Source organism: Akebia trifoliata, chromosome 2 (genome assembly GCF_017979445.1).
Source record: "Akebia trifoliata isolate Shusen 1 chromosome 2, ASM1797944v1, whole genome shotgun sequence".
Classification (NCBI taxonomy): domain Eukaryota; kingdom Viridiplantae; phylum Streptophyta; class Magnoliopsida; order Ranunculales; family Lardizabalaceae; genus Akebia; species Akebia trifoliata.
In genome coordinates, this window is record NC_141376.1 from 4,388,525 (window position 1) to 4,529,565 (window position 141,041).

General features: G+C 34.4%; 15 protein-coding genes, 1 long non-coding RNA gene and 2 other non-coding genes across 32 annotated transcripts; 8 read left to right on the forward strand and 10 right to left on the reverse strand.

The window, feature by feature from the left end:
* The first annotated feature begins 2,677 nt into the window (after positions 1-2,677).
* On the forward strand, positions 2,678-6,716 carry LOC147408938 (glucan endo-1,3-beta-D-glucosidase-like). Its single transcript, XM_086423899.1, has 5 exons — positions 2,678-2,886; positions 3,496-4,160; positions 5,426-5,749; positions 5,937-6,216; positions 6,394-6,716. Exons 1-5 carry the CDS (start codon positions 2,817-2,819, stop codon positions 6,429-6,431), a joined length of 1,377 nt encoding a protein of 458 aa, XP_086280025.1. The 5' UTR covers positions 2,678-2,816; the 3' UTR covers positions 6,432-6,716.
* Positions 6,717-15,313: 8,597 nt separating this feature from the next.
* LOC147408939 (Sugar isomerase (SIS) family protein) lies at positions 15,314-23,562 on the forward strand. Its single transcript, XM_086423904.1, has 24 exons — positions 15,314-15,464; positions 15,637-15,693; positions 15,793-15,869; positions 15,997-16,078; positions 16,169-16,216; positions 16,359-16,514; positions 16,598-16,694; positions 16,845-16,887; positions 17,240-17,307; positions 17,421-17,505; positions 17,630-17,678; positions 18,308-18,380; positions 18,505-18,565; positions 18,905-18,971; positions 19,585-19,641; positions 19,730-19,783; positions 19,868-19,996; positions 21,031-21,094; positions 21,228-21,301; positions 21,705-21,758; positions 21,840-21,908; positions 22,661-22,750; positions 22,896-23,003; positions 23,327-23,562. Exons 2-24 carry the CDS (start codon positions 15,643-15,645, stop codon positions 23,375-23,377), a joined length of 1,707 nt encoding a protein of 568 aa, XP_086280030.1. The 5' UTR covers positions 15,314-15,464; positions 15,637-15,642; the 3' UTR covers positions 23,378-23,562.
* Positions 23,563-23,759: 197 nt separating this feature from the next.
* On the forward strand, positions 23,760-34,228 carry LOC147408940 (guanine nucleotide-binding protein subunit beta-2). The gene is made up of 6 exons (XM_086423907.1): positions 23,760-26,287; positions 26,411-26,505; positions 29,251-29,675; positions 31,148-31,505; positions 33,155-33,268; positions 33,745-34,228. Exons 1-6 carry the CDS (start codon positions 26,182-26,184, stop codon positions 33,778-33,780), a joined length of 1,134 nt encoding a protein of 377 aa, XP_086280033.1. The 5' UTR covers positions 23,760-26,181; the 3' UTR covers positions 33,781-34,228.
* Positions 25,544-25,614, reverse strand: TRNAG-GCC (transfer RNA glycine (anticodon GCC)). The gene has a single exon. It is a non-coding gene; the product is annotated as a tRNA-Gly (tRNA).
* A 5,249-nt stretch (positions 34,229-39,477) lies between the features above and the next one.
* LOC147408942 (proline-rich receptor-like protein kinase PERK15) lies at positions 39,478-43,697 on the reverse strand. Its single transcript, XM_086423917.1, has 8 exons — positions 42,843-43,697; positions 41,703-42,188; positions 41,465-41,551; positions 41,220-41,290; positions 40,834-40,910; positions 40,584-40,731; positions 40,032-40,193; positions 39,478-39,922 (listed from the first exon to the last, which is right to left on the reverse strand). The coding sequence occupies exons 1-8, from the start codon at positions 43,543-43,545 to the stop codon at positions 39,665-39,667; spliced, it is 1,992 nt and encodes a 663-aa protein (XP_086280043.1). The 5' UTR covers positions 43,546-43,697; the 3' UTR covers positions 39,478-39,664.
* A 935-nt stretch (positions 43,698-44,632) lies between these two features.
* LOC147408943 (anti-muellerian hormone type-2 receptor) lies at positions 44,633-45,263 on the reverse strand. The gene has a single exon (XM_086423929.1). It carries the CDS (start codon positions 45,228-45,230, stop codon positions 44,724-44,726), a length of 507 nt encoding a protein of 168 aa, XP_086280055.1. The 5' UTR covers positions 45,231-45,263; the 3' UTR covers positions 44,633-44,723.
* Positions 45,264-46,470: 1,207 nt separating this feature from the next.
* On the forward strand, positions 46,471-49,337 carry PBRP (plant-specific TFIIB-related protein). The gene is made up of 3 exons (XM_086423984.1): positions 46,471-47,171; positions 47,922-48,080; positions 48,299-49,337. Exons 1-3 carry the CDS (start codon positions 46,569-46,571, stop codon positions 49,145-49,147), a joined length of 1,611 nt encoding a protein of 536 aa, XP_086280110.1. The 5' UTR covers positions 46,471-46,568; the 3' UTR covers positions 49,148-49,337.
* Positions 49,338-49,649: 312 nt separating this feature from the next.
* TRNAT-AGU (transfer RNA threonine (anticodon AGU)) lies at positions 49,650-49,723 on the forward strand. The gene has a single exon. It is a non-coding gene; the product is annotated as a tRNA-Thr (tRNA).
* Positions 49,724-52,528: 2,805 nt separating this feature from the next.
* LOC147408946 (polyol transporter, putative (DUF1195)) lies at positions 52,529-55,051 on the reverse strand. Its single transcript, XM_086424007.1, has 3 exons — positions 54,634-55,051; positions 54,307-54,522; positions 52,529-52,817 (listed from the first exon to the last, which is right to left on the reverse strand). Exons 1-3 carry the CDS (start codon positions 54,850-54,852, stop codon positions 52,740-52,742), a joined length of 513 nt encoding a protein of 170 aa, XP_086280133.1. The 5' UTR covers positions 54,853-55,051; the 3' UTR covers positions 52,529-52,739.
* Positions 55,052-62,582: 7,531 nt separating this feature from the next.
* LOC147408947 (uncharacterized) lies at positions 62,583-63,511 on the forward strand. Its single transcript, XM_086423939.1, has one exon. It carries the CDS (start codon positions 62,636-62,638, stop codon positions 63,404-63,406), a length of 771 nt encoding a protein of 256 aa, XP_086280065.1. The 5' UTR covers positions 62,583-62,635; the 3' UTR covers positions 63,407-63,511.
* A 948-nt stretch (positions 63,512-64,459) lies between these two features.
* On the reverse strand, positions 64,460-69,373 carry LOC147408948 (uncharacterized). 10 transcript variants are annotated; one of them, XR_015172200.1, is made up of 8 exons: positions 68,930-69,373; positions 68,662-68,823; positions 68,480-68,567; positions 67,177-67,236; positions 66,701-66,765; positions 66,478-66,563; positions 65,050-65,221; positions 64,460-64,951 (listed from the first exon to the last, which is right to left on the reverse strand). It is a non-coding gene; the product is annotated as an uncharacterized LOC147408948 (long non-coding RNA). The 10 variants fall into 10 exon arrangements; XR_015172191.1 differs by having other exon boundaries at positions 68,462-68,567; XR_015172192.1 differs by having other exon boundaries at positions 65,050-65,188; positions 68,462-68,567; positions 68,930-69,372.
* A 4,063-nt stretch (positions 69,374-73,436) lies between these two features.
* Positions 73,437-74,627, forward strand: LOC147408949 (F-box protein At5g07610-like). Its single transcript, XM_086417249.1, has one exon. The coding sequence runs from the start codon at positions 73,437-73,439 to the stop codon at positions 74,625-74,627; it is 1,191 nt and encodes a 396-aa protein (XP_086273375.1).
* A 9,656-nt stretch (positions 74,628-84,283) lies between these two features.
* LOC147408950 (polyol transporter 5-like) lies at positions 84,284-86,256 on the reverse strand. The gene is made up of 2 exons (XM_086423997.1): positions 86,070-86,256; positions 84,284-85,970 (listed from the first exon to the last, which is right to left on the reverse strand). Exons 1-2 carry the CDS (start codon positions 86,218-86,220, stop codon positions 84,523-84,525), a joined length of 1,599 nt encoding a protein of 532 aa, XP_086280123.1. The 5' UTR covers positions 86,221-86,256; the 3' UTR covers positions 84,284-84,522.
* Positions 86,257-95,785: 9,529 nt separating this feature from the next.
* LOC147408951 (polyol transporter 5-like) lies at positions 95,786-98,061 on the reverse strand. The gene is made up of 2 exons (XM_086424017.1): positions 97,826-98,061; positions 95,786-97,738 (listed from the first exon to the last, which is right to left on the reverse strand). Exons 1-2 carry the CDS (start codon positions 97,974-97,976, stop codon positions 96,312-96,314), a joined length of 1,578 nt encoding a protein of 525 aa, XP_086280143.1. The 5' UTR covers positions 97,977-98,061; the 3' UTR covers positions 95,786-96,311.
* Positions 98,062-109,778: 11,717 nt separating this feature from the next.
* LOC147408952 (uncharacterized) lies at positions 109,779-111,944 on the reverse strand. The gene is made up of 3 exons (XM_086459027.1): positions 111,528-111,944; positions 110,736-111,074; positions 109,779-110,488 (listed from the first exon to the last, which is right to left on the reverse strand). The coding sequence occupies exons 1-3, from the start codon at positions 111,822-111,824 to the stop codon at positions 109,991-109,993; spliced, it is 1,134 nt and encodes a 377-aa protein (XP_086315153.1). The 5' UTR covers positions 111,825-111,944; the 3' UTR covers positions 109,779-109,990.
* Positions 111,945-113,914: 1,970 nt separating this feature from the next.
* Positions 113,915-117,143, reverse strand: LOC147408953 (putative polyol transporter 6). The gene is made up of 2 exons (XM_086424028.1): positions 116,951-117,143; positions 113,915-115,344 (listed from the first exon to the last, which is right to left on the reverse strand). Exons 1-2 carry the CDS (start codon positions 117,084-117,086, stop codon positions 113,939-113,941), a joined length of 1,542 nt encoding a protein of 513 aa, XP_086280154.1. The 5' UTR covers positions 117,087-117,143; the 3' UTR covers positions 113,915-113,938.
* Positions 117,144-124,405: 7,262 nt separating this feature from the next.
* Positions 124,406-132,534, reverse strand: LOC147408954 (uncharacterized). 6 transcript variants are annotated; one of them, XM_086424081.1, is made up of 7 exons: positions 132,378-132,534; positions 127,629-128,935; positions 127,468-127,546; positions 126,846-127,174; positions 125,547-125,645; positions 125,319-125,403; positions 124,406-124,733 (listed from the first exon to the last, which is right to left on the reverse strand). In XM_086424081.1, exons 2-7 carry the CDS (start codon positions 128,784-128,786, stop codon positions 124,666-124,668), a joined length of 1,818 nt encoding a protein of 605 aa, XP_086280207.1. In that variant the 5' UTR covers positions 128,787-128,935; positions 132,378-132,534; the 3' UTR covers positions 124,406-124,665. The 6 variants fall into 6 exon arrangements, with proteins under 6 accessions (XP_086280207.1, XP_086280173.1, XP_086280199.1 ...); XM_086424047.1 differs by lacking the exon at positions 124,406-124,733 and adding an exon at positions 132,159-132,234 and having other exon boundaries at positions 124,840-125,403; positions 132,378-132,469; XM_086424073.1 differs by lacking the exon at positions 124,406-124,733 and having other exon boundaries at positions 124,840-125,403; positions 126,846-127,168; positions 132,378-132,533.
* A 2,256-nt stretch (positions 132,535-134,790) lies between these two features.
* Positions 134,791-139,936, forward strand: LOC147408955 (outer envelope pore protein 24A, chloroplastic-like). Its single transcript, XM_086424091.1, has 3 exons — positions 134,791-135,108; positions 135,188-135,547; positions 139,600-139,936. Exons 1-3 carry the CDS (start codon positions 134,911-134,913, stop codon positions 139,678-139,680), a joined length of 639 nt encoding a protein of 212 aa, XP_086280217.1. The 5' UTR covers positions 134,791-134,910; the 3' UTR covers positions 139,681-139,936.
* The last annotated feature ends 1,105 nt before the right edge of the window (positions 139,937-141,041 follow it).

Consider the following 141,041-nt stretch of genomic DNA (forward strand, 5'->3'; position numbering starts at 1 on the left):
AAGTTTTCAGTGACTTATTTGCTGTCCACTTTTGTCTTAATTGCATAGTACTCTTACACAGTTACCATGTTCTCTATTATCCTTTGTATGTGTGTACTTGAAATTGCTCTGTTACAATTTTTTGTTGGTTTTAGTTTTAGTTTTTTTTATCTCTTTCCATGGAGCAAATGTTGAGCTGAAACGACCCTATCTTGTTTGTCGACCTCATTACATTTGTCTCTGTACTTCTTGGAGAATAACACCAGTTTTAAGTTTGTCGACATCGGATTAGTCAATAGCAGATGACCAAGGTCAAGAAAAAATGCTGTCAGACTGAAATCATAAGAGGTATATCTATAATGAATCCAAAAATTGTAGTGGGGGTATCACTAAATTACTTTTACATCACTATAGAGTCAATAGAGGAGTGTTTGGATGTTTGTGATTGCAAACTAACATGTGCAAGAGTTCCTGTAAAAGTTCATTAAAGCCGAAGATTAGCAACTCGGAGAAAGAGTTAAAAGGAAGCATGTGAACTAGTACTAGAATGTTAGCTTGTTGTTTTATGAAACAAAGGCACAAAAGAGCTTTTTGGGTTAAAAATTTAAATTGTCGTAGAAGTTGTTGGGGGAAACATGTATACATAATCAGGAATCTAGTTGAAATTGAATATTAGAAAGAAAAACAAAGTAAGTAAAGTTTTGAAACCTTGAGTGCAACTTTCTTCCATTCTCACTTAAAGGTTGCTTGCGAACAATTTATACTCTCACTTAAAGTTGATCTTCCCTTGGCACTTGGCCCCACTACGCTTATAAATTCCACAGTTTAAATGAGATTAGAATCTTATATTCATTATTGGATGTCATGTCGAGAGTTAATCTGTTTTTTTACCTTTTAAACTCTCTTCGTCATTCGTTTCTCTTTAAGAAAGAGTAATAATTCCAGCTTGGGAATCCATCTAAAAGCCGCCACCATCTTCGGAGGGTAGTATCGGCTTTTCCTTTAGAAGGATAGGGTCAATTATTAGTCTATTTTGAAATTCATCAACCATCCACGTGGTGAACGCATGACCCCTCTGACTAAAATAAAACCTTTTTCACACTATCTCTTCTTATAGTTATTGAGAACTGCTATTGGCACATCAATTCCTAGGTAAATTACCAAAGAATTGCATAGGGTTAGTGTGACATTAGCAAAAATTGGTGTGTCAATAGTAGCTATCTATTTTTATTTCTTTTTAGCTTTAAGATTACATGTCCCAATCACGATCTATTATGTCTAATTGAAAACTAACATGAAGGAAATTAATTTACAATATGATTTTGGTCAAGTTTGTGGAATTCAATGAGTAATGTATTAATAGATTACATATTCAATCCTTGTGATTTTTCTTAATTTTCTTATGAGTTTTGCTAGAGTGACACAAATGAAGACATTGGGGTAATAAAATGATGTGGTGTCGTGTGTATTACCGTAGATGCTTTTTCGTGAGATACAAGTAAAAAGCATCTATGGTTATGTGCGCGCCACCTCATCATTTTTATCACTATTGTGTCTCCTATTTGTGTCATTCCATCATTTTCCTTTTCTTATTAGGTTCAGCGAGTTGATCATACCATGGTGCTAAATAAAAATATGATTGAGAGTTTCATTATATTCACATGGAAAATGAATATTGAATCAAACTTATTTTTAACTTTTATTTATGATTAGTGTTACAATATAAAAAAGTGTGTACAATTCTCAAAGTACACATGTCACTGTGATTCTCGACAATTTGTGCCTGACTTGACAAGAAAAATCTCAAAGATGGAAAATCGTTCAAGTTTGTTCCTTTAAGTTACAAAGGCTGCTTGGGTCAGCCAAACCCAAAACCTAATTGGTTGAACCCGACCTTAGGACAGGCTTGGGCACATTTAACTAGGGTTTAGGCAAAAAAAAAAAATTGATTGAATCATATAAGATTGAATTTGGGCATAAGCATTAGGTTGGTTATAATTTAAAAAAATTAAATATATTTATTTATTTTTCATTCACATTTCAAACTTCAATTAATCATCTTCTTCTTCTGTACATTTACTTATAATTTCATGTATGTGAACTTGAAAATATATTTTTAACACAAATAATTGTGAATTTTATATTTTTTATATCATTTACTTTATATAAGTCATTATAATTACTAAACTATTTACAACTAATCTGGAATCAAACAACCCAACTTGAGTTGGGTTTAGGTTGAGCATTTCATTCTCGAGGTTAGGTTGGGTGTGGGCATAAGTTGGTGTTTGTCAAGTGTGGATTAGAGGTGGGTTGATCTACAATCTAGCCCAACCTATTCGAGAAGCATCCCTAATTGAAACATTGATGAAACACATTAATGGGTAAAATTAAACAATAAATCTCAAATTTCTCTAAAAAAAAAAAGTCGATTCCCATGAGTTACAGTTAGTTGAAGAAAAAATCTACAATTCTTGCACATGGTACGCTGGTGAGTTTTTGAATTAGAAAATCATTATACCAAACCTAACGACCACACGTTTCTCAAAAACTCGGGAAAGTGACTTTCAGTCGTATTTTTTGAAGTTCCTATTTTACCCCCTATCAATCAAGATGTAGACGTAGATGTAGAAAGTAGGAAAGAAGCTGGTCCCACATAGAACCATACAGCTAAGACGAATTTACTTCCACAAGACCTCAATCAGATTTCCACACTTCAATTTATACTCTTCAGTACAATCTATTGTTTTTTTGCAGTTTCGTTTTCTTCCGTCCGTCTATTTCTTGCTCTGTTTACAGAAGAAAAATTGCTTGAGACGCAAGATAACTCTTCCGCCATGGTCAAACTTCTTCAGCTCTCAGCTTTACTCCTTCTTTCCTTTCTCTTTCAAGCTCTCCAAACTGCATGTAAGTTCCAATTTCTTTTAGCAATCTTATAAATGTTTGTTTATTTCTCGAAATTTATCTTCAGATTTTGGTCTCTACTGGAATCTTGATTGATTTCGCACAATTTCATTTTATTAACTGTGTTTCAGTTTTTTCCACAAGAATTATTCTTTTCTGTATAGATTTCTCTTCAATTTCGTTTTTCTTCTTGAATCTTGATCGAACGAACTGAAATTCATTTTCGTGAGAGATTTGCCCCTTTGGGTTCCCTTCTATCAGACTCATATTTTTCAAGGAAATTTCCTTTTTGAATTTCTGGTCTTTTTTCTTGTAAAAAATAAAATAAAACTGATCCACTGCTAATTCGTTTTGTTTTTTCTATTTTGGTCCTTTTAGTTATAAAAAATTATAATTTATTTTTATTCATTTATAATTTTTTTTGTTGATTTCATTTTGCTTCCATCATCAAATCGAAAACTTCAAAATACCTAACGTTTACAGCACGGCGACTCGAATTCAAACACGAACTCCCGATTCGACTCGTCTTGGTAAAATGACGAGCCGAGTTACGGTGAGTTAGATGAGTCATCCAATCCATCCCTCTGTAACGGAAGTAATCTATTTTTGCAGACTCGCAGTCATTTATCGGCGTAAATTACGGCCAAGTTGCCAACAATCTTCCCCCTCCCTCTGCTACTGCAAAACTCCTTCAGTCCACTTCGATCCAAAAAGTCAGATTGTACGGAGCCGATCCAGCGATCATCAAGGCTCTAGCCAACACTAACATAGGCATTGTCCTTGGCACATCGAACGGTGATATTCCAGGGTTAGCCAATGATCCGAACTTCGCGAAACAGTGGATTAATTCCAATGTCGTTCCCTTCTACCCTGCAAGCAACATAATCCTCATCAATGTTGGTAATGAAATCATGAGTTCTGGAGATCAAGGTCTGATGTCACAGCTCTTGCCAGCGATGCAAAATTTACAAAACGCCATTAATTCCGTATCTCTTGGTGGGAAGATCAAAGTCTCAACCGTCCATTCGATGGCTGTGCTCAAGCAATCTGACCCACCATCTTCTGGAAGCTTCGATCCTGCTTTTGCAGACACGATGAAGGGGTTGTTAGGGTTCCTGAGCAACACTGGTTCGCCTTTTACGATAAATCCGTACCCTTTCTTTGCTTACCAGAGTGACCCAAGACCTGATACGTTGGCATTTTGCCTTTTCCAGCCAAATGCTGGGCGAGTCGACTCGGGAACCAAGATCAAGTACACCAATATGTTCGACGCTCAGGTACGGTTGTGGACTTGTGAGCTGTGGGCTTGTTTGTTGGGAACTTGTGAGTGGGCTGGGCTCAGGCTCAGTTTAGCCCATATTTACCTGACTCACGAGTTATTGCAAACATGATAGTCTTTATTATCAAAGCCTTAACCCAAAGATTTGGGTTCTCTTCTCCTCGCTTTTATAGAGCATTTAACTTCGAATATTTTTAATTTTCTTTCAAATGGTGTTAAAATCAGCCTCCTTGAATATGTCCAAACCATCTCTGTTGACTTTCTCTTAATTTATAGCGTATTGTAGCTACCGTATACATCTTTTTGAATTTATTTATTTCTAATTTTATTTTCCCAATCTTTTCATTCATCCATCTCATCTCTATTATAAATGTTTTAACATGACACTTCTTGATAATCCAACATTCAATTCTATATAACATACTTGATTTAACTTTTGTTTTATAAAAAAAAATTCTTTTAATTTGATTTGTATGTGTCAATGACATGGCACTAGAGCACACCTCCGCTTTTCTTTTTGATTGCTAAACCTTTTTTCAATTAGATTAGTAACTCGATGATGGTGGGAATTGAACCCATAGACTTTACCAACTAAGTTAGTTGGCACCTTTACCAGTATAACTATCCATCTTTGATCCTATGGGCAACATTTCTTCAATCTCTCCATCCGTGTGTAATAGACCTGAGGTAACAAAGGTGGTTGCTTCAGGTATTTTAGATCATCAATTTTTACTAGATTTTTTTTTCCTGGGTACCAATACTAAATTTACAATCTACGTACACTGTTTTTCGTTCTACTTATTCTAAAGCCCTTGGACTCCAACATCTCCCTCTCCATAATTCTAGTTTTGTGTCACTCTTCCAGTTCCATCAATTAATTCTACATCTCCAAATAACATACATCGAGGTACATGCTCGTGAATATGAACAGAACAAGCTTTATTTGTAAATCTTATTAGACGTTCGGTTGGGGCTAGGAGCCCACTCGTTTCACTATGAGTACTTTTATCGATGACAAAACAAGCCTTCTTGACCAGGCTTGATCAGATATTTGCTATCGTTTGATGTAAATAATTTGCTTGAATTCTATGAACTCTTCAAGATGCATTGGATGGTTAGGAATATCTGATTGGGTCTATCGTGACCAAGTCGGTTCCTTTGTGGGTTCTTCTAATGGTAGGTCTCATCTCGACTGGCAATTAGGAAACTACTTGCCCGACATTGGTTTGCATGCAACCTCTGACAGTCCAATTTGATGTGCAGGTTGATGCCATTCGATCTGCTTTGAATGCAATGGGCTTCAAGGGTGTGGAAATTGTGGTGGCTGAGACAGGATGGCCTTACCAAGGAGACAACAATGAGGTTGGACCCAGCATTGATAATGCAAAGGCCTATAATGGTAATTTGATCGCACATCTAAGATCTATGGTCGGCACTCCGTTAATGCCTGGAAAATCAGTAGATACATATCTCTTTGCGCTGTACGATGAGAACTTGAAACCCGGGCCAGGATCAGAGCGGGCATTTGGTCTTTTCAAGCCAGATCTCACCATGACATATGATGCTGGTCTTTCTAAGAGTAGCCAGGTGAGAACTTTCTTTATCATTAGTTCCTCTACATTCAAATCTAGAATCTAGCAGTTTTGGACGAGTTATTTATGGTTTATGAACCATTTCTACATATAATTAATTGGTTTGGTTTACATTCACACTTGCTTATATATTATTTTCTTTTAATGTTTTATTTGAATAACATGCATTTTGTTGCTTCAAGACTCCGGTTACTCCAACAAATCCATCACCAAAAGCAAAGCCAACAGGTTGGTGCGTGCCCAAGAGTGGTGTTTCTGATGCTCAATTGCAGACAAATCTCGACTATGCGTGTAGTCAAGCTATCGATTGTAGTCCAATCCAACCAGGCGGTGCTTGCTTTGAACCAAACACCGTGGCATCACATGCTACTTATGCCATGAATCTTCTTTACCAAACTGCTGGCCGGAATCCATGGAACTGTGATTTTACACAAACAGCAACAATAACATCCACTAATCCCAGTAAGTCCACTTGTCACAAAGCAAATCCCATTTAATTAATTAATTTATTTTTTGCTGCTTTACATGCTGACTGATTTAAACAGGAATTAAAGTTGATATTTTGTGTAACAACATTGTCTTTTTTCTCAAGTTACTTGATTTGATGATTACTTTTGTATCAATTCCTATTTTGTATAGGTTATAATGCTTGCATCTATCCTAGTGGAAATACCTGAAAGGGCAAGAAGCTTTTTATCTGATTATTGAAGAATAAAGGGTTGGTGGTGTGCCTTGGTATATGGTGTTCTTATATTCTTAGCATGGTGGGGGTAAGTTGTCTCTCATTATTTATAATGGAAAGGGTGGGGAAACCAGTAGGGTCAGGGTGCAATAATTATGAAAGGAATTCTAGTGGTAGTAATGTCGTCTTCCATAGACGTACCATGTTGCACATGTATGATGTAATGTGTGATGTAAAAGGCTTTGGTCTAGTGCTCTGGTCCAAGCTATTTATTTGTGTATTATTGTTGTTGCTTGGTTGTGCAACCACATTGGCTTCTCAAGATAAGCCCCCCTCCTCTCATCCCTTTCGTTCCTCGTTTTCGTGATTGAAATCATGGATCATATCATCCTTGGAAGCTTTATCCCAAAAATTTGAGGTTCATTCCACTCTATCCCGAACCCATCTCATGTGATTGAAATCATTAGGGGTGCAACTTGGTTCGGGTTGCTTCGGTTTCGAGCAAAATCAGAATCGAACCGACCAAGGTCGGTTCTATTAAATTGAAACCATAACCGAACCGAATTGGTGTAAAACCGAACGAACCGAATTTTATTCGGTTTGGTTTCATGGGTTGCCAAAAACATTTCATCAATAATTAATAATTAAGAAAGAAAAAAAAAAGCATTTTAAATTAAATCTTCTACAGACCATCCTACATGCCATGCTATAGTTACGGATACACAGTATCTGCCAAGGACTTTCAATTAATCGATTTTTAATGATTTTAAAAACTAAAACAAACAAACAAACCAACCCTAAAGAAGACTAACCTGTACTCCATGTATCGATCGAAGGAATCACCAGCCCAACCTTGTGTTTTATTTGCCGCCATGACCGAAAACGAAATCAAACAAAACATATCGCACAAACCCTAAATGCCATCGCTGTCCTCTTCACCATAATTTATCTTCTCTCCCAAATATATGAAATCGCTTTTGATGATCTTCGGTCAAAACCGTCTTCCACGATTCCTCCACGGCTGCTGGACAAGAAAACATCTCCAATCAGATCCACCTTCGTCACCACCGATACTTCCTCTCGGATCGATCGATACTTCCACGATTCCTCCACGACTGCCCAACCTTCTGTTTTGTTTTGTTCGTTCTGAGAGAGAGAAAGAGGGATGACTACCGACCGTCAACCGTCGGATTTGAGCCCGCAATCGCAGGTTAGCTGTAGCACACCACAAAGTCGCACAAAATTGAGAGAGAGAGAGAGAGAGAGGGAGGGAGGACCGCCGAACGCCGGATTTAAGCCCTCACCCGCAGGTTGGCTGCAAGAGAAGAGATGAGATGAGAGAGAGAGAGTAGAGGGAGAACGAAAGCGATGTTTAGGTTTTTATTTTTTAAATCTTATATGGTTCGGTTTTCGGTTTGGTTCTGTTATATATAAAGTCTGAACCGAGAACCAAATCGAATCCATCGGTTCTCTATTTTTTCAACCCGAAATCGAACCGTTATCAATTTAAACTGAACTAAACCAATCCAAATCTCACGATTTGGTTCGGTTCTCGGTTTGAACCGAATTAACTTGCACCCCTAGAAATCATGGAAGACAAAGTTTAAAATGTTTGAGATACCTTTTGTTTTCAAAATGTTGATATACCATTTGAATCCAGGTCTTTTTTGGGAGATTTACTAAATATGACAGGTTTGTTTTTAAAATGATGATATACCCTTTGAACTCAATTATTTTCTGAGAATAATACAAAGTAATCAAATGTCATCAACTTCCTCAATATCTAGAGGATTCCCTAAGCACTCCATGGATGAGCTTTGGATTGGAGCAACTTGTCTTCATTTTGGAATATAACCTTACAATCTCTTACAAAGCATCATTTAAAAAAAGAAAAAAAACAACACGTACAAAATAGGCTAATAAAAACTCTTGCATAACGTCTATGTTCACCAACTAATATCATTTACAAAAAATAAAAAATAAAAATCCAAAACAACCCTAAAAAATAGGACAATTCTACCTAATTTCTAAATTCTTAAAAAGGAATAAAATCAATTTAATCCTCCAAAACATAACAAGAAGAGCCACCCCTCTCTTACAAGAGGAGCAACTTGTCTTCATTTTGGAATATAACCTTACCATCTCTTACAAAGCATCATTTAAAAAAAGAAAAAAAAACAACACGTACAAAACAGGCTAATAAAAACTCTTGCATAAGGTCTATGTTCACCAACTAATATCATTTACAAAAAAAAAAAATAAAAAATAAAAAACAACCCTAAAAAATAGGACAATTCAACCTAACTTCTAAATTCTTAAAAAGGAATAAAATCAATTTAATCCTCCAAAACATAACAAGAAGAGCCACCCCTCTCTTACAAGAGGAGCAACTTGTCTTCATTTTGGAATATAACCTTACCATCTCTTACAAAGCATCATTTAAAAAAAGAAAAAAAAACAACACGTACAAAACAGGCTAATAAAAACTCTTGCATAAGGTCTATGTTCACCAACTAATATCATTTACAAAAAATAAAAAATAAAAATCGAAAACAACCCTAAAAAATAGGACAATTCAACCTAACTTCTAAATTCTTAAAAAGGAATAAAATCAATTTAATCCTCCAAAACATAACAAGAAGAGCCACCCCTCTCTTACAAGAGGAGCAACTTGTCTTCATTTTGGAATATAACCTTACCATCTCTTACAAAGCATCATTTAAAAAAAGAAAAAAAACAACACGTACAATACAGGCTAATAAAAACTCTTGCATAAGGTCTATGTTCACCAACTAATATCATTTACAAAAAATAAGAAATAAAAATCCAAAATAACCCTAAAAATAGGACAATTCAACCTAACTTCTAAATTCTTAAAAAGGAATAAAATCAATTTAATCCTCCAAAACATAACAAGAAGAGCCACCCCTCTTACAAGAGGAGCAACTTGTCTTCATTTTGGAATATAACCTTACCATCTCTTACTAAGCATCATTTAAAAAAAGAAAAAAAAACAACACATACAAAACATGCTAATAAAAACTCTTGCATAAGGTCTATGTTCACCAACTAATATCATTTACAAAAAATAAAAAATAAAAATCGAAAACAACCCTAAAAATAGGACAATTCAACCTAACTTCTAAATTCTTAAAAAGGAATAAAATCAATTTAATCCTCCAAAACATAACAAGAAGAGCCACCCCTCTCTTACAAGAGGAGCAACTTGTCTTCATTTTGGAATATAACCTTACCATCTCTTACAAAGCATCATTTAAAAAAAGAAAAAAAAACAACACGTACAATACAGGCTAATAAAAACTCTTGCATAAGGTCTATGTTCACCAACTAATATCATTTACAAAAAATAAAAAATAAAAATCGAAAACAACCCTAAAAAATAGGACAATTCAACCTAACTTCTAAATTCTTAAAATCAATTTAATCCTCCAAAACATAACAAGAAGAGCCACCCCTCTCTTACAAGAGGAGCAACTTGTCTTCATTTTGGAATATAACCTTACCATCTCTTACAAAGCATCATTTAAAAAAAGAAAAAAAAACAACACGTACAATACAGGCTAATAAAAACTCTTGCATAAGGTCTATGTTCACCAACTAATATCATTACAAAAAATAAAAAATAAAAATCCAAAATAACCCTAAAAATAGGACAATTCAACCTAACTTCTAAATTCTTAAAAAGGAATAAAATCAATTTAATCCTCCAAAACATAACAAGAAGAGCCACCCCTCTCTTACAAGAGGAGCAACTTGTCTTCATTTTGGAATATAACCTTACCATCTCTTACAAAGCATCATTTAAAAAAAGAAAAAAAACAACACGTACAATAAAGGCTAATAAAAACTCTTGCATAAGGTCTATGTTCACCAACTAATATCATTTACAAAAAATAAAAAATAAAAATCCAAAATAACCCTAAAAATAGGACAATTCAACCTAACTTCTAAATTCTTAAAAATGAATAAAATCAATTTAATCCTCCAAAACATAACAAGAAGAGCCACCCCTCTCTTACAAGAGGAGCAACTTGTCTTCATTTTGGAATATAACCTTACCATCTCTTACTAAGCATCATTTAAAAAAAGAAAAAAAAACAACACATACAAAACAGGCTAATAAAAACTCTTGCATAAGGTCTATGTTCACCAACTAATATCATTTACAAAAAATAAAAAATAAAAATAAAAAACAACCCTAAAAAATAGGACAATTCTACCTAACTTCTAAATTCTTAAAAAGGAATCAAATCAATTTAATCCTCCAAAACATAACAAGAAGAGCCACCCCTCTCTTACAAGAGGAGCAACTTGTCTTCATTTTGGAATATAACCTTACCATCTCTTACAAAGCATCATTTAAAAAAAAAAAAAAAAACAACACGTACAAAACAGGCTAATAAAAACTCTTGCATAAGGTCTATGTTCACCAACTAATATCATTTACAAAAAATAAAAAATAAAAATCGAAAACAACCCTAAAAAATAGGACAATTCAACCTAACTTCTAAATTCTTTAAAAGGAATAAAATCAATTTAATCCTCCAAAACATAACAAGAAGAGCCACCCCTCTCTACAAGAGGAGCAACTTGTCTTCATTTTGGAATATAACCTTACAATCTCTTACAAAGCATCATTTAAAAAAAGAAAAAAAAACAACACGTACAATACAGGCTAATAAAAACTCTTGCATAAGGTCTATGTTCACCAACTAATATCATTTACAAAAAATAAAAAATAAAAATCCAAAATAACCCTAAAAATAGGACAATTCAACCTAACTTCTAAATTCTTAAAAAGGAATAAAATCAATTTAATCCTCCAAAACATAACAAGAAGAGCCACCCCTCTCTTACAAGAGGAGCAACTTGTCTTCATTTTGGAATATAACCTTACCATCTCTTACTAAGCATCATTAAAAAAAGAAAAAAAAACAACACATACAAAACATGCTAATAAAAACTCTTGCATAAGGTCTATGTTCACCAACTAATATCATTTACAAAAAATAAAAAATAAAAATCGAAAACAACCCTAAAAAATAGGACAATTCAACCTAACTTCTAAATTCTTAAAAAGGAATAAAATCAATTTAATCCTCCAAAACATAACAAGAAGAGCCACCCCTCTCTTACAAGAGGAGCAACTTGTCTTCATTTTGGAATATAACCTTACCATCTCTTACAAAGCATCATTTAAAAAAAGAAAAAAAAACAACACGTACAAAACAGGCTAATAAAAACTCTTGCATAAGGTCTATGTTCACCAACTAATATCATTTACAAAAAATAAAAAATAAAAATCGAAAACAACCCTAAAAAATAGGACAATTCAACCTAACTTCTAAATTCTTAAAATCAATTTAATCCTCCAAAACATAACAAGAAGAGCCACCCCTCTCTTACAAGAGGAGCAACTTGTCTTCATTTTGGAATATAACCTTACCATCTCTTACAAAGCATCATTTAAAAAAAGAAAAAAAAACAACACGTACAATACAGGCTAATAAAAACTCTTGCATAAGGTCTATGTTCACCAACTAATATCATTTACAAAAAATAAAAAATAAAAATCCAAAATAACCCTAAAAATAGGACAATTCAACCTAACTTCTAAATTCTTAAAAAGGAATAAAATCAATTTAATCCTCCAAAACATAACAAGAAGAGCCACCCCTCTCTTACAAGAGGAGCAACTTGTCTTCATTTTGGAATATAACCTTACCATCTCTTACAAAGCATCATTTAAAAAAAGAAAAAAAAACAACACGTACAATAAAGGCTAATAAAAACTCTTGCATAAGGTCTATGTTCACCAACTAATATCATTTACAAAAAAAAAAAATAAAAATCCAAAATAACCCTAAAAATAGGACAATTCAACCTAACTTCTAAATTCTTAAAAAGGAATAAAATCAATTTAATCCTCCAAAACATAACAAGAAGAGCCACCCCTCTCTTACAAGAGGAGCAACTTGTCTTCATTTTGGAATATAACCTTACCATCTCTTACTAAGCATCATTTAAAAAAAGAAAAAAAACAACACATACAAAACATGCTAATAAAAACTCTTGCATAAGGTCTATGTTCACCAACTAATATCATTTACAAAAAATAAAAAATAAAAATCGAAAACAACCCTAAAAAATAGGACAATTCAACCTAACTTCTAAATTCTTAAAAAGGAATAAAATCAATTTAATCCTCCAAAACATAACAAGAAGAGCCACCCCTCTCTTACAAGAGGAGCAACTTGTCTTCATTTTGGAATATAACCTTACCATCTCTTACAAAGCATCATTTAAAAAAAGAAAAAAAAAACAACACGTACAATACAGGCTAATAAAAACTCTTGCATAAGGTCTATGTTCACCAACTAATATCATTTACAAAAAATAAAAAATAAAAATCGAAAACAACCCTAAAAAATAGGACAATTCAACCTAACTTCTAAATTCTTAAAAAGGAATAAAATCAATTTAATCCTCCAAAACATAACCCCCCCCCCCCCCCCCCCCCCCCCCCCCCCAACCACACACACACAAATCTAAATCCCTAACTCAAAAATAAATCCCTAAATCTTACTCTTCAACCAATCATATTTTTTTTCACCAATGCATCTTTGCTTTTATTCAATAGTATTCAAAAAACATATCAAGTCACAATAAATAAAAAAGAAGTTTGCATGGAAATTAATAAACAAAAAATTTGAAAAAGCAGCAAAAGATGATACTACCTTCCGTATTTATTACTTGGTTAACACTTCACTATCTATAGTGTTCACATTAGCTGCACAGTAACAAGAAATCCATATGAAACATCTTTCGACATTCGACAAATTCATAGATAGGATCACATTGTTTCTAAAAGCACCCCTATCTTGCTTAAATTGCTTTTTTTTTTTTTAAATTTCAAGAAACAAGGACACCAAAGCGGTTAACAAACTCACTCCCATTTAATGGTCTACTCTTCATGAACATGCACCCTCCCAAAATAATCAATCTTATCTAATTTATCTACCCAATCCTAAATGGTAAAGTAGTTAATGAATTTTAGTCCGGGTCTCTCAATAAGTGGGTCACACAGACACAACTGATCCTAATAGTCTAAAGAACAACGTTTAGTTACTTAAACAACAACTGGATCTCATACTTCCCATGGTATCACATTCATGAAAAACAAATCAGACCCACCCTTCAACATTTGGTGGATATGGATAAATTACACTTTGACCCATGTGGTTTGGTATAGTTCTATGTTGACCCCCTAACATTTTGACAATTACACTTACCTCCATTTCATAGACTGTGAAAAGTTCATTTTTTAACTGTTTGGTCGACGACAAGTAGATGGAAAGGGGGTAAATGAGCCCATTAGATAATTATAAGGGAGGCAAGTACAATTATCGAAGTGTTAGGAAACGACATAGAATTATGTTGATCCACAGAGAGTGAAAGCATAATTTACCCTATATCTTATTCAATATTTTACTATAGAATAATATTATATTACCTAAATGAGGATGATTGATTTTGAGAAGAAAAAATTAGGGATTTTAAAGTGAAGATGATAACATTGAGAACGATTAAGAAAAAAGAGGAAGAAATCCCAAAATTTCATCATTTCCAAATAAAAAAAGAAGAAAAGAAACCAAAATTTTATCTTTTTCTATTTTTGAAGTTACAAAGCCTTAGGCTATGTTGGTAACACTCTTGAAGTCAGGAAACATCTGTAATCTAGAAATTAAGAATCAGACTTTAGAAGTTTCATCCAGCATCTCTCGTTATTGGTTCAAAACATCTAAATTTTGACTCTAAAATCTGAAATCTGAATTATATATAACAATTTTGAAGATTTATTTAAGGATAATGATTTTCTGATGCCCCCTACATTCCCATCACACAACCATAGATCATTTGCATCGGGATACATAAAATCAAATGATCTTTTTCTTGTGTATCCCGAGACAAATGATATACAGTTTTGTGATGGGGCATATGTTAGAGTTGGCCCTAAGATTACCACGCCGCTTTATTTAAGGGTGGGATGATGTGAACCGTTGAAGTGGACAACGTTTTTAAAAGAGAGATTTACTTGACAGACCTAATTGTTGTACTTTTATTACAATAAGAGTTTTAACAACTCCAAGAGAACCTTACTTTATGAAGTTTGTTACCTAGCAAACCCTAGAGTAGGATCCACATCGTAAGATTCAAATTCATGATGTTATTTTGTTATTTAACATACTTTGGAGTGGATTCTAACTCCATCAATTTCATCTAAAAACATGATTTGAGGCCAAGTGTTATGAAGGACAAAATTCTAGGAGCTTAAAAAAAAATTAGAGAAAAAAGTTTAATTTTCACCGTTCAATTTTAGTTTTTAATTTGAGAGTTCCTTTGCCATCCATTTTCAACACCTATGATCAACCTCAAAAAGTTTTTTTTTTTTTTTTTTTTAATATGATTTTTTCCATGAAACCTAGAAGGCTGTGTTCTTGGATTGCTAATTTAATTATTCATGGAGCCCATTGACCCTTAGTAAGATTTGAAAACTTACTAAATTATTCATAGTAGCCTAATTCATAAAGTATTAAAGTATAAGGTTTGCCCATTTAAGCAACTCGATAAAGTAAGGGGTTTTTGTAATAAAATTGCAACAGATAGGTCTGCCCGGTAAATCTCTCTTTTTAAAATGGAATTCGTTGTTTGCACATCCATATGCATTGCCACGTTAGTGGTTTGCGTCACCTTCAAATCACAGGATCCAAGCTTGAAAGATATAATAGTAGATGTCAACCGTTGGATTTGTGATCAATTGACATCAATCACTATCATCCGAATCGTCTATTTGATAAAAAATTATAAATAAAAAAATGATTCTTTAGAATGGAAAAAGGATGTGTCTTCTAGTGTTCCTGTATTTAAGGGTATAGATTCTCAAACCCCAATCCTTCACAGATAAAATTGATCTTGTTTTTGCGCACTACAAGTCTCTCGATTTCAGGTACCTATCGATCTCCAATTCTATTTCTTCCTCGTATACTCGCAAGCATCTTTAATTTATTTTAATTTTGATTTTTTTATCCTCAATAAATACGTTTCAGAATTATTGTTGCAAATCAAGGTGTTTACTTTCAAGATCACTTTAATTTTTTTTGTTTGTTAAACAATTGCAGACTCTAATGGCTTCTCCAACTCTCATTTGCGATACAGAGCCCTGGAAGGACTTAAAGGTTTGATTTTTAATTCTAAATTTAAATGGGTTGCATTTGTAATTTGCAAAGGTACTGTAAGATCTTCGATTCAACTTATATTTATTTGAATACAACTAGGCCCATGTTGAGGATATCCAGAAGACCCATTTACGTGATTTGATGAACGATTCTGATCGTTGCAAGTCGATGATGGTGTATGACCCTCAATCGAATTCTCATAATTTGTTAAATTATTTAAATTATAGAGCAAATTACATTGTTTGATTTGTTGCTTTTACCCATGCTTGTATTTTTTATTTTTTATTTAATATGCTTTTGTAGCGAGTTTGATGGGTTGGTTTTGGATTACTCACGACAACGTGCCTGTCAAGATACTATGGAGAAATTATTCGGATTGGCGGAGGTAAAATTGGGCCGTAACTTCTTATATTTAAATTTTTCTGAAAACGCAGCTTTACCACTTTTAATCATCATTTCATGTGTTCTAATGCAGGCAGCACATCTCAAACAAAAGATACACAAAATGTACAACGGGGAACGTGTATGTCGGAATTCCTCTTAGATAATTAAATTCAGGACAGAAAGATGTGTAGTGGGACAATTTGACTTTATGAACAACAATTAAACTCCCAATTGTAATGTTGTTTCAATTCTTTTTCATAAGTTTGGGTCTTTCCCTTCAGATTAACAGCACCGAGAATAGGGCTGTTCTTCACGTAGCTTTACGTGCTCCAAGGGATTCAGTTATACCCTGTGATGGGAAAAATGTGGTTCCAGAAGTGTGGAAGGTCTTGGACAAGATCAATGAGTTTAGTGAAAGGATTCGGAGTGGCTCTTGGGTAATAATAATTTATTAGTAACTTTTAAAGATATATTTCTGATTAACTTTGTATAAATGCTGAGTAATAAGGAATTTTTTTAGGTGGGAGCGACGGGGAAACCATTGAAGGATGTTGTTTCCGTTGGTATTGGTGGCAGTTTCTTAGGTCCTCTATTTGTTCACACTGCTCTCCAAACAGGTGGGTTGGCTTGATGTACTCTACATTAAATATATCTGTAGTGTGGACTGAATTATTTTATTTAGGAGGGTTGTTTCTTGTTTGCCTTGTAAACTGAGATGGTTTTTTGAAGCATCTGACATATGGTGTGGTCTTGTTGAAATCTTACAGATCCGGAGGCTATAACGTCTGCAAAAGGACGCCAACTGCGATTGTAAGTGTTCAGTGTGTGATTTAGTGTTGGTTAGATTCTAGGGCATTCCTGTTTCTCAGTTTAACATCTATGGTCCCTACAAGGAGTCTTATCTTTTAAATCAACCCAAATGATTGTAAATCTGAGCAATCAAATTCGTTGCGGATAGTCAACTATGCTTCACTGAATGGAGTAGAGAGAAGTATATGATTTGGATCATAAGATGAGGCTAATTTTTGGTCGAAAGGATCTTCTCTAGGTGTGTTTGAACCATGAATTCTGCTAGGATTAATGATGAATGAGATCGTTTTACAATATAGTTATGGTCTTCATCTTACATTCTAACTAATTCCATGTCAACATATGTCTGTAGTCTGGCGAACGTTGATCCAATTGATGTTGCTAGAAGTATCACAGGGTTGAACCCTGAAACTACTTTGGGTAATCAATAGTATTTCTTTGTTATATTATTTTACTTTTACCAAAAAAAATTTCATACCAACTTCTTTCTTGGTCTTATATCGTACCTGTGATGCTTCTTGTGGTAAATGCAGTTGTTGTGGTTTCAAAAACTTTTACAACAGCTGAAACAATGTTGAATGCTCGTACACTAAGGGAGTGGATTTCATCTGCGCTTGGGTTAGTAAGAGACATTAGAACAATTGAGTCTTTTGAGAGACAGGGCCTGACAATTTTTATTTTATTTTATTAAAAAAAAATACTTTGAACACCTATTAATGCATTTCAGTTGTACTATTTTCAGGCCTGAGGCAGTTGCAAAGCATATGGTGGCTGTCAGTACGAATCTTACGGTATCTTCATGCCTCCCGTTCTGAACTAGTCTTGTGAATTTATGGTTGGATCTTCTTCATTGCATAATTTAATTTCAATTCACCTTATTACTCTTGGTGTTAGATTTTGGGCTGTTAGGAGTTGTTCTTCCTTCCTTAATAAATTATTTACGAGAGATAGGCCTTATTGTTTATGCCTTCTGGTATCTCTTAGAGATACTAGTGGTACTGCAGCTTAGCCAGAATAAGGTCCCTATAGGGTTCATTGTTGAGGTTACCAGTTTCGCTGACATGGACACAGATGGCTTATTTATTCTCTAGTTTTCGTCACTTGTACATTTAATTACAAAAGAAACAAGCATGATTCAAATTTCCAAGTACCATTCCATCTTAAAATGTGTTGGTCGAGATGTTTTTACCTAGGTGACTAGAACAATACACTGGGGGTTTGTCTATTTGTCCTACCACTTCTTTATTTTTGTTGTTTTGTATTGGTAGAAAGATTTTGTTTTTAAAACTGACTGAGGCAGTGGGGCGTAGCTTGAGACCAAGACTTTAAACCATGCATACAACTGGATTATTTTAATCATGGATTTTTCTTATTCTCACGAGTCAGAGTTACACGCTAATTGGGGTTTGTTCTGATGCAGCTTGTAGAGAAGTTTGGCATAGACCCTAATAATGCTTTTGCATTCTGGGACTGGGTTGGAGGCCGATATAGTGGTAATATACCTGTTAGATCTTTCTAGAATATTGTGGTTAACTTGAAGTATGGTTAATGAATTAGCTCTCATTGCAGTTCCTGGTTCATAACTTGGGCTTCTTTTGATAATGAGTGTCATTGCAGTTTGTAGTGCTGTTGGTGTAGTCCCTTTGGCTCTTCAATATGGTTTCTCGGTTGTTGAGAAGTACGGTAACTCACATTTCAATTATCATATTTTCTAATTAAAAAACAGTCTAAAGGTCTATATTTTTCATTGCAATACATTTATTTGATTTAGTGTGGAACACAATTTGGACACCATATGCAGTAGGCACTTCGAAAAACACAAAAATACGAGCTTTTGAAGCCACGTGGCATGTAAGAAGAAAAAAACAATAATAAAATAAAAACTTACGATATGATGAAAAAAGGGAAAAAAAAACAAAGGAGATAGAGAAACTAATTCTTCTTAAATGTTCGTTTCTTCTTTTTTTTCCTTAACCTTGACATGTTCTGTTGTGTATTCTGCTTTTTCCTCCTAAAGGTTTCTAAAGGGAGCTTCAAGCATTGATCAACATTTTTATTCAGCACCATTTGAGAAGAACTTACCTGTAAGTGCCCTCCATACTGATACAACTATATTTTTTGTTGAGAAGTAAACAGTTGGGTACCGACATGCTGGTCCAGGTAATGCATATACTAGGACCAAGATCAATGCATTCCATGTAGTGGATCTCATCTGATCACTGGATGGGGTGTTTTAGGACATGGTTTTAAATCTCATCTGAGACCGAGATGACTTGAGCAAGTCATCTTGGTATCATTCATGAACAAGATGGATAGACAAGGCAGCTGGTGTCCCAGATGTGCAAAATCTCGCAAGACAAACAAGATGACTCTGACAATATTTTAAAATCTTGGCCGAGTCAGTAAACTCATCAAGTCAACCTGGATTTTGTATATGTTAATTTAAATAATTAATTTCTAAAATGAAATATTTATTACCTAAATAAAACATGATTTTATGATTAGCATCTTCTAATCTACCTTATTTTTTAAAAATATTTATAATTATTTTCATATAAATATATGTGAATAAATAATTGTAAACTGAGTTAAATGGTTTATCTCATCCAAGACGAGTTGCTATTCTGGATTTTTATTTTTTTTTGGATTGTATCTATGTATAATATTGTGATAACAGTCATTCGATGTATGGATCAGGTGCTTCTTGGGTTGTTGAGCGTATGGAATGTTTCATTTCTTGGATATCCTGCAAGAGTGAGTATTTTTTCTAAGAATCTTGATTTAATTGTGACTTATAGTTCTTCTATTCCCTACTTACAAAGACTGATAAATATCCCTTCAGGCTATCTTACCATACTCTCAAGCGCTAGAGAAATTTGCTCCACATATTCAACAGGCATGTATGCTGTGCACTTCGTTGCATTAATCTCAACAGTTACTCGTTCCAGTTTCTTACGTTGTGCTGAAATATTTGATTTAGGTTAGCATGGAGAGCAATGGGAAAGGTGTGTCAATTGATGGCATTCCACTTCCCTTTGAGGCTGGTGAAATTGATTTTGGTGAACCAGGAACAAATGGTCAGCACAGCTTTTACCAGCTTATCCATCAGGTAATTTGGCTTTCTTAATGGCATATTGACCTGCAAATAAACTGGGTATCAAAATATTAGTGATTATTATCCTCTTATTTTATGAAGTAATTTGTAATTTGAACACGACTGCCAAATTCTTCAACCTACTTTTTCTGTGCTTGCCATGTTTGGTTGGTTTTCCACACAAACACTTATGACTTTACCATAACTAGCATGTCTGAGGCCCAAATATGTTTGCTGCTCTTATCTTGATTGATAGCAACTCAATTAAGCGTTTTGTGCTGTTTTAATTGATACCCATTTTTGCTTCATCATTTTGTGTTATTTTGCAGTCGTGTTCAAATTACAAAGTAATTTGTAATTTGAAATTTGAACACAAACTGCCAAGTTCTTCAACCTTACTTTTTTGTTGCTTGCCAAATTTGGTTGATTTTCCACGTAGGCACATATGACTTCACCATATCTTGTATGCCTGAGGCCCAAATATGATTTCTGGCAACTCAATTAAGTGTTTTGTGCTGTTTTAATTGGGGCCCATTTATGCTTCATCATTTTTCTTTAGGTTGGTTGTAAGGTTTTTATTTTGTTTACATGTGGAAAACTGTCGGTTAGTGTGTATTCCAAATATGTATGTATATTGGCATGTTTGTGCATCGGCCACTTTTTTAGCTCACTGATGTATACTAATTTGTTCTTCTTCTTTATTTAAATGTAGAAAAATGAAAAAGAAAAATATAAGTTACAAGCTTCCACTTTCTACTGTTCTCTATTTAATGTCCAAAGATTAAAGGTTGCACCTCAGGATTACACAGATCTAACCTGCATATATTCTAAATGTAACTATTCAATCAGGTCATATCTTCTGTCTCTAAACATGCTCAATAAACAAGATCATGCATAGAATCCACAGTAAAATTCCTGCTTACTTTGATTCAGAGATGGGAAGAAAATACTTAAAGAATGTCTGTTTCTGTTATGCTAGTCTGCTTGAATTTATTACCGAAGTTGCTATGATATGTATTCTTGAAACGATGTTTTTGTGGAACTTTCAGGGCCGGGTTGTTCCATGTGACTTTATCGGTGTTATGAAGAGTCAACAACCTGTCTACTTGAGAGGTACCCTGACGTCAATCCTCGTAGAACAAATATTATTGGCGATGAATGGGATAGATCAGACTGAATACATGAAAGTCATAAGCATATGTCTTCTTCCTTTCATTATTTATGTTCTTCTTGATCTGCTTTACAGGGGAAGTAGTGAGTAACCATGATGAGCTCATGTCCAACTTTTTTGCACAGCCAGATGCTCTTGCTTATGGGAAGGTACACATTGTACCCTGTCACAAATATATCTGATATATTTGAAAATCTATTGATATTTTTAATATAAAATAATATGTTCTGCAATAAATATATATGTTGGAAGTTTAAGTTCTTACTTTTCGCAAAAGTGTTGTGACGTTTTCAAAGAGTTTGATGTTATTCCAGTTTAATGAATGAGATATTTATGTTGCTAATATAAATTTGTATTTATTTTTCTTTCCTCCTTTTTTATTTCTGAGATTTTCAAGTAAAAAGCCTGATCCTCCAAGTTGTAAGAGAACGGAAATCTATGATACTAAAGAATTCTTGAGAATGACTTTGTGGATGCTTTGTGCTTTATTTTGTATAATCTTATAATGGTTTAAATTGTCATGGTTTTGCACCAAATTCTGGTTCTTTGTAGACCCCAGAACAGCTGCTAAGTGAGAAAGTCCCCGAGCATCTTATTCCCCACAAGGTGACATTCTTTTGGCATGTGTTTCAAAGTCAGACATTACTATTGGACTTTAGTCTTTAACTTTTGTATTGACTTGAGCAGACATTCTCTGGCAATCGACCGTCATTCTGCCTTCTACTCCCCTATTTGAATGCTTACAGCATTGGACAGGTTTGTGTGTTGTTTCTCACGCATTTCATTGTCACAAGGACTTTTAGGTCTTAATTGTTCTTAGCATTTTCATGTGTTGATAATATTAGCGATTATTTATGAAGTTTGAACTTTTCCTTACCATTGTCCGACTCTATGTGTTTGTTGCAAGCAGTGACATTTAGGTATTGTGGGACATATGTAGTATATATTGTGGACTTTCAAATAATTGTTTTCTCCAGAAATTCTAACTTTTGCACGAGGTTCGAATCTCATTTTGTTTTGATTTTTTGGTAAAAGTTATATGTATTAATAAGACATGGCCTGGGCTGGCATGGGGATTGGTGCATCACTGCTGAACTTGGCCTGTGCATGGGCACAATACTTTTTCACTTGATCCGGGCACAATATGGACTGAACTGTCCAGGTTACTGCTTGGTACAGCCTGGGCACCATCGCTATTTGGCATGGGCAAGCCTGAGCATGACTTGGGGATGGTCTGGTTGTTTTCTTTTTCCTAAAAAAAAAGTCGCGATGGAATGCATTTTGATTGTTCCTGTATGTGTTGTCTGACAAATTGATATTCTTCGAAATTTAGCAATATTTTGAAAAAAAAAAAATACATGAATTCGGAACAAGCTACGTTATTTTATCCTGTTATCTTGAATACCGAGATGTCTTGGCAGAAACATATAAACAAAATGGTATTTTTGACCTTGTGAATGCTAATGTTCTAATAACAACCTGAATTTTTCTCTATTTGTGTTCTTCAGTTGTTAGCAATCTATGAGCACAGAGTTGCTGTGGAAGGTTTCATATGGGGGATCAACTCTTTTGACCAGTGGGGAGTGGAGTTAGGGAAGGTAATTATCATTAAAAACGCCTTCCATTTTTGGTATCTCTTTTGTTTTTTTCCACTACTTTTTTACGTTTCGTGGGGTTGGATCCGCCTAATTTCCGCTGACTTCTGTTCTTTCTATTTAACAAAATGTATTCATTGAAATGCAGTCACTGGCCTCCAAAGTTCGAAAGCAGCTTAATGCATCCCGAACAAAAGGAGAGCCAATTGAGGGCTTTAATTACAGTACCACAACGCTGTTAACAAAATATCTAAAGGTATGAAGTGTATATTTAAAGGATCGTCTACACTTGTCACAAAATGGTACCGCTATGATACCTTGTCACAAAATGAACCATACATGATGATTGTGACCCTCAGATTATTACTTCTGTTATGGTAAAAGTTCAGTTATGGGTTGATTCTTGGCTGGTGAGGTTTGCTTGATGGGACCATTTTATGGTGGGCTCCATCCATGCACATGCACATGCACGTGCATGTATGCATCTGTGACTACTAGTGTCTGTTGTCCTGTAAGCATCTGGACTCAGAGCTTCATATTCTTTTGCCATTGTTACTAATACCATTTCTCCCTTTGCAGGCAAAATCACCTATTCCTTCTGATCCAACCACTCTGCTACCGAAAGTATAAACATTCGGTTTGGTTCTCTTCACATATAAATAAAATGAGCTTCTTGCTTGACCATCTCCCGGAAATGATAAACCCTCAAGCTGGTCTTTTTAAGTTATACACTTAATTTTGTAAATTGAGCTTGTTTCACCTTGAATTCTCCCGAATGATAACTCGGCTTGCATAATTTTGACTGTTGAACCATCCGTCCAGTTTTCTATATGCATGGATTATATGGGACAAATAGTTTTGGAAATTGCATGATGGAGATTTTTTTAAAACGAGTATAAGATATATATTAACAGAAAAAGCACAAAGGAGGTTGAGAAGATATACCACATAAAAAAGTGGCCTAGTTTGATGTATATACTTTGCCAAAAGTAATTGTTGCAGGTTTTGGGTTAGTGTGACTACCTAAACCACTCGACCCTTGCTAAGGCTTGTGGAGTAAACCACTTTGATGGGGTTATAAGTTTTGGAATGGACTGATTTTTGGTGAGGATGAATTCTATGGTGAGGAGATCATCCTTACAAAAAATTGGCTCATTCCAGAACTTCTAACCTGTATAAGACAAAAATTGTTGTCATACTTATTGTCCCTTGAACCGTCCCAGACGCCAAAGAATGGACCTTATTATTAACAATAAAGAGTAAATGGCTTGGAGTGTGTCTACAATCCTAAATGAAATGCCCATGTTCAAGTCTGATGTAAGGCTGGGTTTGGTTTTTTGGGAGTGATATTGGAAAAGTTGACTGAGAGTCATCCTTATTATCACATTACATAATGGTACATGAGATTTGCACTTCATACGATTTCTCATTCCTCTTTTGAAGTCATTGGATCTTTTTCTTGTTCTAAAATCTCCTCCCTTCTGTCTTGAAGAGTAATTAAGATAAATTTAGTCACATTTTCATGATCCAATAATACTTTTCCTATTTTAGAAAAAATTACTTAAAAGACCCTGGTGCAGGGAATATTTTTCTAAATAGTCCTTAAGTATTTGGACGTCTCTTAATGGTTCATTTACTAAACTTTTTTTAATAGTCCTCTAACTTCATCTCTCACATTTTTAATGATTGAATGCCTTGACCTTTTGAATTCATCATTTTCATGAATAAAAAATGAATTTTTAGTACCTCAATCGAGTATTGGAGGTTTCATTCCGTCAAAAAGGATTTATGAAGGAAGAAGAAATTTTCAAACATTTTGAAGATGTATTTAAAAATTAGGTTTTTTTTATTTTTTAATTTTTTTCCCCACTTGTTTTCTTAGTTTTTGGATGAAAATCAATCAAAAATAATTTTTTTTGGGTTGAAATCATCTAAACAAGTCATTATCTTTAAGTTTTTAGTTGATCTTTCAATATATTTTAGTTGAAAGAACTCAAAAATTGAAAATGGGTGGGTTTTACCAGTGTCGAGTTCACTTTTTATTTTTTAAGTGGTGAATTTGATAGTAAATAAAAAGTGTCGAGTTTGACAATAAATAAAAAGTGGTGAACTCGATGTAAATAAAAAAATGTTAAGTTTGACAATAAATAAAACGTGATGAACTCGACGTACATAAATTTTAAAAAAAAAATGGTGAGTTCGTCAATAATAAGGGACAATTAAGAAATAAAAATAACTACTAAATGTCCCGTATCATCTTCTAAAGACTTACCAACAGAGCAAACACGCCTACGTATATAATTTGCATTTTGAATCTTAGAAGTAAAGAAGTGTAATGCCATGGGATAAGTACTGATGTTTCAATGAGTTCATTGTCTCACATTGGAGTCTCTGTGCTGGGGGCATTATTACCAATCACTGTGGTGTTTTCAACTGTAAATGATTGTACAATACAATGTTGTCTTGTTAAATAGTTGTTGTAACTGTTTTTCTAGTCCTTTGGGATTTTAGTACTTCAGTAATTAAAAAGAACAGTAATCATCTGATCCCGTATATACTGTCAACCTCATGTTAGATTTTTACAACAATGTCCATTAAATATTTTAATTTTAATTTAATATTTGTATTTATGTTTTCCTATAATATTTATTTTCCTACAATTACGACAGTCCATCTGAGAGTAATATATTTAAAAATTAAAAACTAAAGAAATACCACCAAAAATTATTATTAAAGGCAGATTAATGCCAATATCCAAGCAAGATTAAAAAAGTAAAACTTTGCTGACGCAATACTTGCACCAGCCGGGAATCGAACCCGGGTCTGTACCGTGGCAGGGTACTATTCTACCACTAGACCACTGGTGCTACATGATTGAGAATTTAATTATTTTTAATATAACCTTTTAAATTTCTCTACAATTCTTTGAGTTACTATCTTAATATTCTAATTCTAAATAGGAAAATTTCATTTCAAATAACGTGCATCTCTAGAAATATAGATCAACGGTCCTAAAGATATAATGTTCTAGGTTTGGATTCGGGTACGTTTAAAACATACCGACTCAGGCCCAGGCCCATTTAGTGGACCTAGTCATCACTCATCAGCCGTAAAATAATACACGCGCCGTGTGACAAGTGCAACTGTGGGCCCATTGGCAACCACTATGCCCAGTCGTCTATCGTAGTCTCTGTTTCTTAATTTCTTCAGGTCTTCCTTCCCATCATTGTTGTCCTTCTAAGCATCCACGCTCTGCTTCTTTTCTTAATCTCTTCTTCGTTGATTCTTCTCAAACCCTAACCCTAATTCAATTATCTGCATTTAGTTTCACAGAGAAATAAAAATTAGGGCTTGAATCGAGCTTGGACCGAAGCCTCTAATGGCTGCATAACTATTGATTTTCTTTCTGGTCAGAGAAGTTTTAAGCTTTTGAGATGTCCGTTGCAGAGCTAAAGGAGCGGCATGCAGCTGCTACATCGAATGTTAATGCTCTCAGAGAACGATTGAAGCAGAAACGGCTTCTTCTCCTCGACACAGATGGTAGTTTAGTTGAACTTTTTTTTTACTCTCTTGTTGAAAGTTTCAATTTAGTTCAATTTTTTTTTTTTTTTTTAAAACTCGAGAGTTGAAATTTTCAATTTTTTCTCTGTGTGGCGTTCTTAGTTGCGGGGTATGCAAGGTCTCAGGGACGAACTGCAGTAGGTTTTGGCCCAACGGATCTGGTTTGCTGTAGAACATTGCAGGGGCACACAGGAAAGGTAGAATTAATCTTTCTTCGTATTCATTTATTTTATGCACCAATGATTGAGATTTAGTTTTAGACTGATTTGGTGGTCTCTATCTCCTTTAGCGCAAAATTGTGGTGGTGGTGTTGGTTTTTTTTTTTTTTTTTTTTTTGTGATCCTAAATCTTTATATTAATTAGGGTCAAATTATCTTCTCTAAATGTGGAACCCCTTTGCTTTGGAACACAAATTATTCCCATTATAAAGGTCTTATTTATGGTTATTCTCCTCATCTTCCTTTAATGCATCTCTCACCCCTCCCCCCCTGGAGATAGCTTTTCCTCAAGTTTGAAGCTTTCTACTATGTCATTGGGTATGGCCGACCTAATTGCCCTTGTAAAAATTAGCAAAGTGAATAATCTTTGCAATATTATTGTCTCCATTAGTGGATGCAGCCTTACTTTTCAATGAATGAGTATTAAAGCCATCATGTACTCATTGCGAATCTTTTGGAATTTCTTGGATTGTTACATCCAATAAACTCATTTTTTTTTTATAATAGTTCTAAAGATTTTATTAGAAACCACGAAGAAGATAATAAATGGGAGGTCAAGCAAACATACCTAATATAGAGAAAAGAAAAGATAAGAGGAGAAAAAAAAAAAAAACTCTCTCTCCTTACAAAAAACTCCCACCCAAACAATAAACTCATTTCCTTGAATGTTATCCTTTCGAAATTGAGAAGTTGATCCATAAGGTTTGTGCTTATGGGGTCGTTTCTCCATTTTTATATGCTATTGAAAGTTAACATTTTTAGGTAGGTATAAACATAGTAATAAATTCGACTTCGGCTATTATTCAGTGAGGGTTCAGTTTGGTTAATTCGGGAAATTTTTGTAAAAAAATTTGGGAAACTTTCGGACACTATAAAATTGATATATTTTTTTAATTGTACTTTAAAATAGGTACATTTTTCACATATGGTACAAATTAAATCAAGATTAAAGAATATTTCATAATAATAAAAATAATTTTTCTATATTTGATAAACAGTAAGGTATTGATCGTAAAAGTAGAAGTTTAAGTATGGCTATTTGCATGGTTCATCCCAGAGATTTGAATCGTCTATCTCAGTGATTTGAACTTGCATGTTTTATTGTCGAGGATATCAAGGAAAAAAGATTTTTCTAGGGTGACAGGGCATTAAGAAAGAAAGAATTTTATGGGGTGGGAGGGCATCAAGAAAGAAAGGTGAGGAAGGGGGGTTAAGAAAGAAAGATTTTTACCATTTTATGGGTGAGGGACATTAAAATGTTTACTAACTGGGTTGTTGAGGTACATCCCCAAATTTAGTGCATTTAAAATCCGAATCAACTCACTTTATATTTTAAATGGCGAATCTTTGCATTATCCGGCAACTTTCTGTCATGGATTAGTTCTACTTCAAATTCAATATCCGTACTGCATCAACAACCCATATGGAGGGCTCATTTCTTGTATGTAATTGTGTTGCCTCAACAAAAATCGCTTCATTTCCTTAAATTGTTCAAGAATCTAAGCCTGAATTGGTTTCTAACCAAATAAGTTTTCCCTCAATATCTTTATCCTGAATTCCATCACTGACGACTAGACCAAATATCAAATATAGTAATTTGCAAATAAAATAAAAATTGATCTCTTCCAGGGGATCCACCCCCTAAACAATCACGTCGAGGGTGATTAAATTCCAAATTAATATCAATCTCTTCATTAATTCTAAACTGCCAACTACAACCTGTTATATTTGTGCATCTTTACCCCTGAGACTTACTCAATATAGAAACTAGATCCTATTTTTAGAAACATACAAATAAACTTCATGAAATTCTATGATAACTATTTTTTAACCTTATTAGTGAGTAATGACTCTAATTACTAACATTAACTGGCCCAAATAATATGACTAGGTACATACACTGAAGGGCATCCAGAAATTTAGAAGAAATTACATCTTATTGGGTTTATGGATTTTTCATTAAGACAATTGTGAAGAAATAATTTAGGGTGGTGGTATGTCTGGTCACAAAGTCTATTTATGTTTTGTGAGCCATAAAACTAAATATTGAGTAAGGGACTCTTGTGAATATATTAACACTATCAAAAAATTGGGAATTATTTAATTTAATTTAAATGCTGTTTTGATTTTTGATAATGTAAAATATTTCTTTCTTTCTTGTTTTAAATATTTTATTTATAAATGTTGTATCCTAAATTTTTGGAATAAGTCTTGGGTAACGATGATGGTCGATGTAATAGATATCTTTGCTCTGTTATTGGACATTATAACAATTTCATGACTTAATTAAATATGCTACTGAAGTCATGACTTGCTATTTTTAGATTCGAGGGTTTAACAAAGTGCAAATCGTACCCCTCAAAGATAGGTAGAATTCTTATAAGAAACTAGTGGTGAAAACTGGATAAATCTACCACAAAAAAGAAAAAAAAAATCTATATAAATCTTCATGGCTGTGGATTTTTTGGCTGAGAAATGAGAGCACTGTATCATTTGGGTGGGTAGAAAAACTAAAGCAAGTCAACACTGAGTTATGTGTTCGAAGTTATATGCTTTGGCACATACTCATTCAAACTTCTTGTCATTCTGCATCTATCTGTTTCAGTAGTACATATCTGTGACGCAAAATGTTTGGATAAGGTTGCTATCTTATTTCTGATCTGTTTCACCTTCTAGTCATTGACCTGAATAAAATTAATTTTTTTCTCGTAATAAATCTACCAGGTGTATTCATTGGATTGGACCCGTGAAAAGAATCGAATCGTCAGTGCATCTCAAGATGGGAGATTAATTGTGTGGAATGCTCTGACAAGCCAGAAAACACATGCCATAAAGCTTCCTTGTGCATGGGTCATGACTTGTGCCTTCTCTCCTAGTGGCCAGGCTGTTGCTAGTGGTGGTCTTGATAGTGTATGCACTATCTTCAATCTAAATTCTCCGATTGACAAGGATGGGAATCTACCAGTATCTAGAATGCTCAGTGGTCACAAGGGTTATGTATCATCATGTCAATATGTTCCGGATGAGGATACTCATTTAATAACAAGTTCTGGTGACCAGACATGCGTTTTGTGGGATGTTACTACAGGGCAGAGAATTTCTGTCTTTGGAGGTGAATTTCCATCAGGACACACTGCTGATGTATTGAGGTATATGTTAATTGGTTTTAAAACTACTCTATTTCCTTTCTCTATTATCATTCTATTTTCTTGTATATATGTTCAATTTATTTTTTTAGTGGCCCTCTGTGCCTACATTAATGATGGCACTCTAATCTAGCAGTTGTTTCTTGCTGTTGGATCATTTGTTTTGGTTGTTCAGACTTTGTCTAGTTTGGATTATGGACAGGAAACTTCAACTCTTGTATACCTGCCCTGTGGGCTCAATTTGACACTTTAATGGAACTCAATATCGATTCAACAAATTCTATAAACCTTATTAACTCAAGCTTGCATTAAATAATCTAGTGGAAATACATAATACCATTATTTTTGTGATAGTAGCACATTGTTTACAAGATAATTATCTTTCTAAAATAGAATAATGCAAGTATATATATATATATATAATATTGCCTCTGATTATATCATATAGAATATTATCTTTGGTAATCTTCCCAAATATGAATATGCAGTTGGAGAATTAAACTACTTCCACTTGGTGTATGGTTATGTTAGTGCTTATACTAACATTTTAAGGTATGTCCAATAGAGTTCATCTAGTTGATGTTCACTTCTTTATTAACCAAGGACTCGCTTGTCCTTGGCCTGGCCTTGTATTGGACTTTTTGCACCTTGGTTTGGGCCTGGGTTGATGTCCCAGGCAACCTGAGCCAGACTTTTATTATCCGCTGTAGATGTTTTACTTGAATAGTAACCTTTATGATAGATAATATGTTTTTCCCCTTTATCATCTGTTCTAAATTGACACCCAACCCAACCTACCCAATCTTCAAGACTGGGCTTAAAGTTCAGCAACTCGCATGGATGCAAGTTGAATTTTTTTGGCCGAAGCTAGGATTGAGTTATTTGAGGTTTTGAACTAGGGAGTATGGTCTCCTTTGTTAGCTCAGTTAAAAAATTTGTCAGGTCTTTCCAAATTCAGTCGTGTCTCTATTTCAATGTTGGAATCCAAAGGTTTTCAAGAAAAGGAAGAGAATTCTATGGTCATTATTACCTTTTGTGGTTTGCTGCGAACCTGGAGGGAAAGAAACAAAAGAATTTTTCAAAGGATGGAGCAATCAATTAGGTAATGGTCTTAGACATTTTAAGGTTGCTGTTTTATGCGTTTAGGGTAGGTAATAGCCAGTTGGTTCTTTTTAATCAAGGAGGGTCATCTCGACCTTCTATGGTTCGAATAAAATTTATACTTATCTAAAAAACATTCTTCAAATTGTTTGTGCATAACTGGAATCTTTCCTGGAGTCAATGTAGTGATTGAAATTTGTGCTGTTGCAACAGAAACACTTCACCATTCAAGGTTGTCATTGCTATACCATGTTGAGTGGAGTTTCTTATACACTAGGTTCGATCAATCATAGTGATTGGTTCCTGGATTATGCGTGAATGCATGCTCTATCACTCATCTTCTGAGTTGGCTGGCTTATTGTGTATTCTTTCAGTGTCTCAATCAACGAATCAAATTCAAAGATGTTCGTCTCTGGTTCATGTGATACTACTGCACGGTTGTGGGACACTCGCATCGCAAGTCGAGCAGTCCGCACGTTTCATGGTCATGAGGGAGATGTTAATACTGTAAAGTTCTTCCCAGATGGGAACAGATTTGGGACCGGGTCGGATGATGGTACATGCAGGTTATTTGATACGAGGACTGGGCACCAGCTCCAAGTTTACTATCAGCAACATGCAAGCAATGACGTCCCTATTGTGACCTCTATTGCCTTCTCGATATCAGGCAGGCTTTTATTTGTTGGATACTCAAATGGTGACTGCTATGTATGGGATACTTTAGTTGCAAAGGTATGTGGTTCTTCAATTTCGGATTTCAACCTTCCTTCATATTTCTTTATAATGTATGTCCCTGCAATTTGTAACAAGGACACTCCATTTTTTTCAAAAAATTAACCTGTTGTCCACTCATGTTGGTTATGCATTTTGGACTCTAGGCAGCACAACTATTAAGACTAAACTGTAAGTCATCCATTTTTTTCCTATATGTAATTGTATAATCCAAATCTTTGGGACGAGGCTTCAATGATGATACACAACTGTATCATTTTAATGCATTTATATCTTTAGAGGATTATACATATTTTTCATTTCTATGTGCTGTTATTTATCAAATAGAGGCCCCTTTTTGGACGGACATATCAGGCTTCAGCTATGGGATTCTAATATATTTTGTTATTCTTCCTTGTCAGTCTGGGCCATCTGACTGTTGGTCCAGACCAAAAACAAAATTGAATGCTTTTAGGAATAATTCGATCTGATTGAGAGTTCTGATGAAAGAAAAATACAGTCACGGTGCAAAGTCGGTGGGCTGGCCTTTTGGTCCCAAGAGGAGCTTTCATTCTACCTAACCAATTCACTGCTCAACATTGCACTGAGCAGGTAAATAGACTAGTGTACAATTGGTCTGTGAGTGATCTATATAACCGCTGGATGGTTTGGATTGTTAGTTGTCTCTACCATTTGATAGAAGATCTCTTCATATGCTGGGTATCCTAGAGATCTAATTTGGTGGGTAATGGAGAAAAACAAGTCCTGGACGGGGATATTGACACGTTCAAGGCTTGTATTTGGATTGGTAATTTGTGTGAGAATAATTGGTGCTGGCAAAGGTAAGGTACAATGGGTTTGCATCAGGATTCGCGTCTTTTTGCACCTATGTTAGGACCCTAGGCCTTTTGATGCAGCACAATTTTGGTACAATTATTCATAAAAAATGAAGGGATTATTGAGAATGTTACCCCTATTGTTGGGCTACTAAATGGAAGTAGATTAAGATGTTTTTGGGTAGGTTGAGAAATATCGACGACAGCACCAATGGAAAGTAGTGCTTGAAAATTGAAATAAGTTGAAGGTTTCAAAGGTGCAAGAAACCCTTAAACAAAAATGGATTGGGATAGTGAGAAAAGATCTGAAGGCGCATGGTAGAGTTGGAAATCAAATGCATGTTCTTGACCACGAATAGTTGGGATGAGGCAGAGATGATGATTGTATATAATTTCGTTACTGTATAGACTAAAGAGGTGTTGCCTTGTCAGGCTTTAGGGGTTATATTTTTCCACATCTGATTCCATGCTTGAAACTGGAACAGGTGATGTCTGTATTCCAGACATGGATGTAGTTGTGTCTGATGCTGAAACACATATCCAGGTTGTAAAGCACGATGCTTATTCTAGTTTCCAATGCTTTTTTCCTTAAAGAATGTATAAATAGCTTCAAATCCAAAGAAAAGGTCACTTGGTTTTTCTCTTAAAATAATTGTAGTAAATGCAATATACTTTAATGTCCGACTTCACAACTTTTTTTATGAGAATGGATGTCCTTGTTTACATTGGACCATATATTCTTAAAAGTTATAAAGTCATACTTGTAAGCCGCAACTTGGTTTGCATTAATTTCCTAAGTACTTTGGCTCTTACTTCTTGCTTTCCACATCTCAGGTAGTGCTGAATTTGGGATCTCTGCAGAACTCACATGAGCAAAGGATTACCTGTTTGGGTTTGTCAGCCGATGGGAGTGCCTTATGTACGGGAAGCTGGGATAAAAACTTGAAGGTATGATTTTGTTAGCCTGGCCATGGTAGTTCATTTAATGCTTCCATGTGAATAATCAATAAGTCAATTATAAGAGTTGTTGATATAGTCATCTAAAAGATGATGGATGAAAAGATCCATAAAATAGTCATCAGTGTTACCGTATTCTCTCGTAATCTGGACTCCAGATGTTAGGAGTTAGACCCAATGTCTCCTCGTATACTATAGATTTAGATAGACCTTAATTTTATTTGAGGGACATAAAATCAACTTAACACATTTAAATATGTACTGTTGTTTTATTCATGCGTTTTAGGTTCTGTAAATCTTATTATAATAGCCTCAAGTATGTACAGATGACATGTTACTTAGTGTAGGCAACATCCAGGGAACCCATCACAAAATCATTTGACATTAGAAATTTAGTGATCAAAACCGTTGTTTTGTGGCTTTCAATTGGTTGTTAATGAAGTCTTAGCTTGTCCGTCTGTTTGCAGATATGGGCTTTCGGAGGGCACAGGAAGGTGATTTAATTTTTCTAGGCTAAAAGGGCTTCAATGTTCCTGATCACATTGAAGGTCTGAGTTTTTGTTTCCCACCCATGATTTCATTCTCTTTCCAATACACCGTGTTTGTTTAATGGGACCTTGTGTGCTTTATCCATATCTTGAGATCTCAAAACTTGGTCAACTCTCTCTTCTAGTACTCCCTTAGTGTGACTTGCAAGTTGAAAAGAGAGAGGGTGCCATCCTAAAAAAAATAAGGGAGCTAATCTTCCAAGGGTTTGAACTAAGAGGGGCTTTTCAGTCTGTTGTATCAGAGCATGTAATGTCAATGTTTTCAATTTTTTTCTCCATTAGTAGCAGTGCACAGACCAACATTTATGTAAAACCCTTGGTATAATTAACTGCAATAATGGATTGCTTCCTTGTATTTGGGTTTTGAACACTGTCAAACCCCAGCTATTCTGTCTTTGCTCAACTCCAAAGCCTGCCAACCTAGCCCATGATGTCATCTTGTATTTTTTTTTTTTTTTGGTAAGGAATGTACTGAAGTAACATTGAAATTGACATCTGGTTTGGGACATTGCTGACGTGGATGTGTCTATAGAACCTTAGATGCTTTTAATCGAGATACAAGTGAGAAGCATCCATGGTTCTGTGCACACTAATGTCCTAAACGATATCAATTTCAATGTCACTCCAGCACGACTCTTTTGGTAATCTTAAATCAGAGTGATGTTTGGTGTGATTATATGTTCAACAAGGGGTGGGTCAGTCAAACATTAACGGCTCACTCACTAAGCCAATAAAGGTATTCCATTGAACTCATTGGACATTTGACCATGGGCTTATACTTGTTTTGTTTGTTTTTTTTTTTTTCCATTATAGGCTTCATGAAACACTTGGCCCCATGTAGAAGTATTGTGGTTGTCCCAATACTAACCTGACATGGGCTTACTTATGTATTATATAGCCCATGATGAAACCTGTCCATTCGAATGTCTTATATATTCACTAATCAGGCTTAATATTGGTGCTTAGGTCAACAAGCGGGTGAGCATCATTTTTGGCTCTCCCAGATGAATAGTAGTGTTATTGGGTAATAAGGTCTACTTTTTAATCCTAAATTTCTGTTTATGACATACAAAAAGTCTTGATAAGCTTAGCTCTACTTCGCCCTAGAAAACTACAAGCAACTACATCCGACTTTTTCTTCTTCTTCTTGCCGCAAAGGATACAATCACTCTTTTCTTTTATAGCCCGCCTTATTCTATTCGGATATATTCTGAAGTCTGCATGTTACCTTTACCCCTTTCCGTTTAAGGGAATGAATGGGAGGGAGTCTGGGAGCTATGAGTCAACGAGAAGGTTCTATTCCCTGTGTCTCGATACCTTCCACTTCCCTCCAAAAGAAAATGCTAATGCCAACTCTACTTTCTAGCTATTGTAGCTGAATGAAGTGTCGTGTTGGGTGGTAGACAAGATTCAATTCAAGTGGCAGAGGCCTTAGCCTGAACTCAACTCAATCCAAGCATCGAGCCTGAGCTCAATAATTAAGCTTAGCCCGAACTTGAGCTTCTAAACTCTGGTTGAGCTTGGCTTAACCCGAGTTAGGTAGTTTTGGGTAAGTTGGGTTCATTGAACAAATGTGTTTTTTAAGAGATGACAATAATATCCAAAAGCCTAAGAAACACAGAACCTATAAAAGGAAAAGTAATGTGAAAAAAGATGCATAGTTTTTCCTTGCATCAAATATATGTGGTAAGAAATAATTTAATTTTTTTAAAAAGAATAAAAATATGTAACTAATAAAATATCATTTATATAGTATATATTATTTCAAAGCTTCGGGTTTGGGTTGTCCGATCCCTCAAGCCGATCTAAATTCAAATAAGGTAGGGCGGACTTATTCTAGGTTAAACTCATGTTCTACGTAACTTGACGCAGGCTCGCCAATCAATCGGCTTGTGTCTGGCCAATCCACCTGTGTTGCAACCTGGCCTAAGAATGTCAAGGTTCGGGTTCCTAAGTTCTTATAATTGGAATCATCATATTTTAAGAGAGCTGCTATTGGCACTTTTACTTATTACACCCCCAATTAAGAATAGAGAAAATAAATCAACTGTTGAGAATAAGTAAAAGTTGGGATGCCAAAATAGAAGTGTTTCTTTTCTTTTTCTATTCTCTTTTTACTAGATTTTGAGATTTAGGATTTTATATTAGTCTAATCATGATTGTAACAATTACTTAAATTGTTTGAACGAGTGTTACAATATTTTGTAATGTTGAGATTATAATTTGAGCCAAGGCTTTGTAATGTACTAATGTTTAAAGTGAGTTTTAATCTCTAAATGGGCTATTTTGCCGTCATCTTTCTTCTTCTATTGGCATGTTTAGTTGGAAAACACTTTGAAAGTCAATTATCAGAAACAGTGATATTGAATCTAGGCTACCAAACTCTCACAATTCTTCGCAACCACAACCACAAGCACAGAAAGTCTTCTATTTTAAGTGTAATAATAATAACAGAGATTTGCCTGGGAGACCTAACTGTCGCACTTTTATTACAAGAACTCCGAGGGAACCTTTCTTTATGAAGTTCTTCATCCATGAAACCTCAATTTATCATGTTTATTACCCAGCAAACAAGCGGGATCCACATAATAAATTTCTAATTTTTGCAGTTAATTTATTACTTAACATGCTTTGGAGTGGATTCCAACCACATTAATTTGTGGAGTTCAAAAACATGATCTGATGTACAAGATCATAAAGGACAAAATTCTAAGAATTTTAAAAAACAAATTTTAATTTTCGCCATTGAATTTTAATTTTAAATTTGGGAATTCGATATCCATCCATTTTCAACTTCTACTATCTAGATCAAAAGGTTTTTTTTTTTCTTTGAATTTTTTCTGTCTAATCTGAGTTTTTATATGCAATCCAGAAGTATATGTTGTTGGATTGCTAATTTGATCCATGTGGGTCAAATAACTCTTAGGAAAATTTGAAATCTTACTAAATTAGTCATGTTAGCATGATTCATAAAGTAAGGGAGTTTTTGTAATAAAATTGCAACAGATAGGTCTGCCCCGTAAATCTGTCTAACAATCGTGATGGAAGGGCATCGGATTGTGCCATTTGCTTGCAAGATTTTGGAGAAGGGGAACAGTGCAGGGTTCTTATCCAGTGCAACCATACTTTTCATAAGTTGTGTGGCAATGCTTAGTTCCAATTCAATCCAATGTGCCTGATTTGTCAGACTTCTCCTTGAGATCATTTTTACCAGTTTTGAAATTTTTGTTTGTGTAATTTGACAGCTACCCACCCAAACGTTTGATCCACACGTTATATTTTATAGCATCATTTATATTTTGGGTCCCGTTCAGCACCCTAAGCTTTACCACACACTTTAACAAACGTGTTTTGTCTTACATAGGTTAGAAGTTTTGGAATGGGCTGATTTTTGGTGAGGATGATCTCTATGGTGAGGAGATCATCCTCACCAAAAATCAGCTCATTCCAAAACTTCTAACCCCATCAAAAATGGTTTACAAAAAATGGACGGTCCACAATTTTTCAACGTGTAACATGGGGCTAAACATTTTGGAATGGGCTGATTTTTGGGGAGGAAGATCTTCTAATCATAGAGATCATCCTCACCAAAAATCAGCCAATTCCAAAACTTCTAACCCATGTAGGACAAAAAACGTTTGTTAAAGTGTGTGGTAAAACTTAGGGTGCTGAACATTTCCCTTATATTTTATAGAATTTGAAAAAAAAATATATATATATATATATATATATAAATAAGGAAATGTTCAGCACCAAACATTTTGGCAAAACATTTTTCAAAACATGGGTTAGAAGTTTTGGAATTGGCTGATTTTTGGTGAGGATAATCTCTATGGTGAGGAGATCATCATCACCAAAAATCAGCCAATTCCAAAATTTCTAACCCCATCAAAAATGGTTTACAAAAAATGGACGATCCACGATTTTTCAACTTGTAAACATGGGGCTAGAAGTTTTGGAATGGGCTGATTTTTGGCGAGGATGATCTCCTCATCGTAGAGATCATCCTCACCAAAAATCAGCCCATTCCAAAACCTCTAATCCATGTTTTGAAAAATGTTTTGCCAAAATGTTTGTTGCTGAACAGGACCCCATATAATCAGCCCATTCCAAAACCTCTAATCCATGTTTTGAAAAATGTTTTGCCAAAATGTTTGTTGCTGAATGGGACCCTATATATATATATATATGGGGACGGTTCAGCAGCTCTAAAGTTTGCCAAGTTTGGTGTCAAACATTTTTCAAAATATGGGTTAAAAGCTTTGGAATGAGTTGATTTTTTGTGAGGATGATCTCTATGATCAGGAGATCTTCCTCATAAAAAATCAGCTTATTCCAAAACTTCTAACCCCATTAAAAGTGATTTATAAAAATTGGACAGTCCACGATTCTTCAACTTGTAAACTAGGGTTAGAAATTTCAAAATGAGCTGATTTTTTGTGAGAATAATCTCTTCACCACAGAGATTATCCTCACAAAAAATCAGCCTATTCCAAAACTTCTAACCCCATCAAAAGTGATTTACAAAAAATGTTTGGCCCCAAACTTGGCAAACTTTAGGGCTGCCGAACCGCTCCCTATATATATATTAAGAAATTCTAGCAAAGATTTAAAAAATTATTAAATAATATTCGATGTATTTAAACCTACATGACAATAACTAAACATGTCAAAACGGGTTAAGCGGGTTGATGTTCTTAGTTCAGACTCGACCCATTTAATAATCGTGTTAGATAGATTGACACTATTATGACCCAAACTTAATTAGACTCAACCCAAAACCACTAATTCCATGTTGTATTAGCAAGTTGTATTTTGATTGCCACCCCTACCTAAAATCCTAACTCTTTAAGTCTTAACAATTCAAAAATGAGTCGTGATAAATCTTTTTCTTTGGGATACACAAGTAAAAAGATCAACGGTTATGTGCACGTCAATCGTGTACAAACCGAGTAAGTTTTTTCGAGTTAGATTATCATTAGAGTCATGATAATCTAACTACCCCACATGGCATACTCAATCGACTCCCTTGATGTGACATGTGCAAGAACCATAGAACTGTACTCGGAATACACAACTGTACATCCCCATAAAAGTACAGTTGTGTATCCCAAGGAATAGAGATCTACGGTTCTAGCATGGGGAGTCGATTGCATATGCCACGTGTGATAGTCAGATCATCACGATTCTTATCATTATTCTTCAGAAATTTTCTTTCTACCTACCACATTAAGTACTGGTTGACTTGTGTGTTTAATCGCAAACTTTTTTTTTGGGATCCACCAATCACATTAAGCCGCCGTGTGTATTGAATGACATTCTTAATTTACAAAAACAACCTTTGTTAGTTACAAAACTACCCTTGCTATGCTTGATGTGACACGTACTAGAGAGTCGGTGAGCAAAAAAATACTCGTAATAATAGTAATAATATACAAGCTCAAGAATTTCAAAGTGCAATCAATTCTCAAATAATCATTCATGAAATATAAATTTACATACTTGGATATCACAAATCCAAGTGGAGTATGCTATAGAAAATAATAAGCCCTTTTGCTCAAAATTTTAATCTATGCAACAAGACTATTAAATAATAATAGGCATTCTAGTCTAAAATATCTATCCATCACAAAGATAATAGGAGATCGGTAATTGGGAAATGCAGTAGATAGACATAAATATTCATATAAAAAGAGAACCCAAAGTCCATATGAGTATCGCTCAAGTCTTTAAATCATAAATAGAAAAAGAACAAAGTAACGTTTAAATGGGGAGACCCATTTTCCTTTTTATGGGACAATTTTGAACATCTCTAGCTGGGGGAGCCTAGTTTGGTAGATTACTTAATTTCTGTGAAGTGTTCGCTGTCACTGCTCGACGAAGAAGGATTAAGGCCATAGGTGCTTGTGAGGCCACTATTATACACACCGCTCTCATATTCATGGTTAGCCAATGCCATCTTCCTGAAGATCTCCATGTCCTCATTATATGTCCTCTTATTGGATTCTGAGGTCGAGTTGAATGCTGAGCTTTGGTCAGATCTCGCCCCCTCGCTGACATCTTCCAATGATGCATCGCCTTCTAGTGCTCTTACTATCTGCATATATGCCACAATTTTTATTACGGAGAGACGAGTTACCAAATCGTGCAGAGAAATGTACTTATTTATTATGAGAAGATGCTGTTCTATTGCAAGGACTTTATACCTGGCTCATTTTGGGACGTCTCTTTCCAGAATGACGAATGCTTGCAGACGCGCATTCTACCATGGATGACATTTCACTGGGGTCATAGTTGTTCTCTAGGCGTGGATCTGCCAGTTCATCGTATTTGCCACTCGCCAACACACGTGTCATTATAGGCCTGGCCTGTTTCCCAAGTCCACAAAGAATTTTTATATGAGAAGGAAGAGTGATGATACGTACATCATGAACTCTTTTGATACGGATTATTGAAAAGACTATGAAAGATATAATTAAAATAAACACATTCGAGAATAATAATAGACTGTAAACTAAGAAAAAGTTGATTGAGATGGCTTGGGAAGGTTCAACTTACAAAGCCAAATAAATGTGGATTGAGATAATAAAGACATGAAATTTCTTTCAATAAGAGAAGATGTAGATCTAGATAGAATTGAATATAGGAATAAGATTCATTTAACCAAATGGGATTAGGTTTCAATGATGCACAAATATACATATAATTTTTTTATAAAATAATGAGTAAATTAAAACATTATTAATCGAAATTCTTACCCAATCAACTAAGCTATCATCCATGCGTGTATTAGTGGTATTGACAGGGCGTCTTCCTGTTATCAACTCCAAGAGCATGACACCATAGGAGAAAACATCTGATTTCTCGGTCAGTTTGCCAGTTGATGCATATTCAGGAGCTAAATACCTGTATTTATTTATAATAATAATAAAAAATCCATTTAATAATTTCCATTAAAATTAGTTCAATTCATGGTTTATTTGCAAATTACACATGTAATTTTCTTACCCGAAAGTACCCATGACACGTGTTGAGACATGAGTAAAGTTGTCCGAAGTCAGCTTAGCCAACCCGAAATCTGCCACCTGAATTAGCAGAGTTCCAGCTTGCAAATTAGCCATGAAACACCAATTAATATACCCACTACCTAAACTCAATAAGCTGACTTGGAACTTGCATTGGACTACCAGTCTTGCTTAGGTGACTCACATGTCTCCATGTCAGCTCCATTTGATCAACTTTCGATTGTGTTTTTTGAGTTTCCAAAACTCAAATACAAACAAATGTTTGTATATAAAATTCATCTAAGGTCGCAAAGATTGAGCACTTGAACCAGAAATTTTTAGTTTACATCAAAGTTATAAATATTAACATTAAAGAAAACGTGCACATACCATAGCTTCAAATTTATCATCCAAGAGAATATTGGCCGCTTTAATATCACGATGGATAATTCGAGGGTGGCCTACAAATTATGATTAAATAAATGAAATTTGAGAATGACAAAGGACAACAAAATATTAGAGATAAGATGTACTGTTGTAAGTTATAATATGAAAAAAGATTAGATTTATATTTTATATAAGAATTAGGATTAGAACACATTCTACATGTGGTTGAAGTTGAACCTATCACTTACAATCTTCATGAAGGTATGCAAGCCCTTTTGCCGATCCCAATGCAATCGTGAGCCTCTTAGACCAGTCCATGGTAGGACGATCCTTCCCTGGAATCACAAATTTCTTATCGATTTAAGAAGAAATTAAAATTTGTGACATATGGTGCAATCCCAAGTTCCCTCTCAAGAAATTTATTTAGAAGTATCATCAAACAAATTAAGATATATATGGATATCAGTTGGAGAGAGTAGAGCATACCGTGGAGGTGGTATTCCAGAGTTTTATTAGGAACAAATTCATAGACCAACAAACGCTTCCCATATGCTATACAGTATCCGATGAGGGACACAAGGTGGCGGTGGTGGACACGGCTTATGATCTCGACCTCTGCCTGAAACTCGCGCTCTCCTTGGCCACTACCAGGCTTGAGACTCTTCACTGCTATCACCTTACCATTAGGCAACACTCCCTTGTGCACATATCCGAACCCACCTTGACCTAATAAGTTGGACTGAGAGAACATATTCGTTGCTGCTGCTAGCTCGTCGTACTGAAACATGATCCTGTTAAATCCTAGAATTGGAGATGGAGACATGACTGGATGGTGTGGGTCTGATAAATTGGAGCTCATCTCAGTACTGCTAGTAATTATAGGGGGAGGTAGAGGTGAGCCTGGTGGAGGGGGCATCTTGATTACATGTTCGGGCGGATTGTTGTGCCGATTTTGATTGTACTTCGCTGCCGCTAGATCATGTTAAGCATGGGCAATGGTATCTCATTAACACAAAGTAATTTTAAAAGTTCAAATCAGAGATTGTACACTTGTGTAATTGATTGAAATAGCGAATTATACACTAAAACCATGGTGCAGTGCACAATGTTACTAGCCTTCTACACATTTTTAAAATATTTAACAACAAATGCATATACATAAATATCCATTTTGGGCTGTGGCCAGTAGGGTCATTTTACTGAGTTTAATTACCTTTGTACCTAGATTGAATTTCATTAATTTTTGAGTGGCAATCCTCGTCCTGTTCCTATAGCAAGATATGGTGTCTATGTGGCACATCGTAATTGGAGATCAAACACATTAGGCTATATGCCATGTAGAAAACAACTTGATTAGGAATCCGATGTGATTTAAACTCCAACCAAACATGCCACGTAGATACCGTTCCTATAGATCAGAGTGGATGACATGGAAAATATAGGATTTTAGTAAAATCTATGTTATTATGATCATTATCTTTTGGAATTAATAAATGCAATTTTTGCATAATTATCATCTAAGTATCAACAAAATCCAATTTTATATATATATATATATATATATATATATATATATATATATATATATATATATTTGTTTTGGAGATTATAGTTAGGGATGATTACCCTTTTGTCCACGAGAAGGGTTACCATAGTATTGAACTAGATCATGTGCTTTTCTCTTCTTTTTCTCCTTCCTTAGGCAATACAAAAGGATGACAATCATAATAAAAAATAGTATCCCAATTCCTGCAGTGATTCCTACTATAAGAGCAAGTTTCTCAGAAGTGAAGTATTCATGGTTGGTGGGAGAACTCCGAGCAATTGACGTTTCAGAGGATGGCGGTGTCCTATCTATCGGTGCACGTGGAGGCGATAATGCAATCGGAGAAGATGGTGTGGATGTTATTTTGGGTGGTGGTGGTAGGATGACATTGGGTGATGGTGGAATAGGATTGGTGTTTGAAGGTGGAATGGGTGATGGTGGAATAGGATTGGTATTTGAAGGTGGAATGGGTGGTGGTGTAGAATTGTTGATCAAAGAGGGGGGAGGAGGTGCTGATATCGATGGTGGTGGCGGCGGCAATGTATTTGGAGGTGAGGATATAGGTGTAGGAAAGGCCAAGGGTGGTGGTGACAAGGCCTTCGGAGGTGGGGGCAATTTCGTTGTAGAAGGTGGTGGTGTCGGCAAAGGTGGTGGTGACAATGCCACCAATGGGGGTGCTGATAGTGGAGATGGTGATGATGTCACCAATGGTGGTGGTGACAATGGTGGCGTAGGGGAAGATGGAGACTTGGGTGATGGAGCAGATACAGGGGATGAAGCCATTCGTTAGCAACTCCCCCCAACACCACCACCTCCTCTAAGGGAGGGAAATATTTCCATTTTCCTATTTTCCATTGGGTTTTGGTGAGTCATACTTTGATGAGCCCACAAAAGCCGCCACTTATGTCTCATATAATAAACTCTTCAATCTAATAAAAAAACTGAAAAACATCTCTTTTTGGCATTTCTCTTCTTTGAGTTGTTTCCTCTACCTTTCGTTCTTGCCATGTTTGTTACATTGTTTTGCCTATTATTGGCTTGTGATTGGGGAGCGTCTCATTTCCCTCCCATCTCACCAGAGTTTTTGGGAGGACCAAACAAATGTCAATAAGTGTCCGATAAAATGACTTGCCAGGTGGCATACTCAATCGACTCACTGACGTGGATAAGTTTGGAAACTGTAGATCTTTCCGTCTCAGGATACACGGCTCCTTGGGGATACATTTTTTATGGGAAAGTGCAATCGTGTATACCGAGGAGTACAAATCTACGGTTCCAAACTTGTCACGTCAGTGAGTCGATTGAGTATGCCACCTGGAGAATCATTTTATCATGACTCATGTCAATAATCATCCAAAAACTAAATTAGAATTGCAATTGAGAATGGTGTCCTGTTCCTATAGCAAAATGCAGTGTCTACATGACAAGTTTTTATTGGAGAATAAATCATAATTGAAATTAGATATATTCATCTAGCAAATTCAAAATAGTGCCCGCCTCCGTTCAATTGAAATTCAATGAACATTTTTCACGAAAATATATCCGGGTAGAGTGGGTTTCGTGTCAGCAAGCACACAATGTTGATTAGTGAAAGGCGAAAGAATAGTTTGCTTTGAGCTCAGAACACAACTGCTTTAAATTTCTGAAACTGACTTGCACTTCGCGGATCTTGTTCTTCGGAGTATACAATTTATCACAACTATCATTGACTCAGCTTATCCAAGTTTTGGATTTTCTACTGACATCAGATCATTTAGCAACAAATTTTGGCCCAAGAACATAAATTCACTAATTTCTTGATTGATTGATTTCTAGTGATTCACACGTCCAAACAATTTATAAGATTTCCTCAATTATAAGTCAAATAATATGAACTAAACAACACCAAATAAAAGAAACCAACCATTCACAGCTTACATTACAAAGAGTAAAAGAAATTAAATTAAATTAAATTGAGGATCTCAACCAAAGCATTGGTCCCCAGGAAGTGGCCCAGGTATTGAACCCTGTTCCAAGAACTGCAACCCAAACACCACAATGATGGCAAGCAATGCCAAATAGGATAGCCCTTCGACCGCACCCAACAAGCCGTAAGGCCCATTAGGCAGGCCTGAGCCAGTTTTGGACTTAGTGTACAAGGACCATCCAATAATTCCTACGACGACTAGATAGCTCACCCCTTCGAGCGCACCTATCGAGCCCCCAGGACCAGGTGGGAGGCCGCAACCAGTGGTCTTGAGTGTGTAAAGTGACCACCCGATCACTGGAGTCGACACCAAACCACCCGCTATAGCTACCTTCTCTACAATACCATCACCACTGCCACTGCTCTCCTCAGCCATACCCATGACTTTAAGCGGCACATATTTGTTGATTCTTCTATATATTACATTACAACGTCGACACTGTAACGATGGAAGCAGGGCACCAGAAGCAGGGGATAAGATGACCAGCTTAGAGGCCTCCATGTATTAAAAAAAAAAAGAGGTAATGTAAAAGAAAGAACTTTTTTTCTCTTTTAATATGTCAAGTTATGAATGGACAATATTTTCTGAGCTTCTTATCCAAAACTTGTGAATGCAATTAGACCATGTAAGCTATGCATTCATATACCATGTGATGGAGTTTAATTCGATCGAATGCTGACTGTTGATCTATAAGAAAGGTAAAAGCTAACACCTTGGCTGATGATATAATTACACAAATCCTAAGGTATCAAGTAGCGGTTTTCAGTTTGATTTGGGGCCAAATCGAAACCAAACCAACCTAGATCGGCTCCACTAAACAAGATAAGAACCAAATCACATTGCCCATAAAATCAAACTGAATTAAGGTCAATTTGGTTGGGATCGGTTACATGGGTTACTAATATCCCATAAACTTTTTTTGAAGTAACATGAATTTTAATAATAATAAATAAATAACAAGAGTCATGATAATCTGACTACCCCACTTGGCACACTCAATCGACTCTCTTGATGTGACAAGTTTGAGATCCGTGAATCTGTACGTCTCAAGAGGATACACATTTAATATGAAAGTGCAATTTTATATCCCAAGACATATAGATCCACGGTTCCCGAATTTGTCACGTCAGGAGAGTCGATTGAGTGTGCCTCGTGGAGTAGTCAGAATATCACGAATCAAATAATAAACATGAAATATTTTATATAATAGGTCATTAATATATGTCCTAACTCCTATACACTAAGCACATAATACAAGTCAAAGGGGGAGAGTGAGAGGAGATGTTTAATTTGGACAGTAAGATATTTTTTTGGATGAACGATCTAAAATAATCCATAACAAATTTAGTATATATTTATTTAATGTAAAAAGGTTTAGTTCGATTCTATATAAATCTTGAACTAGAATTAAATTGAATTGATTGGTTTTACATTTTCTTAAGAGTAATGATTTTATGACATCCACTCTAACAGATGCTTGCATATGGCTCCTGACGTGACATGGGCTAGAATCATAAATTTTTCTTTCGGACACACATCTGCATATATTTATGGAGATGTGCAATTGTGTATTTCGAGGAAACATCTAAAGGTTCTAATCCATACATCAGGAGGTGTCGGAAAATCAGGTCTCTTTTCTTAATCTAGGGTCGACCCGCCACTTGTTCCAAACTCTCAATTTGAACCGGATCGAGTTGCACCAATGGTATCGAGCCCAAAAAATCAAAATGATATGATTTCACAAATCCCAAGGTATGGAACCTCAAAAATCAAAATTGAGCAAAAGTCGCTGCGGCGCCGGCACCCACCATCGCTAAACAACAGAACACTGAGAAAGAAATGTGGAGCGTGCGGTGCCCGTACTGCTCGGGTACACAGGGGCGGTGCGCCACCACTGCATCTGGTCGTTCGGTGGCGGAATGTTGTTCATGCGGTCGAGTGGTGGAGGAAAGACAAACCCAAGCCCACGATCTCTTCCTCCTCCGTGCCCAAGACTCCCCTCTCTGCGTCGTCACCTCTGACCTCTCCTCCATCCCATCTCCAGCCGTAGTGGGCCTTGTTCCACGAGACCACGAAGACGAAGACCCATTCGAGCCCACTGGTTTCATCACTGCCTTCTCAACTTGGTCTCTCGAACCCACCCCAATCTTCGCTCGTTCTTGCCTCTCCTTCTCTGGTCACTTGGCTGAGCTCGAGCGAGCTCTCGATTCTTCTTCGAGTTCTTCGGGACCTGTTGTTGTGGTTGATAATCTAAGGGCGTATTTGCAGATTATCGATGTGTCGTCGATATTGGGGTTGGATTACGACATCTCAGACCACGCGTTTCAATTATTTAGGGATTGTTCTTCGGCTACTTGTTTGAGGAATCGAAGCGTTGAAGCCCTTGCTACTGCTGCCCTTGTGCAAGCTATTAGGGAGGCCCAAGAGCCTAGGACCCTCCAGGTGTTTGTCCTTTTGTTTCTTTGGAATTCTTGAGTTTATCTTTTGTTTTGGTTTCTTCTGTTACTTTGAATTTCAATTATGAGAAATGGGTCGTTCAAGGCTAGTGACTTAGATGGGTTGAAATTGATGAACCTGTTGAGTCATTTCTTGGGTTGCTTTGAATATCAATTATGAGAAATGGGTTGTTGAAGTTTATTGATTTAGATGGCTAGAAATTGATGAATCTGTTGAGTCATTTCTTGGGTTACTTTGATTTTCAATTGTGCGAAATGGGTCACTGAAGGTTAGTGATTTAGATGGGTAGAAATTGATGAATCTGTTCAGTTGAAGTTTGTGATTTATAACATTTGTACTCTTTCCTTGTATCCAATATGATTGTGTTTCGTCGTCTCTTTAACCTTGGAAACCTTTCAAACTACAAGACTTCATCATGCTAAATTTACTGTGGGAATTGTTATTGAACATCTATGTTAAGGGAAACTGAGAAATAGTTCCATCTGGCATTTCTCCATTCTTTTTTTAATTTCTGTTTCGGCCTATAAACAATGGGACTTCTACCACCGAGTTAGCTTTTTGATATTTGACTAGTAGGACCTTTTATTGGGTTAGTTTATAGAGCAATGCCTGATTAGTTAGTTTTATACTTATATGAAGCTCTGTATGCTTTTCTGCTCTTTGGTTGTCATTAACCTACTTCCTCTGTAGGTATTCTATGAAACTTGCAATCTCACTTTGTCTTTGATATAACAGGAAATCTCAATTGCTGCCAACCTTCCCCAGAAGGAGATTGGGAAATACATTAAGATACTAGGAGAGGCCTTACAATTAAGTCAGCCCATTAACAGCAACTCTATATCAGTTCACATGCCGAGATTTTGCACTCTCCTCCAACTAAACAAATCTGCCCAGGTATCTTCCACTCTACATTAAGGTTGGACTAATCACGTTATAGATTGAGTTGGGTGAGTTACCTGGTAACTGAGAATCATGATCCTTTATATTTAAAATTTTCAACAAATGTGAAAAAATAAAATAAAAAAAGGATTACCAACTTGCCCAACTCATGATCAATTTATTGGACTTTTCGAACTCATAAGACCATATTTAACTCATTATGATCCCTTCAGGAATTGGCAACTCACATTGGAGAGGTTGTGATCAACAAATGCTTCTGCACCCGTAGAAACCCGATTAGCATCTCTGCAGCTGCTATCTATCTTGCCTGCCAACTAGAAGACAAACGCAAGACCCAAGCTGAGATTTGCAAAGTGACCGGCCTTACTGAGGTCACCCTACGGAAAGTCTATAAGGAACTCTTGGAAAATTGGGATGATCTGCTCCCAGCTAATTACACTCCTGCCATCCCTCCAGAGAAAGCATTTCCCACAACTGCAATTACATCGGGCCGTGCTTCAACTCCTAGGGTTGACCAAGTTGAGTTAGGTTCTTCAGAAAAAGACAAGCCACCTGAAGTTTCTAAACCTAATAAACTGCCCGAGGGCTTGGATGATGTTGAAAGTAAAGGCAGTACTCGTGTGTCTTATCCTCCTTCAGCACCATATGGAGTGGGGAATAATGATCACCGTGTCAAGAACCGGGCCACAACCTTCTGGAAAGCCCAGATTTCACCATTTGGAATACCTAGTTCTAAGCCAACAGGAGAAAAGAATCAAGCCACAAGTCGAGGGATTGATATAAATGAGACTCAATCAAGTCTTCCAGAGTCTGAGCTGAAGGTTGATAGGGAACCGAAAGCTATTAATAATTCTCAAGGCTTGACCCAGTTTTCTAGTCTCCCTGGTTCGAGTGGGACCTCCAATACATGGCCGTTTAATCCGCAACTCACATCTGGGTCACCTTCTTACGTTCGGTTTGTACAGTCTCCACATATGGTATCGGGTTTCCAAGATCATAATGTAGCTAAGAACCGAAACAGTAGTGAGGCAGATCGCTATGGGGATACTGATAAGCAATAGGTCCGAGTCTTTGTAACTCTGGTTGGGTTGGCTTCTTTAATGTATGATCTTGAAAGATTACTAGTCCTGTAACATAGTCTCTCTGGAACAGTTAATTCTACCAAGGAATATTTAATATTTTCATAGAACTGTGAGTACAGGTTTTGACGTTATCAATAGTAGAATGCTCCAGCTGAATCGATTCTATTCAGACTTGTGTGTAATTTCAGTTTCAGATGCATGAAATCATAATTGCATCATGACTTTAGATTACTACATCAGAAAACTTAAGTGTTTAATTATGAGTTAGTATTTAAGGTGGGATAATTATGGGGACGGTGACAGCTTGCTAAGTTTGTTTTAAGCTTGTGATTGTTGATACTATGAGCTGGCTCAATTCCGACCTTTACCTATTTTAATTATTAATTATTCACTTAGCTTAAACTAAAGGGCTAAAAATTATAAGAGTTTCTGCTGGAGAATAATAAATTAGTAATTATAATTTTATGTTATATTCAATAAAGCTTTCATAGCTCAGTTGGTTAGAGCACCCGTTTAGTAAGCGGGAGGTCTTGAGTTCGAATCTCAATGAAAGCAGTTTGACGCTAAATTTTTCATTTTAATTTTTGTTTCTTACTATCATGAGTGATTATCATGAATAATGGCTGCTTCAGAATGTTTTTAATGATGACTACTCATCTCTCACGACCTGGATAACTAATGTGGCAAAATTTTATCACAAATCCACTACACAAGTCAGGCACATTCAAATTAGAACCCAAACCCAGGCCTTGCCATTCACCACGGATGGTCTGCTTTGGCCCTATCACCCACCTGCAGCCATGAAAAATTCGACAAAACATCTCGAACATGTGTTCATTCTGAATCAATAACCCCGGCCAAGCCAAGTTGTGAGGACCAACTAATTCAGGTACTTGATGACTTTGAGACAACCTCGGCCGACCAAACTTTTGGATTTGGAACCAAGGTCTTAGTATTGACACTCACAGACTTCAATAATATCTGGAGTTGAAATGAACGTATACATCAGGAAAAATAAAAAAAGCAATTGTCTTCCATTCCATGAAAGGTAGGGATAATTAATTATAATTATGCAGAACCCATTTTCTGCTCTCAAATCTGAACCAAAAGAAGTCAATTTTCCAGTTAATCAGTGGTTGAAAGGAGACTTTGTGCTGTTTTCTGTGAATGGCTTTTACTACAGTCCTATATGGATTTTGAATGGTCCCATATGTCTCGCCCCACACCACTGAAAACAGAAAATTCGTTCTTTTAGTGTTATTGTGCTAGGAGTTCCCATCAAAATCGACTCATTCAAAGTACCCAACTTCTTACTTTAATAAAGTAGTTTGTACCTTTAACTTAATAAAGGAATTTCTTTTTCTTTTATATTCTCAAATAACCTTCATGGATTTGAACTTTATCTGCGTTCCCACAGGAATTCATCATCTTTTTCCTGAAAATCTACACAAACAAGAGAGTTCATTGCGAGCACCAATTTTTTTAATCACATAACAAAGAAGCATCTCTGAATGTTAAGCAAAAAAGGAAGGAAAAAAAAACATTGTTCTTATTTGACAAAGAGGGAGACAAGAGTTCTCATTTGTTTTCAGTTTAAGAGAAGAAGAAGAGAGCAAAGAATGGGCAAGACGTGTTTTCTTTATGATGGAAAAGATCGGTGACCTCCTCTTGCAATCAGAGAGGCCAAGCTGGAAGATGCTGATGCAAAGCAAGGAGATAAGCATGCTCGAAATTCGTTGAGGAAATATAAAGGATGCTGATTATTATGTGGAGGATGTCATCGACACATTCATCCTCAAAGTTGCATGCAAGAGAAGAGGGGGCATGGCATCCCAGGTTTCTTGTAGAGGTATGCTTGCATCTTCACTTAAGAGATGGATCTTTACATGGTTGACGAGGAGATTGAAGTTTGCATACATCGCATATATCACATATTAATTGATCAATACAAATTGCTTTGATTCATTTTGATGCAGCATGGTAAGCCAAAACATGATCGGGAACATCTCTACCAGCCAGGAAACATAACGGCACCAAAAACATTGGCAAAGAAGAGACTAGTTCCACAGATGAGAAGTTGAAGCTGCTGAGACGATCCTACCCTCATGTTCAAACAAGGATGCCATAGCCTTGGAGAAGGACATTAACATTTTAGTAGCAGAATTCATTCAAAGAAGAACAACTACTTTGTGTGAATTCAATTGTTGGCATGGGATGTCTTGGTAAGACCACTCTTAACCATAAAAGTTTACAAGCACAATGTTGTTAAGCATTGTTTCGATTGTCATGTTTGTGCTTTTATATCTCAACAGTGTAGAACATTTGATGCTTTGTGGAGATCATAAAATAATAAAATAAGTTAGCAAAACCACCAACCAAGAGATGGAGATGACAAGAAAACTGAAAAGAGGAATTGGTGATGATGCTTGGTACCTGCTGGTTTTTAGATGATACCTGGAGTAACAAGACTTGGGATATTTTAAAACCTGCCGATACAAATGGGAAGAAGGGAAGTACAATAGTGCCCACCAACCATAATAAAGATATAGTTGGGCGTGCAGAACCATGGGATTTCTTCATCAACCAAGAGGTTTGACAGAGGATCATAGCTGGGAACTTCTTTGTACGAAAGCATTTCTTGATATACAAGATGCATTCCATGTTTAGAGAAGAGAGAATAGGAAGAGAGATTGTGAATAAACGTGGTGGCGTGCTTGGCGCACTACTAGCAATATGGAGAGTCAAAAGTGGGAGATTGTGCATATGCACTTTGAGTAATGAAAGCCAACAGAGAGAAAATGAATATTAGATTCATAACTTTAAGGATTTTCCCTATCAACAAAAACCATGTTCTCTATTTGAGTCTTTATCTGAAGGACTCCAAGATCGATAAAAAGAGATTGATTTGATTTTAGGTTGCCAAAGGTTTCCTCCAACAAGAACAAGGAGAAAGGCAGACAGATACAACAGAAGAATACTCAGTCAAACTTATTAATGGGTGTGTGGTCCAAATAAGCAAAAGGAGTGTCACTAGAAAATTCAAAACCTCCTAGTATATGACCTTAGGTGAGACCTATACAAGTAAAAGGCTGGGGAAGAATATTTCATTAGCATCTATCATGGGAATTCTGTTGAACCATTAGCTAACAATAGATTGCAGAAACAAGAGAGGTATGCTTCCTTAAAAACACACAAATCAAATCCGCTTCTTAATATACTATTAATCTTTAATGCAGGACGTAAACCCAAGAGATTTTTTTTCCTAATAACCATTCACATGGTGGAAAATAAGGATCCAATATCAGATACCCATGACAAAGGAAATCTCAATCAAGATTTCAGAAAATGGTTGTACTTGAATTCATCAGCTTCGAAAGGTAGTATTTACTTCTATCCATCCTCTCCTGCTATAATGAAAAGAAAAATTGCATATATTTTTTTGTTTGGCTTATCACTACCTTTTGTAGCTTTAGGCAGCATGGTATTTCTTCGATAAGAACAAGAGTACAAAAATTGCAAAAGTAGAAACTATAAAATATAAATTACTTTGTCACCAAGAGTCTTCAGGTCATCAACTACTCTGAGCAGACACCTTCTCCTTCTTCCCTTCCTCTCCTTCCTTGGGATTCTTTTTCGTTCCCTGGGCATTCTGAAAGCAACACCATGGTCCACATTAATTTCTACAAGAAACCTTTTTTTCACAGGTTTTGGTTCCAATAGATCAAACAAGCAGTGCTTATTAGGTATCTATGTTACAAAACATATTTGTATTAAGTATTGTGTACTCTACAACAAACAAATAGTCTAATTTGTCTTCACAGGCTCATCAAATAAGATATCCATTACAAACTTTTGAATGGTAAATGAAGTAGGAAGTAAGGAGTTCATACATAATTCCAATGTTTGAATGAGCTATACTGAATCCAACCTATGAGTGTCTTCTCTGTGTATGTTAAGAGTGTCGAAAGCATTATAGTATGAAACTAAACCTTGAGTACACCCACAAATCTAGATGTTAGCCTTCCTGGATTTTTTAGAAAATATGGCGGTATATGAAGAAGAAACACTCATTGGTTGATAAATCCCACATCAACCAATCACTCTATCATATTCTTTAGAATAATTGATGAGATGAAAGATATTGTTAAAAAGCCCAGAGACGAATGGCTACAATAATTAGATTGGTTAATCAAGGAGATATTGTAAAAGGTTTACACTTTACACCCACAGCAAGTGAGCCCAGCATCCTCTGTAGCATTATTGGTATGAACTGATACAGATGTACCTAAAGTTTCCAATTATATTATAGTGGTTTAGGAATTCAAACAGTTTCGCTTGTCAAGAAAACATGAAACCCCATCAAGCACTCGGAAACAGATAAAACAGAAATCATAAAGAAAAAGAAAAAACTCAAAATCCCTTTTTTTATACGCAGAAACAACTTAAAATTGGGATAAAAAAGTCAATGATGAAAGAACTCGAACCTAATTCCAAGTAAGATCTCGAAGTGGTCAGTATAAAACTTTTAAACAAATAATAAAGATAAAAAATGATCTAATAACAAAAAATTTAAAGACAGTAAACGCAACTGCAAGGAGTGTCGGATTCAAGACGATATAATTTTTTTTTATAAGAAGTTAAAGATGATATAATAACAAAGAGGAATAATTAAAAGAACCACAATATGTTACCAATCAGGAAAAATGAACAATCTAAAGCTTGTAAGATCATAACAAACAGAGCCTCAATAACAATGAGAAAAAAAAATCCCAAATAAATTTGTTTGGGACTAAAATTTTCCTAATATCTTGAACCTCATCTAAGAAAACAGGCATCCCATTAGAAGGAAAAAATAAATAAATAAACTCTGAAATTTCAAATCCAATCACACCCAGAGAGAGATTAATATCTGGTTAGCATGAATTACAATGTATTTATTAACTAACAAATACAAGGGAGATTAAATGGTCATTAAATTAATCAAATCTGAAAGTCAGATAAAATCCAAACACCAAACAGATCTGAGAAAAAGGGAAGGCAAATAACAAAACCATCAAATGAGGAAACAACGAGAGGCGAAAACAGTAATTTTACACTAAGTAAATATCAATTATCAAAGAAGAAGATTGGATACGAACCGTAGATTGAATAGGAGGGGGTTCAAGATCAATGGATCGCATTGACATCTTAGCGATCTCAGAAATTGCAGTCTCTCGAACTCCAGGGACGTCGCTGGCCAAGTCTTCGTAAGCAGCCTCGAAAGCTTCCTGCCAGAATCTCGGTAATCTGATCCGACGGCTGTGCGTGTACACATCCCACATGTGCTTCACCACTTTCTCTCTCTCCTCGATTTCCTGTCGACACAGAGAAAAACAAGTGTCAGATTTCAAGCCCAGATTCAACAAACGACACACAGAATGAGAGATAGAGAGAGAAGGGTGTTAAGGGTAGAGAGAATTACGGACCAGGACGTCGAGATCGTCGTGGATCGGAGAGTCAATGTCGTCGGAGATGCGATTGAGATTTCCGGCCGACCATTTGAGGGTAACGGTACCGGTGAACATAGACCAGAAAGCTAAGAGTAGAATCGCTGCTAAGGCCCAGAACTTGTACCTTCCTTTGCCAAATAGACTCCCATCTGAGCTCTCTTTCTTCGTTGTTGTGGGCAAATCGTCGCCCTTCATCTCTTTCTTCGTTTTTCTAAGAAAGCGAGAGAGAGAGATGAGAAGATTCTATCAAATTTGGAAGTTTCAGCCACTACTCTCAGAAAAGAAAAGAGATTTCTATCGAAATTTTTTTTTTTTTTTTTTCGCTGATCGAATCGAAAAGCTCGAAAGGGATTGAGACTTGAGTGGGGAGACAGTTTATTGTTCCGTGGTTTGGGTTTTTCGATTTGGTGTTGCATTGAAGTACTTATTCTACGCGTTTCTCAGATAAGATATTGCCAAGTGTAGTACGGTAAGGTTACGCATTAATGAACCCCCCAGCCTTACTCGGTTAGTATGGATTTTAACCCATGGTTTTAAATCTCGGTTTGTTGCGTCTAGTCCAGGTCCGATATCGAGTCATTTCGGACAAGTTTTTCAATACGTTTGAGATGTCTTGTAAGATAAAAAAAAAATGAACGTGAGTCATAAATCTCGATCAAAAAATGACTTTGTGAGTTGATCTCGTTCAACTTAGATACTAAGTTAACTCGGACAATACATTTCGATCTCGGACGAGTTTAAAAACTATGTTTCAACCTCACTAAGGGTCCTTGGGCTAACCTCTTATAGAAAAACATGATCCGATGCTATTCATCGAGATAGGGTCATAAGTCATAAATGTGTCGTATTTGAGTATCTTTAGGGTTGTCGACAAATCGGATCATCCAATACTTATCAAATTAGTCCAGGACCCAATCTGATCCTTATTGGATCGGTATCAAATCAACCTTAATCCAATCTAGACCATTGACAGTCCTAAGTATCTCCATATCCAGATTAAATTTTTTTTCCATATAGATTTGTATCCGACTTGAATCATACTAACTAATATCATATCCAAATTTAATTCAAGTCGAATCAAATAATTTTAGTATTGTGCGGTTAGAATCCGATGGACGGCTCTAATGGACTTTGCCTCATTGATTTAAAGTCATTCTGATCACCTCCATTCTCGTGCCAGTGTGATACTTGCCAAAATCACTTCGACTCTCAAGTTAAAGAAACAGAAGAATAGTCTAAAAGTACTTGTTAGACTAATAATCCCTCCAAAAAGATCCTCTCACCAGTATTTTATGTACTACTTGTAGATCCTGGCTGCCAATTAGGGTTTTCCCCTTTCTGGCGGCAATCCTGGGATATCTTCTGACTTTGTGGATTCACCTACCAAATGAGGATCTTCTGAACTGATTATACTATATTGTAGAGATCTCCTCCGAGATTTCTGGGATTGACGTGCGCATATCAGGCTTACAATTATTCTATAACCAGGTCTTCCTTGTTTGACAGACCAAGTTTCACTTAACATTGTGTTGCCCTTTTAGCTAGGCTAGGGAAATCTCTGCTCTGATCTGTCCTATTTAAAGGGTAGCACCCGTATGTTGATCTACGCCTAATACTAGTTAACTGGTTTGGACAGGTGTACAACTTCGATAATTGTGCAATTATTTCCCTTTACAGATATAATTTACTTGCTTTTTATCTAAAGATGTGATAAAGTGATGTGGTAAATAATAGGCAATTTGTATGTGGCTGACGTGGCAAAAATACATTACCATAGATCTTTTTCTTCAGAATACACAAGGAAAAAGATATACGGCTACCTGCCTTTGCCACGTTGGCCCCATACAGAACCTATACTATTTACCACATCTCTTTTGTCCATTATACTTCTTTGCAGATAAATAGTATTCTATTTTATGATTATATTCTCTTATCTTATTAAAAAAATCTATGTAATAAAAAAGAAAAAAAATTAAAATCATATTTGACCCATTTTTTATTTATTTGAATTTGAGGATTCAAACCCGCTAAATTTGATTTTCAAATCATTGAAATATCTGGTTAAGTTCAACCTATTTTATGTCCTACCATTAACTACATAATTAAGTTGGGTTATTATTGATTGCTGGTTTGAGAGATGGGTTGGTTGAGGATTTGGCTTTATTGATTTTATTATTTTCAAATTTTGTTAGTTTCAACATTGATCTCTCCAATGCTCTACATGTCACTATAAACTGTAAGTTCTTGATTGTGGTTGAATGCAAAATCAACTTAAACTTTGATTATTGGAGAATTATTGTTATAAATAAGAGTCTTGATTTTCTTACACCCCCTCTAACATACACTCCTTGACGCGACATGGGCTAGAGACATGAATTTTTTTTTCGGGATACACAACTATTCATAACACATGTCACATCATGGAGCATAGGTCAGAGGGGGCGTTAAAAAATCATTATCATTATTCTATAAATAATAAACCTTAGTGTAAGTAATCATATTTGTATTGACTTAAAGTGCTCGCAAATGGTTAATGAGTTTCAACCTGAATTCCCCACTTCAATGGGAAAACCTTACAAGTCCTCCTTTGTTGTATAATTTCTCCTTTAGGGACTCAATTCCGTTTTTACCTATAATAATTGAGTTTTTCAACTTTGTAAGACCTAATCAAACCTTGGGATACAAATTTTAAAGTTTGTGGCTGGACTTGATTTAATAATCATCACCAAAACTTGTGGGACCCACAACACCTCTGATTTAATAAGTCGCGAGCTCACAAAATCGTGCTTCGTATTTAAAATTACCCCGTCATGCGCGTTGACCTTTTAAGCCTAAAAGATTTATTTTTTTAAAAAACTTTTTTTGTTGGTTGTTAATGGAAAGTTAGTCTCAACTCTCAAATCACGTTTGCCGCACAGACGCACGACTGAGATGAAAGATGTTCTTTGAGATTCCCATTGTAATTGATTAGTGGTGCGCTGTTTTGGATTAAATGAAGATCATCTTTTAATGTTTTCTTTTTACGAGTGTTTCCTTATAATACGTATTTTAGTGGAAACAGGACGGGTCAAAGTGGAATGATGACAGTAAAAGCTTTGAATGATGGGAACGTTTAAAGCACAAGACAAATAAAGAATACACTAAGGATCCAGAACTACCTCAATACAAATACCATATTTGTAGGTTAAGATGGTGGACCACACTTGACAAACACCATCCCGTGCCAGTATCCAACCCATGGTATTAAAACTTGTTTTGACATCTCATTTTGTTCATGAACAAGATAGAGTCATCTTGGGCGAGTTTTCTGATATGCTTGAGTTGTCTCGTTCAACAATGAGACAAATGAACTATGGTTTTAAATCTTGTTTGATACATTTAATTTGTCTATCTGTCTCGTAGGTAGATGATATTGAGATATATTAGACGAGTCATCTCGATCTCGGATGAGATTTTAAAACCATGGTCCAACCCAACCTCAAACATAAAATGTCTAATCCAAGTCCGGTTGGCTCATTTCTCATTAATAGTAGATAAATTAATAACAATAATGGCTTATATTAAATTAAGTGTGGTATGTGAAAACATATAAAATTTACAATTATTTGTCCTAAAAAAGAGGATGATAATGATTTACTAAAATTTGAAATGTGAATTATAAATAAGAAAGAAATAAAGATATTTAAAAATATTTTTATATTATTACCGTATTAAGTTTGGGTTTGGGCCAATCAAGCAAAATTCGGGTTGAACCCATTAGATTCGCATTTGGCCCACCCAAGTTGCAGTCCTAGTTTTACCCTTTGATAATCATAGTTTAAGGATCTTTAAAATTTTAGAAGATCAAAATTTTACTCATGTAAATCCTAAAAAAATTTCAAACGTCTACGTTTGCACATGCCACCTATTAATTTTAATAATTTTAACTAATGTAAAATGATGAACAAAATTCCAATGATGATCCACTCAATTTCATAGGCTTTTGGGAACTCAAATGCTTAGCAAACAAATGTACTAATTTAAATTGACTGAAATGGTTGTAGTGGGACAGGTTTATGTATCTGGTCATGGCAAAATTATTATTGGTGGTTGAGAGGTATTTTGCTATTAGTTGGATCATTTATAAGGAACAAAATAGTCGCACATCTTCTGGTCGATAAGCATGTCTACGATTAAGTTTAGGTAAATTAGAGTAGAGAAAAGAGTGGCATTGTTTATCAAAACCTACATTAGTTACTGGAGGTTTTTGTTTTTTTGATACATTATCGATCAACATACATCACCTTGAGATTTGTGTCAAATCATATTTGAAGTATTCCAGGTAATACCAAGTATTTTATCTTAATTCTTAATCCTCGAGACTTGGTCCAGAGTATCAAAGAGTCTGCAGAATCGAGGACTTGTACGTGCATGTTATGCATTCGTAAAAGAGTGGTGCTGGGGTGACATTGGGATTTACTGTGATTCTCACATTTCTGACGTGGAGGTGCTCACATAATCATAGATGCTTTTTACTCTCGTTTTTTGTTTTTTTGTCTAGAGTTGTAAAATGATAATTTCATCTAAGGGACAATTTGGTCATTTTGAAAATGACAGAAGTAAAAAATAATTTTTCCAAGTGTGATTTGGATGGACTCACACATCTAAAATGTTGGCATTTTTTTGAAAGATAGGAATTTTATGTCAAATATGGATGTAACCGTCATTTTTCGTGTGTGGATAATTTGCAATTTCCGACCCTCAAACACAAAGCTGTTCAGAATGGAATTTCACACAACATATTACATTTTTAAAAATTTTAAGAGAAATATTTTTTTGAACAATTTTACCCTAATGCGTTTTTTGAGTATTGAGTATTTTGAGGTGTGAATGAAAGTATGTGTATTTGCTTTGGGTCGGGATCCGTTGACTAATAAGAAAACACATGATTCCAACCGTGTTATTACAAAATCTAACATCCAAGATTTATACGTATCTCCATAACATGCATTTAAAAATACTTATTTTGAGGATAAATTTCAACCGTTGAATTTTGTATTTAAACGGTTGGATCATGTATTTTTTTCATAAGTCATTACTCAGAGTAGGATTTAAGATGGGTCGTGTTTGGGTCAGATATGAGTATATTCATATCTAAATTTTTTATTCGAATTTGGATATGAATCTGAATCCGAGTCAGGTCCTATTATTACTAAAGCCATATCCGAATAATTTTACTTTCACCAAAATCGTATATTGGATCCAACCCAACGAGATTACTTGATTCGGGTTGGTCAATCGGATGCTTTTGGACATTCAACATTAATTGCTATAGTATTCTACTTTACCATCATGGTTATTTTATTTGATAAGAATCTCTATTGTATTGAAGTAGTAGAAGAAAAAAATCTTGAAAAACATAAAAATATAACTTTTAAAGTAATATACCATTCACATCTAAGGGGATATAGGGATGGATCTAAATCTGTCTGGGGTCAAAGGACCTCAACTCATGTCCGACCCATTTTCGTGTTAAGATATAAGCTAAGGAACCAAACCATTTTATGCCTTAACTTGAAGATATAATGATCTTTTTGAAAGAACCGGTAGAATGCATGTGAAATAATATAAGATCATATTTTGGAAGATATTTAAAAAAAATAGTTCTATTAATAATTTTGGTATCTTATTAAAATATTTAAAAAATAATTCGCTCTTAAATTATAATATATTAAAAAAAATTATGTTAGTGAAATACATAAATCATAAAAACATTACCAATATAATTGCATTACATATAATTTCTTCCACAAGAAAGATATATGATTATCTCCTAAATATGAATTTATAAAAAATTATAAATTCAACCTAAAAAAAAATTATGGGTGAAAAGAGGGAGAAAAAAACATTGCTGAAGGATTTATAATACATATACGGGTGAAAGAACACGAATGAATAAGATCACCAATGGCAAGGGCTTTGTTATTGTCATTAGGGGTGTCAATGGGTCGGTTTCTAAGGAACTTAGAATCATAACCCCTATATTTATTTTGGCCAAATCTGCCAAAAAAACATGGGTACCCATGGGTTTCAACTCTCAAGAATCAAATGAGGAAAAAAATATTTTAAATCACTATAAAAAAAAAAATTCCTTTAAAAATTAACATATTAACTACAAAATTACTAACTTAGTTATAAATTATTATATTAAATATACAAATTAATGATTTTTTTCAAAAATAAAAATTTATCATAGTTAAAAGTAATAAATTTTTAGAAGATATAGTTCATTTTAAGCTTCATTCGATAATTTATATGAAAAATTGAAAACCTTTACATAACAAGCATTAATTTTGATATAAGAGAATACCTAAATTATCTGTAGTATGAAAAGAAATAATGAAATAAATCAATTTCGGATACCCATTGGATAGAACCTAATGGTTTTGATACTATTGGTTTGATTCCATTTTAGACCTGGATCTAATCAGTTGTAATAAAAAAGAACCAAAACCATGATTTTCGCTTCCGTTTCTCGGTAAAATGGGTAGCATTGACACCCCTAGTTGTCATTAACGTGGAATGGAATCCTAAGTCACTTTAATTTTAATTTATTTTTAAATTAAAAAAAAATAAAAATTGTGGGATAGAATCCTACTTGGTCTCAATTTCTATTTATTTATCAAATTAAAAAAAAATGCGTGCAGTAAATTTCTAAAATAAAAAAAAAATTTTGAATTTTTTAAAATAAAAAAATTAAAATTTTTAAATATTAATTTATAAATATTGAAGTAGAGGCTAATATTAAAAAAAAAATTAATATTTGGAGAAATACAAGAAAAACGAGGGATAATTTCTTATGTGGCGTTAATTTCAATTTATTTTTTAAATTAAACAAAAAAAAAAATTGTGGAATATAATCCTAGTGGCCATTAACTTCTATTTATTTTGTAAATTGAAAAAAATAACGTGGAATAGAATCCTACCTAGAATTAATTTTTTTTTTTTTAAATACGTGATATAGAATCTTATTTGGGATAGTGTTAATTGTTAGATATTAATATTTAATATTTTATAAATTATATTTATTACGTAAAACGTAAGAAAATTAATCTCTATTTTCAAGGAGGTAGAGGATAGAGGATTAGGATTTGGGGGCTCAACTGCAATTGGGTAAAGGATCAAGGGTTTTTATTAAATTATTTTTTATATTTGGTCTGATTAAAATTGTTGGAGCCATTTCGTGGTTGTTAGGCAGATTTGGGGAAGATATGCGCGGATTCTAAGTAAAACCGTTAGAAGTGCGTACTTGTGGTTTTTTAATTTTTCAAAATTTAAGGTGGACGGTTTTTACACGTATCTCAAGGAAATAAATTTGTGATTCGAAAACAAGAAGCGGAAAATATAACCATTTATTAAAACAACTTTTAACGGATTATAATAACAACTTATTAAAACAGTTTTAAATATTAAATATTGTAAAGAAAACATTTGAATAGTTTTGAAAGACTAAAAGAGTTCCTCTGTATCAGGAAACATAATTCTCATCTGTCTTCATCTTATGTGTTAGCTATGGTCGCATTAGGGACATCCAATATCAAAGAACATGTATTAATTACAATTTTCTCTGTAGCAAAGTGTTGTAAATTTAATTATTAGAGTAGAATATTTAAAATTATTGTAAATCGGTAGCCGTCCATTTTCAACAGCTTGGATCTAGCGTCAAAAATAATTTTTTAAATTATTTAAATATGAATATTTTCATAAAATCTAAAAGGGTTTGTTGTTGGGCTGTCAACGACTGTTTTTAAGATTTTAAATCTTATTAAAAATTACTCATGTCATTGACGCCACATGTCAAACGCCTATTGGACTGTGATAAAAAAATCACTCTTAAATATCTATCATTCTCTCCAATGATTTTCCACGTCTTTAGTTATGCATCTCCCACGATCTTCTTAACTGTCTCTCTTTTTGAAATCAATTCATTCAATCCCTAATGGAGGAACAACAAGATATTTGTCTTTCTCTTTCACTTGCTCTCCCAACTCCTCCTCCTCCTCCTAATCTTCCACTTCCATCATCTCAACAACAACAGTTACTCTTTCAACCACGACAGATGCCACTCTTTCAACCACGACAGATGCCAGTATTGTTTCAACCACAACAATGGGTATCGTCACCGTCATCATCATCATCGTCACCATCACCACCACGACTGGTGCCATCACTACGAATCATACCCAATCGTCGTAATCCGAGACAATCCCCTCAGGAAGGAAAGAATGCTATTATCCCTCCACCGTATCCATGGGCTACTGATCGACGGGCACAAGTGCATCCTCTCAATTACTTATTATCGAAAAATATCGAAATCATCAAGGGTGAAGTCCAATGCAAGAAGTGCGAGACCAAATTTACAATTGAGTTTGATTTGAAACTTTTTCACGAAATTGTTTCGTACATCATTCTTAATAAGAGCACAATGCATGAACGAGCACCAAAGTGTTGGTTGGGTCCAAATCTTCCTAACTGTGGAAAGTGTGGACATTCCAATTCTTTGAAGCCTGTTATGGCTCCAAAGAAAAGACAAATCAATTGGCTTTTTCTACTCTTGGGAAAAATGCTTGGTCTATGTACTCTTGAACAGTTGAAATATTTCTGTAAACATACCGACAATCATCGTACAGGTGCAAAAGATCGAGTGCTTTATCTTACATATCTTGGTCTCTGCAAACAGCTCGACCCAACTGGACCCTTCGATCGTTGATTATAATATCAAGCTAGTGATTTTTGAATGCCGTGATGCGTTCTTATTTATGATAGTTGATAATGTTAGGATGTGTTCTATGTTTCCTTTTTGTGTGTTTTTTTTCTAGACTTGTTATGATGTGTTCTATATGTTAAAAGAATTCACTTTAGCTATCATTATCATAATGGAATTTATGTTGTTATTATTTTATTTTATTTTTGTGCTTTTATGTGATCTTCCTAGATTTTTTTTTTCTCTCTAACATTTTTTTTTTCATGGGAGAATTGTTTTACGAGTAGAGATGGAATTCTTGAAAACTTGTGATTGATTCGATAGTATTTATCTAGTTTGGTCAGGTTTCATAACATGGATGGATCATCTGACCCCGTTGCCTCTCTCTATGAGATTATCCCTTTGCCTCCATGAGCACTTTATGGGGATTTTCCATATGCTTCTAACATAAAAGTACTAATCTTAGAATATTAAGATATAATAAGATACCTAGATTGGAGCATTATTATGTTAGGATTTGGTTTGACTAGATTAGAGTATGTTTCAAGCGATTTAATTAGATTAGATTGTTTTGATAGGGTTGAGTATATTAGGATAGCTTTGATTAGATTAAAGTTTGTATAGTAAATTTTGATTATAGCAACGGCCAAAATTGTTGGTATAACCTATAACAAACGTCGTTTAAGCCTACAGCGCGACAACTAACCTAGTTGTAGGTTATTGTTGCAAGATCCCTTGTAGCAAAATGTATTATCGACAGCCACATATAAAAATACTATCATTATAACAATGGTACGAATTTAGACTTCAACTAGGGCCACTGACCGTCGTTGTGGGGTAAGTTTATTTTAAAAATAATTGTTATTTCCACACAAACTTCTGCTAATACCACACCAACTCTATGCAAGTCGTTGGTAATTAATAAAAGAATTGATGTGGCAATAGTAAAAGTTGGTGTAAAAATAACAGATCTCATTTTTTTTTTAGAGATTTGTAACTTCGGTCATGGTCGCTATAAATAAAGCTTTAAAAAAAAAAATTTGTGATTTTACCCCTGTATTTTTAAATTAATGACATGCTCCCTCACATCTTGCTGAATAATGGAGATACCCTTGTTTTTAAATTGATGACATGCCCCCTTGACCTAGCCATCAATATGAAAAGACCCAAATGCCCCTACCTTGAATATGTTGTTTTCAACATAAAACTGGCCTTTTTACATAAAACCCTAATTTTTTCTACCCATTTACAATGCACTTTGCACCTTCACTAATACTAATGTAACAACTACATTCACTCCTGTTACACAGAACCGAAGAGTACCCTTGAGGTAACCGGTGACAAGATCACGGTTGACATGCATTTTCTCCCCATTCCAACTTGAGTAGAAGACCATTATAATTTAGACCCCCCTTGATGATAGAATTGCGACAGGCGGGCATATGGATGCTTAGCAAACCATGCATGTCAATCACTGTGTTGTTCTCGTCAATGCCCTTGGTTGTGCCACCATCACTAACAAAGTGCTTTGCACAAACTGCAACTTTTGTCCTTCAAAGAATTCATAAAATTAGTGTCAGAGAATGGAAATGTGTACATGGAAATGATCATAATGACATCTGCAGCAAGGGACACAACTGGAGACTAACCTTAGATATTTATTGTCCAACAAAGCAATCAAGCATCAACCAAACATCTACAACTTGAGCTCCTCTTCTTGTAAATTGGTAGTAATTAATAAAAAAGTGTTGGGGCAGGGGCGGGAATCAACTTGAACTAGAAAACTCTCTTCACCATGGAATAAAAGGAAGTTTATACAATCTTCAGAAAACAATCAAATTCAATCATATATTAATGACTAGCCAAACTACAAGTGGTGGAGTTTTCTACTTCTAAATTGTTTTTAACAGATGGCCAATCATCTTTAGATGTCACAAGAAAGTATGAGAAATGTAGTAGGGTAGTGAATTGGAAACAAGAGAGAATAAATAGTAATATAATAAAAAAAATTAAAATTTTGAAAAAATATACTTCCTAAACTCTATAACTCAACTACATGATATGCATCATCATCCATGGATAGCATGTTGTTTCTATCATATGAAACAATAGTTGTAATAGAAACAAATTTAAAAAAAACAAAACAAAAGATACTGAAGGGAAATAAGATGGAGTCCACTAAAGCCTCAGAGCATGTGTCTTGCATCCCACATCAGACACATGGCCAATACATTGATAAGAATAGATGTGTTCAAAAGCCATATATACAATACAAGACACAGAGCTCAAATACATAATGGAAATTAAGAAAGCCTAACCCTTCACTAAATGCTTATAGTTAGATCACTTGCATTGAATTTTTACCGAAAGATGAGTGTAGTATGGCATAAAATAAATGAAACTTTTGTGTCCTGAACCCAATCCCCGACATTTTCCATCAACTGAAAGTTCAGGATTGGTGCACCATGTTAATTAGTTTAGGATTCGTAATCATTAGGTCCCTGGCACTTGAAATTGAATAACAAGAAAGGCAGATACCATCTAATGCAATAAACAAGTTTGGTTGGTCAGTATTTTGCCATACATAGAAGGATTATAATGGTATGTCCAACTGTGGTAGGCAGTGCCCATGTGTGTGATAATACATAAATCTGTTTGGCCGACCTTTTATGCTCCATTTGGAGCACTATCAATGCATATCTGAACATGTGAGCCAACAAGTTTCTCAAGCAACAAAGTTTCCAAAATAACAATATGTGCAGCAAGTGATAATACGCCACCAATAAATAAACACTTGAATCTACCAAACATAATCAATTCAAATCATACCAACGAGTTATGCAAATTCAAGTATGTGAGCATCATCAGGTTGATCTAGATATGCATTGCAAGCAAATGTGCACCAAAGAAAACCAGTGCTAGAAAAGATTCACCCCAGAATAACTAATAATGTTAACACCATGGAGCATATTCACCAACTCTAAAAGAAAAAAAGTATCTCTAGATTTTAAGGGAAAAATATGAAACCTCATTGAATAGTATACCACTAGATTATATTATAAAGGTTAGCAAAATACCTAAGCTTGATATGAACTAACCATCATCAAATCCCATGGTGGTGAGCACCATACATCTGAGTTGAGTCATATTGAGCGTATTCAGGCTGTGGTAATTGAATTCATGAAACTTCTGTCAAAAAATTTATTTTGACAATTGGAACTGGAAGGAATCCTTCTTTAAGAAATGCTCATGTTGATTAATCAATGAATGGTTTTTAGATACTTTATAAGGACTACATACATATAATTAATACATGTATTCTGCTTTTTCGCTGCTTCTCTAGTCTGATCGACCCTTCTCAATGTCTACCCACAAATAAGACAAATCATAAGGCATGTTAATGTTGTGAACCAAAAAATTTAAAAAGAATCCCACAACATATCAAAGGAGTGACAATAACTATACACTTAATTCTCTGCATTCTAGGATCCTAAATTCAAATACAAACTTATTTGGTAAAGGAGATGAGATTAACATAAACACCAAACTAGCAATAATTGTTTTTTTTTTTTTCTTTCTATTCCTTGCACTCTTAAATATCAAGGTAAAGATCTTAGGAACTACACAAATCCACATGGAGTATTTCACATAGTTTCGACAATATAACAGAGTTGTTCCCTTGCCTATTCTACACATTAAATGAAAAATATATGGGAGAAAGATGACAACATTTTAGGTTGGGATTCTATAGGCATTTCGAAAATGGGTTGTTTTACCTCCACCAAAGAGCTTTGCGATTATTTCTCTCGTTGTGGGATGGGATTGTCATCATCATACTGAAAAAAAAGAGGGAGCTAACGTAAGAACTTTGCAGTGAAAGAAAACAAAAATAACCTATATAGCTGCACTGCAATTTTTAATGATTCTTTAGAAATAATTATGAATCTTTTTGTAGCCACAAATAATAAAGAAGTAATGAGACCGAGAAACACTCTAGAAAATTAGAACGACATAAATTCACTCCACCCGAAACATATAAATAGCCTATACCGTACTCAACCAGCTATGAAGTAAAGAATGAAAAGAAGTTGCTCCAGTGATTCATCAACTTAAAAACACAAAATGGACAATCTTAAAAATTAGAATGACATGTATTTTACATCCTACTTAAATTACAAGTTTCTATATCATACTATTAATGGTTTTGTACAGCAATAGAAGCTATAGTTAAGGTGGTGTGTTTAACTCGAAATTAGAGCAAACTATGGTTGGCAAAACCTCTTCTCTAACACCAAGATAAATGTCCATAAAAGATAGTTCGGTGGATTGTATACCATGGGACATGGTATCTCACTTCAAGAATTGGTTGAATCTTGGAACAAGATTTGGAGTGGTCAACAGAGTTATGTGGAGCATTGCTCAATTTTCCAGCTATTGGCGTATTTCAATAGAAAAATACTCTTGTGCTTTCGTAAACAAGGGGTAATCCATCCCTGATGATCATCTCCATATCGGAGTTTATGTTCTTTTTGTGTAAAATCTATAAGGAATTCAAGGTTTTATTTTTTTGAAAACCTGTTGGGGAGATGGGATTGGGTTTGTAAAATTTCCTTAAGACTCTGACTCTTAAAGGCCCCCTCCCTTTGATCTCAAGCTCCCTTGTATCTTTAAATGGCCATTTCGACCTGTCCTTGTATTAAAGATAAAAGAAAGAGAGAGAAGGCACAGTTAAGGAGAATCCCTACAAAACTAACAATAGAAGTCCTGGACATGCTATAAATTCACACTATTTCACAAATTTCTCTATGAAGTCCTATTTTTCTGGATTGAAATAAAGTTCTTTTGTTCCTCTCTCCTTATCAAGTTGTCTGATCTAAAACTCCCTAATCAAGGGCTTCTCTAATAGCTATGTTAGGAATTTTTTGATGCCAAGTTTCATCCGGTAAAATTTTATTTTAAAGAACAATAAAAAGCAATGCTAATCTCCAAATTCAAAAACCATAGAAATTGACACACATTTATAAATCATAATAAGAAAGAGAGAGAAAGAAGGAAAAGAACCAAGAGAATTGCAAAGACCAATTGATATAGTCGACGATTTGCTCCAAGGTGGTAGTACTTATCTCCAAAAACTTCGCTTCTCCATGCTATGAATCAACGAAACTTCCTGCCAGATCAAAAAAACCCTAACTCCACTCAAAAAAGAAACACTTACTCGACCGCCATTAATTACTTACACACACAGAAAGAAAGAAAAAGACCTAGAGAAGTGAACATGTTCAAACACAGGGTTGTCTCCATTAGAGATTAACTGCAACTCCTAAAGGAGTGATCGAACCTTTGGACTGCAAATCCTAAGTCTCTAGTCCAATTGAGAGACCTTGGAACATGCCTAAGTATAGGGCTAGAAACCAACATTTTCTCTGGAAATCGATTCAAAAAAAAAATCAAATCATAGCCATTGTAGAAAAATGGAACAAATTAAAGAATATAGATCAAGAGATCGAAAGAGAAACAAAGAGAAGTTACCTTTCAAGGTGTCCTCTGTATCTTTTCAATTTGATTTTTGGAAGAGAGACAAACCTGTGGTGAGAAATTAAACCCTAATTTATTAGATTGATTGAAGAAAGGTGATCTGAACTCTGAAGCAACATATTACAAAAGAGAGAGAGAGAGAGAAATGAGAGGGAGGAGGGAAAAGTTATTGGCAAAGTAATATGTTTCGCTAGCTAAACATTGGGAGAAGTTCAAATAGCTTCGAAAATAATATTCCGTCGCTACTTTTAGTCACAATAGCCCAATAATGTTGTAGTGATAGATTTGATTAGATTAGTATTATTCTCTATTTATATATAAAGGTTAATATAATCACAATTAAGAGAAATAAATTCAATTTCAATCTTCGTTAATTCAAAGCAATGAGACCATCCTAGTATGTATGATATTTAAGAAAATAATTTCTTCGAAAAATAAATCTCAAGAATAGAATGATTCACAAGAAAAAGAATGAATGTTCTAGTTTGAATGTAGCTAAAAAAGAATGTATGTTCTTGTTTGAATACAACATTGAAAAATGTCAAAGGAGATTGATTTTTGTCTTAGATTATGGTAATTGAGCTTTAAAAAAAAATAGGGCAAACAGCTAATCCCCAAATATACATAATTTATAAAACAAATACAATAAACAAAATACCTTTTGTGGTTTACATTTTATCTTTTCCTCACTTCTCTTTGCAACATCATACAATCCTCGATCTTATTATTAGTTTGATTGATATGTGTTGGTCACATAATAATACAAAAGCTTAACTTCATTTTAAATATTCAACTTAGATTTTTTTAGTAACATATTCTCCACTTTCTCCATTATTGTGCACAATAGACTCAAGACATTAATCAAGAATCAGACATTAGTTTGGTTCGATTTTATGGGCAATTCAGTTTGGTTCTAGTTCTTATTTAGTGGATCCAACATCTGTCGTTTTGGTTCCGATTTGTCCCCAAACTGAACCAAGTTCCACCCTAATGGAAACCATGTATCTGAATTAAGCCATGCCAGATCAAGTTAGAGTTTCGGTTTTGGTTACAAGATGCTTTAATGTCTAATAAAAAAATTTAGAAAAATTCTCATCATGTCTAACTCTTGAAATTCCGTACGTGATTTTTAACTTTTTACCAAAAAGCCCTTCTGTTGATTGTTGAGGCGTTTCTTTATAATAGAATCATCTGTGGACGCATGTCCCATGCGTTTCAAATTATATGATTAATGCTAGAGTGACCTTAAGTGGGGGACACACACGGGACATCTTGACGTGTGGCGCGCGCATGCTCATAGATGTGTTTTCTCCAAGATACGAGTATAACGCATCTACGGGCATGCGCATGCCACCACATCAAGATATCCCCTATGTGTCCCCTACTGAGGTCACTCCAGCACGACTCTAAAATTTATTTAATCTCATATGTTCTATATAAGGAATCTAATCCAAAGTTTCCATATGCGTCAAAAGAAAGAAAAGTTTCCATTTTCTTCTATCTCAATCAATCATCTCTCCCACCATTGCTGGTTCTTTCTTTCTGTTAATTTGAATCATAAACCATTATTGATCTAGTTAGACAAGGTCTTTTACTGTAGTGTTGGTACAAAAGATCAAATCGTTAAATCCTAAGAAATCCTAGGAAGTGGTCACATAGTACCATTCAACATCATCACCTCCAAGACATCGTCGATTCACAATCGATTGGATTAGTAAGTTATTCTCTCTCTCTCTCTTTCTTTGATTTACTATCTATGTGTCTAACTAATTAATTGGACGACTATTTCTATTTGGATTAGAATAAGGTAAATTTGAACTGTGATTTGATTATTGTTATTCTTACTTGACTAACAAATCAAAGTGTTAGATCTAATCTTATAAAAAGTAATTTTTTTAACCATATAAAAACCCCCAAAAATTAAATGGATTTTTTTAACTAAGGATTTCTTCTATTTGGTAAACTTTGAGGTTCCTGGACCAATGAATTAATCTGGACTCCAATTCCAGGACATCATTCCTTTTCTTAAACATCAACGAATCCTGCTAAAAACATTGTTCTTCTTAACTTAGTAAGACTTTTAAGCCTTACTAAGGGTTATTTTGCATAAATGGATTACCACATTGGCAATCCAACACCATAACCCTCTAGCTTTCATGGAAAAAACTCAAATCCAAATTTTCTTTTTCAAATATTTTTTTATTTTGGGCTTGATCCAAGGTTCTGAAAATAGTCGACTACCAAACTTCCACCTAACTCCCAAATTTAAAATTAAAATTCAATGGTCAAAGATAACTTTTTTGGATTTTTTTTTTCTCATAAGTTTATAGAATTTTGACCTCTACTACCCTGAAGCATTGGATCACAGTTTTGGATGCCAGAAGTTGAGCCCAAGGACCCTTAGTTACTAATGTAGTAAGGGTGAAATCCTTACTAATATAGTAAGGCTAGTCAAACTCAATCCTACTCCACTTGGGAGTTAAGTTACAGTGTTTTACAACTAAAAATAATGATTAACTGACTCGAAAAAGATACTCAAATATTCTTTGGGATAAAGCTTACAACTAATGTGGTCATGGGCCAATTTTGAAGCCCACCTACCCACGAAACGTGGTCATGGGCCAATTTTGATGAGAGGCGAATATGTTTTGGATTTAGGAAAAATTTTCTTGGGGCTTTTCACAATTTTTCACCGTAGCCTATAGTCATCTCATATAGACTTTTTTGTAACTCAAATCCAAGACATGAGATAGGTTCTGATACCAAAAGTTAGGTACCCATTCCTACCTCTAATGATTGCAATCATTTTGGTGAGTAACGGGTCATGAATAGAAAATTACATACTTTTGCCTATGTATTTTTTTACAAGGTTATTTCTCTCTGATTATATTGTGAGTAGTTCCAAAAGAAAATTTTCTTTCTATGATCATCACAAGTTGTTTCATTTCTTTGAGATTTTATTATTCTATACATGTTTGGTCACATTTCGGTAACTGTTAGGTCATTCCCTTCTATGTTAGATCCATTTAACATGTACGATCCTCTTGTGTTATCGAACGCTTTAGTTGCTTAGAATGCCCAAAACTGTCATTTTAGGATTCTTGATCCCAAACTTCTTTTCCTTGAGATAATTTGGAGACATGACCTTAAGCTTTGATCAAGAAGTTCGCTCTAGAGTTAGTTATGAGGTTGGAGTTTTTCATGTTCAATCTCGTGTTTAGAGTCTTCAATAAACTAAATTCTGAATACATGTTCTTGCAATCATCTATGAAATCGTTCATCAACATTGAGGAAACCTAAAGGATGATCCATCACGTATGATAGAACGGTAATTTGAATAAAATTGATTGGCCGAGAGACTTCATTTATGAGTCATTGGCCTTTTCTACATGGTTGTTCTCTCATAAAGTAAAATGGAAATGACCTAAATGCCCTCATCTCCAACCTCTTGCCAAAACCCCATTTTTATTCTCAAAACCAACTATCTTCAAGCTCTTCAACCTTTAATGTAATAAACAATTAATCTATTTAATCTTATTTCCAATCCACCATTTTTCTACCCAAAATTCCACTATCTTCTAGTTCTCCAAAAAATCTTATCTTGCTCCGCAGGCTTGAAGGTTGTAGATCATATTATTGTAAGATTGAAGATGGGAGTAAAAAAATTTTACCCAAGTAGTTGAAGAGGACCCATTTTTGGGATAAAAAACACAACCTCGCTGATTTGTTCTATAAACTAAGCCAACTATTCATTAGTCCATCAAAGAAAATTGATTAAAATCAAATGGTCAACAGGGAAAACCATGAGGGATGTGTGTGAATCAGCCTCGCTGATTCGTTCTACAACTCTGTAAATAACATTTAGACACACTTTAGAAGTTTTTACTATGTAAACCATGAAACAAACTAGAACTTTCTAGATTTTGCACAAGTAACCACACTTCTCCAGAATTTTCCGGGCCTTTCTAAAACATTTTAAAATGAGAAAAAATTTGGTTGCATGTAAACCCATGACATGTTTACCATCCATCCATTAAGAGCCACCTTCTTTACCATCATCTATTCAAGACTTGCTAATCTCATTAATTTTTACTTAAATAAATTAATTTTAATTATTAAAATTTCAATCTTTGATTGATAGTTTTTACATTTTTTTTAAGTCACCCATTTTTATGAGATATAGTCACTTTTACTCTTTTTATTATTTTTACTCATATATAATATTTAATATATTTAGATCTTTAATTGATACTTTTCAAATATTTTCTTGAAATCAAATAATTATGACTTTTCGCCTGTCTTAATTTTACTAAGCTTTAGTGTAAATTTCTTGCAATTTCAACATGTGACAATTTTGAATTTGGAAAGAAGGATCACAGTCAAATTAACAAGAAGTTTTCAAAAAGAAATGTGTCTTAAACCTTTATTTTCCTCGATTTCAAAATCTAACAGGTGCATCTTGATTACAGATTATTAAAGAAGAAGAATCATCAGCTAAGAAATGGAGATAGAGACACTGAAGAAGAGGCGAAGAACAGAAACCGATCTCGTTGAAGATACTGAAACAGATGCTTATCTCCCCAAAGACATTATACTCTATGGGATTCTTCCTAACTTACCCATAAAATCAATCTTCCAATTCAAATTAGTAGCTAAGAAATGGTGCAATTCAATTGCCAAAGATCCCATCTTCGCCATTCACCAATCTCAGAGATCCTTGACATCTTCTTGCTGTATTCTATATCAAGATCTTCTTGATACTCTATTTATAATCTCTCCGACTGATCCAAACCTTGTTGGCATACCCGATCCATCTCTAAATTATATACCAGGTTTTAAGCGGTTGTTGGCCTCAACCAATGGACTAATCTGTGGTTTATGTTTGATGGACAGAAGGCTGAATTTCTATGTAAGTAATCCTGTTACCAAAGATTGGGTGTATGTCCACAACCCAAACAAATATGAAATCATTGGGTTAGCTTTTGACCCATCAATTTGTACCTCACATTATGAACTAATCTGCCCATATCAGACTGCTGAAAAACCGAATCTAGTTGGCTTTCAAGTGTTCTCTTCAAGGACTAATGCATGGGCTATATCAAAGGCAAAGCCCTTAGCTTTTCAATATAGAGAAATGTTGATCATGAATTCGGTTTTCGTGGGAGGGAAGATTTATTGGAGAGTACCTGACGATGTGGTATGGTTTGATTGTAAGGAAGATCGTGCAGGTCTTGTTCCATCTCCGACTGAGAAGGAGTTGGATTCATTTGTGCAGATTGGGGAGTGTAATAGTGAGCTTATTTATAATAGGATGACAAACAAAGAGATAGAGATATGGGCATTGAGTGTAGGAGAATTTGATTTTGAATGGGAGAAGAGATACAAGGTTGAATTAGAAGGAATTTTTGACAATAATTGGAAGGTCATGGCACCTTTCATCCATTCCATGGACCTGCGGAATAGAAGGGCGTTGGACGTTCTTGTGTCTCGACTTGATGCAAGACCATTGCCATTTGTAGGAGGAGAAGAGGTTATGTTTGCAGTGAAAGATAAGATAGGAGGGAATATATTCAAGTATAACTTGAAGACAGGGAAGGTGGAATTGATTCGCAGAGTGAAGTTGAATTCAAACCTTCTTGTACATGCTTCTTATTTCGCTTTCAAGCCTAGCCTTCTCGCATTCCCAAGCTGAATACATAATGCATCTAAAGTAGAGATAAGAGTAATTTTCTTTGTTCTGCACTTTTTTTGTTATTTACTTTTCTTCTTTTTTTTCTTGTGCTTTGGTGTTGAACAAATTGAGATTAAAATCATAACTATTGCTGTCATTTATTTGTATTTGATCTTACTAGATTTTTCTAACTCATGTTGGGAGACATGACCCTCAAGGATGACTTGGAGACATACCCCTAAGGCCCTAAGCTTGAATTGAGTGGTATGTTCTTGACTTAGTGACGACACTAGTGTTTTCCTTGCTCGGACAATGATGAAACCTGTGTTCACGGTCATCAATAAACCAAATTCTACATTATTGATCCTTAGACATGCATTTATATAAATTGTTCACCGACCATGAGGAAACCTAATAGATGATTCATCAACTAGGGGCGAAGCTAGGATTTTCTCCTAGTATGGGCAGCTAAGACCCTTATAAATTTTTACATATTCTTGTGGGGGCAAGCACCGCCATTACGTGCACTAATATGTGTTTGGGAACCAAACTCAGAGAATTACTATCAGGAGTATTTCTGTGGTAGAATGATGATTGGGAATTATCCTGACTTCTGAGAAAAAGACAGGAATACCCTTATTCAACCTGTTATTGGTTTTAGTTCTCTAATGTTATATATTGCCCTCAAACTATATTATTTCTGATACTTGAACAACAAATATTAGTATAACTTCTAAACTATACAATTTCCGATATTTGGATCCAAGCTTCAACAAATGCAGTGTAGAACAAGATGAGATGAGGATAGATAGAGAGTAAAAAAAAAAAAAGTAATTCAAATCGCAAGAATACAAGGGGGAATATCAAATTGTGCAAACATCTAGAGCATCCAAAACACTATATGAACTTAAAGGATGGTTTAAATTTAAAGAACAAATGGCTACGCTAACAATCAAGGTAAATGAACTTGCCTCAGTAGCAATGGTAATCAACAGTTGTGATGGATGTCATCCTCTTGGGATTTTTCACAAATGGTTGGTGCACATTGGTACTGGAGAGCAAACTATGACCATCTTCGAAATTTTTTACGAATAAACAAACTGTAGTCCAATGGATTTTCAAGAACCTTAGATCAAACACTGGAGGCGTCAAATATTTAGAGCAAACATTAGAGAAGTAGCAATGGTGGAACAGTACGAGGTAGAACGTAAGGAGAGTCAGAGAGAGAACTAGAAACACTCCATGGAGCCTATCAAAGATTCCACACATCATTTACTCATTTATTTTATTTTTTAAAGATTAATGGGAGGCAGACCCCAAACAGAATAGAGATAGCTCCAATCTATCATAGATGTGCTCAAAGGCATCTTCATATAAAAGGTTCAATAAATCTTTATCATAACTCATTTTTATTATTATTTATTCTACTTCATTTCCAATCTCACTTTAACCCCTATGTGACGCCCTTGATTTAACTATCCAAAATTTCATTGTCTTTCTATTTCGAAAAATTGAAGAGAAGGGTAAAAAGTTTTACCCTAAAGGTTGAATATGATTGATTTTTGAAAAAAAAAAATGATTTTTACTAATGATTTAAGATGAGGGTATTTAGGTAATTTCAATTATTATATTATAGAAGAGAGATAATTGAAAAGTGATTCCGACTATAAATGAGCAAGTTGTAATTTTGGTCATTTTTACTATTGTAGAGTCAAATTTCAATGAACGGTGTTGATAGATTTTACCTCACAAATCTGAAGTCACTCCTTCCATCACCTTGTTAGTCCCAGTGTGGTACCTATCAAAAATTATTCGACGTTCAAGTTAGAGTAGGAAAAGAATAATGGATAATACTAGTTAGACTCCCAATCGATCAAAAAATCCTTAAGTATGTGCGTATTATGTTATTTATAGATCATGTCTCTGAATCAGGGTTTCCCCCTTTTCGCAGGAGGTGATCCTAGAGATTCTCCTGATTCCTAGGATCCTAAACGGAATTAGGATCTTTGGGATTGGATATATTATACCTAGGCTTAACATACGCACATCAAAATTACAAATATTGTTTGATGGGATCTGCCTTGCTTAGTAGACTTGGTCTTATTCAATATTGTGCTACCTTTCTAGTTAGACCAAGTGTTCTCTACCCTAGCATGCCCTTCTGTTGGGTAGTGTTCCGTACATTGATTTGCACCCGGTACCACTTAACCAGCTTAGACACGTGTACAATTTAGATAATTATACAATTATTTCCCTCCACAACTACTTTTGTAATTTTCACTAAAATAAACTTTTCAATTTTGAATTATAGTAGGGGTCTGATCTAAATGTATCGATATTCAGATAAAGAATTTTTATCTTTATCTGAATCCATCTCTAATCTACTAGATAAAACAATATACGAAACATTTTGCTTTAACCTAATCTGGATCATGATCAGAATCCAGTTGACCAAATTGCTGAATTCGAGTCAGATCTGATAATCTTTTTTATTTTATAAAAGTACATGTTATATTAAAGTATTATGAAATGATATTTTAAAAAACCTAAAAATTAATTTTCAAAGTAATATATAATTCGGATTTAGGTGAATATAGGGATGGATCCGTATCCAACTCAAATCAAAAGATGTCACACCATATATATTCAACTGATTTTTTTAATCGGATCTATTCCAATTAGTTCAAAACCATCAAACTTGGTTTTCGGATGAAATCTAACCTAACTATCCTTTGACCGTCAAATCTTCACAAATCTTTTAATTAATCTTTTAAATTACAAATAACCCTTATAATTAGGAATTAGAATGGGTACAATTCAGCTCAGATATGATTATATTCATATTCAAATTTGAATTTCTTTATCTGGATATGAATTTGTAACTAAATATGATTAGGATCCAATTAGATAAATTATATCCGAATCATTTTGATTTCACTTTATCTGAATATGACCCGACCAATTTGCTTGATTCCCGATTGTATTAAATTGAAATGTAAAGGTAAGGGCATTTGCTGGATCTATATATATCTTGGTGTGGAACCACTTCTAATAGGCCTTTTCTCATTTTAATTTAAAACTTGCTTTTATATTAAAATAATTATTAAAAAAAAAAAGTTTAATTTTATATTATATATTTGGTAATAAGATATCCAGATACTTCATTCAACAACAAATAATAATAATAATAATAAAGGATAATTACCCCCAAAGACCTATTTTTTGAAAATATGTAACAAAAAGTCCCTTATAAAAAAATATGGACCCTTTAATATTCATTTTATCAAATATTAGTCTAAAAATGATTTTTGAAGTGAAAATGCCATACTTACCCTTTCAACAAATTTTGAGGTTGAAAGAAACGTGTTTATTTCTAGTCCTATATTTTAAAATTAATGGCATTTCCATTGACTATGGTCATCTCTTATATAACCATATATGATTTAAAAAAAAAAAAAATCTACATGAAAAGAAAATCTTTATTTTTTATTTCCAAACTAGTGATTTTTAACTCACATGGAAGATGATAATGTTGGTGATGAGTCTGGTTATCATCATCAACATTAAACTAATTTGATCTATGTATATTATATTTATTAAAAAATATAAATAGTTAAGACATTATTTTAAAACTTGACTTGAATGTTCATCAATTGATTCAACTAAAAAATTAGCAAATCTACTTAAATAAATAAAATAAAATTATATTGAATTTATAAATAGATTTTAATAAATAAAAATATTTATTTTCACAAAAATGCTAATAACCAAATAAATTTGTCAATTTTTTTATTTGACTCGGTATATTTTTATATTAAACCTCTTTGTAAAGTTATTAAAAAGGTGTTTCAGATATTTTTCATAAAGAAATATTCAAAAGAACTTCAGTAGGTGAATATTTTATTAAGTGAGACTTAAATGTTCCCTATTCTTTTCTAAGGGACTAATCGGTACATATTCTCAATAAATAGTCATTTACAGTTATTGTCAAAAAAAAAAAAAAAAAAGAATTACTTATAAGCAAGTTATATGAAAATTTGGAGTGATTGTTTGCTCAGAAACCAACACCATTTTAACATATGGCATTAATGACATAAGCAATATAAGATAATTTTTCTCTCCTGCCCATGGTAAAAAATCAAAATTTTCTATTAAGATCATCTTGTCACATTCAAAAAATATGATCCAATACATAAGTGTTGTAGAGGATGAAATTCTATGAATTTCATAAAATTAAAAAATAAAAATAAAAATTCATAGCTATAATTTTATTTTAAATTCAAGTACTCAATTACCATCCATTTTTAACACCATTGATCAAGGTCAAATTTTTAATTTTTTTTTTTTCGTTTTTTTTCTCATCATGAAGTTTGTCATGAAAACTAGAAAGTTGCAGTGTTTGATTGCCAATATGATAATCCATGTGGATCCCACAATACTTCTTAAGACTTGAAATTTAAAATAAAGATTTCTGGACAGTGGATGGGTGGTCACGAGAGAAATTTCATTGTTATTACTAATGTCATCAACGCCACATGCCAAAATGGTGTTGGCCTGTGAGCAAATTTGCTCACGGTGTTGTGAAAATATAGGAGTAATTCGTCAAAACCTGCACCAAAACTGCATCATATTATTAGCTCTCGTACTTATAATCATGTTATATGAAATTATGAGGGTAATTCGGTCCACCAAATTTTGGAAAGATATTAAATTACTTATAAGAATCAGATATATGAGGGGTAATTCGGTCTACCAAATCCAAGTGTCGAGCTGCTTCACTCCGCCTTCTTTTACTATAATAGGAAAGATATTAAATTACTAATAGGAGTCCGACTTAGAAACTACTACAATTATAGTCAAACAATAATGTTAAAGTTTCAACTATAAATATCTCACAACCCTCAATTAACACCTAAACTAAAGTACATCAAGAAGGAGAATTAATATATGGAGATCATAGAGACCACGAAGCAGAGAATAACAGAGAGAATGGAATCTGATCTCGACGAATGTCATGAAGCTGAATGCACGGTAAGGAACAAGCTTAAAATAACAGAAAATACAAAATCTGATCTCGTCGACGAGATCATACTGTATGAAATTCTTCCAAAATTACCGATTAAATCAATCTTTCAATTAAAATCGGTAAATAAGAAGTGGTGCAAATTAATTGCAGAAGATACCAATTTCGCCACCCACCAACACCAGAGATGCGTTACCGATTCTTCTAGTATTCTATATCAAGGTCGTGATAACTTAGTTCTCATCTCACCCATGGATCCAAATCTGGTTGGTATACCCGACCCGTCTCTGAATTTTGTCTCTCTTTATAGCGAGTTGTTTGCCTCAACCAATGGACTTCTCTGTGGTCAGTATTATACATTCACCGAGAAATATTTCTACATATGCAATCCGGTTACCAAAGATTTGGTACATATCCCAAACCCGAAGAATTTTCGGGTTGTTGGGTTACTTTTGACCCGTCAACTTGTACCTCTTATTATGAATTAATCTGCCCATATTCGATTCAAGTAATACAAAGTTCAATTCCATGCGTTGTTAGTTTTGAATATGGCTTTCAAGTGTTCTCTTCAAAGAGTACTAATGCGTGGCGAACATCCGAAGCAAAAGTCGTAGCTTTACGATGTTTGGAGTTCTCGAAGAATTCTGTATTCTTGGGTGGGAAAATCTATTGGAGGGCTCCTGAAGATGTTGTATGGTTCGATTGTAAGGAAGATCGTGCGGGTATTATTGAGTCTCCGGGCGACGTGGAATCACGTTCATATGCAGAGATTGGGGAGTGTAATGGTGAGCTTACTTATTGTAGGATTACATACAAAGCAATAGAGATATGGGTATCAAGAGTAGGAGATCAATTTGAATTTGAATGGAAGAAGAGATACTATGTGGAATTGGAGAGGATTTTTAAAGAGAATTGGAAGGTTTTGACTACATTGTACAATTTTATGAAGTTAAGGAATCGAAATGCTTTGGGTGTTCTGGTGTCTCGATTCCATGCAAGACCATTACCCTTTTCAGGAGAAGAGGTGGTGTTTTCAATGAGAGAGAAGATGAGAGGAAATATTTTCAAATACAACTTGAAGACTGGGGAATTGGAACTAATTCACAGAACGGACGAGATGAATTGGGCTTCTTACAATAAGTTTCCTCACTACTCTTACAAGGCCAGCCTCATCCCAGTCCCCAAAGTTGAGTAAATGAGGTACAAGATCATAATGCACCTAAAGTGGTGCCAAGACGAATTTCCTTCCCTTTGTTCTGTTTCTTATTTTTTCTACTATTTCTATACTTGTGTTTAGTTTCTTACAACTTCTATACGAACCTTATAATATCCTAAATAGTAAATAGGCCTCCTTGCATGTAAAGAAAATAATAGGGTTCAATATCTTGTAAAAAAATCCATTCTATGTAAAAATCAATCATCTCCTACTTCTCCTAAAGTTCAAGATGACTTGTTTTGTGGAAAACTCAAGAATTCCTTCTCTCTTTTTTTTTTCAAAATTGGAAGATGAGAGCATTTAGGTTAATTTTTTCACAGCCAACATGCCACCTATATTAAAACATAAGGAGATACCCCAAATAATAATAAAAACATAGAGGAATATGCCATCAGATTGAGAACATAATAAGTCCGGTGTCAGAACATATAGATTTGTTGTTTTGAAGTTTTCGTGCTAAGATGATGAACCAATGGCACGATGCCATGTTTTGAAGTTTCACGTTTTGGTATTTAAAATGAACAGTGAATCAGAATCTTAAATTCGTCAAAAGTTGATCGCTTTTTCGTAAATATCCCATTGTTTTTCACATACAGGTGAAGTCATTCTATTGGTCCTTCAGCTTAGCACATAAATTTCTAAACAACATAACTTAATTTGTTGCATGTGTTGTGTAGGACTGGCAATGATCCCAAATATATCCGATGTCTGAACTAGCCCAAATCGATCCGAAAAACATGAATAATTATGTTTTTGGATCAAATTCGGATTAAAATCTTAGATCTGATACAATTTTGGATCGGATTCGAATGGAACCCCATCTCCTCTGTCGATCTGAACATATTCTAATAATTTTATTATTATTCTTAGTTTCATATAAATACATATAGATAAAACGTTTTAGTAATTTTTTTTTTTATTTCCCTTTATATTTGTAGTTGAAAAGTGGATTTTTTTTTAAAAAATTTATGATTTAATTTTTTTTAAATATTTATAATTTGAAAATAAGGCATGTGTTCAAATCGGTTTTGAAAAGTGGATGTAACCCCATCTGCTCCTTTGATCCGAGCATAATTTAACAATTTTATTATTATTATTATTAGTTTCATATAAATACATATAGATAAAACGTTTTAGTATTTTTTTGGTTTCCCTCTATATTTGTAATTGAAAAGTGGATTTTTTTAAAATTTTATATGATTTTAAAATTTTAAAATAATTTATAATTTGAAAATAAGGCATGTGTTTGGATCGGTTTTGGATTAACGATGAAATGAAACGGATTTGGTTCGGTTCACATATTCATTAATCCGATTGAATCAGGTACATGTTTAAAAAAATTCGGATTGATATTGGAGTGGTATTGATCTCGTTCCAAACCAATCCATTGCCAGTCCTAGTATGATGTAAAGAGTTCCTCAAAATTTTTGAAACCATTCACTTCAAAAACGTGCTCTGGATCAAGGGTAGTATTTTTTTTCTCACAGCCCAACAATCGATTGACATGTTGCACAAATGATGTATGTAATAGCCAGAAATTTTTCTGCCCACTAATTTATTTTTAAGATTTCCAATTTTGAAAAGGACCGTGAGGCCCATAAGGATTATCATATTAGAAATTGAACACCACAACTTTTTAGATTTCTTTAAAAACTTGTGGTTAGAAAGAAAAAAAAAGAAGTTTTTCGAACTTGATCCAAAGTGTTGAAAATGGACAATTACCAAACATCCAAATCCAAAATTAAAATCCTATAGTGAAAAATAATAACTTTTTTTTTTTACAATTCATGGAATTTCATCCTCTACAACATTGTGGTATTGGATCATGTTTTTGAATGCCAAAAGGTCATCTAATTAAAATATATATATATATATATATATATATATATATATCCCTGTAGGCAAAAGAGATAAATTTTCTCTCTTTTTTTCATCATCTTTGCCATATGTCAAATGATTGTTGGGCTGTGAGTAAAAAAATCACTTGGATCAAGGGGAAATCGTTTTGATGTGAAGGCTTGGCATAGTAGGCTTATGCAAAGCCACATCAGCCACTACATGGATTTTCTCTTATACACACATGATACACACATCAACAACCTCTAACCAAAAATGAAGATTTTTTTTTCTTATAATCAATCACCTTAATACATAATTTTTATAATCTAAACAATCTTTTTTTTCTTTCTACTTTTTCATTGATAAGTGTTTTCTATATGTAAAATAATTATAAGATATTTAAATTATGTATAAATCTTAATTTTTGTAAGTTTAATGTTAAAGTAACTTCCTATGACAGTATGTTAAACATTGCGTGCAATGACATGGAGGTGTGCATAGAATCATGGATGCTTTTCCTCAAGATACGAGTGAAAAGCATCTATGATTCCAGCCATGCGGCAACAGCAAAGGCAGTCTTATCTAAAGAAAAGACATTTCAATATTGAATTGAACTGTCCAACCATTGATTTTTCAACTTGTATCTCAAAGTAAAAATTCTATGGTTATTTGATCACTACAGTATCAACTCAGTATTGAGCGTAGTACGATCCAGTGCATGTAGTGTAGCACGACTTTTTCAAAGTCACTGTAGCAACACTCTTATCTGAATCGTGGAGTAGTAGTTTCAAAGCTGACGTGAAAGACATGTCTTGCTTCTCTAATTACAATAACACCCACACACCCACACACAAAGTTTATGAATTAATGAGTTATTGCGACAGAGAGCCTGGGCTTCAAATTCGGTCACTGTACAAGGGCCCAAAGCAATGGAGACGCGTCAGACCACGTGGTTTGAAAATGGGTAAGTGAGTTGGGGGTAGTTACCTGAATTACAGGGAACCACATGAAGAAGCCCACAAGCCCTGACTTTAATTCCATGCTGTTCGGACTCTCTCTCTCTTTCTCTAACCATTTCAAACAAAAAATCAAATCAGTCAATTTTCGTATCTTCAGTACGAATAGTTGACTCGTCTACTGCACTGCAGCTTTTTCGCATGACTCTATAATAGAAGGAAAAGATTTGCTCAGTATCAGTTGCATTCCAAAACGATACACTTAATTTCTTGGCATTTACTTATATAAAATGGAATTATCAATCAAGCTCAAAGATTAACGGGGCTTAATTTCAAGACATTAATATAAGAGCAGAATAATAAGATTTTTTTTTTTTTTTGGTTTTAAAATATAGAAAACTTGTATTTTTCTTTTTTTCTCAATCTTCTATCCATGGTTTTAATATTTGGATCCATCTCTTGTCTATACATGACATCAAGTCGTCTTGAATGAGTTTTTTTTATATGTTTTAGATGTCTCATTTGAAATTTTAGAAAAGGAATGTGAAATATTAAATTTCATTCTAAAAATTAACTTATGCATCCATCTTATTCATGCCTGATAATGGTACATCTTGGATGAGTTTTGAAATCATGCTTACAATTCGAATCACATAAACAAAAATATTTTCATGTCAAATATTTAACTTTCGATGTTATACACACCGTATAAGCTGTCATGTGCAACATTTCGCCTTCACTTATAAACGACGCTGCAATCTTACCCTCATGCCATTGATAAAGACTTTTAACGGCATTAAAGTCATTAAAAAGATGAAAATACCCACAGGTTTACATTAAAATTTACGAAAACATCCCTAACTCAAATATCAAAGTGAGTTACTAAGGTTGCTCGTTAGTCCCTAACTGGACCTGTCCATTTCTTATCTCATCTTTGTCGTTGTGGTTATTCTTCAACGAAGATTTCCATTCAAACTTGCCAAACAAAGACTCCATATCTTCAAGGGTTCTTCCCTGTGTTTCCGGTAGAAACGTATAAAAGAACACCCAAGCCACTGATGCTATTCCCGCGAACAAGAAAAAGGCCCCACCAATCGTGATCGCTTTTGTCAATGATAAAAAAGTCATCGAGATCACACCACTTGTAACCCTGTTCACTGCAACTCCCATACTCGCACCTTGTGCACGCAATCTTAATGGGAAAATCTCAGAACTGTAAACCCACGTAATGGGCCCCAACCCAATAGAGAAAAATGCAACGAAAACTATCACCATAGCGATACTTAGAGATATGGCCCACATGAGCTTCTCATCTTGATGATGATCAACTACAGTTAAACCAAACGCTAGTCCCGCGAGTGACAGAATCATTCCTCCCACGCTGCTAAGAAGCAACGGTCTTCGTCCTATTTTGTCTAACAAAAAAGTTGCAACTAAGATGAACGTAGTCTTTGTGAATCCAACGGCTACAGTAGCTCCTAACAGACTTGAATACCTCTTGATTCCTGCCTTTTTGAAGATCCGAGGACTGTAAAGCACCACAGCATCTATACCAGAAGCTTGTTGGAAGAAATGTATTCCGATGGCCGCGATCAAAACACGTCGTACTGCCGGTATCGGACGGACGAGCAGCTCCCTCCAAACACCTTCGCCGTTATTTCGTTTCGGTACCTGAACCACATCGTCGGTGGCATCTTCCTCTATATCAGCAGCCTCTTTGATTTCTTTTTTGATGAGAACTCGCAGCAAATGGGCCTCTTCTTCAGAATCAGAGGTTTTGATGATAACTCGTTTTGCTTCACCGAGTCTACCTTGCATAATAAGCCAACGAGGTGACTCAGGCATAGCGAGTACACCAATACCTAAGAAAATAGAAGGAATCGCTCCAACTCCAAGCATGAGTCGCCAGCTGAGGTGCTCTGGGAGTTTAGAGAAAGCATAGTTGGATACGAAGCCGAGTAAGATTCCAAAGTTGATAAAAACTTCTGGAAGAGAAGTTAAGAAACCTCGAGAAGAAGCGGGTGAGACCTCTGCAGTATAGACGGGAGCGATCATATGAGCATAACCGACACCAATTCCAGCAACGAATCGGCCGACCATGAGAAAGGCAAAATTTGGAGATAAACCCATCATTAAAGCGCCTATAAAGAAGATAATAGCAGCTAAGACAATTGTATAGCGACGCCCAATCCAATCAGATGTTCTACCAGCAGCCGCGGAGCCGAGTAGACAGTAGAGATTGAGAATTCCTACTAAGACTTCAACTTGTGTGTCGCTTATTTTTAAGTCGTCTTGGATGAATATAGCTGCTCCACTCATGACTCCAATATCTGTATAACATAGAGGAATTTGAGTATTATAAATCGCAAAAAATTATATTTATAAGTTGGTAGAGAAGAGACCAAAAGAACAATAACTGATTCACTCACCATAACCGAGTAAGATAGAAGTCATGGAAGCTAATATAGCGCAAGCAAAAGCAAATTTTTTTCTTGGTGGTTTTTTGGGTGAAGTAATGACCGCATAATTAGTCTGAAACTGGCCGGAGACGGCAGTGTTTTCAGTTTTCCGGTCACCCATCTATCTATCTCTGTATGTTAAGTTAAGAGAGAGAAAGAGAGTATGTTGGGTGGTTGAGTTTTGAATGATTTAAATAGACAAATAAAGCTTACATCATATCTTGACCGTAGACTGTAGAGTATCTCTCAAGTCTCAAAGTCAAGTCCTTAGCCTTACGTAATCTTTTTTTTTTTTTTTTTTTTTCTTTTTTAAAAATATTTATAAAACCTTACCCTTATGTAGTTTGTTCACTCTCAAGTGTTCGGTTAGGACGTCACCATTTCTTCATTCGAAGAAAATAGCATATTCTCAAACGACGTTTACATCAATCAAATGACCAGCTAATTTAACAAGTTATTTGTCAGGAGATTGATTTGAAAAAGAACACTTAAAAATATTAATTTATTGAGACCTAGATAGGAAGAATCCTTCATTTAATGACGATGGTCTCTTGATTTTAATTCATGTGCTTTTGGGTGGGCTTCTCAAATATCTAACGCTATTATTAGATGTACACCCCTCGATCATTCTAATAAGATGAGATATATGGACTAAAGGGCCATCTATCTACACGGATCACTTGTCTATGTGGTACTCAAGAACACTACTCCACATGCATGTAGAACATTATTTTATGGAATTAGGAAGAAAGAAAAAAAAAGTCTTTACTGTTGGATTTAATTTTTAAATTTGGAAGTTCCCTAATCATATATTTTCAAAGTCAAGATCTCTCAAAAAAGTGATTATCTATGATTTTATTTTATTTTTGTAATATATTAGTAGATGGTTTGCTTTTGGTCATGATCCTATTGATTAATCCAATGAGCCTATCTTTTTTTTGTTTTTTTTTATTTTATAATAAGGTATCGCTGTAAAAAGTGGAGCAGGCTTGTATTTGAATTTTTGCCCAATCCATAGACCATGATCTTGTCCAAGGACTAGTCTTTGGGGCATGTGGTAAGTCTATCCGTTGATTAAAAAAATGACAATGAATTTCAACTTTCCTCATAAATTTTTAGTTTGAAACTTAAAATTTTGAGTTAGGATTACATAATAAAGGTAAGGATTGTTGGAGTTTAAAACACCCAGAGCTCTTAACCCAGTCGTGCATGCAGTCCCATGTGTTTGAACTCCAATAAAAACACCAAACGTTATTATAAGAATAAAACAACATTCTGGATCACAACTCTTAATTTTTAAGTACCTTTCTCACCACTTTGATTTATGTTATTTTTTCGCTCGATCACTTTAGTGTATATATATCTCAGTCCTGATAATATGACTTGCCATGTGGTATACTCAATCGACTCCTTGACATGACAAGTTCAGGAATCATAAATCTATACATCTTGCGATACGTAACTGCACTTCCTGAGGTATACAGATCTACGGATCTCGAACTTGTCATGTGAGGGAATTGATTGAGTATGCCACCTGCTGAGTCATATTATATATATACTACGTTTAGAGTCTAGACACTAAAGATGTTCTGCCAATAAGCTTGTGGTACACATGGCTTACTACGTTTGAGTCAAATCGAGTGAGTTGTAATGGGTTATAAGAGGAGGTGGAGTGAGTTTGCTAGTGTGAATCATGACCATCTTTAGAAAACCAAACATGATAATTGATGAAGCATGGTTCATTTATCTTTACTATTATAATGAAGGAAGGAAGAGGATTTTTTACACCATTTTTTTATAAAAGTTGTTAAACTTTTTTTATATTAACAAGTCCCTAATCATTCGATTCAATTAAAAATGTTATCATTAGATACATTAACAAGTCTCAAAAGATTTCTTTAATCATAGTACTAATGATTTGTAGAAAGGGTAACTTTCGCCATTGACGATGTAATAATAGGAAAAACATCTAGAGATCAAATAATCCCCTTGAGCAAAATCTAATATCCTAGACATGCCGTCTTCTCTCTATGTACTTCAAATAAGGACATCTATTTTTTTTTGTAATTGATGGAGTAATACTTCAATCAACCAAATCGTCACAAACATTATGAATAAAAGAGATTGTCCTAACTCATAGATAAGGTTAGAGGTCCTAGAAACTCTCTAATAGCAAATTTACTAGTCTGAGGTCTCCTGCTAACTCAATATGGAGAAATACCGCCAATCAATTCCAATTTGGATGGGTTTCCATAATTACTATTTTCCCTCTAATAGACTTAAAAGAGTCCAATAGGTTCCAAAACTCTTAAAAACGAGGAAGTTTATTGGGCCACACTAAAGGAAGCAAATCCTCTATAGCAGATGGTTCATGTAACAATCCTGTAGCACACTTTAAACAGTTGAGAGAGGTATTTAAAAAAAAAAAATTAACATCTCAGCCTCTTGTGTTCATGACTTAGATCTAATTTAAAAAAAATATTCGAAAAAGAAGTTTTTTGATACAGATCCATGTCTTTAAAAATGAACAGTTACTGAACTCCCCCAGATTTTAGGTGTGAGATCTAATTTTATCATTGATGTGGTGCTCTTCCAACCGTTTAAAATTTGCTACAGGATTGCTACAAGAACCGTGTGCTATAGAGGATCCGCTTCCCACATTTAATTGTAGATTTATATAAAAAAAATCTCACATTCCGAAAAGCTCCCAAATTATATTTAGGCATACAATTATGATGGTCTTTCTTCATCAAAATAAATAAAAAGACTAATGATTTTTTTAATTCAACTTGATAGTCGGACTCAAAAACTCATTGACATGTCATGTTCAAAGAACCATAGATTCTTTCGCTTGGGATACACAATTGTAACTCGAGACACACAATTGCAGATGGCTGGTCGGTTGTGTATCTCGAGGGATAGAATCTACAGTTCTTTGTCCAGGCCACGTCTAAGAGTTTTGAGTCCCCCTGTCAAGTGGAGTTGAAAAAATCAGCACTCTAAATAAATTACCAACGCACTTCATATAATTATGTTAGTATTTTATTTTTCAAATTACAATAATATCATTTTAAATTGCCTTAGCTAATACTTTAAATTGCAAAAACACCTTTGTAATTTACATTAAATAGTAAAATAACATATAAAAGTACAATATCTACTTAAAACTTTAAAAATAATTTTTCAAATTAATTTTACATACTCTTAGTTTATATGTAATACAGGCAAGTCTACTTATACCATATATTGTTATATTCATAAAAAGATAATTCTCTGAGATAGTAAGGGGATCAAATATGCTCCCCGGATCACACCTTCGAGTTTCTATATGCCCCTCCATATAAAATGATATATTTAACTACAGTCAGATGCAAGTAGGTGGTAAGTGCGGCCCTCCAAAGCAACACAATAAATATAAAAAGACAATACTCACAAATACCAGTGATTTGTGAACCAAAGATTTTATTACAATAATTGAAAAAATCCGGTTGGACCTAATCAGACCACCCGTTTGGTCCGGTTTTAAAACACTGATTCAATCCTTGTAATTAGATGGATCCGAAAAGTTTATTTGTTGTGAGTAAGATTTAAGTGAAAGATGGGTCCGAAAGCAAATAAATGATGGTTTTTATATATAAGATATATAAGTCAAAGTCAAATAAGATGGGTTGATCATAGTCACAAGTGAATGGACCCACAACCCATATCTCATTTCGTAGAAATAGATCGATCTTATAGCCTCATCTCAATTATTGCGTATGGATGTGGTGAACTTTTCACATTAAAGGAGGGATAATTTTGATTTGAATTAATCTAACTCCCTATTTGTACCATCAACTTGGATGATCTAATCATATTTTGCTTCATCCTCATTTTGATGATTATTATTAGTGGTAGGGCAAGAAAATGCTCTAGCAATAGTTCAAGTACCATACAATTGACTAGAGCTTAACGAGAATCATTTTAATAGCCATGAGAAAGGGCTCTTAAAACACTTTGTGGGAACAATACTATTAATTCATGCGATCTAGACTCAATGCGTGCAATCTCAATGCACACAATAATAAACGATCTTAATTTATATACATTCTTAAATTTCAGATGGCTTAATACTTGATCCCGACATCCAATACGACTAACAATCTGACCCTGATACCAAAGACGATTGGCAACCAAATCCCGAGATTTCTAGTAGCATGTCTAAGGAAGTGTCAACTTAGCAAATTTGGTAAGATGTGCATGTGGAGTGTTGTTCCCACGTCCTAAGTTCAAATCCCCTAAAACCCAACTTCACCTTATTAACCACTACACTTCACCCATAAAAAAAAAAAAAAAAAAATGAAAAAAAAAATAGCATGTATAAAATACCACACGATAATAAGCGTATAAGTAGAGCATGTCAAAGTACCTTGTGCAATCATATATACCCTAACATTTGTAATAGATAATGTTTTTTGTTTTTGATTTTTTTTTTATGTGTGTGTGTATGTGTGTGTGTGTATGTTATATATGTAGGGGACTTTATTATTAATTCACACCTCGAGATCCACAACACTTAGAATCCACCCACTATCTTCGTTCAAGAGCATCAGCATGGTAGTGCCAAAGAAACTCTGATGCCTAAATTTGATTCACATTAATGATTTGAAATTGCATCAAAAGTTAGTTTTTTTATGCATTAACTGATTTCTAGATTAATCAAATTGATCTTCAAACATATAATCAATTTTTAGGCATAAGTAAATTAAAATGCTTAAAATTCATGATTGTATGATGGTCGATGGACATAGGATTGAATGTGAACAACACATGATTGTTCCGATAGAAGGAAGGGATCACAGACATGTACGAATGGACTCAGGGGCCAGGGCTATCAGTGGAATGGGTTTCAAATCAAATAAAGAATTATAATATCGATATATGAATCATTATAATTCATATAAATTAAAGAAACATAATATTGACTAAGTATCGGATTTTTAGAATTATTTTATAAGCTTTCCATTTGACTTCTGTTGCTGGATCACGAATCCGTTTGACATGTGTCCTTGATTAAAAAATTTGACCCGTCTCCTTAAACATTGACCTTGTGTTCCATTCTTTAAAATATATGGGATAAGTATGGATCAAATCATATCATATCATATCGGATCATGGGGTTGAGTCTATCCATTGACAGCCCTAGAAGTAGAAGTAGAATATAATCTTAATTTTAAGAAAATAAAAAAGACCAAAAGAAGAAAGTACACTTGTATACTAGTAAAATTTCAAAATAGAGTAATCTTAATGTGACTTGGCAGGCATTACATGAAAATTAGAAATTTTGACAGACCAAGGCCATGAATTTAAAAAATCTAATTTTGACGGTCCATGATCATTGAAAATTTTTATGCTATCTGATTTGATGGCTTAAAGCAGTTGAATTTCTCTCATCTTCCATTAATTTGACCCGTTTGGTCCATTAAAAAAAAAAATCGATAATAACAAATTTGAAGTCTTGATCTATCAAATATGAACTTTTTTCATATTGTAAATACGATGTGTTTGACACTGAACTAACGTCATGGTATACACAGAATCATAATTGCTTTTCACTTGTATTTCAAGAAATAGTATTTGTACATTTTTTGCACACCTCCACGTCAACCCCCGTACTGTGACTAGGAAGTCATTTCATATTTTTCTTCAAAATAATCAATTAGAAAAAAGAAAAATTTATATATGTATATGAATTTAATGAAGACTAGGATGAGTTGAAAATATCAACAAAATTCCAATATCTAAGGTTTTTTCAGCCTACATTGTGGTCATGGTGTGTTCTACACCTAAAAGAAACAAAACTTGAGATTTCTTAATTTATCCTGAAGTTGTCCTTTGTGACTACTGTATCACTTTAAGATGGTTCCATGATCGTGGCGTTCGTTATGTTCTTGTATCTCCAATTTCTCCGAACAAAACTCAAATTCAAAGCCTACTAAAAGGGGATTCTACCAATTAATTTAAAAGTGAACTAAAAACTTTTGGATTTGGTCTAGTTGAAGAAAACGACAAGTCCCCAATACTTTCTAGAGTTGGTAACCTTGTTCAAAGTTCGTGTGCACGTGCTTTTGAAGTTTGACTGAATTCGCAACAACTGCTGTACGTCACAATTTTGTGAAATAAATTTATTTTGGATTCATTAGATTCGAAGTTTGAAGTCATGGCCACTTCGCTCAGCACGCAGATGCATTATCTATTTCTCTACCTCTTAATAATCTGATTAAGTATTTTTTTTTTATTAATTACCACTAGAAAGAGACATGTGAAAACGCAGATGTCTTTAAAGGATTTATTTGTAATTTTAAATATTAATTAAAGAGTGATTTTGAAGTTACATATTAAAAAAGATTTTTTTTAATCTTAAAATCAAATGAATGTGATTTTAAGAATATAAGATTGCAATTTTCTTGGAATTGAACCAAAATGACTTTAATTATATTAGATTTAAATGATAACATGGAGCATTTTTAGAATTCAAATTTCATGTCAAACCACTTCTACCCCGCCCTCTCTCATTATAATTGTAAACACTAGTAGCTGATATGTGTCAAAGCACATGATTGCAATTAGGACTCATACGTTATTAAAATTATATTTAAAATTTGGATTTATTCCTAATTAAATATTTTATAATTACCTTAAAATTTTACATGGATGATTATCTAATTACATTTTATCATTAAGTTATATATTAAGTAAGGTACTAAGATGATTGTCAGCATATAGACTAATAGTGATACATGGGTCGTGGATTGAAACTTAAATTGAAAAGGTCTCTTTGTCATTTAAAATATGAACTTAATTTGAAGATTTTAATATAACATGATCAAAATACATTTTGTATTTATAGAAAATTAACTAAAATAATTATAGGGTTGTGGGATTGTCATTAGACAAAAAACGACCTTGATGATTATAAGGTTAAATGTAAATATGAGGGTAGTTTTTGGAAAAGTAAATTTGGTGTCGAACCCCTTTACATGGCATTCTCTCATGATTAAAGAAGAATTGTATCCCCTCTATAAACTTACATGCTCTGTCTTAACCAATATATCAGACATTAATGACAGTTTGGTTTGATTTGATTTGGTCTGAATGTGAAATACTCGTGGCCTTGCATCACATGTTGGCGTCAAATATGTTTCTTCCTTTTAGTAATCCCAAACACATATCTCAACAACTCTCTCCTAACTTTAATCCAAAATCACTATGGACGGTTTCACCAACTTTTCCTCCCATTCGAATGCTACTAATTTGGACTTGGTGAGTAATGATGTCTGCCGACTTCTTCCCCCTTTTCTTGGTTTCTTTGGATTACCTCATCTTTGTTGACATTAGGGTTTCTTCTGATTTGAATGTAGGGTAACTGTCACCCTCTGGTTTTCTATTCTTGCATCAGCTTTGAAACTTTGTGAGAATAAAAAAGGGTTCCACTGTAATTTGGATTTTTTTTTTATTATGTGTGGCGCATGTTGATACTTGTCAATGCTAAACTAAGATGTTTGATTGTTGATCCTCTAGATTTGTGTAAGATATCTAATAGCTTTGACCTGACATCATTTCTAGACCAAACCCCAAGGGTTGGTGTGATGGCCAAGATCACGTTCTTTTCTTTCTTTTTTTATAAAAGAAAGTGATTATGATTTAACTATTGGTCCAAAATTTTTGCCTATTGTATGAAATAAAAAATATGAAGATAGAATTTTTTTTTATTTGGTAATTATTTATTATATAAAATAGTTACTTTGTTATTTATTGTACAAATCCACCTATGCATAAAAAAATATTTTGGTGTTAATTATATAACTATAACTATAAAGATAGAAGCTGGGGTGGGGGGAAGTTATTTCAGATTTTTTTTGTTTTTTGAAATTTTCAGGTTTTAATCGGTTTGGATTTGGTTTTGACTTTCAGTTTTTCATTCAGCTCAATTCGGGTCTGATCCAATTTTCGAGGGCTCAAACCAAGCTCGAATGAAAATTTTCAGTTTCGATACGATCCGCGGGCAAGATGTTCAAACACCTTCACCGGGTCCAAAGGTTTGTGGCAGGAGGGTGGCGTCCCAGACTTGATATTTATAGGGCTACCTTTTATTCAAGAATTACTTTTGTCAGTAGTAAATCTTGTCTTTATATAAGTAATTAATACATTCATAACATTTTCATAATTAATTGAATGACCGAAGAATTACAAGATGAGTATTTTTTTTTTTTTTTTTGGAATTAAGATCTTTTATGGTGTCCCATTACTATAGAATAGGGACGGTGCCTATATGGTACATTTTAGTTAGAGTTTGAACCACATTAAACCTCTACACAAGTCTTTTTCAATGATTTACTTATTCTTCAATAAAAATAAGGGAAATTATTTAAAGGACTCTTTCGAAAGGATTTATTTCTAAATAATCTTTGAGTTTTGCATGATAGCTTGACAAGACATTTAGTAAATTTTTTCATTATTCATAGTCTCTTGTAAAGTCGTACTATCAAGTTCATAATTTTTATTGTCGAACTCAACATTTTTTTTATTTAGTGTAGAGTTCACATTTTTTACTGTTGAATTTACCACTATTTATTGTCGAGTTCACCATTTTTTTTATAAAAAAAAGATGGTGAACTCGATACTTAAAATCAATCTATTTTTAATTTTCGAGTTTTTTTTTTACTAAAATACATGGAAAGATCAACTAAAATTTGAAATAACGACTTGTTTAAATGATTTCAACCGAAAAGAATCATTATTGATCGATTTTCATCTAAAAATTAAGAAGAAAAAAAATGAAAAAATCCTAATTTTTTACATATATCTTCAAAATATTTAAAAAAATAAAAATAAAACCCTTGAAAATAGCTTCTTCTTCTTTCTTAAATTCTTTCTGACAGGAATAGAGTCTCTGAAACTCGATTGAGATGTCAAAAATCTAATTTTTTGATGAAAACAATGAGTTCGAACAGTTAGGATATTCAATTATGAGAAATGAGGTCCAGGGACTATTTAGAAAAAGCCCCTCTGCAAGGGTCCTTTAAGTAATCTTCCCATAAAAATATGCCATGTAGACACGACTCTGTGTTTTGCAATAGGAATGGGGCACATTATGGATAGTAAGTTTGTAATTCTTTTTTTTTTTTACCATTATAACCATTAAATCAACTTACCTCTTTTCATTTATTTTATATAATCGGGTATCCTTGTAGACATTAGGTCGAACACTAGACCAATCACGTATCTGGGCTTTGCCCAATCCATAGACCGCCCACATATCACACGCACAAGTAAGTGAGGATGCACTCTCACGAGGTATTGAACCCATGAACTACATGAGTTAACCACTTATGGCCATTGAGCCAATCCTTTGAGTAAATTTGGGGGTCTAACTCAAAATCAATTGACAATTAGTGAAAAGGCCCAAAAGCTAATAAGGGGAGAGACAAGGCTAATGTGGGACAAAACTCAACACTCCCCTGCACTTGAGGGTCGGATTGGACCAAAGCACGTGGAGATATGAACTGAATGACATGAAAGAGAGAAAAACCCGTTCTAATACCATTATAAATTTGAGAGTCTTACTGAAAATCAATTGGCAATGAGTGGAGAGACCCAGAAATTTATAAGAAGAGAGACAAGGTAATTTGTGTCCGATGTGAGACTAATCAAAACACCTCAAGTTACCTCTTCTGGGTTTCATTTATATCCAATTATCTTAGTACAAAAGGATCCAAAATATTGGAATATTTCAACTTCCTTTCCCCTGATCTGATTGATTTGAATTTAATCAATGATCTGGACCCTTCCTACTTGTGGGCCCTCTTTAATTGTCTATTAGTGCAGTGTCCCCTACAGCACCAATGTGATACGATGGAGTGTTTATAATAGTTTCCCTCCCCTCTATGCAAACTTCCCAATTGAAGGCAAAATCAAGAGTTACACTAAATTTTTCGCGAACATATAACAAAAGCTATGGGTTTAAGTAAGCTTAATTATAAGGAAAATGCTGGAATGACACAGGGTATTTACTGCGATTCTCACAAATCTGATGTGGGATGTTCACATAACCATAGATGTGTTTGCTCGCAATACAAGTAAAAAACCATCTACAGTTACGTATGCATCTCCACGTCAGAAATGTGAGAATTTCAGTAAATCCTGTGTCACCCCAGCACGACTCTATAAGGCTTACTGATTAGTCCCTAACTGGACCTCACCGTTCCTTGTCTTGTCTTTGTTGTCTTGATTCTTCAACGAAGATTTCCAATCAAACTTATCAAACAACGTTTCCATATCTTCAAGGGTTCTTCCCTGTGTTTCCGGTAGAAACGTATAAAAGAACACCCAAGCCACTGATGCTATTCCAGCGAACAAGAAAAAGGCCCCACCAATCGTGATCCCATTTGACAATGATATAAAAGTCATCGAGATCACACCACTTGTAACTCTGTTTACTGCAACTCCCATGCTCGCACCTTGAGCTCGTAATCTTAATGGGAAAATCTCAGAACTGTAGACCCACGCAATCGGTCCCATCCCCATCGAAAACGACGCAACGAACGCTAAAACCATTACGATACAAAGAGAGATGGCCCACATGAGCTTCTGATCAGGGTGATGATCAACTATAGTTAATCCAAATGCTAGTCCCGCGAGTGACAGAATCATTCCTCCCACACTGGTAAGCAACAATGGTCTTCTTCCTAACCTATCTAACAAGAATGTTGAGACCAAGATGAAGCTAGTCTTAGCAAATCCAACGGCTACTGTTGCTCCTAATAGTCTTGATTTATTCTTGATTCCAGCTTTTTTAAAGATCCTTGGACTGTAAAGCACCACAGCATCTATACCAGAGGCTTGTTGGAAGAAATGTATTCCGATGGCTGCGATTAAAACCCGTCGAACGGACGGTGATGGTCGGATGAGTAGCTCCTTCCACACACCTTCACCTTGGTTACGCTTAGGTACCGAAACAATATCGTCGGTTGCATCTTCTGGTATCCCTGCGGCTTCTTTGATATCGGCCAAACGCAACTCCGCCTCCTCTTTACTATCAGAGGTTTTGACCAGAACCTGTTTTGCCTCGCCGAGTCTACCTTGCATTACGAGCCAACGCGGAGACTCCGGCATGGCGAGTACACCAACCCCCAACAGGACTGAAGGAATTGCTCCCACTCCGAGCATCAGACGCCAACTGATGTGTTCTGGGAGTTTGGAGAAGGCGTAATTTGATACGTAGCCGAGTAAAACTCCGGTGTTGATGAAAACTTCAGGGAAAGAGGTTAAGAAACCGCGAGACGACGCGGATGAGAGTTCTGCAGTGTAGACGGGAGCGATCATGAGAGCATAGCCGACGCCAATTCCAGCTACGAATCGGCCCACCATGAGAAAGGCGTAATTTGGGGAGAAACCCATCATTAAAGCGCCTACGAAGAAGATTACAGCGGCTAAGACGATGGTGTAACGACGTCCAATCCAATCAGATGTTCTACCAGCAGCAGCGGATCCAAGGAGAGAGTAGAGATTTATAATTCCAAGTAGGACTTCGACTTGAACATCGTTTATCTTTAAGTCATCTTGGATAAATATGGCTGCTCCACTCATCACCCCAATATCTGCTCAACATAGAGGAGAAAGTTAACAAGAACATAAATCAAAAATCTAAATAGTTAAACATGGAAAACTAAAAACAACACACTCACCATAACCAAGTAAAATAGAAGTCATGGAAGCTAATATGGCGCATGCAAACGCAAATTTATTTCTCCTGGGTTTCTTTGGCGAATCAATAACCGGATAATGAGTCTGAGATTTACCGGAGACGGCATTGTGTTCAGTCTTCCGGTCATCCATTTCTCTCTGTATCTAGAGAGAGAGAGAGAGAGAGAAAAGTTGTTTTGAAAGGGCTATTGTGGGTGTTCGTTTGATGTGCGCTGCTTGAACTATTGACATACCCCCATTTGACCCTATTGCCCCACTGCCTCTTCTCCGTCCAAATTTTACCCACCTCCAATGAACTATAAGTTTACCCCAATTACAAGAAAATGCTGGCCCTGCCCTGATCCCAGGTTTGGTATAACCGCATATTTTTTTAATTTCAAATTTTTTAATAAAATATTATATATATAATTTATAATAATTTATATACTTTATTACTTTATATATTTTAAAATATATTATTACCATAAATAGTTATTTTATTGTTGCCAATTGTATAAAATATAAAGATAGAAATAAATTTTCTATTTTATTATTAAAATTCATTAAATTATATCAATTAAGTATTTAAGGAAAAAAAATAAAACAAATAAAAGTTAATGCTTATTAAAATGGAGAGTCTCATCGTAGAAGTCAATCAAAACGTAAGTGTAAGAATACTTGTTGGGTACTTATTACATTAAAACCAAATTGTTCTAACTTTGAATCCTAAATAAACTAAATAATTAATGAATAAATAAATAAATCATGTCTATTGATAATTCTGCATTTCCATCGTTCAACTCCGATCTCAAAACTCATTATCTGAAAAGTTTTTTCGATAAGGTAAAGTTTGTAGAAAAGTCAACGCTATATTAATATTTATACATACATACAAACAAATAAAAAGAAATATATGATCATGTTATTATCAAGTAACAAAGTCATTCCAAGACAATCAATACATGCAATGATGATCAATTTTCTCATTGTCTTAACCATCATCATCACCACTCATTTTTCCAACAACTTGGTCCAACTCTCTATTTCAAAATGCGGAGCCTTCCTCGAAAGTCTTTCGGGTCTTTTACCCAAGGGACTAAGTCCTGAATTGATTCATTCATCATTCCAAACATTTTTATGATTATATAAGTTAACATTTATCTTCTAAAAGAATATTTCATACAATTTTAACATAAACATTATAACGATAATAAAAAATTTATCAACAAATCTACCAGACATTGATATCTCACATTATTCATCAATAGACACATAAAAAATACATAATCATATTATATATTTAATTTTTATTTACTACGTATATATAAATAGATGTGTCGTGAGAACTTATCTTAATCAATGTTGAAATCCATTAATAAATCTGATTTTTTTTCTCTATTTTTGACATTTTTTCAATTTTTTACACTAAATAATTATATAGATAAAAATTACACAACTACTAACGGTGTTCAAACTATCCTAATAAAAAATTTAACGTCTCTCTCATCCTAAGGATATTATTTTCTTTTTAAAAAAATACAAAAATAAAATATTCATGAACAAGAAAGAAAAAGACTAACATGGTAGTCTTGCATTGCAAGATGACTTCACTGAATATTAAATTTTATTTAAATTTTTTGAGATTTTTCCTAAAAAGGGGACTTCCATATCTTTCCGACGACATATAGATTGTCTCAAACGGATTACTAATGAAGGATATGCAAATTTTAGAAGTCAACATTATTGTGTTACCTCGAAAAACGGACATCTATAAAATAGAGGTGCATTGCATGACTATTTCTCTACATTAAATTTTTTTTTATATTTTTATTATAAAGAGAATTTCCTAATCTTTCCAATGATATATAGATTGTCGAAAATGGATAAGTAACGATTATTTGATAGATTTTACAAGTTAACCCCACAAATATGCCTCAAGTGACGAGAATCATAGATTCTTCGAAATGATAGTTTTTCCTTCTTTTTTTCACAATTAGAGAATAGATTTTTTATTTAAAACTAATCTGCATAAAAATTTACTATTATTAGGAAGATTTAAGAAAACTGCATCTATCAAAAATATCCAAAAGTTCTCTACCTTGTATTAAAAGTTAAAAACTCCACGAGGATTGCAGGAAGTCGAGCTAGGTCGAAGGTTCTGTATCGTATGTTATAGAAAATCCTAGCCTTTTTGTTTCTCCTCAAAAGTTGTGATGATTTGATCATTTTTCTATTCTACGTCGATGTCTAATAAATAGTCAAAATAGATGAAAACCTAGGTTAAAGATGGAGGGAGGATATGATTTCTCTAAGATTTTATTTTAGAAGAAGAGAACTTGAGAAATAGATGATTAATTCTAAAATTTTCGTGGGTTTTAGTATTTATAGTATTAAAAGGATGTAACAGTCATTATTCAATTTGTTTATATTAATTAAAAAGTCTATGTCTCGAACTCTGATTTTTGCAATCTTAATCTATTTTGGTTAATTTTTCAATGCGGATCTAATGGTGCAAGCGATTTAAAAAAATTCCAACTTAAAAAAACTCTTATATTTGTTGACCTATGAATTTGTTTGAGATACATATTATAAAATATGTAGCATTAGAATTATACAAATCCTATATATAAAGAAACTTTCTTTTGGTTGATAACTATTTAGTATTATAAAATAGATTTTTTGTTACCAATTGTATAACTATAAAGATATCCGATAATATTGATTCAAATGAACATATATTATGGAGGATTTTTTATTTTTTATTTTTATTTTATTATTATTATTATTATTATTATTATTTTATTTTTTTGTATCAAGGGGTGCATGTGTTACCTAGGGATTTGGGTTAGGCATGAAGATCTAAGTCAACCCATCCAAGGGTAAGTTCGGTAACTCAATTGCAAATTAAATTATGAATTTGGATCTTGATTTGGTGGGGAATATTGGGTCAAAGATGCATGATAAGACAGTTCAATTAACCCAAACTCCTAAAATAAGGGATTGGGTAAAAGGTGATGGAATTTCAATAAGAAAAAATCCTTAAAAGAATTATTGAATAAGAACATGATCTTGATTTGATACATTCCAAATCAAAATCCACTTATTAAGATAAGTAAGAGCAAAATTAATGAATAAGAGCAAAATTGAAAAGATTATTAAAAATGATCGTAGGATTTAACCTCTATAAATACATGGATAATGACACTAAAAGGTGTGCTCTTCCACTTCGTACACTTGGAGAAGAGGAAATACAATAAAATTGATGTGGTGTTCTAAGAAAATAGGTAGAAGTGAAAGGATAATAAAATTGGAAATATATTATTGGAAAGTAATGGAAGATGAAAGACAATAAAGTTTGAAGTTTTCAAAAAGATTTGCATTGAAATTAGTCCCAACCCCAGTTTACAGTAGGATAAAGGGAGTGGAGTCCACCATTATATTTTATTATATAGATTATATCTAATATGATATTATCAAAGTGAATATTTAGATATTCAAATTTATATCATAAAAAGTTTTCAATATAAAATTTTATCCAAATTTGATTATGATATCTAAAAATTTTGAATAGGAAAATGTTGATGTAACATTAAAATTGACATTGATTCTCACATTGCTGATGTGGATGTATGTACGGAACCATAGATGTTTTTCATCGAGATACGAGTGAAAAGTATATGGCTATATGTGCACCTCCACATCAGCAATGAGAGAATCAATGCCGATTTTAATGTTATTCCAACACGACTCTTTTGAATAATATTTAATTATTTAATTAATAATTTAAATCAAATTTGGATAATCAACTCTCCATTGATAGGCCTACTTGGTTTAGAGACGACACAATGTAATTTGACTTCATTTTAGTGAAATACTAATCTCAAGTGACGTTTGAGTCAGACCATCAAATTACCAATAAGAAATTCCTGATGATTTCCCAGTGTAGGGGCAAAAATTCATCGCGATACGAGTGAAAAGTATATGGCTATGTGTGCACCTCCACATCAGCAATGAGAGAATCGATGCCGATTTTAATGTTATTCCAACACGACTCTTTTGAATAATATTTAATTATTTAATTAATAATTTAAATCAAATTTAGATAATCAACTCTCCATTGATGGGCCTACTTGGTTTAGAGACGACACAATGTAATTTGACTTCATTTTAGGGAAATACTAATCTCAAGTGACGTTTGAGTCAGACCATCAAATAACTAATAAGAAATTCCTGATGATTTCCCAGTGTAGGGGCAAAAATTCCCACGATGAGGCCCATCCATTTAAAGAGACTCTCCTTCAAATAATGGTTGGCCCATCCGATTTTTAAAAACACTCATTTAGTTGAGATTTTTTTTTCTTATAAGAAAGTCAATCCAGGATTTTATAAAATCTTTGATTAACCAATTATACAATGTCTAATGTGGGTAATTTTTTGTTTTTTTTTAACATTGGGGATACTATTAATACACATGGGTTTGTGTAATTAATTGGTCTAGCATTTTGGAAATTTCCAAATTGACTTGTCTTACAGTCAAAAAAAAAAAAAAAAAAAAAAAACTATTTAGATTGGAAAGATTGTTGCTCACGTGAAAGTTAATCCAGTATTTCATAAAAATTTTGAATGACTAATCACAAGAAGCCTAACAAGGATAGTTTTGTAAATTGTGGAAACCTTCAATTCACGTAAGGTTTGTGTGATTAATCAATCTAGAATTCTGTGAAATCTTAGACTTTTCTGGAAGAGGTGTTATTTATTTGGGCCATCGAAATTAGATGGGTCCAATCAGTATATTTGTTAGTTGATTGGAAGGTAAAGAGTAGAAGAGAAAATGATGGTAGTATTTTAAAGTCAAGCAAGTTGGTCAATGATAAAGAAAACGAAGAAATAATGGTATTTCGATGATGGGAAAAAGTCGATTAAGGTGGGCTGATTGATCATCGCTTACAGGATGGGATGGACCCACCACCTTTCACTGCGTAGACTATGTATCAGCCATACCGCTTTGCTCAATTATTGCGAATGGCTGTGGTGAACTTTCTCCATTAAAATACTAGTTTTAAATTGGCCGATATTTGCTAAGCTAACACATTCTTATTTATGTATGGACACCTTCATGGTTTTATTTCTATGACCGTTATAAGATCCCGATATTCCATCAAGAACAGAAAATACCGGTATTGACATTGTCCTCTCAGGAGTTGACTTAAATTGGATTCAAAAATGTTGAATTAACCTTATTATGATTTGTGGGGTCATCAAAATATTTCTCCCTAAAATTTTAGGGATGATCTAGATAAGAGTTGCTCTCCAATTCCTATTTGTACCATTAACTTGAATGATCAAATCATATTTTGAGTCATCGTTACTAAGATCATCATTATTAATGTATGTTGGGTTAGGTTAACATCTCAGTGATCCAAGCTAGAATCGGGAGAGAGGACTTTCAAGTGCAGTCTTCTTTCAAACAAGTTCTAGGATAATCCAGAAGAACAAACATTAGGGTTTAAAAGCCAAAATTGTGTCTATGCAAATCTTATGGAATGGGCATGTCATGACATAATCACGAAACAAGTGCTTTAGAAACTAAGAACAACATAAACACCACTTGAAAATATGGACATGTGCCTATCATGCGCAAAAAAGCCTTCATGAAGTATACCACGTACATTTAATTTCATTTAGAGTGACGTAGATAGGTCATAAAATAGCATGATCAAAGATTTTCAAAAATTATACAAAGATGATGAAAGGAAGCAAGGATAAGTAATCTTCTTATAAAATATTTCATTATTCTATTAGAATAATAATACATTGATATACTCCCCTCTACTCTCTTGGCGTGGCATGTGCATAAAACCATAGATTGTTTCTCAGAATACACAATTGCACATCCCCATAAATATGTGTAGTAGTGTGTTCCAAGGAAAAATCTATGAGCACATGTCACGTCAGGAGTATGTCAGAGGGAGAGTCAGAAAATCACGACTCATTCAAAAATTAAGGAGTATGGCTCATCAATGATGATGGAGATCATGAGTTCATTTTCTAGATACTTATTCCTGGATTGATGCATATAAAATGTGTCTCCATTTTCTTTTGTCAAAATCACGTGCATGCAAAGTCTAATGAGGGATTACCTACTCTTGAAAGTTTTGAGAACTTGGTAACTTTGTTCCACTAGACCTAATCAATGGCTTTTAAGTCATTTACCTTTGGCACTACTGCTAAATTCTGTTGGTAATTGTTATTTTATTAAGTAGTTAATTGCACCTCTTCTATTAAACAGACATGGTTTGCCTCACTGATGTCACTTTGGTTTGGTTGAGTGTTAAAATCTCTTAGCCTAACATCACATGCTCACTTCAATCATTTATGCTTCTTCCGATTAATCTCAAACACATATGTCCAAACTCCCATCAAACACTCCAAAATCATTGGGACCTTTTCCTACTCTCTTTTAATGCTTAGAATTTGGACTTAGTTTCAGATGATCTCTGCCCACTTCTTTTCCCTTTTTATTTTTCTTTTTTCTTTTTTATCTTTTTCTTTGGACCACTCCATCTTTGATGAGATTAGGGTTTGATACTTTGATTTGATTTGACTGTAAGGTTACTGTCACTCTCTGGTCCATTACTCTTGAATCATTTTTGGAGTCTTCAGAAAAAGAAAAAAAATATTCCACTTTTCTTTGGATCATATGATTGTGTGTACGTGAAGCTTTATTATGAGTTGTCGGTGCCAATGCGGTGAACTTGATGATCAGAGGAACGACGTCACTTTGAAAAAAAAAAAAACCTTATGAGAACTATTATTGGCACACCAACTTTTACTTATCACATACCATTTTTTTAAAATTATTTCTCACAACTCCAATTAAAGATTGAGACACACCATTCAAACATTACAAAAGTTGGATTCAAATTATCACCTATATATCTAGGAAAATGCTGAAGTGATTGCGAAATTCACTGCGATTCACATTTTGCGGACATGGATGTGTATATGAAATCAAAGATGCTTTTTACTTGTAATCACTCTAGCTAGCACAACTCATATATTAATGCGAAGTATTATAACACATTTTAACAACTCCAGCAGTTGTTTAATTATAATTAGGGTTAGGCTCATATAAAATGTTAAATCCAACAAATAAAAATCTAGAGAGAGAGTTTCTTTTGAATCCAACTTTTATTTGTTCTCAACCGTTGACTTAATTTTTATTTTTTAAGTGGGGTGTAATAAGTAAAATTGGGATGCCAATAGAAGCTCTCAAAATGATTAGTACCCCTTAATTAAGTTGATAGTCCTCTAGATTTGGAAGAGTAATCCACTGGCTTGGATCTGATCGAGGAGGACATCTTCCAGGGACCACATTTTTTTTTTTTTTTTTTTAATTTGGTGTGATGAAATAAAGGTATTTTTTTTTAAATAAATAAAAGCAGGTTGTGGTGTCTGATTGAGGGTGACACAAACCAGATTACACTTGAGAATTTTCCTATCATAGTTTGGAGGGATATTTACAAAAACGTGATCAAGTTTTGATAAATTTAGGATTTTGGCTCATTGTTCATTTTAATTACCAAAACATGAATGAAAATTCGTAGGTTTTTAAAGTGACTAATTGGAAATAGTCACTTTAAACTTGCAAAATAGACACTTTAAACCTGCCAAATTTGTTATCGTTATGAATTTTTTTTAAAAACGGAAACATGATCATTCACGTTTTGATAATTAAAATGAACATTTAGTCAGAATCATAACTAACTCAATTTTCAACTCACGAAATGGTAATTCACCCTAGTTTGGACAGTTTCAAGGCTCATGGCATAAACGTAGGGTAATTTCATCATAATTAGGAAATATCAACTTAACTCATCATCAACTTCTAAAATTAGGTCATAAGAGTAACAAATTTAATTATTTAGTTCTAATTCGATGGAATTTTTGTTGAGTCAACATCATTTATTAATTAAAAGTGAAGCGAGTGATTAACCAAAATGATTTGATTCATTAATAAAACACTCCAACTTGATTTAAATCAAATATATGGGTAAAGATGTTTGACTAAAGTCAATGAAACATAAAACTTCAAATCCAAGTTTTCTAACTTCCTCTTAGCACAAAATTATAATGAATTTTGGAAGGAATATTTTGCTTAGTGCAAAATTTATGACACAAATAGAAATCCAATTTTTTTTTTCAATTTAAAGTAAAAAGAAATTAATGTCTGAAACCAAAAAAGGATCATCAGACCCCTATAATTATGCATTGTTTAAAATAAATAAATAAATTCCTTACAAAAGTTCAAGAAATGAGATAGCAACCAATTGGCACACCAACTTTTCTTACAATGCACCAATTCTTTTGAAATTAAATGGTTATTCTATTTATTCTACGTATAGTTTGGTGTGTTTTAATTAAAAATTGATTTGTTAATAGAAGCACTCTTGTTTTATTTGTGCCTTGTGTGTTGTTGGTGGTAGCTTGTTTACTTGTTGGTGGTGTTATATTGGTAAAAAGGACGGATCCAGTTATTCATAAATTAGAGGTAATTTTTTGCGCATGTTTTACTCAATTTCATATCTTTTGTCTTAATGATTAGCTTCTTTGTATTCATAGGGAATCTTTCTAGGATTTCAATTTTATGAGAAAAGCTAGGTTACAACGTGGTGACATGAAAGGATCTCATCATTGCCTTGGATGGAGGCAATTTTGACAAATCACACAAATATATATGTTACTTTTTCTTTGATTTGACATTTTTTTTTGTTATTATCTTTCTCATAACCTATGGCAAGAAATGAATCAAATTTTATCCATACTTGATACGAAACGATTTGAAGAAAAATAGGATTTGTGAATGCAAAAAACTTGTTTCACCTCGAGATCCTCCTTGATGTAAGTCTTTTTCTGTACTTGTGGGAAGACCTGTAACAAAATCACTCCGACGTCTAAATTAAAAATTTTAGTACCAATATATTAGAGTATTCTCAGAGAGGATTTCTCATACATTTTTAACATGTTACATCTTTGTATTTATAGGATTTTTTACCCTTAGATCTTCTTAGATTTTCTTCATGATTCTCGTCTAAGTGGTTGCACTTGCTTAGCGATTTGCCTTCATTTCCACGGGAGCAATTACGCTTAACCTCTTTGTCGTGGGAATAGTTATACCTAACGACCCAGATTTTACGGGATTTGTTCTGACCCCTACACCAATGTAGCTTGGGAGATCGATTTTAATGTTAGTCAGATGATCGGTTAACTTATCTCATAATTCGGTTATTCAATTACAATTCTTCGAGATTGCCACGTGTCACTTGTTCGAAAAATATCTTCCACAGGATTCTTATAAAAAATGTGAATTTTTGGATTGGATTTGGATTGTAATTTAAAAAATCGATTAGACTTTGGATTAACCTCAACCCAATCCACCACATAAGACTTTGTTAATAAAAAATAATTTGAAAAAATCTCTCCTAAACCCATCATCCTAAACACGAGTCTCCCCCAAAATTCATCGTCTTCATCCTGTTCCAGGGGTCCACTCTCTCTCTCTCTCTCTCTCCCTCTCTCATCAAACACAAGTTGGCTTCAAACACCATATATTCAGACCATTTGTTTCCTGTTCTCCATCAACGGAGATTGATCTTATACATCTTTCATGGATAAAAAAGAGAGTTTGAAAAGGACAATGAGAGGGTTTGGTTTACCCAAGTCAGATACGAGACCAACAAACAAATTCGAAATTGTAATTTTTTTTGGAAGGTTATGGTTGGTTAGGCAGACCCTCTAAATTCAAAATTTTGATCGCTGAATTAAATAATTTGGCCCCCGTGACTACATGAAACAGTTGATGTTGTATCATTCAGTTGTTCCTAACCATCACATCTATTGCATTTGTTTGGATAATCAAATGTTTACTATCTTGAACTTGCTTACATTATGGCATTGGAGATACCATGGGTCGGATTCAAATTGTTTATCATATATATTGTTCTACTCTGCCATAAGAAACTATATATCGCTCTTTAAAGGTAACGTTGTGTTTGGATTGGGGGAAATGGAAGGAAAAGAAAAATTGTGGGTTTCTCTCTATTTCTCTCATTTGATTGTTAAGTGAGGGGAGAAAAGAAAAGTAACGGAGAGAAAAATGAGTAAATTTTTTCTCTTTTTTTCTTTCCAAATCGGAGAGAAATGGAGAGAATAATGCTCATGACTAAAAAGAGTACTAAAATTATAATTCTATCATTTTTTTCTCTCCAAACTTAAATTTTTCTATTGTTAAACCAAACAAGATGGAAAGAAAATGGATTTCTTCTCTTTTTCTTTTATTTTATTTTCCTTTAATGAGTTTATTTTCTCTTCATTCTCTCAATCCAAACAAAACGTAAATTTATGTACACACCTCAATATTAAGTCATGAATTGGCAAGATCCAATTTTTCATTCTTGTCTAGATTTTCTTATCTGCAAGGTGTTTTTCGATTACATTATGATGATCAAGTCAGTGATACCACAAACACAAATACTAGTGTACTTTGCATACCACCTTCCTTCTTATATGCTTATAAATTTACTAAAATGTAATCTACATATAACTTGTAGAGGCTATATCAAGTTTTACCTTGATCAACCTTGCCATGCTGATCTGAAGTAATTCATGAGTTCTTCTTGTAAGCGCCGGTGTGGTATCTACCAATGATCCTCCGACACCCAAATTAAAGTTGCAAAGAAAAATAGTATTTCAGAAGAACAATAGATTCAACCCTTTCTCTTGACCAAGAAAAAAATCCTCTTGCCTATGTTGATTCTCTTATTTATAAGTTCTCCCCTCAAATCAGGATCTCCCCTAAAATCAGGATTTCCCCTTCAATTGAGATGTGATCACTGCGAATCCCCTGATTGCAAGGATCCTAAACGAAATTAGGATCTTTAAGATTAAGTCCAAGATTCTTGAGAGATTTCTTCCAAGATCTCCGGACTCGATATGCGTGATCCAGAATCACACAGATATCCAAACTAGGCCTACCCTACTAAGCAAACCTAATCTCTCCTAACGTTGTCCTGCCCCATCAATTATACTAAGCATTACTAATTTTGTCTGCCCTGCTATTAGGCAGGACGGGCTCACTCCAAGTACCACTTACTCTATTAGGACACGTGTACGGTCTAGATAACGCATCATTATTACCCTCTACATAATTCTTTTAAGTATCTCAACTCAACTTAATCACAATTGTTTCTATGTTCTTTCTCGAGTTTTTTTTTATCCCAAATTATGACAAGGTGGTCTGGGATATCCGCCTATTTCGAGGTAACATTGGTGATACAAATAAGGTGTATGCATTATAATAATGTGTATGAAATACACTATATCAATGCTATGGTGTATATATCTCATTACCTATCTTCAAGATTTTAGATTTGCATCAATTAGAATTAATTCAGTTCAATTAGGTATATTGTATTAGACGGATTGATTATCTTTCCATATTCATGGATATTTTGAATCTATATAAACCAAATGGGATATGTAATCATCATCTAAGAATTCTCAATAGGATAATGCTGATGTAACATTAAAATGTCCCCCACGATGTACATTTCAATATTACTCCAGCACGACTCAAGCATCTAAGATTTTGACACACATCCTTGTCAGAAATGTCCCCCATGATGTACAATTACAATGTTACTCCAGCACAACTCTTCCCAATAAATTATTTTCTTCAATTTGTTCAATGAGGAAAAATAGAAATTTACACAACTGCATTGATAGGCCACTTTGGTTTGGGATCAGAATCAAAATAATGAATCAAAGCACGAGAGCAGCTATATTAGTTAATGAGAGAACCCATTAGCAGAAAAACTAAACAAATAAATTATTATGCATGTTAGAAACAATTAGAGTCATTTTGATTATACTAAATTTGATCTGTTTTACTGTGAAGGTTAATGGTTCGAATCCTAATTGTTAATTTAAATGTAAATGAACTTAAAATTCACTAAAAGATAGCCCATTTCATCCAAAAAAAAGAAAAAATTTATGTCAAAAATTGTTCACTCTTTCAATTTCCTAAACACTCCTGTTTTTTTTTTTTTTTTCTCCTGCCTTAGAATTTCATTATATTGTTATCAAACCAAGAATACTCACTCATCCCATCATTTAAACTTCACTATTTGTTCATTTTTAAGGTCTGCAGGAGGTAGAAAGCAATCCATGGACAAGCCCCATATGTTAAAATCGACCTCTTCGATCATCCATGTCTCTTCCATCTTTCTCTTGTGGTTAGCTGACCCCACTCCGTATCTAAAGAGCATGACCGTAGTCTTTCCACAATGTGCAATGTTAACACCGTCGATGTATCTATAGTCCTCGATCACTGATTCCATGCTTGTCTCCCAAAAGACACTATCATCCCCCTTGGTCTTAATATTTAATAAGTGGGAGTCCTCAAACTGTATCAAGAGACCACTTCGTTGGCTGAAGTAGCCCCATACAGTGTGGTGGATGATCTCAAAGTTATCACTGCTTCGTGCCTTGAGAGAGGCTGGGCTCGCCTCGAGCTTGAGTATGAAGCAGTCTTCATTGTTGATGATCTTCTCACCAATGCACATTGCATCAGCAAATAAGTTGGCCACAGATCTCGGATCCAATCCCTAAGAATTTTCAGTGACAATAGTAGTGCTAATTAGTATTAGGGGGCACATAAAAACACAATGCACATCTTTAAAACTAAGATTGCATTTTTAGCTTTTCATCCATCAAAAGCGTTTATGGGTCACAATATCTTGTTTGATATGACATTGTCACAAAACAATTGATTTTGCAATCCTGATTCAATGCAGGGCCCTAAATGAGGCAAAATTATTAGACATGTAGTTGAATTATGTGTTAAAAAAATACCTGTAAGAATCGGCGTAAGGGTCTAGGTGGACCCCTTGAGGCGTGAGATTGTTGGGTGGAAAATTGCCTCCATGCCACCTTTCCATTGCTACCTGCACTTAATTTAGACCCGGAGACAACAAGCTCCAAGTACCACAAGTCCGGGTTCTTTTGCCAGACCACGAACCCTCCAATTTCACCATTGCCTTTCACTTTTACAACTTCATCACCCATGTGAAATTCGGATGCACTCATCTTCACCTGTCCCATAGCATACATGCTATTCACCGAATTCAATGCTTGTTGTCCTCCTGTCGCTGCTACATATTGTTGAACTATATATTTTGCCGTTGAAGCTTCCTGTTGACATCATTACCGGACACAATTTGAACAAAATTCAATGTAAATTAATTGCACGTGTGCGACGTTTGTTGTGTTAGATGTCTTGAATATAGTCTTCTAATAGATCATTAGGGATGGTACTATACATTTATAACAAAAAAAAAATTATATAAATAGCCACTTTCATGTTTGTAATGTAATTCGTTTTAGGGTGAAGGAAATCAAACACGAAACTAGATTTTTGGATTTCGGAGGCCATGGGAAGGTATCGGGAGAATCCCGATATGTAGTTTGTTTCTCAAAGAGAATGAATCATTCTCATCTCATTGTGTTCTGTATTTTTTTTTCGTTTACTTTTTATTGTTTTCGTGATTTGATTGTGTATTTTATCACTCGAAATAAAATTGGTAAACACAAGGCTATGGTGCCTAGACACGTCTCATATGCCAAGATCAAAATTGTTTTGCTTACAATGGTGTTGGATTTGATAGGACGCTTAACCGCGCCATCCAAATGTACTTGGAGAGGGAGAAGTGGAGATCCAACAACATTGAGAAGGAGCTGTAACTCAGCATTACCCCCACCAGTTTGGGGATGTGTCATCGATGGCGACCTGTTCACGGACTGAGATTTTGCCAAGGCACAGATGTTCCGCCATCGATGGACCACATTGCTGCCCATTCTAGTGAACATCTCTTCGGGGATAGGGACCTCGAGCACGGTGTCAAGGCCATCTTCTTGATCCACATTAGGCCAGAGTTTCCTCATGGAAGGGGAGATAATTGGGAGAAGAGGGAGAGAGGAAGGAGCCTTAGAAAGGCAACCTTCCCCTTTCCTCTAACCTCTTTAGACTGATTGGGGTGGAATGGAACAAACGCATTGGGTGGCATGGAAATGAGAGAGCGTGGGAACCACCTAGCTTTTAGCAGTCGTGTGGGCACGATTTTAATGCTACATATTTTATTTTTTCTAATTTAGATATACCCATCCCTGTTTTTGGGGAATATTTGAGATAGCCTATGTTGTCAAAGTGATGACATACCCCCCTTGGCCTTAATCTTCTACAGTATACTAATAAGAAAAGGACATAAATACCCTCATCTTCAACTTTTAGGGTGTGTTTGATTGTGAAAAATGGGTGCAAGTGCCACTTAGGTTAGTTGGTAAAATCTTTGGGTGATGATATTAAAGACCTGAGTTAAAATATCTCGTCAACACTATATTATTGAACTCGTTGAAAACAGACTTACCAATAAATTTATTTTAAAAAAAGTGGAAAATGGTTAGGATGAAAATAAAATTCCATTATTTTAGCATCTAGAAAAAAATAATAATAAGAGAGAGAGAGAGAGAGAGAGAGAGGGGGGGGGAGTGGGGCAAGGGAAATGGTGGGGTGGAGAAGAAAAAAGATCTAAGCTTTGATTCGATGGTGGATTTCATTTTTCCTTCTATATAGGTGGAAAAATGAAAATCAGCATTTTTGGATGAAGATGAAAATCCATTTTTCATGAAAAATGCCAATCCAATGCATTAAAAATGAGATTTTCCATGGAAAATGATAATCTCACATATTTTCTAAGCACAATCAAATGCACCATTGGTCAAAACCATTTGATTTTTCTTTCCAAAACAAGTCATCATTAACCTAAAAGTTTTATCTCCTACAACCTTCAAGACACGGTACAAATATTTCATAAAATATTGGATTTTTGGAGGAGCAATAGACATGGAATTTTGGAAAGAAAAATCAAGGATTTTTCTAAAGTGTTAAGTTAATAGACAAAAAATAATTTACCTTCCAGGTTTAAGAACTTTAAAATGATAAATTTTTATACCAAAAATCAAGGCTAGAATTGAAGGTAAGGGTATTTAGGTCATTTTTTATTAGTAAGTAATGTTTTAAAGGACTACCGCCTCTAAGTGAGGTAGGGATCAAGCCTCAAGGCTTAAGAACCATAAGGATTTTGTGAGGCGTAAGCCTCAATTTTGGCAAAAACCCCAAACCCATGGATCATTTCTTGAGACTTTTTTTTTTTTGTATTTTTTTTTTTTTTCTTTTACACAAATACTCTGCCCCTAGTCATTTATTTACCAAAGACTATTAAATAAAAGAGTTTTTTTGTTTTAAAAACATTAGTTTTGAAGAGAAATCTCAAAATCCCTCTTTTCAAATCCTATTTTCTCCCTACACTAAGATTTCTTCATGAAACTTCTAATATTTATTCAATTTCGATTCCGTTGTTTCATACAATTTTCTTACAAGGGTTTTTTAAGTATATGATGTTTGATATTTTGAGTGATGAAACATTGCTACTAATATACTAGGTTACATTGCTACGTACATTTTTATTGGTTAATGTTTATTTGATATTTAATGATTATTTACTTGTTTTATATTTTTTTATGAATTTCTTATAATTATTATATATTTTTACGAATTATTTTTTTAAAATTAATACATTATTATTTTTTAAATAATTGAGACTTATTCGTCTTAACAAACATTTAGGGGGCATCCCATCAAACATTCACCAAAATAAGTTCTTGTAACTTTATTATTAGTGGGTAGACTCATTCCTAATGTCGTCTCTAGGCCACTCATATTTCAAATGCCCCAAGAGTGAGGGATGGAATCGATTAACATTATAATAAAAAAAATTAAAAGGAAGAAATTCTTCATTTTGATTGTGAAAATACACGCAACCACTTCTTGCTTGGGATGATGGTGATTTGACCCAAGCTGGATGGCCCATGAGACATTTTGGGCTTTGCCAGGACAAATTACCAATCAAGATATGGAACCAAAAAAAAAATGTAGTTGACATAGGCCAATAAATTATAATATAAAATAAAGAAGATTCTTCAAGCATGATTAAAATGTTTTACATTTGATCAACTTTATTTCTCATCTCAATATTTTCACCATCGGTGTTCATAGACCTAGACCTCTTACAAAAGATTATCTCCATATCTTCCAATGGCCTTCCCTTAGTCTCAGGCAAGAAGAAGAAGAAGAAAAGCCAAGCCAACACAGCTAGACCTGCAAATAAAAAGAAAGCTCCACCAATGGTAATAGCTTTGTAGATTGAAATAAAGGTCATAGAGATGGTAGCATTCATAAGCCTATTAACTGCCACTCCAATACTAGCTCCTTGGGCCCTAAGCTTCAAAGGAAAGATCTCAGAACTATAGACCCATGTAATGGGCCCAAGCCCAATTGAGAAGAAGGCCACAAAGCTATAAACTGCTGCAATGCTAAGACCCAGTGCCCACAAGAGCTTCTCTTTAGAGTGCTCTACTATGGTCAAAGCAGACCCAAGTGTTGCTAGTGAGACTATCATACCACCTGTGCTTGTTAGCAAGAGTGGCCTTCTACCAACTCTGTCTAGCAAAATTGTGGCTGTCAAGATAAATGTAGTCTTAGTAAGTCCAACCCCAATAGTTGCAAGCAAGAGCTTGTGTTTGCTGACAACTCCAGCTTTCTTAAAGATTCTAGGACTATATAACACAACTGCTTCGATCCCCGTAACATGTTCGAAGAAATGAATTCCAACTGCAGCGATTAAGATCCGACGTACAGGAGGTGAAGGCCTTAGTAGTAATTCTTTCCACACACCACTTCCTTTATTATTATTGGTTACCTTAACGATGTCGTCGTTACAATTCTCATCAATCCCTGCGGCTTTCTTTATCTCTCTAAGACGAAATTCAGATTCTTCTTTAGTGTTACATACTTCCAACAAAACCTTCTTAGCGTCTCCAAGTCGGCCTTGCAACACTAACCATCTCGGAGACTCGGGCATCTTAAGAATACCAAAAGTTAACATAAGTGATGGGATTGCTGCAACGCCAAGCATCAATCGCCAACCTAGTTTAAGAGTTAACTTTGCAAAGAGATAGTTTGAAATATATCCTAGTAAGATTCCAAAGCTAATGCAAAGCTCTGGTAGAGAGGTTAAGAAGCCTCGACTCGCAGGTGAAGATATCTCAGCAGAGTAGACCGGTGCAATCATGAGAGCGTAACCAACACCGACACCAGCAATGCACCTACCAGTCATTAAGATTGCATATGTGGGGGCATAACCCATTAGAATTGCACCAATTAAGAAAATTATAGAGGCAAGAGTAATGGTGTAACGACGACCGATGTAATCAGAGACTCGCCCAGCAGTAAGAGAACCGAAGAGGGCACATATGTTTAGGATTCCTGCAAGGATTTCGACTTGAGTGTCGTTTATTATGAGATCTTCTTTTATGAAGATCATAGCTCCACTCATAACACCAGTATCTGCGATTAGAAATTATATTTTTCCAAGTTAATTCATGCTTTTTGCATCTTAGATTTTTTACATTACAAATTTACAATCCCAAATATCAAAGAAATATATTAAGAAAGAACAAATTAACTCTTAATTATATACAATCTAAACTCAAAGAGAAAGAAAGGGAGATTTTTGCTACCATCAACATATGGAAATCAAAAAAGATTATATCTGAATTTTATTTTATTTTTTGAAGGATCCTCTAAGATTTTAATGAGGAATGATTCAAGAAGTGGGTTGGGTCAATAACTCAGATTGGATTGGTCTGGGTTAGATCTTGTTTGATGAGCTTGATTGAATTATATGGGCCTGGGTTTAGAAAATATATGTGTATAGTAATAAGGTGAGATTATTGAGAGAAAATAAAATTTAAAATGAATACATTTGAAAAATTGAAGCACCACCACTTTAGGAGATAAACTAAGAGAGAAAATTTAGATGCTTTAACACATTCAGAAAATTCAAGGTCGATTAACAAGTTGAAAGTTCCAAAAGAGCATACTTAGGCCCAAAAGAGCGTAGCTTGAAAAAGAGAAGGCAAAGCAGAATTCGTTTAATCAACTGCAAATCTTTGGACTAAGACTTCAATGACAGATGATGATGATGATCCTATGGTGATGATAGCAAAAAAAGGTCGGGCCTAATGGATCAGCTAATGGGCCTAGCAATATCTAATGTTAGGCCCTATAATTGAACCTTTAAATCCATTAAGGGTCTTCTTCAACATCTTGACAAAAATATAATTTTGACTCAAAAGAGTGACAAATAACTTTTGAGTTGTCCAACTCAACTTGAATTACACAACCAAAAAGTAATAAGAAATTCATTACGGGTCCTCTTCAACATCTTGACACAAAAATATAATTGTGTATAACATGGCTCTTTTTGACTCAAAACAGTGACAACATACTTTTGAGTTGTCGAACTCAACTTGAATTACACAATCAAAAAAATAAAAAATTCAATTCAGCTTCATAAAAATAAGAGTTGTGATAATCGGACTCCCTCACGTGCCATACTCAATCGACTCTTGTAACGTGGTGTGCCAGAACCATAGGCTTTATGACTCGGGATACACAATTGCACATCTCCATAATACTGTGCAGTTGTGTATCCCAATGAAAAAATATATATGATTCTGACATACTCATGTCAAGGGAATCTATAGAGAATGCCACGTGGGTGAAGTCATATTGTCACGACTCTAAAAAAAAAAAAACCTCTCATCTTCTGTAAACGACTACTCATAAACTAAAGTATTCTATGATTTATATGTTTGTAACCTAAATCTGATTGGAACGTATCAGATTTAAGACACTTCAGGAGGTAATAAACCACCACGTTCCAATTCGAGACGTGGAGTTGACTTTGGTATCGAATATTAGGAACGTAAACCAATACTCAAAAAAAACCTAGGCCTGAGGAATGCGTCAAATTTAACTACTTAACAACTTAGGCATAATTTCCCTAGATGAATACTATATGAAACTCATGTAAGCAGACCCAAACCCCAACATGTATTACTTTGAGACTTTCGATACAAACCAATTGAAAGAGAGAGAGAGAGATTACCATAACCAAATATAATGGAGATCATTGAAGCAACTATAGCACAAGCAAAAGAATACTTATTAATCGTATTTGTTTCCATCATCATCTCTTCTTTATCCTCCATATCTCTCTCTCTGCCTTTATTGTCTCTCTCCATCTCGATATCTCTCTCCTTCTTCAGCAAAACCAAAATATAAGTTCTGGATAAAGAACATATGTATATATAAATAGATAGACGGATATATAGATAAATATATATTTAAGAGATTGTCGACGTGTATACTTCGTGGTATACTGTTTCAACTACACCTACGATTAAGGCGGCTTGATTTTTTTTTCAATGTCTCGCTACCACTACTCTTACGAGTCCCATTGCACCAAAATAGGGAGTGATCATCATCCTTTCCTATTTATGTTTGACCACTCCTTTGTGGGCCCAAACTATTTCAAACCCTTCGATTCTTGAAACCAATCATGCTCCATGTAACTAACCTCAATCTAAATATTTATGTCACAACTCACACCAACTAGGATGGGCCAGAAATCCATGGGATCAACTGGCATTGTTGGAGACACCCTTTCCCATCAAATGGGGTAGTGAGAATTCTTAGCCTTAAGTGGAAATTATTTCTATATTTATATATTTATATTTATATTTTGTGATCTGATGGTGATTATTAGGAGGATTTGCGAGAAAATTGGTCGTGGGGATAAGAATCAATGACAAGTAAGAAATCAAAAATACCGGATAATTTGCAAGGACAGATCTTAAGACATATGATGTCAAATTTAATAGGAAAATGCTGAAGTAACATTGAAATTGATATCGTTTGAGACATTCCTGACGTGGATGTGTTTATAAAACCATAGATGCTTCTCAGCTTTTCATCGAGATACGATTGAGAAACATCTATGGTTCTGTGCACACTAATATCTCATACGATGTAAATTTCAGTGTTACTACAGCACGACTCAATTTAATAATTGTTCAAATCAATCAAATATTTGATCGATTGACAGGAATCCAAAATCTCGCATTCCTTGAAAAGCAGGGATTTAGTAGAAAGGTGCCATGTGGTTTTATTTAACCATATATTTTTTTCAACTGTTTCTCTCTTTACTAGTGAAACAGGATAAAGAAAGAACGTGTAAGTATAGGCTTACTAGCTTAATAAGATTTCAAATCTTACTAAGGGTGAGCTCACCTTGTGCCATCCCATACATGATGTGATGTTATTTAAATGTGAAAGAAGAAATTTTATAAACTTAAATATTAATGAAGAAAAAAAATGCTACTTTTCACCGTTAAATTCTAATTTTGAGAGTTCAATGGGAATTCAATGGCCCTTTATGTCAAAACCTTGGTTCAAGGAAGCTCAAAAAAATTATTTTTTGAATTCAGTCTTTTAAAATCTGATTTTTTTTTTTCACGAAGAAATCTAAAGGGTTGTGACGTAGGATTTTTAATTTGGTGATTTATTTGAATTCAAAGACCCTTACTAAGATATGGAATCTTATTAAGTTAGTAAAGAAAATGTTCCTAAAATTAAAATCTACGTCCGGTGAGAAACACATCAAACATAAAATCAGGGGCGGAACTGTTAAGGAGGCATTGGGGGCAATTGCCCCCACTCAACTTTTTTGGGCATTTTAGATACCTTTGAATTTATGCTTAAATTTGAGATACCCCTACATTTTGAACTACTGACATGCCCATTTGACATTAATGTACCCCTATTCCCTCATCTTCCTCCAGTTTTTGCCCCCTCCCCCTCCAATTAATTATAAGTTTGCCCTTACTAAAATAAAATCCTAGCTCCGCCCTGATTAAGTCTTACAAAGGACCGTTTTGCTCATATGGATTACCACATTGTTACTCCTGTTAAGGGCCGATTTGGATACAAATAAAAAGTAGAAAGTAACTTTATGAAAAATACTTTTTTAAATAAAAAAAGTATGTTTAGGAAAAGTGTTTGATTTCTCTTTGTAAAGAGGAAGATAAAACAGGGGAGCAAAAGAACCCACCCTGAATCTCTTACTTCAATTTGGTCCTCCATGAATAGTTGGTTCACTCCAACTCTTCTCATAATCTTCTTAAACCTCATGATTCGCACAATCACCATTACTTCTGGAACCCAAAAACACGACCACCAATAACAACCCCAGCTCGCTCAAGCTCATCCATCTTACAATGCTTTTAAATCCATCAATCTCTTTCGGTATAGATCCCAGGAATGACACCATTTTCCATAATATTCCAATCACCAAATCTACGAGACACTCAACAGACACTAGAACCCACCATTGATCAAAACCTAGTTTCAATTCCAAAAGATCATGTCACGAGGAAAAAATTCGAGGCGAAAACAATGAATCTGCTACATAAGATGAAGAGGTGGTCAAGTTCATAAAATTTGGATTTTGGGCATTTTGAGGAAGAAAAGATGTTTGAGCGTCGATGTTTGTTTATAAGATAGGGGAAGAGTAAGGCGAGTGAGTTGGAGACATGTGTATCTTTTAAAAGCTCAATGAGGAGATAATTCGAATCAAATCAGTTTTATTTTTTACTTTTGAAAGTAGAAAGTAATTTTTTTTCATTTTTTACAAAGTTAGAAATTTTGCTTCTACGAAAATTGATTTTTTAAACAAACGTTTTATTTTTTTAATTAAAATTTGAAAGTAAAATAATTATTTTTTTCAATTGTATCCAAACATGATCTAACTCTATCTAAAGTTATATCCCAATTCATATTCTTGTGTTGTCTTCCTCTTGTTAGGAAGTTGAGGCGCAATCATGGTTTCAAAACTCATCGAGATGGAAACATATCACCCAAGTTGTCTCGGTATCAAGCATGGACGAGACGGACGAACAAGTCACTTTTTCAAACGAGATTTAAAATCCCACATTCATTTTTTAACAAAATGTCTCAAACGTATTGGAAAACTCGTTCAAGACGACTTGGTCTATAGCATGGACGAGACGAGACGCAAAACCGAGTTTCAAAACCATGGGAACAATTGGGTTGTTCACGCAACTAAGGATCTTGATTGCCTTCCACTTTCTTAATAGGAAATATATACGAAAGGCGTTCTCTTTATTATCTCAAAATAAATTTAATTTTTGTTCCTGCATTTTTTCCTTCATAGTAAAATACAAAATGATTGATAGGAGTCTTATTTTAAGAAGAAAAAAAAAATTATATATATATAATGATATTTTTTGCCTTTAAGACCTCAAGATTTGTTTAATATATTGGTCAATACAAGACCGAGGTGAAACATTCACTCCAAAAAGTAGAATGTTTCAAGAATAATTGGAAAATTGTCGGATTGTTTCAAAATATTTAGATCAAGATAATATCACATATGATTGAAACACTATTTCAAGTCGAGATTTTAAACCTTTCTCCTTGGTGATATGATCCCCCTAATTTATATTTTTTTATTGCAATACAATTATTTAAGTCAAAATAGATTTTGAAAGAGATTCTCAACTTGAATTTGTATCAATTGCACTATATTAACCTTTATTGATTGCTTGTTTATTATCATGGGGTCTTTGATTATAATGGATTTTGATTTGAAAGCTACACCTATTAATTATTTCTCATGCTTGTCACGTGTCGGGATGATGTCACATTTCATCTTATCATTCTAATATTCTTCAATTTGGTCGGGGTTTGCACATACATCCAATGTGCAATTCATATGACCGTTTGGAAAAACTTCTCTATTATCATTTTCTCCTAGACACCTTTATATATCTGAATGAATCAATCTGTGTGACTTTCTTGTACTCTCTATGTATATAATATCAAGGAGGGATTTAGTCAAGTGTAGTGTCCCATTCTTAACCATGCTCAGGTGGCACCCCAATTTATGCCACGTGGCATTTTGGGGAATGTACTGACCATATAGATATGTGGTCCCCTAGGTGAACCTACATACCAAAGATCGTAGTGTTTGATAAATAGTATCCACTAGATCTAATCTCTTGAAAAAGAATTTAAATCTAACAATTGGAAATCAGTCTTAAGATAATTTTATTTTCAATGAATGCACATCACCAATCAAATTGATTTTTTTTGTGTAGATTCACCAAAAGATGGACCACATATCCATAGGGCTAGTGGATTACAAAAAATGCCACATAACATAAATTAAGGTGCCACTTGACCTTGGTTAGGAGTGGGACTAGTGATTTTTTTTTGCTCACAACCCAACATCTATTTGACATATGGGGTGAATGACATCAATAATAGAGAGAAAGTCTCTCTCTTACCTATCTAATTATTATTATTATTATTTTATTTTTTTATAAGATTTCAAATCTTAAAAAAAGTCGTTGGACTCACATTGACAATCCAACAACATAGTCTCCTAAATTTTATAAAAATATTTATATTCAAAAAAAAAAAATTAATAAAATTAATTTTCAAATTTGACCCAAGATGTCGAAAATGGATGGTTACATAATATCAAAATTTAAAAATAAAATCCAATAATAAAAAATAATTATTTTTTAATGTTTTTTTTTAAATTGATATAATTTTGTTATCTATATCCCCCCATTGCATTGTATTACGTTTGTTAAAAGTTTAGAATAGAAAAAAAAAAAAAAAAAATCTACGGCTCGACGGAGAAACTTTCTCTCTCATTGCTGATGTCATTTGTTATATATGTCAAACGCGTGTTTGACTATGAGCAAAAAAATCACTCGAACGGGACACCCGACTGGATCCCTACTCCATAATATCTCGTCGTTCTCGAACAGTTCTCAATGTCTACTCTTGCTATTAAGTCAAATTACAAGTGTGGTAAGATAAGGAGTTGGACGTGTAATTACTGTTGACATGACACGTTTGTTTCCTACATTGAATTCGATTGTTGACCTGTCTTGTCCATTATATGCAGTTACATCAAAGACATCTCTTATATGTCCCACCGTGATAAATACAGCCTTGAAATATTCGAAGATAGATTTACTTGGCAGACCTAACTCTCGTACATTTATTAAATAAATATAAAGAAATAAAACTTTCTTTTGGAGCTCTGATATTTTCCAGCGAACCCAGTTTATGAAACTTGTTACCTACCAAATCTTACCTTATCAAATTTGTTATTAAGCAGACCTTGATTGGGGATGGACTCCAATGTCAAAGGGTTATAAAAGGTAAAATTTTAAGAATTTTAAATATATATATATATATATGTATTAATTTTCACCCTTGAATTTTAGTTTTATAAGAATTTTTGTTTTCTAAGTAAAAATAAGTGTGCCAATAGAATCTCTCAAAAGTTATCATAAAGAAGGGTGGATGTGCTTAAAAATTATCAACAAAAAAATGAAGTAAAATACAGTCGAAGTGTCTAAACTAATGCCTAAACAAGGCAGACAACCAATGTATATGAGTATGTTAAGTTTGGAGTGGACCATCCAACTTGAATTTTAAAGAAAGGGTAAGAAATAAATTTATTCTAATTTATATATTACCTTTGATTTTTCACAAATGTTTTTTAAAAGCTAGCATTTATTTTGTAATCCTATGTGCAAAACAGGATAACATTGTCATTATTCATTGGTATTTTAGTAAATAAATATTTTGAGATTTTTGATATTTAAAAAAATGTTATTGCATATACAATTTCATCGATGCTTTTTGCAGTAAAGATAAAATAATAAATAATTTTTTTAAAAGATATTTATGAAAAATCAAGGATTGTGGAACTTGCGAATGTCCCATGAATTCTTTCACATTAGCATAAGAACATACAATAACAAGAAGAGTTTGACTAACCTTGCTGTTAGTTAGGATTCCACCCTTATTAAGGGTCCTTGGGCTCATCTTGTAGCATCCAAAAACATGATCTGATGCTTTAAGATTGTAGAGGACAAAATTCTATGAACCTTGAAAAATAAAATTTTCAAAAAACAAAGTTATTTTTCACCTTTGAATTTTAATTATAAATTTGGGAGTTAAGTGAAAGTTCGATCTGTCCATTTCAAAACCTTGGATCAAACTCAAAAGAAATTGTTTTTTGAAAAAAAAAAATGGATCTAAGTTTTTTCCATGAAATCTAGAGGATTGTAATGTTGGATTGCTAATGTAGTACCATTTAAGCAAAACGACCCTTAGTAATGCATAAAATCTTATTAAGGAAAATGTTTCTTTAAAAAAAAAATTAATTTACAAAAGAAAAATAAACATAAATTATATACACACACACACACACACACACACAAAAACTTGAAATATATAAAGATGCATAATCAACAAGGTAAATGATAACAAACGAGTGTGGTTTGTGTGGTATTGCATGTACCCAAGGGATTTGAGCAAGATATGGTTCTCTAAGAGACAGTTGCCTCGCCCCTGCTTGGGCCTATGGGTCCATAACCCCATCATAGAAAAAAATAGTGAATGTTATAATTAGATATAAAATCATCTATTTTTAAATTAGGGATTAAAGATGTGGATCTTGAAAATGCTTGTTGACATAAAAGAAAAAATTAGACTATTCAAGAAAGTCAAGAGTTGGTAAACAATATACATCATGGAATTGATCAGCATCATTGTCAAAGCTTGTTTGTAAAGATAAGAACTACCAACCATAGTTTTTGAAAAAAAATCGTGTTTTAATTGTATCTTGCATCTCTGCCGATTAAAAAACATGATTTTTTTCCTTTGTGACAAAAAATGCCCTTTTTTTCCTCTTTTTGATTTTTTCACAAGAAAAAAAAATTAAACACTGTCTTGATTTTTCAATGTGGGATTTGATACATAATAGAATTTTGTGATTCATAAATGTAAAAATACAGGATTTGCTGATAACTTGATTTTATGAATTTTCATTAGATAAATATATTTTCCATAACTTTTAACAGATATATTTTTTTATCTTTTATTTTTATCGTTTTCTTCATTTTTTTTCCCATTTATAATGTTTTTTCTAAAATTTTCCCTTACTGATTTAAGTCCGTACTCCAACTTTATCACTATGCTACCAACAACTAGACAAAAAGACCCATTTGAAGATTTAATATTCCCCAGGATTTGCTTTGGAATTTTCTTACTTCAGCTTAAAAATGGAGGGCCATGAAAGCCTCCTTCCAAGGGTGAGCCATCAGTGAGATTATTCTGGAATAGCTAGAATCTTATCATCAAGTCTGAAAGATTCTTCTATTGAAAGAGAAAATTCTCAAATAAAAATGAAAGTACTATGACAGTTCACAATTTCACATTTCCATGTTGAATATTTAAATCAAAATTTCAAATTAATCAAAATCAAATTAAAATCTAAAGTTTTATTCCCTCAAACCAAAAAACATAAAGAGATAAATAGAAATATGGATGAAAATAATAATAATAAAGTAAAGAAAAAGAAGAAAAGTCAGATATAGGTGACGTAACATACTTTGGAAGAATTTTTTGTTTTTTTTTTTAAATTAAGGGGTAATTAAAGTAAGGTTCCCTTAGAGTTGTCAGAATTTCAAGGGAGTTCCTATAATAAAAATGCAACAGTCAGGTCTGTCTGGTAAATCTCTCTTTTTAGAATTCTCATTGACCAAGGCATTGATCTTTTGAAAGGGAAACAACCTTTCCGCAAAGTTTGACGCTTCATTTGACATCCTTACCCCAAGACAAGGCTCAAGATGTAAGCGTCCAATGCCTTTGAGAACATTGTATCCGATACTCTTACACATACACCCTAGCACACATAATCAATTTGTGTACTTATCTTCTCCAAAATTGGCCCCACATTCTCTCCAATTTCATTTTCATCATTGTTGAAGCAATTATATCTGCTAATATCAATTAAAAAAAGAATAGATTATATTAGATATTATGTGAGATTGATAGATCTTCTAACTGAAATGCAATACTCAAAAGTTCATGCAAGGACAGATTGAATATAAAAGTTAAAAAAAAAGACACCAATAAGAACAATGTAAGCTTCTTTCTTTTTTCTATTGTTGAAGTAAATACATTCATCTATTGTGATATACACAACATAAGTTACCACTGTTTCCCTCTACATGCTTGGCCCAACTGGTACAAAACAAGCTAAACCGAATCAATACGATTAAATTAAAGGAACACGGGAGAAAGAATGCCTGAAAGAACCACCAAAAATCCAAAAATTTGGTCACACACCCTAATGGCATAGTTAATGTTGAAATGATTTATATTGGTTTGTGACTCTTCAACAACAATTAACTTAGTTCTGCATGGCTATCTGAGCATATTCAAGATCAAGAGAGAATAATAATGTACAGAGCTTATGCATCAGTTCTTGTTAGCATGCAGTTTTTGGTCATCCTTATCATTTTCAGGGACCAAAAGAGATGTCAGACTCTCTTCAAAAACCTTGACATGACAGAGCATACCACCAGCTTCATCTGCAAATTTTATCTTCTTCTCCTTGTGGACACCATGACCAGATGCAGTAGCAGTCTTCCTTTTTGTCGATTTCTGTGATCAACGAAATTGTTACTGAAATCAGATCACATCAAAACTGGCTAAAACCCAAAAATAAGCTGTTCTTTTTTCTTTTTTTTCATTTGTAATTAAACACCAAATCCTTTCTTTCAAAATGGATAAGATGAGAGACAAACCATAATTTTACAGAAACGATTGCAGTCCCTTGCCATCATGGAAAGCCACTTTTTTGTAGTCTCTTCAACTGCAGCAGCATTCTCAACAGCCATTCCAATCTGTTGCACGTAAAGAGATTACACAAAATATACAATGCAAGTATAATTGTACATATGCAAGAATTCAGGATAATGCATGTCTACCAAGTGTGTTTAAATGCCTCATCAGTTCTTAAATTTCATATAAAGGGAAGAATGACTACACACGCAAACCCACCGCCTCCCAGCCCACACCCACCCACCCACAGTAACCCACACCCATTCCACTACCCCACCCCCATCCCACAAACAAACACGCGCACATATTCACACACCCACACAACATACTCGCATACAATTCTATGCACTTGGGGCTTGTTTCAGGGTTTTCGATAATTTGTGAGAAACAGATTCCTTTCTTCCATAGGAAAAATGCCTTAAGGGCCTTGTTTTAGATTTTCTGTTCAATTTCCAACTTTCCTTTGACTTTTTTTCTTATTGAATTATGACCTTGGTCGCATATGTTTTCGGTTGCTTCGAAGTTGTTTTTTTTCGGTATTTGAGTTGTTGATTTTTTTTTAGTTTGTTAATGCTTACAATGTTAAATTGTAAATTGATTGCGGTTACCACTTTCTTGTTTTATTTGAGAAGATTTTTATATGTATGTATTTAAAAATTGGAGTGAGGCTCAAATTTCAAGGCTCCGATTAGTGAAGCGCCTCCACTCACACCTTAGCATTTAAAAGCACTACATCCAATCATCAAAAAGATAAGAACCAGTCATTAAGAATGAAGCTTAAAAGAAGTTGAGAAATATCTGGCACATCTAGTCCAACTTCAACTAGAAAATGGAAGATTAAAAAACCCAGACTTCGAATGTTACGAAAACTCCAAGCCAGTGGTGGATTTGGGTCCTTAGAGTTGGCCTCTTCGTGAAGGGATAAGAAGAGGTTCCAAGAATAGATTATGTATCAAGGATCTTTTCCGCAGTAAGAGAATAGTTTTATTAAGAAAAATCAATGAAAAGGAATCTTGCCAAGAAAAAAAAGAGCAAAGAGCCAGGGAATATAGAGTTGCTATCGTACAAAAGGATTTCTATTTACACCACTGAATCAATGAATGAGCTATATATCATCGGCATTGAAATACAAATTTTTTGCCAGCACTCACAAATTAAAATATAAACCATTCAATGAACTTGATACAACATTTGATCGAGTATTAAATTAGTAATTTATAAATGTCATACCCAGTGCATATATGTATATAATTATTGCATACCTCATCAATATTATATTTAGGAGTAGATGAGCATGCATCAGAGCACAAAGTTCCTTCAACAATATTCTTCATGGAGTTCAATTCTTGCATGAGCTTCATTGCAAGGGACTCAATGTCATGCATCTGCCGCTGTGAGAATGCAATGGCCTTTTGGGCATGAGCGTGAATAGATGTGCTCTCGGTGCCATCATGTCGTAAAACAAAAGAAACATGGGGCACCTTGAGAATGCCTTTGGGAACCAATTGTGGAGATCCCTTCTTATCAATCTTCGGTTTCTTAATGACTAGCTCTGGACTTGTTGGAACTTTGGCTCCTTCAAGACCTGACCCTACCAACGAAGCCTTATTCTTAGTATGTTTCTTAAGGTAAAGCCTCACCCTAAACAGCATAAATATCAAAACCTCAACTGAAATAATGAAACATGAAATATGAATGGCCACAAGAGTGTTTTGTATCCAAATGGCCACAAAAGTTCAACCATTTGCATGTCATGGATCGATCCATAGATGCCCATGCATGATGTATATTATATAGCATGAAGAAAGGGCCACATGTAATGTACCACATGAATAACATGTAAATATCCATTAAAAGATGTCGAGAAATTCTTTTTTGACTTACCAAAATGTTCTACATTGTCATATAACTCATTGGCATCCACTGCTTGACAAAGCTTCTCCTGAGAAATTGGTGACATGACCTGAAATGAATTTAATAATAAATCACTCCAAGGAGATAGAAATGCAAGCGAAATTGACATTAACCAGAATATTAAACCATACCTTTCTGGTTGAAAAGAGCCTCTGAGGAGGACGTTCTGGCTGCACACTATGGTGATTCTCTAGCACTTCCATGGCTGTGAGCTTATTGCCTGCATCATCAGGACAGGTCCCTGAGTAGCCGTTTACTGCTACATCTACACCAGTAGAAAATGGTCCATCAAGGGAAGGAAATGAGTGCTTCTCCGTGGCAATAGGTGAACCATCAAAACTAAAATCACCAGCATTGTGAGGATCAAAGCATGGATAAGACTCCCGACAAAAGAGATACAGACTTTCAGAGTTGCTGATAAAATTGTCCTTGGGATTGGGAGGCATATCCTCCTTACTTTCACCTTCAACTTCCATATCAGAATCACATCTATCACCACTGTTTATAAGCTCCATGCATTGGAAGTTATCATTGATGGCTATATCAGGCAGTTGGGTCACTGAATTGCTATCCATCTGGCATGATATCTCAAAAAACTGTGTGTCGCGTACAGGAAGAGATATAGGCTCACCAAGCTCCAAACAGTCAAATGAGACTTCATTAACAACACAATTTGGCAATTCTTTAGTGAAAGAAGTTGATTCCTCAATCTCTATATCACCTCCATTAACTCTCTTAGGCACTTCGTCAGACAACTCTCTAAAACAATCCATTTTAACATGAGACTCCAGGGTGGAAACATTAGTAACACAGGTCACATTTTGGCAATCTGAGGAATCAGATTCTGAAATCTCAACCTTGATATTTTTCAGTGAATCTTGAGTAGCACTCAGAATCTGTTCAGTTACGGCTTCTCCTGAAATTGCATATTTGGAAGATGAAGACACATGTTTCCTGATGCACTTTTGTTTAGCCCTCGATTTATTTGACAACTTAAGTTTCCAAATACTGAGAGGCTTTTCAAAGTCAGATTCATCTTCCTTCGGTTTCACATCAACATAACCCTCTTTGTTAGAGACATCATCAAGATGGAAGCAAGTCTCGCTGTAAAGCAGGTCACTAGATCTTGTAAGTTTCTTTTTCTTTGTTTGGCACCTCTCGTGTAGCTCTTTCAAGGTCATATCACACACGATAAAGTCGACAAAGTCACTTTTTCTTTTTCTATCAACAACATCCTCATTTATTTCACAAGTTTTGGGTTCACTTTTGACCATTCTTCTTCCAATCATGGACAGAAATGGCGTCCCAATCTTGACAATACCACAGCCAAATAAAGAACCAATGGAAAACCTTCTTGTTGCTGAAGAAATGAATGGGAACTTATGTTTCTTTAATCTTCAAATTTGTAATATAGCTTTTATCCTCTTGAACCTAAATGCTGATCATCCATGAGAATATACATTAAGCATTTATTACAACCAAACCAACTTTAATAGCTAGAATAAAATGCAAGTAGCTGAAATACATTAGTTCCTGTGATGAAATATACAACATAATTCTTCTGGTTATCATGTGGAGCAAAGAATAGAGAGTCATCAAAATGGACAAAGGCCTTAAATTGCAGCAAAGAGTGATTTTACTTGTGGAAAAGAAACCAACAAACATTTGGCTAGGTTTCAGCTGAACGTATGGGCTTAGTAGACAAGATGAGCGTGGCTATTTTAGGTAGGAAGCAAGGTCTATGGTTAGGTAGAATTATGATGCAAAGTGGAAGATCGGGTTAGGGGATATGGGTAGAACATACGGGTTATTAGATGATTACAAGATTAAATTTACGGGTCTGGTAAAAGAATGAATTAACAGAATATAAAGCCAAAAGAACAAAAGGCGAAGAAGAAAGAGGCAAGGAGAAGGATACATAGGAATAGACAGAATGAGATGCATTGTATGAAGGTGCATGAGATACATTGCATCATTGTCAAGGTATCTCTCCGCAAATGGAAGGTTGTGATGGAGATTGATATATTTAGAATATATCAATTAGTATTTTCTATATTAGGAATGATTGTTAAGTAAGATATATATAAATTTATATATTAGGCGTGATTTATGTTAATTTGAATTTTTTAATCTTTATAAATACCCTATTAGAGTTCATGTAATGATCATCCAAGAATTTTCGATAAAATCATTTTTCTTCAAATATTACACATGCAGCAGCTATCTTAGCAATCAAACATACAACAAAAAAACAATTCACTAACTTCATAAATAAATAAAGGCATAAATGCAGGTATTTATACAAAGTTGGAGACCAACCTCCTAATTGATCATACTTACTAAAATTTGAAATAAATACTTACTTGGGACTCTTAAAACTTATACTGGCATGATTTTCCTAAATCTAAAGTCGACCCCGGGATAAAAACCACCCTAAATGAGAATTTTGAATCAGTGCAAGTATCATCTAAGAAATTGTTTAAAATATAAAATAATAATAGTAATTTATCTAAACTATAGGTTTTCATCTCAAAGGGAGCCCTAAATTGTTCATCGTATGACCCACATGTTGAGGGGGACCCACATGTTGAGGGGGCTAAACCCACTTTGTTGCGGATTGATCTCTCTTAAGATTCTTAATGCCCGTTATTTGTTCTGTGGAGACTATTTTTGTCCCCACCCGAGACTAAGACATGTTGGGCTTTGTGGAGCCTAGTTATATTTTGATCCGGTTGACGACCCGACCCGACTCGAATAATGTTTGCGTGGTATTTTGATGGGATATTTTCTGAGGCTTAATCCATGGAGTGGAGGCTTGGGCCGATAGGCCCAAGCCGAAGCGCTCATGGATAAGCCTCTTGGGGGACCAAGGGGCAACGCCCCCGGGAAAAATTTTTGGGGCCTGTTTTGTAACCCATTGTGTATCTTGTACGCAGTATATAAAAGCCGTTTTTGGTGATTAGGGTTTTTTAAGGTTTTGGTTGTCGTCTTTGAGACTAGAGCCGCACTTTTGTAATTCTTCTCGAAATAGTGAAATCTCTACAACTCCGTGGACGTAGGCAAATTGCCGACCACGTAAATACGTCTTGTGCGTGTGATTGTTTTCTTTTTCGACGTGTGTGTTTTTCTCTATTTCTTGTTTCTCACAGGTTTGGAATTTCGGGTTGAATTCCTTACAAGACATGTGTCTGGAAGACTGGTGATCATCTGCACAACACACAGAGCCCGATATTTGCATATTTCATTTTTTTTTCCTTCCAAAAGATTGTTTCACATCTTCGGATTTCGGTATATAACGATCATAGTGAAAAAGATGGTGTTCAGTCATGCCATCATCAAAGAGAAGGTGTCCAATTAGGAAGCACATGACCAATCAACACAAAAAAATCGTGTTTACGAATGGGATAACCCCAACCCAAGTCACAAAATGAGTCTTCATCCAATATATTCCAATCAAACCCCATGTGACTAAACGTTCTTAAATCCGTCTGAAGCTCGGATATTCACCCAACACAACCTAGTTGGATCCCGGGCAATTGAGCTATGTATTCACCCAGTCTCAGCTTAGATCCACATTCAACTCGGTACAAGAATGTCTAGCATAATAAGACAAGGAATTTGATGAGATCTTCTGAACTTTCCCTCCTGCCAAATCAACGCATTTAATGTGATATCTTATAGTATTTATCAAACCTCTTAAAAAAACATTTTCTAACTAAGCTACCCCAAAATAGTGATATCTCACCAACCCTACATTAAATACCCTAAGACATTACTAATCCAACACAAGTGGTAGCATTAATGAAGCGTTGGCACAATCTCCAAGGGCAGATTCAGCAGTCCCCAACCAACTAGCATGCAATGTGGACTTATGTGGTGATCCCTATCCCTGAAAACTCAGCTATAAAAACCCCTCTCAAAGACTAAAGAGGGGTTCAGTACCTGAATTCACCTTCATACTTATTCATTCACTCTCCCTCTGCAACTCAGGGAATCATTCATCTTCTTCTTCCTTACACACTCCTTATTTTTTCTTCTTTTGTTCCTAACTTCATAATTAGAGACTCATTGGCAAGCACAACACCGGTGCCTCCACCTTCTCTCCTTCTCATCTTCTCCAGTTGGAATGACACCCACGGAGTATGGAAGTGAAGCAGCCTCAGAAGTCTCCAGCTGTTGGATCAAGGAGGAATTCATCATCAAATGAGCGTACTGATCTCGAGGAGTTGAAGCCATAAAAAAAAACTCCACACGCTTTTTTTTTTTTGTTGGAACCAGATAGCCACACAATATTCTTTGGATCCAACTGAAATTCTCTCTCTCTCCCACTATGGAAACAAGAAAAAGCAAAATCCCTATCCTACTTCTAAATATTCCCACTAAATGTAACTTTTGAGCTTACCAACCAACCAGGTAAACGCCATCAATCTCTAATGCACACATGTAGTTGAAATTGCTGAATTAAATGAGGGGTGCATCTAGAAGGATTTGAATAGATGGTAAAGAGATCGTCCCAGAAAAACCCTAGTCCCCCGGATTAGAAATCCAAGATGGCCTCGGATATGAAAATGGAGAGATGGGATTTTGCAAGGGGATATAAAAAAATTAGAAGAAAAAAAAATTGAAGCCCTAATTACAACAATAAGCAATTGGGATCGTACCATATTGATTTTAAAAACAAAACCCTGGTCGAAATTAGCAAACATACCCTGGTGCGAGCGTTACCCTATATATAATCTGTAAAAGATCTGATCTTTAAAATGAAAGAGCGACGAAATTACCTAAACTAGAACATTAAGATCTGAGCTTCGAAAGAACAGTAAGAGAATTCAAAAATATCTCCAATCAAAAGTTCGAACTCAACAGAGCATAAAACTTACCTGTTCGAGAGTGTTCAAAACTTGTCTCGTTCTGCAAATCTGAACCAGGGAGAGAGATGCGAGGGAAGACTGAAGAGATCTCGCGCCAAGTGCTTTGGCGGGAAGGCGATAGAATTCAGAAATGCGGGAAGTTTTTACTCTGTCTGAACTTGATTTTGCCCTTATTTTTCACACGTGTTTAATGCCTGTGAGAATGGATGACCACGTGATGGTGTCCTAGCTTCTTTTACCGTAGATTACAAGGTCACATAACCGTAGATGCTTTTTAATCGTATCTCGACGAAAGATGCTATCACATCAATACAGTGAGAATCACAGTGAAAAACAAAATCCCCCGATTTTCCCAAATTTTGACATCTTTTACTTCCACGCCCACCCTTATTTATAACACACCACTTATGAAATTAAATACAACTCCCGAGTCAAAATAAAAATACATCTAGTAGCTCCATCTCCTAGATTCTTCTTCTTTGATTTCTTTAGGGGAAAAAACATTAAAAAGGAGGGGGAACAAGGGAAAAAATATTGAGAGCTTAAGAAAGATGCTTGATAGGGAGGAGGTGATGGAAGTTCGAAGAGCATCCCATGACAAATGGTGGCCTGGGGACGATCTAATGAACAATTATTTTAGATAGAGTGTGTGGGATCATTGGATTAACAAACAATGATATCTTCATTTGCTCGTGTGCCCTTCACCCCTGTGTTTGTCAAATCAAATTTGATGTGTAAAAATTGAGAGACCCGTGAAATAAGCAAGTGATTTTCAAGAAGATGGCTTCTATTAGTGATTTTCAACAAGAGAAATGTTGGAAAGAATAAAACAAAAAGAAAATCACCGTAAATACATGCAACTCATGGCAAATTTTTAATTATAGGACACTGTTCATTTTAATTCCCAAAACATGTTTTTCAATGAAATCGTCACTCTTATAATCAACGATATCATAGGTAATTTTAAAGTGAATTTTATAATCAACAATCTCGGTGATAAATTGCTAGTGAGATTACTAGTAATGTTAAAGTCAAATTCCCTTGATATTTTTAACAATGGATTCACCAGTAATTTTTCAACGATATTAGTGATTATAAAAGGGACAAACTCACTAGAAAATATGTATTGGGAATTAAAATGAATAGTATACTAAATTCGGAAATTTTCATATTTTATGCATTGAATGGTGATTTACCCTAAAAGAAAGAAAAAATAAATTAATTGATAGTGGAATCTCTTATTCTTTTCAAGTTAAAGTCAACCCACATAACATCAACCTCTATTTCTATCTCCTCTTCCTTCTAATAATGCCACGAGATAGGTTTACTTCTCATACCCCACACTCCTTTTTACTGTATTTTGAAATTTTTTCTGATATTCTTTTCCTCCTTAACAAGTTCTTTGTAAATGAAGAGAGATGCAATTTGATCCCTTCTCTTATGAGAGAAGAAGAATAACTGGGGTGCAACCTCCAAATATAAGCATCTATTTATATTTATTGCAAAATATTTAATTTGAAAAGTTGGTGTATTATACATAAAAGTTGGGATGACAATAATTTTAATCTAATCACCCCATATATACTTGACTTACTTTTTCTTTTATCGGAATGGGAGAAGAATGATAGGTTACGATGGATGATACGACTTTAATAGTGATCAATTTCAGTAGAAAACATATCCACACGTCAACCATGCATTTTATACTAATTTTTCACATTGTAAATAAATCATATTATAAAGACCATAGGCATCCTCTTTGAGTTAAGGGGAAAAAATGAAGTTGGAGGGGTGTTATTAAAAACATTAAAGGTTAAGGAGGTAAAAATTGAAAAATAATAAAGTGGATTAAATGTTGGAGGGTAAGAGAAAAAATATATATAATAAAATTAGAGGGGTAAAAATGAAAAAACAAAATTAGAAGGATATTATTAAAAAATTAAGGTTAATTGGTGAAAATTAAAATTCAATAAAGTAGGTTAAAAGGATAAAAATAGGAAATATAATAAAATTAGAGAATCTAAATCTAAAGAATAAAAAAAAAATAGTAATTAGACGTTTATCCCCTCACAACTATGATAAAGTGGGTCTCACAATTGTGTTTTATTATATAGATTTACCCGACAAAACTTTTTATATATTTTTTTTTATGATAATTGAATATTCCTGAAGACAATGGATCGAGCCCTTATTTGAGTTTTGCCCAATCCATAGACCACTCCCGGGCAGATGGAAGGGTTTCCACCAAGGGGAAGCTCCCCTGCCAAATTATCGTGGAGAATGGATCGGGCGAGATTTAAAACCAATGCTATGTATTTGTATAAATTTATATGTTATAAGTAAAAGTTGGTGTGTTAATGGAAGCAACCCCTCTCTCCAATGTGCGCATTACGCACAAGGCAGAAGCAATCGCCACGTTTGTCAATATTCCACAAATGCCATTGAAGCGTCCGCCCACCAAACAAAACATAATCGCAAGGGAGCAAGATAAGAGAAGAGAAGCTTATCCTACGCACATTCTCCAAATTTCACATCTCACAAGATGAAGGCTGCTCTGAAGGGGAGATACGATACAGACAAAAGCTCTGCCTCTGCATCTTTCGCCATTAATGCTGGCGATGTGAAGCTTAGAGCTTCAATGACTGATGCCACCGTCGTCAATGGCCCCAGTTTAAACGGTCTCTCTCTCGCTGTCGAGAAGCCTGGTTTCTTTATCATCGACTACAATGTCCCCAAAAAGGTAATCGTCGATCCCATTGATTAGGGTTTCTGTGAGTAAACCTAGGATTTTTGTGTCTCAGCATTCTTTGTTGATTCAGGATGTTAGGTTCCAGTTCATGAACACGGTTAGGGTTTCGGATAAACCGTTGAAATTGACTTACATTCATGGACGAGGCGATAATCGGACGATTTTGGATGGAACACTCGTGTTTGACTCGGCTAACAAGGTCTCCGCAAATTACATGTTTGGTTCGGGGAACTGCAAGTTGAAGTATACGTATGTGCACGGAGGGGTGAGGACATTCGAGCCTTGTTATGACTTGTCGAAGGATTCGTGGGACTTTGCGGTGTCACAGAGAGTTTTTGGGGATGATGTTTTTAGAGCTTCTTACCAAACTTCGAGCAGGGTTTTGGGTTTGGAGTGGTCGAGGGATTCAAAGATCAATGGAATTTTCAAGGTACAGATTTCTTGGTTGTTTTTGTTTGATTTAAACTTGCATGTGTTGTGTGACTTACATGAACGATGAATCAATCAATTTTTACATAAATGATTTGAAAGGAAAAGTCCTGAATACATTTGCTCCATAGGGGTAGTTATGATAATTGAGTGAGGAGATTAGGAGACTGAAACTTACTTTCGAAAAAATAGGGGTTTTTTTGCCTGATATATCTGACCAAGAAAATGAAGCAGTATGGAGACAAATATGCTAATAAATTAGGGAAAATCTTGAAATAAAAGAACAAAAACAATTAGGATTTTAGCGAGCAAATTCAATCATCTTCGTATGGATTATTTCTTTTGTAGCTCTCTTTGTGAATGCACTGCCGTGGGTGCGTCTCATTCTCCCTAGAGCAATTATCTCAATTGCAAAGTGTGGAAAAATGGCTCTTCTATAACGACTACATAAGTGCGGAGCATCTATCATCTTAGTACAACTTTTCCATAACCAAGTAGATAAGAATCTTGGGGTTATCAACTTCTCTTTTCTACATTGAAGGTACAGTACCAAACATCCAAATCTTCCATGTGTAGTGGGCCTTCGGGTTCATGCACAACAGAAGTTGATGGTATCTATCATGAATATGCAAACATATAAGTTGGGTTAACCTCGAGTGTACTTTACAAAGCTTTTGTACACTTCAAATAGAGCTCTTCATCATCATTCTACCTTGCATAGCACCGAAGAAATCACCGTCTTTCCCACAAAGAATTCACTATGGATTTGGGGTGCTTACATCCAAATGAAGTGAAAGCCCCAAATTCGAACCTTCACCCCCTTATGAATCAAAGCAACTGTTTTTTCCTGAGTGCCAACTTAGCTAATTTGGCAAGATGCGTGGAGTGTGTTCCCACATCCTCAGTTCAAACCTCTTTGAACCCAACTTAACCTTGCTAACCGCTAACCCTTAACCTTTCTAAAAGAAAAAAGATATTTGGCCCAAAATGCATTTTGTCCCTTTGATGAATAAACCAAGTGAAAACTTTGTTTTTTTTAGTTTATTATGTTTCAAACACTAAAAAAAAAATGATTTTTAATGATTTTTTTGGGCCTATGTTTAACTTTTGTGGCCTTGTGTGTGTGTGTGTTTTTTTAACTAAGGTATCCGAGTCTCTTATAGCACCCAACTAGTTCTCAAGGCACATGCAATCCCTCCCTGAACCCAACTTAACCTTGCTAACTGCTAACCCTTAATCTTTCAAAAAAAAAAAAAGAAGAAGATATTTGTCCCAAAATGCATTTTGTCCCTTTGATGAATAAACCAAGTGAAAACACATTTTTTTCCACTCAAAAAAAAAAAAAGTTTTTTTTTTTTATTTATAAATTTATTATGTTTCAAACACTAAAATAAATAAATTAACAATTTTTTGGGCCTATGCTTAACTTTTGTGGCCTCATGTGTGTGTGTGCGTGTGTTTATAACTGAGGTATCCGAAGTAAACCTTCTTTGACTCGTTAAAAATCTTGCTCCACAAAAAGATAGTCCCCAAAATAGAAGAAATAATGCCTTGAATTGAGGATTATTTCCCTCAAAGGTCCTAAGATTTCTTTCCTTCCAAATTTCCTAGCAAATTGCAAACGGAGTGATGCTCCAAAGCTTTCTCTTAAAATCAAAAAAGCTCCGCCCTATGGCTAACCAACTTTCCACTAAGTTCCAAAAGGACCTCAGAGCGCACCACATTACCTCAAATTGCCTTGAAAATAGGATTGGGTGTGTAGCATCGTTGTTTAGCCGGTTATTGTTCTTGGTGTTGTCTTGGTCTCTTTGTTTGTTTGTGTGTCTTTTCTTTGTTTTCCTTGCTTGTTCTTAGCTCCAAAGATGAGTAAAGATTTTGAGGGATTGAGCTTCCAAGATTTTATTTTTAATTGGGATATGGTTTGTGAACCATAGCCTCCCATTGGGCGTGTTTTTATTTTTTTTGTTTTTTATTTTTCTTGTTTTTATGGTTTTGTTGTTTGGGGGCTATCTCAGCCTCCTCTTATCCTTTTTCTTTCATTAATAAAATTTATATTTATAAAAAAAAATAAATAAATAAAGATCTTTTATTTATCGAAAAAATAATAATTGAGGTATCCATGTCTCTTATAGCACCCAACTAATTCTCAAGGCACATGCAATTCCCTCCTAAAGAAAAAAAAAAGGAAAAGAAAAAAAGAAAACCACCCTTTTGGGTTTGGGGAGTTGTGATACATAATATAGGATTTGGTGATTTATGAATATAGCTTAATGTGAGATTTGATGATTCATGAATATAGCTTAATGTGAGATTTGATGATAATGTCTTGTTGTTATCTTTTTTTTTCTTCTTCTATCCGTAATGTTATGGTTTTTAATTTATTTTTTCAATAATATGTTATTTTGCTGTGAAGATATATCGATGGTTAAACCTTTTTAGCATCATAGCACTATAATCACGCGTGGAAACATGTTCCCATATATAGATGTTCAATTCTATATATTTTTTCTCCAAAATATATTTAAAACTTGGGATAAATGTTCAATTTATTATATTTATATACATTCTCTCATAATTTTTATGTATTTTTTATTTGTTATATTTATCATTTTTTTCTTTTTTCAAAGAAGTTTTCCCTTGTCATTTTAAACCCATAATCTATTGGTGGCTATGAGTTGTTAAAAAAAATGGTGACTATGCCCAATAGTAATTCTTGTTTTCTAGGGTTTCAAGGTTTCTATTCAGAAGACATTAGAGAAGCCTGAATCAATGGATTTTTGCGCTCTCAACCCCCTTCTCTGCCTCTTAGTTGATAAATCTCTTTTCTTCTTAGTAAAAGACCAGGAGAAAAATGATTTTTTTTTGTTGGAAAAATGGTCTATTATCCACACACTCTTCTGGGCAAACAAATGGAAAGAGTATTGTGGCTAAAACAGAAGAATAGATATCTACACCCTAGCAGTCCTTTAGTTTTGTGATTAGGTTGTTATAAGTAAAAGTTGGTGTGGTAATATAAGCTCTCTGATATCTATGAAAACCTCAAAGAAGCAAGACCTTCAATCATAAGTTGTATCCTCCTTAGGTGTGTTACTGGGGCACCCTGGCCAAAGTTCCACTCATCATTGTCGATGGTTGCTCACTTGGGAATCATTATTCTTTCAGGGTTAAGAATTTATTTCAGGAAAAAGAACGGGGTAATTAGTCATGCTTACTCAGGACTTGACACTAACAGCTTACAAGGCTTCAAATTTGAGGGGAATTCAAATATTACTTTTAGTTCATGACTGGGAAGAAGAGAGGTGGATGCTTCTCTTATTATTATTAGAGAAATTTGGGATTCCACCTTGTCATTGAAGCTCTTGTCCTTACTTATTCTTAGCTAGACTTGGTTTTTAAAGAACGGGTTTTGTAAGCAACTTAGATATGCCAATGTAAATTTCTACTTCATTTATTTTCCCCTGTTATAGTCTTCCTTTCGATTTTCATTTTTCTCTATATTAGTGTACAGCCATAAAAAGTACTTCATTGGTATTTGACTTTCAAGTATTGCCCATTTTTGTAAATAAATAAACAAAAAGTATTGTCTATTAAAATATAAATGAAGTATGTTATCTACCAGAGAGTGGTGCTGCTATATGAGAAATGACTGAGGACTCAAGGAAGTCCTACTTAAAGGTCGAGACTCAAGGTTGCAGAACATCTTTAAACAAGATGTTTAAAAATTAGGCTGCAAGAATATTCTTAACTAAAGTATTTGGCTCAAGGAAAGCTAAAATCTTCAAGTTGAACTGTGGCTCTGTTCAATTAGATTGGTATATGATTTATTTTTTACTTTGCAAGAGTTGCTATCTTATCAAATAAAACCTATGCATATTTCATTGTAAAGATTTGCAGATCATCGTCACATTTCCATATCCGTCACCTGGGGCAGGTAAAGAAATGTTTAAATAAAAGCCAATTGTTTCCCCAACAAAGATTTACATGACTATTTATTGTTTAACCTTTTGGATGGATAACGTTCTAATATTTGGTCCTTTTTTTTCTCTCTCACAGATTTCAGCCTCTCTCAATTTAGCAGAAGAAGTAAAAAGGCCAAAATTAAGTGCTGAGAGTACGTGGAATTTTGAGATGTGATTTTTCTCACATGTTTTACTTGTTGAAATTTCTCATTTATCGTTTGAACAAAGCTCCTGTTTTGAGGATATTTTTTTAGTGAGATGGGAGATTGATTGTAACCTGAGGAGCAAGGAGGGGAGGATAGTATCTTATGCGGAATGTCTGATTTTTTATTTGCCTTTATTTTATTAAACAGAGCTCCCCTCATTTGGTTGTATCCCTAATGGGGTTCAGTTTAATATTTTATCTTGGATATATCCCATATATTTGAGCAGATGAGCTGAGGACCAGGCAAGGGCTGCAGCTTTCCAAAACGTGTTCTTTATCAAATTGCAAATTTGTCTCACCTTTGGGTCTCAGTTGTTGTTAAACTTATTTATATTCTCCATGGTTTTAACTTCATTTGTTGGGATTGTGTGATATTGAAAAGTGGCATAAAATTAAGAACAGGTGATATGAGTGAACATTTTTGCAGAATGAATGAATGCATACCTTGCAGGTCAAAATCCTAGTTGCAGTCAGCATGGGAAGAATGCATTGAAGAAGATGAGAGAAACTTCTTGGCCCATCAATTTCCATGCTCATCCATGATATCGTTATTAGCTTCAGTACCAGAAGCACTTGCAGTCTTGATATCTTGGGTAAAAAAATTAATTAATCATATCTTGGTGACTGATTAGTCCAACCTATTTATATGTATAAAAGCTCTTCTAGTCATGCCATTACCAGCCCATGATCTTCAGTTTTTCAATGGTAAAGAGGCTTGAATACATGCACGCAGAGAGAGAGAGAGAGAGAGAGTGTGTGTGTAGTTTACCATTTCTAATGATTCAAACTTCAGCTTCACCAAAAATGGAATAATACCTAAAATAAATAAAATAATGTTATTTGTTTTATTTCTTTACAAAAGCTTGAATGCGTAAATAAGGCGAGTACATAAAATCTTAACGTTATTTGTGTTCACAATGGCCAATATGATTCAATTGTCAATCCATTGATCAAAGTCATGCTTGAACATGGGATGAGGATTCAAGCGTTCAAGGACTGGGCGATTTTTTTAAAGATTTTAGTTATTTATTTTTTAAATAAAGAATAAAATTGAAAGTTAAAAAAAACAAAAAACAAAGAATCATGCTCGAACCTTTTCATTTTTCTTCGTTTTTTTCACTGTTTCCCCAAACGAGTCAACTATGTAGCATGGCAAGGGAAGAATACCTTTCTTCCAGACAATCTTTGTTGCAAATAGGTACTATAGAAGATAAATCAACTTCTGTTTTTGTTAGATTTACATCATGGCCTTAAAGTGCATGCCAGATCAGCCCAAACCAAACTTACAAACCTAAGAAATGGCTCTGTGATACTATAAAACTATAGATCAT

Bases quoted from the DNA above. Each gene is read 5' to 3' on its own strand.
- LOC147408938 (XM_086423899.1), top strand. From the start codon at position 2,817: ATGGTCAAACTTCTTCAGCTCTCAGCTTTACTCCTTCTTTCCTTTCTC. The intron at 2,887-3,495 runs GTAAGTTCCAAT...CTATTTTTGCAG, and splicing joins TCAAGCTCTCCAAACTGCAT to ACTCGCAGTCATTTATCGGC. The intron at 6,217-6,393 runs GTAAGTCCACTT...TATTTTGTATAG, and splicing joins AATAACATCCACTAATCCCA to GTTATAATGCTTGCATCTAT.
- LOC147408939 (XM_086423904.1), top strand. From the start codon at position 15,643: ATGGCTTCTCCAACTCTCATTTGCGATACAGAGCCCTGGAAGGACTTA. The intron at 19,997-21,030 runs GTAATTTGGCTT...TGGAACTTTCAG, and splicing joins TTTACCAGCTTATCCATCAG to GGCCGGGTTGTTCCATGTGA. The intron at 21,095-21,227 runs GTACCCTGACGT...TCTGCTTTACAG, and splicing joins ACAACCTGTCTACTTGAGAG to GGGAAGTAGTGAGTAACCAT.
- LOC147408940 (XM_086423907.1), top strand. From the start codon at position 26,182: ATGTCCGTTGCAGAGCTAAAGGAGCGGCATGCAGCTGCTACATCGAAT. The intron at 26,506-29,250 runs GTAGAATTAATC...TAAATCTACCAG, and splicing joins TGCAGGGGCACACAGGAAAG to GTGTATTCATTGGATTGGAC. The intron at 29,676-31,147 runs GTATATGTTAAT...GTATTCTTTCAG, and splicing joins CACACTGCTGATGTATTGAG to TGTCTCAATCAACGAATCAA.
- LOC147408942 (XM_086423917.1), bottom strand. From the start codon at position 43,545: ATGGCTTCATCCCCTGTATCTGCTCCATCACCCAAGTCTCCATCTTCC. The intron at 41,291-41,464 runs GTAAGTGATAGG...CATAATTTGTAG, and splicing joins TGCATACCTTCATGAAGATT to GCCACCCTCGAATTATCCAT. The intron at 40,194-40,583 runs GTAAGAATTTCG...CTTGGGAAACAG, and splicing joins ATGATAGCTTAGTTGATTGG to GCCAGGCCTATAATGACACG.
- LOC147408943 (XM_086423929.1), bottom strand. From the start codon at position 45,230: ATGGAGGCCTCTAAGCTGGTCATCTTATCCCCTGCTTCTGGTGCCCTG.
- PBRP (XM_086423984.1), top strand. From the start codon at position 46,569: ATGTGGAGCGTGCGGTGCCCGTACTGCTCGGGTACACAGGGGCGGTGC. The intron at 47,172-47,921 runs GTGTTTGTCCTT...TTGATATAACAG, and splicing joins AAGAGCCTAGGACCCTCCAG to GAAATCTCAATTGCTGCCAA. The intron at 48,081-48,298 runs GTATCTTCCACT...TGATCCCTTCAG, and splicing joins AACTAAACAAATCTGCCCAG to GAATTGGCAACTCACATTGG.
- LOC147408946 (XM_086424007.1), bottom strand. From the start codon at position 54,852: ATGAAGGGCGACGATTTGCCCACAACAACGAAGAAAGAGAGCTCAGAT. The intron at 54,523-54,633 runs GTCCGTAATTCT...CTGTGTCGACAG, and splicing joins ACGACGATCTCGACGTCCTG to GAAATCGAGGAGAGAGAGAA. The intron at 52,818-54,306 runs GTTCGTATCCAA...TGTTGCTTTCAG, and splicing joins CCCCTCCTATTCAATCTACG to AATGCCCAGGGAACGAAAAA.
- LOC147408947 (XM_086423939.1), top strand. From the start codon at position 62,636: ATGGAGGAACAACAAGATATTTGTCTTTCTCTTTCACTTGCTCTCCCA.
- LOC147408949 (XM_086417249.1), top strand. From the start codon at position 73,437: ATGGAGATAGAGACACTGAAGAAGAGGCGAAGAACAGAAACCGATCTC.
- LOC147408950 (XM_086423997.1), bottom strand. From the start codon at position 86,220: ATGGGTGACCGGAAAACTGAAAACACTGCCGTCTCCGGCCAGTTTCAG. The intron at 85,971-86,069 runs GTGAGTGAATCA...TATGTTATACAG, and splicing joins TTCTATCTTACTCGGTTATG to ATATTGGAGTCATGAGTGGA.
- LOC147408951 (XM_086424017.1), bottom strand. From the start codon at position 97,976: ATGGATGACCGGAAGACTGAACACAATGCCGTCTCCGGTAAATCTCAG. The intron at 97,739-97,825 runs GTGAGTGTGTTG...TATGTTGAGCAG, and splicing joins TTCTATTTTACTTGGTTATG to ATATTGGGGTGATGAGTGGA.
- LOC147408952 (XM_086459027.1), bottom strand. From the start codon at position 111,824: ATGAGGAAACTCTGGCCTAATGTGGATCAAGAAGATGGCCTTGACACC. The intron at 111,075-111,527 runs GTAAGCAAAACA...TGATGTCAACAG, and splicing joins CTATCAAATCCAACACCATT to GAAGCTTCAACGGCAAAATA. The intron at 110,489-110,735 runs GTATTTTTTTAA...GAAAATTCTTAG, and splicing joins CCTTACGCCGATTCTTACAG to GGATTGGATCCGAGATCTGT.
- LOC147408953 (XM_086424028.1), bottom strand. From the start codon at position 117,086: ATGGAGAGAGACAATAAAGGCAGAGAGAGAGATATGGAGGATAAAGAA. The intron at 115,345-116,950 runs GTAATCTCTCTC...TTCTAATCGCAG, and splicing joins CTCCATTATATTTGGTTATG to ATACTGGTGTTATGAGTGGA.
- LOC147408954 (XM_086424041.1), bottom strand. From the start codon at position 128,786: ATGATTGGAAGAAGAATGGTCAAAAGTGAACCCAAAACTTGTGAAATA. The intron at 127,547-127,628 runs GTATGGTTTAAT...AATTCATTTCAG, and splicing joins GGCTCTTTTCAACCAGAAAG to GTCATGTCACCAATTTCTCA. The intron at 125,404-125,546 runs GTTTGTCTCTCA...CGTTGATCACAG, and splicing joins ATCGTTTCTGTAAAATTATG to AAATCGACAAAAAGGAAGAC.
- LOC147408955 (XM_086424091.1), top strand. From the start codon at position 134,911: ATGAAGGCTGCTCTGAAGGGGAGATACGATACAGACAAAAGCTCTGCC. The intron at 135,109-135,187 runs GTAATCGTCGAT...TTGTTGATTCAG, and splicing joins ACTACAATGTCCCCAAAAAG to GATGTTAGGTTCCAGTTCAT. The intron at 135,548-139,599 runs GTACAGATTTCT...TCTCTCTCACAG, and splicing joins AGATCAATGGAATTTTCAAG to ATTTCAGCCTCTCTCAATTT.